The following is a 128,762-nucleotide window of genomic DNA, read 5'->3' on the forward strand; positions in this document are numbered from 1 at the left end:
TGTTTGTTTAAGTCTACAGCAGGGAGGAAAGTGAGGAATTTTTCCAAGCTATTTGCTAAAAACAACTCTTGGGGCACATTTTCACGCACATTTAGATACCTAAAGGCACCTACTGGCATTTTCCCTGCAGGTGCCGCAGTGCTGTTAAAACCCAGGCAACTATTTGCATCATTCGGCAAGAAAATGCCTCCAAACCCCAGCAGCACGTTTTTGACTTGGAGAAATTCCATCATCGAAATATAAAACTGTTCCATAACAGTTTGTGAACAGCACCATAAAAACACACTGGAGCAGTAGTTACATTTGGCAGTAACCGACGGAGCAAGACGACCAGAGTGAAAGAGGCACACACACGTGACACACAGATGTGCAAAACAGATGCATGGCAGAGACAGCTCGGCGATGGCATAGATTGGTCCAGACCTAACTGTTATGCCCAGACACTTCCCTTGCTGACAGCCTGCTTTCTCATCTCTGAGAGCACTGTCCACAAACTGGCATATTAATATACTTCAAGAACATCCTACAGAAGCACCAGCAGCATCACATGGTTTTGTCCTTCTCATAGTTGATTCCCATACTCCTGGTAAGGGCAGGGGGAGAGACGGGGAGAGCTCACTAAGAGGAGAATGCTAAATTAAAAATGAGCAAAGCCTTCACTTGTGCCAGCAGAAGTTACAAGTCACATTTATGACCAAAAGTATTGGAGTTGTTTTGTTTTGTTTTTGTGCAAAGAGTTCTGAAATTTTAATCATCTTACAACAATCGTAACCCATATTAAACTGCATTTTAGACCACTTACACCAGATGTGTGAATAATCCCCCAATTATTTGGACATTATCGGCATTACCAGTGTTAACCAATGGAAACTACATGGTGAGCACAAGTCTACTCATAGGATTGCAACTTGGCTTTCATTTTTCCCAGTTTGCCACCGGAAATAGGAGGCACTTTATTTATTTAGAAAAAATAAAATTAAAATAAAATAAAATAAAATAAAATAAAATAAAATAAAATAAAATAAAATAAAATAAAATAAAATAAAATAAAATAAAATAAAATAAAATAAAATGGTTTGCATTTCTGTGAGCTCCTGTTGTTCTAGTGAGAAAACTGTGATTTCCTCAACAAAAATATCAAGCCTATAACATGATAGCAAGGATTGCAAGGTACCATAAAAATAAAAAGCAACCGGTTTTTAACAGGCACAACAGTAAGGTTTGACTTGCTGCTTCAGCCTCCTGAACATTTTGCAACGTAATTTAGTGCATGAGAATAGGAACTAAATTTAAAAAACAAGTGAAAATCATCTTTTCTATTTGACTTATTCAAGGTAAGTACAAAAAGAGAAGTAGAAATCTGGAAAGCAAATTACTCCATTTGTGGAAAGCCTTATAGGATAATTATGTTAATATTAACAAAGACTATAAATATATCTGACCATCTAGACAATCCTAGCTGAAATTACTATGACATACACAAACCCATGCACACAGAGAACCACATGAATGTGCTGATTCACACCCCCTTTAACCTGAAAAAAAACACATTTTAACACTGTGACTCCTCCTGTAAGGCCAGCAGCAGTCTGATGACCTTTAGCATCTCATCAAATCTCCTCCTGTGCTGCAAAGTCCCAGTGCAAGCAGTTTTAAGAAAGGCAGCCTTTGCAGAGAACCTGGGTGATATATTTTCCTGGTAGATATGATTTTACAATAGAAATATTGAGGCTTCATTATATATCACAATGCTGCAACTATTACAAGTACGGTCCTGTAGATGGGTTGCTAAATGCTGAGTCCATGCAGGTAAAAGCTCTGCTCCATGCAGATGTCAGATCAAGGCCAACGTATGACTTGGAGACAATACAACAAGGGCATTTGCTTCATCCTGTTGTCACACATCCTGCAACTATAGGAGGTAGAAAGCAACTCAGTACATCATGAAAACAGTTTTGCATTGGTTATGGTACAGCACAAGGAAATCCACTACTTACATCTAAACACCAGCCTTCTGAGACCCCAACTTTTTACTCCAATATCAGAAGACAGCTCTGAAACACTGACTAAACAAAGACTGAAAGTGGAAAACACTGCATTTCAGTGCATCAGGCAAGCAATGCACATTTTAAATATCAAGTATAAATAGGCACATCACAAGGGTTTTGTCCCTGCAAGTCCTCTAGTGGAATCTCTTAATGGAAGAGCAGTTATTAGGCCTGGTGAGCCCTGGGCTCTGATATCCTGTTCCCAAGGAGCTTCAAGTTCAGGCTACCCTAGTTGTACTAAATGTGTGTTTATAATGTAGATCACCACTGCCCATTTGTCAAATAATAATAAATAATAATAATAATAATAATAATAATAATAATAATAATAATAATAATAATAATAATAATAATAATAATAATACCACCACTTAAACTGGGAGTCTCATAAGAAATATTCCTTTTTCCCTTCAGAAATAAGTTAGGCTGATAAAAAGGAAAGTACATCTCAGCACAGAACAGATGACAATGGCATTAATCAACTCTCAAATGAGTATTTTTTTATTTGAGAGATTTCTGATATTTTACATTACTATTGAGACTACAATCAAATAAATTTAAAGGCCAAATTCTGTCTCAAAAACAAGCAACTGCCTCTCCTACCAGGTCACATAGTGAACCCTCTCTTGCACAAAATTTACATTCACCAATATTATGAATTATGCATATCTAAAAAACAGAATTGGGCTGTGATATTGTGTCTTACGAAGGCACAGTCAAAAGATTGCAATACCCAAGATATCATTCTTGATAACCACTGGAAGCCAAAGGTGGTACATTATTACAGGTCAAAACTTTGTTTTCTTTGTAACTACACTAATTTTTTAGTGTAGGGTAACTGCCATATTTACATTCACGTTTTATTTAAATAACATTTTGTTTGGGGACAAATACGCAGAAAACAATAATTACACAGACAATGCAACACAAGAAATTAAGTCAAGTTTTGTATCATACAATCTCACTGTACAAAAGCAAGTTGGCAAAGACTTGTGGATAAACCTATATTACAAGAGAACTTTTTTTCTGTCGATTCTGTAGCATTTCTGAAGACATCATGCTCTTACCCAGAACTGTTTTTTTGCTATTTAGGGACAGTAGAGAATTATTTGACAGAAGTTTTAGTGTCAAGGTGGATGATTCAATTTTGATGCTGGTACATTAGGCATAGTTTTGGAGATATAAATAAAGAACTCACATTCAAAAGTGACTGTTTCTTTTGAGTAACTTGTTTTTAAGCTTTTCTGTATGAGAAGCGTGAAACCTCATTTTATAAGTCATGTGTATGTTCAGATGCAGTAAAATTTGAGAAGAATTACAGGTACTCAGCAGTGATGAAAGCAAAGTTCATGTTGTCTAAAACGGAGCTTTTAAGAACAGAAGCCCCCTAAACATCCCTTCAAATTACTAAGGTTTATAGGTATAATTAAATTATGTTATATATGTGTGTATGTGTTCTTGTCTGTGTGCACCCTTGTCTGTACGCACCCCTGACACCACATCTTTTAAAGCTGAGCAATTTTAGCCAAAGCTACAGAACTCTTAGTGAGGTATAAAACTGAATTACCCATAGATCTTTTTAAGCATGTCCATAAAAGAGCATATAAATTAAACAAAACTGTGCCTGCAAAAATCAGGCACTGAGTTTTCTTGCTTTTGTAAAGTTTCATTAATATATTAATAAAGGTTTTACATAATTTATACACTCAGATATATACATATATTTTATCTGTAATGTGTGCTTACATACATACAAATGCACGCATGCAAACTTATGTGTACACATACCACACACACACTCACATTCCCTTTCCTGCACACATTCAAGTTCTTTATCTTTAAAGAAAATGCCACAATTTCATAAATGCTGGAATTTGTTCCAGGTTCTTATATGACTTTAGACTTACACAAAAAGATAACTTACATCTATTGTATATGGAAAAAAACTCCGGAATTTACAACCAAATTTTAAAAAGAACGAAAGGAGGAGAGAATGAAAGGAGGAGAGAACGACAGGAGGAGAGAACGAAAGGAGGAGAGAACACGCATACACCCCTCACGCTACCAGCTTTCCAATTAGGAATCAATATATTGGAATGAATCTGGTATAAATGCAATATTCAGTGGCAGCTTTTGTATTTTTAACAATAAATGTGAATCTTTTGGAAGTTAAATTAGTACCAGCTTATGGTGAGCAAAAAGTTCTTTGCTAGACAGGTCACTGCTGAGCCCCTTTCTTCTTTTGCTCCAGCTCCTGCAAGCGTTCCTCCCTGCACTGCGCATGCTGTGTTCCCACTTTGTGGGCTGTCTCGGTGGCTGTGATGTCAATCTGTGCATATCGGGATGATCCACTCCCTGAAACACCAAACAAAATGGTATAATAGATTATACCACACAGTCCAGAATAAGACTGACCGAGTGTTAAGCTATTGAGAGACTTCTTCCTTGGATTTTCTATGTGGATCTTGGTCTGGCATTGCAGCAGTCTCTATAATGGAGTAAGGTGATAAACACAACTAAAGAAGCTTTGTTATCTAGATATTTCATGTATTTGCTTTTCATCAAATAAGAATCTGAAATGCTTGTATTTTTGCTCCAAGTTTTAATTTTCACCCCTGCTCCTCCCAGTAGACGACAAAATTGAACAAAATGACAATTTAGTCCAATAATTGGCAATGAGATAGATAAAAGCTGCTCAGCCTGTTCAAGAGAAGAACAGTTCTGTGAGGGTGCAGACATACAACTCCAGAAGCTGGAAAAACTTTAATATGAAAGATTAAAATAGTTATTGTCAGCACCTTCAAAGTTATACAAGTTGAGCATGGGTTAGCGTTTGACATTTAAGAAAGTTCATGTCAGTTTATGGAAATAAATCTCTTCATTCTTAATGCCTTGGTTTACTGTCTTTAAAATAAAACATCACTCTCATATCTCAACAGGGTGTTATACAGAGATCTATATTTATTTAAAAAAAAAAAAAAGAGTGCTAGCATTTCAAAATTGTAAACATGCTGATATTAAAGGTATTAAAATTGAAATATCAGTAGCTGAAAATTAAGCATGGAAAATCTATCAATACTAAGGAATTGAATGCCAAATCCTGATTAGGATTAGCTGTCTGTAAGGCATTCCTCCTTACACCTCTAAATGACCGTACATGGTAGTTATAATGCACATTTATGTGCTAATTCTCCAAATGAAGCATTAGAAGTAAAAACCCATATGCAGACCAAAGAATCAGGGGGTGAAAGGGAATCAAATGCTTCTGCTAGCTTCCTCTCTGCAGCCTTTTCACATGGAAAGCAGACAGAACACCATATTTCTGTTCTGAAGCATTTGCTGCATGGCTCTACAGGCAGTGTCTTCTTCAGTACCTTTAGAAGCAAGCCTTGTACACCTACACCCACAACCCTGTCTCTGAAGCCAAGCAAGGAAAATTAAACAAATGCAGTCCTAATACATGCAATGAAACTCTTGAGAACACGAAGCAAATTACTGTCTGTCAAACTCCACAGACATAGAAATGTTCACTTTAGGATTGCATATACAATGCACCTGTCAGAGAGATGCAACATCTTATAGAACCTTGTTAGCTCAAAATCTTTCCCAAAAGAGTCAGCAGCTACAAGAAGTGCTTCACAAATGTACCTGGGTACAACTCCACAGTTAGCCAGAGGCTAAATGGGTAGATGAGAAATTAAGATTCCCCATACCATGTACATTCTGCATTACTGCATCCTTTGCTGTTTAAATAGTACTGTAGACTTCCTTACCTCTTATGCTTGTGGTAGGTTCTTGAAGTTCCAGTTCCATGTAATGAAGTTGTTTTTTGGAAGTTGGACTGACAGGAATATTAACATAGGTGGCTGTCTCACTGTGGGGTCGATCTGATGCAGGTACATCAGCTGAATAACCTACTGCCCCTTCTAAAATAAATAACATGTTATTATAGACACTGCGATGACCAGTGATCAATTTCATAAAACACACTGTTCTGCCAAATATTCTGAAAGAAAACATTTAGCAGTAACAACACAGCTCACCAAATGGTATATTTGTCAATCCTAAATGGGACATGAGAAGACCAAAGCTTCTACAGAAAATATTGTCAGAGACTGATCAAATCAGGATCTACGCAGAAGACCACAGACCACTGCCTGTCATCTCATTGGGTTGTGTCAGAAAACAAACACTGCACAGAAATTTTCTAACAGATGCAAGGTATGCAACATTACTTCACAAGGCTATCAGCTACAGCTCAGATTAATAAAGCCTTACATGAAGCAGCCTGTTCTAGGAAGATATGGACTATTATAGCACGTGCAAGAGAGCACCCAAAACCAGTAGAAGTTCAGAAAGCATGTCACAAAAACAGAGACTGAAGAACTGCTTAAAACAAGGGAAAGGCAATCTTGTGCAGACAGCTTTCCTAGCAGGACTGATGCCAAGTGGGGACAGATCAAGTAATAAAAGATTTCAACTGTAGAAAAAAAAAAAGAAAAAAAAAAAAAAGTAAATTAGACAGTTGGAAATATATCTTTAATAGTTAAGATCACAAGAACACTAAAGATAATCCCACAGAAGCTGGAGAATGTCTGCGTCTAGAATTGTCTGAAAAAGAGAGATGTTAATGCCTACCAGGAAATAGTTCTCTATAGAACAATTGTGACTTAAAGGGGACTATATTGTCTATTGAATGACTTCTCAAGACCCCCTCTAGTACTGTTTCCAATTATTCTAATCTTGTCAGAAGTGAAACTGAGAGAAGATAAAAGGTTAATGTTCCATTCACTGGCCTGCCAAGCATTTCAGCCTTCAAACCCCACCTGACATCAGGCACCTACATCAAGCTTTTCAGTCTTGATGAAATACCAACAGAAAGACTTCCCAGAATTACTTGGGCTATAGGAGACCCAAATACAAAGCTGTATTCTGTCTGTGCCTAGACAAGGCTTTGAGTCCCACCCTTACGGTACTATTCAGAAAGCCAGTTATCACCTGTCTGCCCAGGCCTGTTGGAGTTCTTACCATTAAACACTTTCTAGGGCGATGCTAAAGCTTACAGTACCATGGCTGCTACATTCTCAGAAGGCATGGGTAACTCAGAATTCATAGTTCAGGTCAGCACAGAGAGATGACAAACTGCAAGTTTACACACTCATCACCAGGATCACCAGGATCCACCTATGCACACTCTCTCCCATCATTTGTTTTGTGAGTTGTACCCAACTCAGGTCACCTTATAGGACAAAATGGAAAGCGTTGTTTTGAGAATCACAGAATGGTTAAGGTTGGAAGGGACCTCTGGAGGTCGTTCTGTCCAATCCCCCTGCTCAAGCAGGGCCATCAAAACCTGCTTGCCCTGGACCATGTCCAGACAGCTTTTGAATAGCTCAAAGGAGGAGGCTCCATAACCTCTCTGGGTAACCTGTGCCAGTGCTCTATCATCTTCACAGTAAAAAAGTGTTTCCTGATGTTCAGAGGGAACCTCCTTTGCTTCATTTTGTGCCCATTGACTCTTGTCCCATCACAGAGCACCACTGAAAATAACAAGGTTCCACCCTCTTTGCACCGTCCCTTTAGGTATTTATATATTGATTAGATCCCCCCTCAGTGCTGAGTAGAGGAAGGACCACCTCCCTCAACCAGCTGGTCATGCTTTGCCTAATGCAGACCAGGATACAATTAGCCACTTTCGTGGCAAGGCCACACTGTTGGCTTGTGTTTGATGTGGTGTCCATCAGGACCCCTAGGTCCTTTTCTTCAGCAGGTATTGGTGCCTGGGTTTGTTCATCTCCAGGTGCAGGACACTGCACTTCCCTTTGTTGAACTTCAGGTTTCTGTCAGCCTAGAATCCTGCTTCAGGTTCTCCAGATCTTGCATGAAGACTCTGAGCAGCTTGCCTGCATCAAGAGGAACTCTGTGCTTGCTGGGTTTTGGTTGTGACCAGCAGCATCATGTTAGGTATTCAATGAAGGAAGTCTGGGGCCTAGAATTTGCAAGTAGCTGAGCAAAAGCCCTGAAAACATCAATGATATTTACACAGTACAATCACACGATAAAGATGCAGATGTGTAGTCCTCAGTGTCCCAAGAAGTCATAATTTAACTAATAACTAAGCGAGTTAGTGCCACTGCCTCCTACTTCAAGTAGTGCCAGGAGGAGTGCTCCATGGCCTGCAGAGGTCAGTAAGTACTTAACATTAAAATGCCTCTGTCAAGTGAGTTTCCAGAGAAGATGGGTTTTGACTGTTGCTACTGCCTAAATACCATCATCCATTACATTTTATTAAAAAAAAAAAAAAAAAAAAAAAAAAAGTTTGTTAAATATATTTTTATAAATACAATGATCACTACTGATTGATTGCTATTGCATTTTAAAGCAATGCATTTCTGATCTTCTTTCTTCCACGTTTATCTTTGGCAACAGCCTGGGGGAAGGGAGAGATGAAGGGGGGTTGTTTTTGCTTTTTAAAACATTTTGGTCAATGAATAATGCTAGCTTTCTCCAGAACCAGATCATAATAATTCCACAACTATATATTTACATATATCTGAGTAAGCTGGTGGAAAAACAGTTGTCATAAGCAAGCAGAAGACTCAGTGCCACAAGCTCTGTCTGTCATCACTTAAGAAAGGAGTACTAAATTGAAGGGGTAGTAAGATGCATATGTGTGGTTCATCAGCTGTTATGAAGGGAAGAAACTTGATCAAATTATGTTGACTTTCATTTATAAGGTCCATCTCAAATGGAAATGTAAAATCCAATACCAAATAACGCATCATAAATCATTCCTGTGTGTTCCCTAGATTGCAGGAGTGACAGCTTCTGAGTGCTAAGAACTAGAGAGAGGTCACCTTAGAGTCTGAGGCTAAGTTGGGGCAGAGGAGTGCAGAGGAAAAATGGTATCACTTTCAGGTTCTTCCTCTCCATGAAGTTCCTTTCTTTGTCCGCACATAATACTCATATCAAAACTTTATTTGTCCAAATCACTATTTCTCTTTTCATCCAATCCGGACTTTCACAGAATCACAGAATTTCTAGGTTGGAAGAGACCTCAAGATCATCGAGTCCAACCTCTAACCTAACACTAACAGTCCCCACTAAACCATATCCCTAAGCTGTACATCTAAACGTCTTTTGAGGACTTCCAGGGATGGTGACTCCACCACCTCCCTGGGCAGCCCGTTCCAGGATATACTGGACTTTGTCAGGATATAAATGGAAAGGCAGTAGGTGGTCTTTTTAGAGCACAGAAGAGGATGATTTCCTATATCCAAACAGCAGCAGCTGTTAATAAAGGGGGACTTTTTCTTCTTCTTGGACTGCATTATGAACAGCAGAGAGAGCTCATACAATGTTGGGTGACAGCAAGAGTTGTCAGAGGTTACAGTAGGATCCACAATACTGTAATCTCTCTAGACTTAAGCTATTTAAATCAAAGGAATCTACTGTACATTTCAAAAATTTTAAAGACTTGTAAACCGACCAATTTTCTGACAGATTTTCATTTTTAAAAATAAATAAATGAATAAAAACAGGGACGTCCAAGAAGTAACCAACCAATTTCTGACCATCAGACAAGTTGTTGTTCCAAAGCAAGTGAGTGAATGTTAAAAACAATAGGAAAACAAAAGCAAACTAAAAAACAAGAACAACAACAAAGGAGAAATCTTTAAGTCTGCACCAAACATTATTATCAGAAATAGCTAAATGATTCTGTCTTGAGTATTTCAAATGAATTTGGCAGACCCATAGCACTGAAAACGTGCACCCCAAAATAGTTAAAATCATAATCAAATGACAATCGTAAGGACTGATACAGCGCAATAGCTGTTAAGGAAAAGATAATTTTTGAAGTTTTTCTATACACTATTAAAGTGATGTAGCAGGAGTTTAAGTCAAGTGCCCTCAAAGCTAGCTAGCAGGAAAACTAGCAAACTATAGGGGTAAATAGGTGAAAGGCTTTGGGAAGCTGAATGTCATATCTGATAATTTTTCTGAAAAAGGGAGAAAAAGTAGAACCAAAAGAAATATTTAAATCAGTAACAGGAGAAGCGTAAAAACAGGAAATGGAGTAGCATTGATAAGAGTGAAAAGAAAAAGAAAGGAAAGGCAAACATAGGTATGATTGTGGAGAGAAGAAGAGAATGATATTTGAAACTGGCGTTTCAGCCTTTCTTTCAACAAGTGTTGTTCACAGAAAGAACACCAACACCCGAAGTTAACTGTGTGCACGTGTGTGCGTGTATGAACATACATGTAAAATTGACATGTTCAAAGGCCATCACCTCAGAAAAAATCAACATTTAGAAGAGCTCACAATATAAAAGCAAATAAGGAGAAAGAAACAGGAGATGTTAGTGTAGTCCTCTGATATAACTAGCTGCGAAGATCTTTACTCACCAGGTTCCTCAGGGCTAGTAGGAGTTCCAGGTTCTGAATGAAGTGTCAGCATCTCATAACCACCTTTAGGACCTAGAATACAGGAAAACCATCAATGGCTTCAAAGGTGGGAATCTGCTTAATGAAAACGCAATTTTAGGTTTGGACTTGTAACCTTCTAATCCAAATAGTCATACTGAAAAAAATCCAAGAAAGGATAACAGTGGCTAGTGTTGACTTTTCTGTGATGATATCAGAATTTTCTACAGAGAGCAACAACAAATAAATAAACAATAGGGCATTTTTAAAAGTATTAACACTGAAGGCCACTAAAGTCAACAGCATGTTTTGCTATACATTGATGTGGGAGCGGAGCTGTCTTGAATGCATGAATCAGGGAGAAGAGCGTGGGTGATCTTGGGAGCATCTGGAAGACTCTTGTTAAAATTCCACCTCCAGTATGATGGATAACTTCTTGATTTCTGACAAAGCTCTGTAGAAAGTGCCTAAACTAGCCCTTCCAAAGATAACTTCTCATTCCAAGTGCAAATCGTCATCTTTGCAAGAAGCCAGGTTGCACAACATCACTGGTGCTTCCAGAGCGCTAAGCTGAAAAAAGATGCTCGTGTTCCATCGTGATCTCAGACTCCACCCCAGTTCAAATAAGGCAAGCTGAAAAGCTATGCCCATAGTATGAACGTACTGGTATTAAATCTGAATGACAAATGCTCACAATTTTACCCGCTAACGTTGTTTTTTCCTCCATTACCATAAGTATCTTTAAATGTGTTTGTTTTTTCTTTTCCAGCATCTCTTTGCTAGGGTACAAAATGTCTCATGGCCTGAGGTGGGTTTTTTGTTGTTGTATTGTTTTGGGGTTATGGGTTTTGGGGTTTGTTTTGTTTTGTTTTGTTTTTTGATTTATTTTTTTTTAGTGGGTGCCCTTTGCTAAAGTGCTGACAACATTTTACTGCTGTGAATAAAATTACTGCCTATGCTCTGACACTTATCTCATCTGTCACTGCCTCTTCTAAACTTATCCCATCTGTCAATGCCTTTCTAACAAAAACCTGCAAAGCAAAAAAACCCAAAGATATGTAAGTGTTACAATAGGGAATCAAATCATACATTACTTTTTACATTTTCTGAAGTTTAAAATATTTTAAGTTGAAATTAATTTAAACTTACATGCACACACACACACCTCATAACCAGTTGCACCTACCAGCTTGCAGACTGTGCCCTTTATGTAGTTTCAGAGACCCAGAAGCTGCCATGACAGAAGAAGCACCTGTTTTCAGAGAGATATTCACATTAAACCTAAATACCTGTTGCTAATATTAGATATCTGCTGTGCATCATCATTCTTAGTAAGTGTTTCTGAAACATCAAGAAAAATTCCAGTGAAAAATACAAGTCTCTCTTCTTCCTTCAAGCAGTATTTTTTTTTTTTTTTTTTTGCAAAATTCTTTATCCTGAGATGATTGTGGCATTATAATCTAACTTTGTTGTTCTTGTTTTGGTTGGGTTGTTGGTTTTTAGAAAGAGAGGATGCCTTCTATAAAACTTTGAGATATCTGGCCTCCCTTTTCATGGTGACCTTACTCACAGAGAAGGTCATCTTCAACCGAGAAGTAAAATGGCAGTAAAAAACTGAGGAGTTGCCTTTGCGATCCATAACACAGCTTTGGTAGCCACAAAGTTAAAGCTGTCATTAAAATGTCACCAGACTGGATCCAAAACCTAACAAAATTAACGGGAATAACTATCTCAGTTCAGTAGTCCACTGTTCAGTGATATAAGAATACATGAACGGGGGCAAGCTGAAGGCTAGGTGAAGGATCTAGCTTTAGAGTGCTACAGCCAGAAAAGCTTTACCAAGGGCATGTCTGATGGCTCAGTCTTCTTTCTTCTGCTGTATTCAGATCATCATGAATGTCCCAAACACAATTCTAGATAAGGAAGCTTGAAGGACGATAAGCCAGCAGCTCAGAAACATACTAAGTGGTGCATGTTTGTCTGCATCCCCATATCCCTTCTTTACACAACCAGCAAACTAATCAGGACTATACCTACCTGTTCAGTTAGAATTATTGTTATCCAGCCATGAATTTCTTCTCTCTGCTGTTCTTACAATGAGTGCCTTAATCAAGGTGAGTGGCATTTACTTCCTGACATGAATAATTTCAAGGGAACTTCTTGTGCAAGTAAGTGGTACTTAACAGAAATGAGGTAGGAGGCTGTGCTTATGAGTAACCCTGCCACTGGTGACAGGGCAGCTATGCCACGTGCTGCTGGGTGCTTGGGATCAGGTATAAAATTAATACTGTCTTCAAAACTGATGAATAGTCTCTGAGCATGTTAGACACCTCTCTGCAAATTGTTTTTAAAATAGCATCCAAAAATTAACATAATTCATAAGCAACATGAAGAAATTCTGCTAGATAAATACAATCTCAAGTGCTTAAGAAACCTACATGACCTAGGAACCTAAAGAAAATGGCAATTCTTTATTTTTTCCCCTGCATAAAGTATATATTAATGGATTTTATTTTCTAATTGTAATCATTTTCATGCTTATGAAATTATTTCCACACTTTTATAAAATAAATCTAAATAAAGTACACATAATTTCACTTAACAAGGATGATAGGTTAAAAAATAGTGAACATATTTCAAAAGCACAAGACTGAACCAAAATCTTTGGTTTTGCATTTTTTGCTTTGTACTCAAAGGCATGTTTAGGGTAACACAAGGTTACAAGAATTTTCAAGCATGCCATCCTGAAAAAAACTGATTTTGTATTTTAACCAATGAGTTCAGATTGTAGAATCTTTATGTATCCTGAAGAGAGCTTAAGCACTAAAAATATTCTTTGAACTTTTGTTTTTAACAAGGCTGTTGATATAAATAAATACAAAAATAGGACAGAGAAGTATGACATCCTGGACTAGCTGATTTACTTGTATTTTCACTGTGACTGATTTTCCTTTTTCTCACCTCAGAACATTCTGTCCCTGCATTATTAAGTATATCTGAATATACTTCATGCAGCTGAAAGTCTCATCTCACTTTGAGAAGAAGACTACAGCTTTATGCCAATAGCAGCTTCTCCACAAAACTGGTATTTTTTTCCCCTCAAAAACTTTATGCAATTCAATAGAAATCATTCTACAGGAAATATGGATTTTTAAGCAACATTTTTAGGATTTGTGAAGAGTGCACACAACAGGAAAGGAAATTTACAACCATAAAGTGTTCCAGTCCATTTATGGTCAAGTTGAAATTTTCCGATTTGAAGCTGCTTTAAAAGAGCCATGTTAATGTTTCAGGGTTTGACCTGTTGCATTTTCCTCATTTTCAAATCTGGCAACTAACAAGTATTTACATAGTCAAATCTCTCATGGAATTCTTGTGAAGCTTTGAACTGCACTGTATAAACAGACGTCAACAGAGTTTGACCTATTTTCTTCCTTCTCCTTTACAGCTACCACATATACTGTCTTGTTTCTCATTTGTGAATCCTAGGATAACACTTGCAGGAACAGAAAAGCTAGCGAGATAGCTTCTGAACATCCAGTAGGAGACAGACAATCCCTTTCATTGTTGTTTTCATCTTACAAGGGATTGTTAAGAATAAATTTCTGCAGTTTCCTATGCCATCCAATTCTGTGTGGCTGACTCGTTCATGTCTTTGTTATAACTGAATAGTTCATCAAGAAAGCTATTTGTATTCTACTTCCTTCAACGTATAAGGAGACAATGATATTCAAAATGTAAAAAAAAATGAAAATAAGTTGCCTCCTTCCAGAATATTTTGCATTCCTACCTATGATTAGACTCAAAACTCCAGAGTAGTTCAGTGAAGACAACCACTATTTGAAAAGTTTTTTCAACTGTATGTTAATTTCTTTATGTGCACTCTTCAAAAAATAAGCACAACCTACAGCACACATGCCACAAGAAACAGCCATGAAAATGGCTCTTATGGTTCTTGTAATGCTTAACCCTGTGATGTATAGTGGACACTGTTCAGCATACAGTCCTTTACTGGCTCAATAAATGTATCATTGTGGATATTATTCTACAGCTGAAGAACAGATAACATATATCCTAAACAATTATGTGAATTATGAATTATTTCCGAACTAAGCAACAATAACCAACTCAGTATGAGCCAAATTCTTCTTTCTCACCACTCTCAATTAATTCCTTGAAACTCCTAAGCCTGGAATAGAAGCATCAAGCTGAACATGTTTGCAATAAAAATATTAAAAATGCCTGCAAGAAAGCCTGTTTTTCCATCATAAAAGCTAAGCTGTCAGACAGACAAGTTCATTTTCAGCATCCATCAACCATTATATACTTAATTTTATTCTTTTTTCTAATCTCCCTTGACTCCCTATCTACCTAAGAATAATGTAATAGAGATGCTGTGTTCATAATCAACACCCTGACTTTTCAGCTGAATTCCAATCCACAGCATTGTTTTATGTTTATTCCTTAATTCAGCCTCTCAGAACATCTTCAGTCAAGCATTACATGTGTAGGTATTACAACAAAGAGACTGACAGATAGCAAGAGCGTCTGTCGCAATGCTGATGAATTTGCTCATTTACAATATGGAAAAAAAAATGGAACTGTGCAGCTAAAAAATAAAAAATAAAAGAAATTTAAGAGTCACAAAACTTTACAATATTCAAGTATACGGCTTCCAAAAGAGAATATTTTTTGACTTATTTTCCCACTCAGCTACTGATTTTTGTAATACCAGAGCCTGCAGCACAGAACAGGGAGACCGGAGCTTCCACTTCAGATATTTAATCTGGGTGTTAAAATGCTTGAGGCTGGGTCTAGCTCCTAGGAATCGCTGGACATTTAGACTCCCTGGTGTTGGGCAGGGGCTAAAGTTTCTGAAAAATAATGCACACAGCCTGCATGAAATGCTTTCTCCAGGGATTGCAGAGGATCCCTAAGCACATCTGCAACCCCATTCTCAATTTTGCTTCTCTAAATAGGAGGCTTGGGAATCAGACTGCTCAGTTGACTTGGAAAGGTTAGCAATGAAGGACAGAAATAGTGGCCTTTTTTTTCCACAGAATAACCTAGTGGTTTAAATGTAATTGATAAAACAGAAGATCTGTGGCTGACTTCTACTCAGCTAAGAAAATTCAAATATTTTAAATGAGAGCATGAAGATGACAGAAGTAAGGGATGAATGATCCCATCTAAGTTGTTACTGTGAACTAAAAAAGAGCACAAGATTTAACTGACAGACCTCAGTTACAGCAAGAAACACCTCAACTATTCAGAAATGCATTCTAAATGTAAGAACAGTAAAGGACTTCAGACAAATTAGACGGATTAAGAATTCTCACTACAGAACACGCTAAACAAACACCTAGCAGACACATACCCAGAAGCACATCCTAGCCTTGGGACAGAGATTTGAACTAGACAAGCACTCGAGCCTTGTTTTTCCTACTCCCTGTAAAACACGTCACAGTGATTTATAGCACCAGAAGGACAACCAAGAGAGAAATGAGCTCTTTAGCTGACCATCCTGTGACGAAAAGTGCTGTCCTTTGATTCCAGCTCTCAACGCTGAATGTGCACTTCATTCATGATCCCTTAATTCAAAATACATATGGAGAATCTGAGAAAATGACCTACGTATACATCTCTGACATTGTATCCACTAGATCAAAATTTCTTAAGCAGTCATGAGAAACTCCGTATAGCCTCTTGAGAGCTTAGACCAAAAGGTATTTAACCTAGGTGTCTCCACAACCCAGCATTCTCAGAAATCAGGAAATCTGAATCAAATTCTCATCTCCTGTCAAGGTATTTTAATGTCCGTAACGACCATAACTATAACCTACTACACTTAAGAGCAGGCATATCCACATCATACAACTCCAAAGCATCTCTTATCTTGATTTCTATTATAAAGTTTTAACAATGGGAACACTTTAATCCTACAAATGCAGGAAATCAATTCAGTCTCTCTTTCTAATCAATCTTTATAAAGTTATTTATAACAAAGGCAACAGAATTATTTAAATCTGGCTTCAATGATTCACCCTGATTTTTTTATCTAGTAATACAATTCAGAATTGTTGCCATATTTATGAACATTTTCCAGCTTGCCATTAGAACTAGACACATTTCTCTGAAGTAGCTTATTTTATTGCCCGGCATACATAACTGAGAGTAGCAGGAGAATATCATCCCCCACACTCACAAGCAATATACTGACACACATTTAAACAACTTATCCTGACTCTGTAACTCCATTTGTTGGTACAAAACTGAGGCACTCAAGAGCAAAAATTGTTGAACAGTTCAAGTGGACACCAGTAGCACTAAAAGAGGTGTGCTGGCGTTTGTGTTTAAAAAGAAAAAAAAATGTAAACTGAAGAATATGAAAAAATTTACATGAAAAATGTAAATTGAAGAATAAAATTCTACAGGTGTACATAGTAACAGAATCACATGAGACTATTTGAGAGCTGAAGACTCCACAAAGACAGTTAAAAACTTCAGCTGCTGTATCCACCTAAAGCATTTTATATGCATTGCAACAAATAGTCGTTTCTTTTCCTAGTGTACCAGATATGAAAAACAACCCATTTTTTCAGCATTGCATCTTCCCTTTTTGTTGATCTTAAAAGCTGCCTATCTGCATTTCCAGTTTGCTTTTGATAAGTTTTTTTCAAAACATCTAACTCCTTCATCTGCATGAATACCCTGAGATCAAGTTCTCAGCAGATCTTGTTTGCATGCACACTTAATTTGCCACTGACCTCAGTGTAGAAATAATATTGTACCCACCACACCTAGCTGTAGATGCAAGTTCCCCTACATTTACACACACATCATAAGAATTGCTGTGGTTTCCTTGGGTTGATTAGAGGACTAGAAACCTGAGTATTAGATAGAAAAATAAAATTAGATGTAATGATCCAATTTGTGCTTCTACTTAGACCTCTATAAATCAGGAGTAATTCCACTGACTCAAGTGGAATAACTAGGAATAAGATCTGCTACATGCTTCTGGATTTTCTCCTGCTAAGGCAAACAAAGGAATAGAATTACTTATGACCTTCTCCAAAGACATCTCCTGATCCTAGGAATCTTACTGGATTTGTTCACACAAGCATTAGTTAGCTACTTTTTTTTTTTTTTTTTTTTTTTAAGATTTTTTTAAATTAATAAAGAAACCCAAGCACAAGGTAGTGTTCTCTTTGAAGTAGGGTACATGATAAATTCAGTGGATCTATTGAATAATCAAGTAGATAGTTAATGAATACAAAGATATTTAAGAAACTAAACAACTTCCCTACACAGATCTCTCAAAGAATGAAATGGAGACAGTACACAACAACAAGCCTTACTTGGTACTTAATACTTAAATACTTACTTGCTTAAGTATTTACTTAAGTAAGTATTTACTTACTTACTTACTTAAGTATTAATACATACTTAAAGCCTTACAAAATGTTATGTGTGAAGCAAAATGATGATATAATTTACTGACTGTGTCAGTCAACAGTTTCATGGGCATAAGAGAAGCCACACTATATTGCCTCTGGTAAGGATCCATTCCTGTGGTCTTGTGTTATTTAGAAAACTGGTTATATACACAAAACATATAAATCAAGCTTGCCTTTGATGTTAATATAGCCTAAAAGAACTTCATCCTGACTTCGAGAATGTAAGCAGGAAAAGCAATAAATAACTTTCTATAGAAACTGACAAGTTTGAACCTCTTTACATTATAAAATGAAGGAAACAGTCAAATACATTAATCTTTGCAACAGAAGATACTAGAGATTACATGGACTTCATAAATGTCAGTCTCAGGAATAGCAACAGCAAAACCTATCACAAGCAGGATGCTTCTCAATACAGTCTTTAGTTCTATTTCCATAAGTCTGCTGTTTTGCTGATCACCATTTGGGACCATTTGGGCATTATTTTTTAACAAAACAAGTAACTAAGTGGTTCCTACCTGGTATAGCTGGTAAGACTCCAGACTGTAATATTGCTGATCCCTAAAGAAAACAGAAAATTTTAGAATGAAAATCTTTAAAAATTAAATTTTAAAAATTAAAAAAAGTATACAAAGTATAGGAAGAATGGCAGAAAAAACACTTCACCATCACAAAGTCTTAATACATGCTGTTCAAATCCGGAACACAAGCAGGCAAAAGTGTTCATACCTGGAGGTGTTTAGAACAGGCATAAGTTGTGAAACCCTCGTGTACCTTAGTAAAAGCGAACTAACTTTGCTAACTTTTTGCTTTGGTTGCTTTGCAACAGCTGGAGCAAGCACAATGAGGCTTAGCACAATTGAATCAGTCATGAACCAACCTACAAAAAGCAACAAAATTTGGTATTCAGACACAGCTAGCACTGAGTTGGAGTAACAGATACAATAATTACCAGATTAATTAAGGTCATGTCTATATTTGCTTAAAATGGTAGGTGCTGTGAGCAGACCAAAGTTGAGTGTGCTTGTCCCAGCTGCACAAAACCAGCACATTTTATTTTGGAGATCAGACTGCCTTCAGACTGCCTTCAAATTCCTCAAGACATCAAGGTATTTCTCTAGAAAAGCTGTGAGCCATCTCAGTTACTTTACGATACTGGTATCAGTACAGTGGCAGCTGAAGCACATCAAAGCAGGCAGCCTGAGTACCAGTGCCCATCCACACCCAACAGTAAGCACATTCCAAAATATGCAGACCACATTTTTCCCAACTATGCTACGTCATTCAAAGATGATCTGGAGGATGCTCTGGCACTTTGATCTCCAGACAGCATCAAGGCTGCTCCTACACTAAAACATCAATGTAGGCTATGAAGCCAGCATGTTCTGTGCTGCAGACCACCACTCTGCCAAGGAGATCTCTTTTACTTCTGGGATATTCACAAGAGCAATAATTCATCATCACGATATATTCTTTTTGATTAATAAATGCATCTTTTGGACTTTGAAGTGGAAAAACACTCTATGCTTCCTGGAGCTGAGCAACAACACTGCTCAATTCCAAAGCAGTAAAATTCCATTTTATGTTAACACCTGGCATCGGTTTTCTTAATCTAAACACACAGACTTTCTTGTGACCTCTGATATGTTTCCTACGCTTTCCTATGAACTGGTAGCTTTTGAGAAGCTATCAGGATTTTATATATACTACTTATCTTCACCTCTGTACAAGCACTGTTTACTGTTTTAACTTCCCCAAAATTTCTCAATAGAAAACAAAATAGTTTATTTATGTACTAAAAAGTTCAAGCCATACTAATTCCTGCACAAAGTCTTCTTAAGGCAAACATATTAAGATGTAAATCTTATTACATAATGCATTGCTGAATTCAGAACAAGGTGACACCACTGAACAGTGAGATGGAAGGAAAAGAATTTCACAGGATTCATTCTAGCTGAAAAACAAAATAATAATAAAATAAAAATCTAAGCACAGAAATTCCCAGAAGCAATATTTTCTGGGAAATTATGTGTCAGGATGCTTTCAAGTGGTGATGTAGCTTCTGATTCAAGAATCAGAGATTATTTTCTTGATGGTATATTAATCACTTTAAGCCTTCCTTTTGTTTACTACTTCAAAAAATCTCTTTTTCTGAGCTGCCTTCCATTTTTCAGAAACTATAAATGTGACATACAAGAAAAACTGTCAGAGTTAGCAACTCTATCCAACTTCACTTAATGCAAGTGGAAAGACTTTGGCTTTGATGGAACTTGCATTGAAGTGGGAAAAGATTAGAAAAGATTACAGTGATTCTGCTTCACACAATAAAATACACATTAAAAGAGCTTCATTGGACCTTTGGGGGTGTAAGGATTTTTTTTTTTTTTGAATGCCATTTTGATATCTGCAACATAAAACAGCCTAGAATAGTAGCATAGCACACATCAGACAGGAGACCAGCCTGATCCTATTGCAGACATGGAATCTCCAGCCTTAGTGTTTATGGAGTTTTTGTGCTAGCAGTATGTTTTAACATAAGAGACGCTGAATGTGAGCAACTGTTTAGAGTGGAAAGGGGGTGGAGGGATCAGAAACATAGACAAGATTTCATTTCTGAAACAACAACAAAAAAATCATCCCGCAGTATTTCGGAAAAATAAAAATAAAACATTAATTTAACCATATGGAATGTTGTTTGTTCCTATAGTTACTGTGTGCTATCACAGAAGATGCTGATTTCAGCAGGGGGGTATGCATACTTATCTGCTCAGGTAACATACAGAAGACTTTGGAATCCAATGTGAGCAATATCATGTATATTTAGTTAACATTATACTTTTCTGTTGCAATAGAATTTCTACATTTTTTGTCTCTTTTTTTATATCAGACTTCAAAAATACATTTCTCCTGTCTCCAATAATTTATTATGGGTATGTTAATATAGAATAAAAAAAAAAAAAAAAAAATCCTGACTTTTTTGTGTCTGTGGATGTAAAACAGATTATGGTGTCTTTACGGTAATACCTGCTAGTTTAGTTAATGAAATAGAAAGCGTCAGACTGCAGTGCTGAACCACATGAAATTCAAATCTTGCTAATGAGAAGGGGTCTCACAACTTTCTTGCAGTTTTTTTGCTTTTACAAACAAAGGAGTATTTTTGTAACTTGTGGGGTAGGGGAGAACCATATGTTTATCATTTCACAAAGTCAATCACAAATTGTTTAGGGAGGAGAAAAAAGCCTTTATCTTCCCTTTTGCCCCTAGACTCATTATCTGTACAGCCTTGCTGTCATTCAGGGCTTGTGCTTGATGCATGAAACTAGATAGCAAGTCTGAAAAATATTTTTAACTCTTTTCCCATAAATGCATTGCACATCAGAATATCATAAACTATGGTAAAAACATGGATAGAAACTTAGGATAGAAAGCAGAAAACCTGAAAGAAGATGGAGAACTCTTTAAAGAAAGAAGGCACTCGTTTATTCTTTGAGCCTCCCAGAGAGAACTCTTTCAACAGTACAGACCTTACAAGCAACAGTGACGCAAAGAAACAAATAAACAGAAAATTTTTACTAGAATAGGTTTTCTTCTCAATTTATAGCTAAGTTATTGTTTGCAAAATAGCATTGGTTCCTACATGCTAAGTAGCTCTGTTTCCCCTGTAAATCCAAATTGTAACTACTAGATTTACTTGCAAATTAATTTTTGCTCTTTTTCCATCCTCTCATCATTGCATAAGTATAGCACTTCTGCAAGGAACAGAGGGATTAAAAAGCTAGCAACACTGAGTGTTTCAGCTGCAGAAACTTTGATTTTTAACTCACATTAAGCAGCACAACTCCAAACAAAATAATAAAATCAACAGGGAGTTCAGACCTCTGAATGTTAGTGCAGCATTCAAACCATCACTTTTTATTTATTCTGTGCATCATATATTGTGTGGAAATAGCCAAAATTATAGAGATGTCACTCTGTTAACATATGCACAGTTTGTTCAACAGTGGAGTCCTATTTCATGACTGGAATTCCTAGTCACTCTTACAAAATAAATTCTAAATACTTTTTCATTAAAATGTATGGGTTAGGTGGGTAAGATAAGAAAACTGATGAAAGACTAGACAAATAATATCAAACAAATATACCTTCAAACTCATTATTAGAAGATTAGATCACACCTGATAAAAAGATGCAAAAGGGCTGGAAGAAGTTAGATGGGTGAAATTTCATCAGATATGGGACACTGATAAAATATTGTTGGAATTATAGTGAAGAGATGGAAGACAACAAATAAACAGAAGAATCAGATGTGATTAGATTAAAAAAAAAAAAAAAAGTCAAAGATAATAACAAAAAAATAAACCAATCTTTTGTCATCAAATGATTTTTCTAGACTATAAAGTTGTTGTTTTCATTTTCATTTCACTGCACTTATTCTATTATTTCTGCAACTACAAGGCCTCCTGCCACAATCGTTAAGAAGAAAGAGCCTCCACTAACTTACAGTGGCTGCTGCTGAGGCAACCCAGTAGAAAGAATGAGATTAGAGACTTAAAAGTTATTTTTATTCTACATAACAAAGACAAAACATGCTTTGGTCTGCAGGAAACAAAAATTTAAATTACTATGGCATAATGTACAGATGTAAGTGCACGACTTTCATATGCAGAGTATAATACAGAACTCAAACTACCATTAAGCCAAAGAAGAAAATGAGTAAGTGACCTCACTCATATAACATGCTTTTGTTATGCCTGATATGATATTCAGACAATAACTAATGATGAGAGTGCCTAAATCCTGGAAATCTACTGCTACTTATAAAATAATTTAGGTTAAACATCATTCTAATGTGGATTCTTTTATCTTGACCCACGAGCTGAGTGCTGAAATATGTGATGCATGGTTGTTAGTTCAAACAACCTCACCACTACAACACCCACAGTAAACGGATATGTACCACTTGTATATCACACATCATGAACTACATGTCCAGGGCTATTTTAACTCTGGTAGTGATCTGGCTGCTGTCAGATGACATTCATTTTTGATGTTCTGCTTCCACATAACTTGGGTAGGGTTCAATGATAGATGTTAGGAGAACCACTAGTTTGATACGCTGGATCATTATTCACAGATTAGCTCTGTTGCCCTAAACAGCTGAACAGAATCTAAGCTTTGGCATTTATTTGTGTGTGTGTCTGTGTGTGCAAATAACCATCATAATTATTTTTACAATCAAAAATTAGTTATTTTTTCTCATGTATATTTGATATATCTCTCCCCCTTTTTTTGTTTCATTTGATTTTATTGTTTGATTCACTTTAAGTTCCATGAAATACATGTTTTACTAAATCAGTCCTCATTTAAAAAAAAAAGCAGAACAAATACTGTTCCATTTAAAGAGCAATATGTCTACATTTCTTTACATAAACAAATCACTCTTACAGCTAATTCCTCCTCCTACTGGCTCCAAGGGTATAAAACATATACATTCTAAAAGAGACAAAAGATTTTTGTTTCATATTTTTAAACATGGCTGATAAAAAGGAGGAAGCCACGCTTCCAAGAAAGAGTAGATCAGCTTCTGTAGTTTGCAATGCTGAGCTGGTCTCCATCATCACTGGCAAGAGAAATGAAATGCCATTTGCCTGATTACTGTCAACATTTCAGACACACCTCATCAGCCGCAGCTTATGTCATTCCCTTTGTGTATCTTTGGAACTAAAGCTTTGCTTTCAGCTCATCTAAGTTTTTTATAGCTCCGTTATTCTGAACCTAGTAAGAGCTATATGTACAAGGGTTTAAGTGTCATTTGCATTTGTTTATGCATATCTATGAAGCTTTGCCACAGCCTGGATCCTCAGACTGGAAGAAAGGCTCAACATAAATGAGAAGACCCCATCTTCTTTTTTGGAAAGAGGAAACAGTGATAGGAGCAATTATCCGCAGTCAGATTTTTATCCTGCGCACATCAAAAATACGGTCATAATTGGAGAAGATGGATTGCAACACTGTCCATCTGCTTACTTTTCAAGAAGGTTATGATCTAAATTTTTTTCTCTTCTTCCCTCTCCCCCCCTATTTTTGAAGCCACTGTGCTTTATCAAGGCCATGCAAAACATCCAGTTTTTCAAAAGAAGACCATCAAAATAATGACTCAGAATCCATAGGCTGGTCACCAAAAAGAGAAAAATGAAGCGGACTTCTCTAACAATAAACAAACATTCTCATGCCTGCTGTATACAGCTGATAGCCCTTCATCAGTATCCCTGTGATTGCTTCATATAGTTTGTATGTATAGGGAGGCAGCAGATTGCAGTTATGTTTATGACTATAGCATCTTGAGCTGTAAGCAACTTCAAAAAGGAAGCAAAGGATTCAATGGGAAATCCTGAGTGAGGATTTTGAAATTAGCATCACAAAAATATAAAATTGTAAACTGCTTTTAGAAAATGGAAAAGAAAATGCCTCGAACATGCCCAAAGTTCTGCAAAGCTCAGATACTTCAGCAAAAATAAATCAGTTCCTAATGAAACTCACAGCTAATGTACTTTTGTCATGAGGATTAAAGGCTATGACTTATTCTTGGAGCAAACCAAAAGAAAAGTTTAAAGCTGAAAATGCCTTGGCTGCCACGGGAAAAAAAGAGTTCCCAGGAAAGGTCAATAAATATGGACATGTGGAGCAACCTTTAAAGGTCATGTGTTTTGCTGGGCTGTTTCACAATGCCCAGCAGTTGATCAGGTTCTGAACAAACAATACAAAATTATTAAACTCTACAGTCTTTCGTAACTCCAAATGAAACAGAAACTCCGGACCATGGCATGCTTCAGGTGCAGGGCTCCAATTTCAGCCGCAACCTTCTGATTACTCAGCTTCATCTGTTGCAAGCCAACTGCTGGCTTACAGAAGGATTGCTGAAGTCAGTTCAGAAACATCTCAGTTTGCTCAGCCAAACCTAAACATCAGCTATTTTCTGTGACTATTCTGAACCTGCAGAATAGTCACAACCCCACTAACCCACAGGTTAGAGGTATTGTTTAAACCGAAAGAGATGAGAAAGAATTAAAAGTATTGTTTAGTTCTAGTCCAGATCTGTGTACTGTTCTTGTATTTTTACAGAGGAACACTTCAGTGGTGACAATGAACTACCATGCCAGTTGCAGGCCTTTGTTGAGAGGGGCCCCCTGCTTCTTGCTGTGAGCGTCCCAGCCACCTGCAAATGTGAGCCGTTTGCCACAATACAACCACTGACATCATACTGCAGCTCTGAAAATGACACTCTACAAGATCGTTAAATATCCCAAGCTGGAAGGGACCCACAGGGGTCATCAAGTCCAACTCCTGGCTCCACACAGGGCCATCCAAAACTCAAACCATGTGTCTGCGAGCGTTGTCTAAATGCTTCTTGAACTCCAGCACCTTGGGGCCATAACTGCTGCCCTTTGCAACCTGTCCCAGGGCCCAACCACCCTCTGGGTGCAGAACCTTTCCCTAACCCCCAGCCTGACCCTCCCATGTCCCAGCTCCATGCTGTTCCCTCGGGTCCTGTCGCTGTCCCCAGAGAGCAGAGCTCAGCACCTGTCCCTCTGCTCCCCTGTGAGGGAGCTGCAGGCCACCATGAGGCCCACAAAGGCACTGTCACCAGCACGCAACAGTCCAGCAGGACAACATAAACAATCCTTTCCTTTATTACCCTCTGTTCACTTAAGAGAGTAAGAAAGCCTGGGCTGAGCCCTCTGCCATGGCTGCCACAAAAGCCAGTACCTGGACCCTGCTACCCAGCTTCCACCCGAGATGAAAGCCATTTCCAGCTGGTGGCCATAGCCCCAAAATTCAGATGGTAGGATTCTGGGTTGCAATACTGAAGGGTCAAATTTTGTGCCCCACTACCAATATGGTACTGGCACGAGGAAGCTGACACAGCAACAAGTAGCGTGGTTTATTCTTGTTTTGGTATTCAAAAATGGACCTAGAATCAGTATATACCAAAGAGTCACACTAGTCCTGTGCCAAACTGGACTGTAATGCAATTAATTATGTAGCCACATATCATCTTTTCCATGGGACATCTGCCCCATTCACTGCCTAAGAGAGACACGTGTGGGTAAAATCAAGACAGCAGGAGCAACTGTAAATCTGTCAATTCCTTAACAGTAAGGGGTTTAGCTTTTCAACCTAAATAACTTCCTTTTAACATCACACATTGCATGCAAAAGTGTTTAGGCAGAATGCTAAAGGAGACAGCTATGCAATCCCAACCAGTACATATAAAATAGCTGGCATAAACACATCAGTGAAGTTTGTGTCTGGTTCCAGATGCTAACACAAGTCAATCTTGCATACTTTTGGGCTAGACCAAAGAAAGTCAAGGGCATAAATAGCTGACACAAACCAGTAAAGCTCACCCTGAGCAGAATCTGAAGGCACACAACACTAAAGCAACAGCAACAGTCCTAGCACCAGTATCAGCTAGACAGTTTTTCATGCTTTTGGTTACAGAGAAATGCCCCAAACCACAACAGCTTTAGTGATGTAAATAAAGACATTCCACCACCTCCCTCAAACAGAGTTTTGGGATATTTTTAGTCTTACATTTTTGAACTACTTTCTTAAGGTTTATTTTTCTTATAGTACTTTTAAAAAATGCCTATTTTGGTTCCAGATGATTTAATTCCCCTGGAAATTTGATCCATCTGTCCTTAACCACAGGGAAAAATCAGAAGCACTGATTTCTATAAACGTAGAAGCACTTCTTTGTCTTAGAGAGGTGTTACAGTGATGAGTACAGTGGCAAGCTGCAGCAAGAGATACTGCAGTAGCAAATCCTCAGAGTGAATCAGTATAAGCCATTCCATTCAGAAGCCAGACACTATGAGTGTCCCTGAAAACAGGATCTCATCTAAGCTTCATGACAGACCTCACACCACTAAGACATTGGAGTATGATCAGGACACCTTTCACCTCAGAGGAGGGCTTTCATAGCCAGAGCTATGGCTAAGCTGTAAAATACAACCAAGAAGAAGAAATGGCTAATCAAGAGACAGCAAATGGCTTCTGAAATAATTTTCATTCTCTGTATGTGATAAACATGCCTAGAATTGATTCAGGAGTTAGAAAGGAGGAACTGAAAACAATTCTTCATGAGAAATAAAAACACCATATGCAAATGTCATAAGGTATATTCATTAAACACAACAACTGGAGCATAGTACTTATTGCCTCATTTCAGAGCACAGAACCCTGAACAAATACACCTAGATAGACAGATAATCTAGACAGATAATAAAATTCATTAATATCAGTCTTTACTGCCTCATCTTTCAGCATTGCATAAAATCATTCTGCCATTCAGGACAAGAAAGACTCCTTACACAATTGCCAATAAAATGAACCATCAAGTACATTCAAGCTCTGAAATGGTAACTTTTTTTCTCCAGCTATGAGATTCCTCTCAAGAGGCATTCAGATCTAAAATTCAGGACAGATACTCCTGATATAGTCTCAAATTCAGCACATAATATATTCCTAAAGCCAAAATAAATATAGAGAATTCTTCCAGGCAGTAAAAATCAGGTACGTTGCCTTCCCCCTGACCCCTCAGCTGAGCTGTGGTGATTCAGAGTAGCAGAAGACCTGTTCTGGAATTTTATAAAAATTAACAATTTTTCATTTAAGCATAAGACACTCAGCAGTTTTTCTAACTCATGACAGTTTTGTCAACTTTTTAGGGATGTTTTCATAATAACATTACATTCCCTTTTCCCCTTTCAGAGCCTTGCTCAGCCAGCCTCTTGTTAGTTAAACTACCCTCCTAAGCTACATACAGAAACTCCAACTTGATGTTTAAGCAAAAGAGTTCAAATATGCATTTGTTCTGACTGTTAAAGGTTCAGCAGTGCACCCACAGCATTGCTTTAACCATTCACACTGTCACGGGTGAACATGAGTGTGTTATGAATAATGCAGCTGAATTATAGTGTATACAATAACTTCAGCCATGCAGAAAGACAGAATGTGTTTCTCTTTTAAAAGTGGTAAGGCTTTTATGAATAGATGGATGTTTATCAACAATAGAAATCAATGTTGACTATATGAGGTTGCATATTGATATCACACCTATCTTGAAAAGAAAAAAAGAAAAGCACTTATGTTAACATGAAAAGATTATTTCAAAAAGGATTCAGTTCTAATGACTGGGGAGGAGGGAATCTTTTTTATTTAAGCCCACCAAAAAATCGTGTATATATATATTATATATATTTTATTTATTTATTTATTTATTTATTTATTTATTTATTTATTTTTAATAGACACTGGCACTTCTAAAGTCCTATAAAGAATAATAGAAAGAAAGTCATACACACAAAGTCACACAGGCTTCACTTCCCTATATTCCAGTTTAAATTCCGTATATTATAATTTCCAACAGGGGGTAGCATTACACTACTGCAAGAACATTTTATATTTAAAATACACTCAATTTCCCCACATTTGCTGGTCTGAGCTTCCTTGTACGACAGATGTGTTAAATTCCACTCATTCTGTACAAAATGAAATCCACTCAGACAAAACTACTGTACCACTGAAAATAAGCCTCAGATGGGGCCCAAGTAAGTCCAAGTAAAAGCAGATTTTACTGCTCAGATAATAAGCAGTTTGGTTTCCTAACCCCATTCTTCATGCTCCGTATGTAAAAGACACAGAAGAGGCAGGGTGTACACAGACAGGATGCAGCACCTCACACAATCCATCTCTTTCGTATTTTGAAGTTCACAAGATTAACAGTTCCACCGTTGTGGATATCAGTAGTGTAGAAACACCTGAGAAATGTGGACAGCTTGACAAACGGAAAGTGTTTTTCTACATTTTCTTACAATAGCACATCCCAGAAAAAAATGAGCTCTGCTGCAGCAGGAATGCTAACCCATTTCAAGATTTTAAAAGTCAATACGAAAGCACTGCCTAGCAGGAAGCTTGAAGCAACTGAACATACATGTAAATGCAAAGGACAGCCATTAGCATACACACCCCTGCACACACAAAGGGATTCAGATATTCTTGCCTTCTCAATTAGGAAAGTGTGCCTTATGGCAAATTTACACAGGAAGAGATGTATAATACAAAAGCGCTAATAATTTGTTCATTTCTTGACCCAGGACCATTCCTTCTCTGATGAGGAATGGCGATGACTTCAACCAAAAATGTATAAGACATTTTACGTATTTCAAATATGTATACATATAGTTCTTATGCAATTGTACTGAGAAGCATTCCAACACACCAAAACTACGCTTGTTAAGAAGTTCCTGATTAGCAGGAAATTAATTCCACATATTATACAAAAATGCAGAAGGTTTTCCTTTTACACAGTTTTTTGCTTGCAACAAGACTGTAAAACCAAGTCGTCTGTCCTTGAAGAAAATGGAAATTTTTGAAAATAAAGGGAACTCATGGATTCAACTATACCACCACAGCTACAGTGAAAAACAATAAACAAAGAAGGGCTGAAATATGGAAATATTGCAACAGCTAGCAAAGTAAAAGCTCAAATATTTATGACAAATTAAACCTATGTCTACTGATTTTTAGAGATGGAGAAAGTTTATTTTAAGCTGTAATTACGATTTTGAAATGTTCACCTAGGGACTGCCCTAAGAAAGCTTTGCTGCTTCTTCCACTTCCCTCAAAGTGTTCGGCAGTGAGAGCTTAGTTTGTACTTGCACTAAAAATACACTTGGGCCTGTTCTGTAGGCAAAGGAACCATGCCAAGTTGCATTAAACTAGCTATTTGATTCCTTCCTCCCAGCCCATTCCGCATAAAGACATGAAGAAAAGAATCCTTGCTATAACCTGTGCATCCTGCTCCGCACAAAGAGAGAACTAGAGTGGGCTTAATTATGAACCTATGAAGAATAAAGATTAAAGCCTTGCATACCATCTTTGCATTCATTTTCCTTCTTTTTCAATTGCAATCCCACATTTGTAGCTAAGGTTAGTCAACTTCTGCCAGAAAAATGATTAACAAGATAATCAGTGATCAACACTAGAAAGAAATGGATGGAACTAAAAGGACAAACAAGGGAGAGAAAGCTCAAAATAGTAAGATTAAGACAAGCCCAGCCATCACTGAAATTATGGTTTGTCAAAGGTAATGAAACTATAATTAAACTGCACAGCTTCAAAGGATACAGATACTTAACTATGCATGGGGGCTGCTCACAGGCTTTTCCTACATCGGAAAGCACTGCTATAAATTATTAGGTATAATTATTTCTGTAGCTTTCCAAAGCTTTCTATAGCAGTTATCTCCATAGCACATGTGTTCTGCTTAACTTTCAGTCTCAAGGAACGAGTTGAATTTGCAAACTTCATCTGGAAAAGTTTTGCCAGTGCTGCAGAGGATTCAGGTATACAGTTACGAGCCCTGATACAGCCCACTTAACATTTCTCTGTCCTTGCAATAAACCAGCTCTGGAAAAGGTTTATATTTCCTTAATATTTTCCGGTCTCAAATTTCTAGTGCATTCAAAATTGCTTCCAATCAGCATTGAATTAGCAGAGGATTCCACAGAATCCAAACTACTACAAAGGATGTGGCTAGGGGAGAGGAACACGGCCAGAGCTCATGTCCCACTGATTCCCAGCTGTTGAAACAGTCATTTCAGTTGACTGACAGCTGGCTGCTGCAGTTTATGCTGCGAATAGCGCAATATCCTCATGTGACAAGACTTAGGAGCACAAAGTCCCTTTCAAAGCCCCTTTTCCATCCACCCTTTGGACTCGTGTGGGAATGTGCTGCATCAGACAAGGTCTCATGGACCGCTTTCTTTCATCTGCCCTGGTTTAGGAAAGGCAGCATGGAAGCACATAAAAGCTAAAGCAAATGGAGGCATAAATGCGGAGCAACAGAGAGGCTTTACTGCAGCCTTGAATCTGTACATAGCACTCTGGCATTCACTCACCCCATCCTGGCTGTCATTTATCACATGGATCACATTAACCAACACATGTTTTGATCTTAATAGCCCCAGCCTACCCCAGCAAGCTCAGCCTAACTTTTACACGCACAAAAAATGCGTGTTGTCACAGACATTGATGCACCAAACTTCACTGTAGCTGAAGAAGATGGGATGGATAATTGCTCCACATAACATTTTTCCTATACTTCTGTCCTATGCCTGTTGGTAGGATTACTCCCTGAAGCAAGTTCAAGATTTTCAAGGGATCCTTCAACACTTAAGATGTTATTATCCTAGCAAGAACGGCCAGAATGCAGGGAAGTCCCTCCCTCCAAAACATCATTTAGGAATGGTACAGAAAGGTTGTGTGCAACTAGTAAAAAGTAGGGTAAATAGTGGTTTTTTTTACACTGTAAAAGGATTTGCTCAGTTGCAGTAACTTTAAGGTTTTGTTGTGTCAGCTTAGTTCTGGCTTAGATCTGAGTTTAACCAGCACCAGAGAAACTCAACAGTCAGTATCTACGTACCTAAGATGGGTCAAGCTGACTAGCTGAAATACTCAGCTGCAGACACCTTGAACTGCTCCAAAAGTTCCCTGTGGCTCTCACACATTGGAGTTTTAGCTATTCCCTAGTCAGGCAAAACTGCTTTTGACCTCAAAGAAAATAATAATAATAATAATAATAATAATAATAATAATAATAATAATAATAATAATAATAATAATAATAATAATAAATTTTTTAAAAAAATGCAATATGCTTCTCCATAGTCATTTAAGGGCATACGTCTCTGGATTCTGAAAAGACAAATTTCTCCAGAACACAGAAATTCTTGATTGGATAAGGATGTTGCCAGCTTTTATGTTTTTCTTTTCTTCTGTTGTTGCAACTTTGCTTGAACTTTAGTCCTGTTCTCGAGCATGTTCTTGATATCTTAGACCTTTCTAAATGCTAAAAAAAATACCTCAACCCTCTAGTTAATCCCATGTTTATAAAGAATTGATTTTCAACAGCCATGTCCTCAGACTCTAAATCCACTGAGTGCAAAGGTTCCTGCATTAATAACTTCTTCCCAGTAATTCTGCAGTTCTTGAAAGACCCCATTCTTCAAGTTCTATGTCACACAAAAATTTTCTGTGGAGATAATATATTCGGTGCCACTACTCTGATCTTTCTCATTTACTAGAAAATGGCTTTGAACTATTTCTTGAAGTTATTAAAATTAGTGATAGACTTTCCAGCATGTCAAAAAAAAAAAAAAATGTAGAGCAGCTGCTCCATCTTGGCAGGTTGATTTTCTTCTTTAGTAACTCTTATTAATGAGTTCCTTCTCTGTTCACAGTTCACATGAAAGGCAAACAACTTTCTGGCTCTCTCACTGCAGCCTGGAAAACATCAGATTTAATAATAGATTTAGCACTCAGATAGAATTGTCCATATTCAAAGCACTGTAGAAACAGCATCTGATCAATCCTGACAGTAGCCTTGGCAAGCAAATATTATCCAGGTACAGATTCACAGACTGAAGGTGTCAGAGCCACCATAAGACCACAATGCAAAATTTCTAGATCAGTATAAATCTCAAATTTCTCATCTCTCTTGCACACCCCGGAATTTCCCTCCTGTCAAAGTGAGAGAAAACCCAAAACACTGTCATCTGCACTTCACCATCACAAATTCCTACCAGGAGTTTGCCTTAGACCACTGGCTTTACAGCATAGCTACCAAGTTCATAAAATACATCAAACATTAAGCCAGGCAGGGCAAAACACCAAACTTTAGGATGGATTTCTTCTGTATTTCCTGAGGTCCAGAACAATAGACCCCAGCTGTCTAGTCTCTGCTACGTGGAATTTTGAAGAACTGCCTTTCTTTACTCCTGTGGGCACATCCCCTGTCCTTTCAGCAGAAGTGTTTGCAACTATGATAATAAAGCAATACATGAAATTGCAAGGCAACTTTAAAACAGTCCCTTTTGAAAGCTTTTGGGGTACGTATTGTTTCTCTTCCTATACTAGAATGGTTTACCCACATTTTCTATCTGTTCTCCCTAAGGAAAGTAATCCTTCTGTTATGATCATATATACTCCAATGATTCATTCTTCAAATTCATTTCAGTGCTTTTTTTTTTTTTTTTTTTTGGCAGTGGTAATAGTCAATTTTTTTGTGGAGCAGGTAATAATGTTATCTTCAGAAGGTTTGTTGGCACAACTGCTATCATTTTGCTAACCAACGCGAAAATCACATTGCCCATTTGTCATTACCATGTTATTAAAATTTGCTAAGCCAATATTAGAAAACATTATTTGCTCTTTATGAGCCAAGTAGCATTGCTTGGTATAGGGTTGAACATTTCTGTTAGAAACAGTAAGAATTTACTCATATCACAACCTCTACATGACAGATAGTTTATGGATCTAATCTGAGTACTACAAATCTATATCAAAGAATGGTTTGGGTTGGAAGGGACCTTAACGATCATCTAGTTCTCACCCCCCTGCCATGGGCACGGACACCTCCAACCAGCCCAGGCTGCCCAAAGCCCCATCCAGCCTGGCCTTCAGCACTTCCAGGAATGGGGCATCCACAACTTCTCTGGGCAGTGTGTTCCAGGGCCTCACCACCCTCTGAGTGAAGAACTTCCTCCTAACATCTAATGTAAATCTCCCCTATTTTAGTTTAAAGCCATTCCCCCATGTCTCATCACTGCACCCCCTGACAAAGAGTCCCTCCCCAGCTTTCCTGTAGCCCCCTTCAGGTTCAGGAAGGCCGCTGTAAGGTCTCTCCGAAGCCTTCTCTCCTCCATGCTGAACACCCCCAACTCTCTTGGCCTGTCTTTATAGGAGAGGTGTTCCAGCACCTTGATCCTTCTTGTGGCCCTCCTCTGGACTTGTTCTAATGCATCCATGTCCTTCTTGTGCTGGAGGCCCCAGAGCTGAACACAGGGCTCCAGGTAGGGTCTGACAAGAGCAGAGCAGAGGGGAACAATCTTCTCCTTCACCCTGCTGGCCATGCTGCTTTTGATGCAGCCCAGGACACGGCTGGCTTTCTGGGCTGCAAGCGCACATTGCTGGCTCATGTTGCACTCTCATCAACCAACACCCCGAGGTCCTTCTCCTCTGGGCTGCTCTCAATCCATTCTCTGCCCAGCCTGCGTTATATCCTGTGTTATAGGATATCATCAGCCCACTTGACAGTATTTCCACAGATATCATGAAGTATTTAGTGTACGGGGCATCCTAAATTCCCCAAACTAATTCCCCTTGTATGCATTGTCACGGATCATGGAAGAATGTAAGTGCAATTTTGTCAGAACACATTCATCCTTTTAATTTCCACACTTCCAGTTTTAAGTGGCTCTGTGAAAAAGAGTTGGTAGGAAAGGCCCTACACATACTGAGCATCTATTTGCACTCCTCCCATCTACTGGCAGTGAGTTGCTGTCAAGCCTTCAGACATGCCATCTGAATGAGTGCAATCCAGCTGACACTCACCCATTCCTTCTCTGTGCCACGCAATTACTTTAGTATCAGTAACTTTTAATCAAAGCACAGTATTTTCTGCTTAGCCTTCTTCAATCCATGATCTTAGAAATATAACAATAACAAAAATTACAATCAATTTACAAAAATGCAAGTCAGTAACTGAGATTTTTTACTTTTTTACAACATTACAGAAGGAAATGAAGTGCTTGGGAATCAAACCTAGGAATCAGTCTGGGGCTGACACTGGAGCTATTCATTTCCCTCTGAGTATGGTGCAATTTAATCCACCCTCTCCCAATCTTTTTGTAGTATCTGCCTCCACAGGTGAATTCTACGTTCGCCTTTTAGAAAATGAAGATGGAAAATGTCTGCTAACATTTTAGAGGATTCTCTAGACTTTTTCCAGAAATAAATGGATGTATGTGAGAAAGAAAAAGAAAGAGAGAGAAATAACAAGAGGGAAAAAAAAACCTTCCACTTTTCCATTTTGGCCACATTCCCAGCAATTTGATGAGTCTCTCTACAACTGGATCAAAAACAAAAACCCTGCAAATCCTACATTCCAAAAGGAGTAATTTTTTCCAGCTTTCATTGTCAGATTCCTCCTCCTTCAAAACATTTCTTTCTCTCTCTCTTCAGATAAGCTATTGCTCCCAACAGAGGAAGAAGTAGTCATCAGCTGTAGTAATAATGAAAGCTGTTATCCAGCTCAATTGTATTTAGGGGAAGAAGTAGATTTTCCCATTTGTTCATTCTGATGGGTATGAAAGGTCAACACTGTGGTTTTATCAGTCTCTTCGGTGGCTCTCTGACAGAAAAGCAATCCAGCAACATTTCTGTTTGGTACAGAAGAATGAGTTCTGCTGAGCTATGTTGTCTACATTCCAAGCATGTAGAGAAGATGCTCGCTTCTCTTGAGATTATTAATGTCATTTCACTTACCAGTGCTTGTCTGGCAGGTACCTCCTTTCCCACTGCAGACCACAGGGTGTCTGTTTCACTTTAAGGCCTGATCCCAAGAAGTGCTAAGAGCTGAATTCTTGCTATTCTGAATTCAGATTTGAATCTTTGCTCCTAGTACAAATGCTGGAGATTCTTTTGTGATAGATGAGATGGAGAGTATCTCCAGTGTAATTTGTTAGATAAGAGGTAAGTGGCAAAAGCAATCTGCACAATTGTTGTAGGGTGCATACATCTTCTATTTCACTGTGATATCTCAAATCCAGAGCTGTACCCATTAAGTGACCTTCTTAAGGAAAGACATCTACATGACAATTTCTATTCTAAAATAGAAATTTCTATTCTAAAAAAAAAAAATAAATAAATAAAATAAAATATCTAAAGGTCATCTAAATAAGCCTTTATCAGCAAGAGCAAAGCAAAAAGGAAGCTTGGTCTCTGGGTTATTTGGGAGTGAAGCCTGATGCCAATAAGTGTTATAGTATTGTTTTATTGCCGTTATTTTGTACAAGAAAAAAAAATAAATAAATCATCACCCTTCCCCTATGAACTGCTAATAAGGAACATCTCAAAACAGTGCACAAGCAGACCCAACAGCACTTTGGTAAGATGAAGGCTGCTAACTCCGTGGCATACCTGGGGTCCTGGCCAAAACCAGAAAAGGGAAAACAAAACAAAAGCTCTGAGCCTGACACTCCCCTCACATCTTTTGTGCTCTTTCCTCTGCCAGTTTCAACTGGAAAATGTATTTTTCCTCCAATCTTTGGTTTTCATGGTGCTGTATGCAGCATGTCATGCTGTATAAAATAACATGAATGCTGTATGCAGCATTGTCAGAGCAGAAAACCAGTTCTAAAAGTGACTGCATTTTATTGTCAAGGACAGCAGTGATCATGGATTTCTTCTATTTCAAAAAAATGTTGTGGGGAAATGACTGTTTTTAAAGATTTCTTTAAATCTATGAAAAGCAGAAAATAACACTAGTTTACAGCAAAAGTTTTAGAGCCTTTTACAATAACTGTAATAAAAATATTTGTCAAATCATTGTCCAATGCATACAGTTACCTCATTAAGAGGTGACCCACGTTATGGCAGATGCACCTCACTGCAGATTTAAGTATAACAGTCACAACTTAAAGAAAAACAAGTGGAATTAAAACTTAAGAAGAAAGCACAAATGCAAACTCTCTAATTCATACCAAAAGCCAACAGTACCCATAATTAGGGGTCACCAAAGCATAAGAGACCTCACAAACATCATTACTGAGATCATACCTACTTCTACTGACTTCCAGATTCCTCTGAGGTGTGAACTGTTCCTTTTATAGTTTTAACAGTGAGTGTGTTGCCTAACTGCCCAGAGCTCTGAGATTAAAACAGAAAGACAAGTAGGAATAGCACCACTGATGACAAATGCATCCTTCTCAACTGAGGCTTTAGACAGCCTGGAGCTTTTTGGAAGGTGGGAGGAAGCATAGGATGTTACGGCATCACACATCAGTAATAGAAAATAACAATAATAATAAAACCTTTGAAAAGAAATGCAAAAGGCGTGTAGCTACTAATAATCATGTTCCTATGTTTTAAGAAAAAAATAAGGAAATAAACAAAATGTTCAAGCCTCATGGGGAAAAAGGTAATGGCTCCAACAGGAGAAAGTTGCTACAATGAAGTTATATATAGTGATCTACTGTGCTTCCTTTATTTTAATACTGCTTTAGAAAAGTACCCGATTAAAAGCTAAAAAAGAACAAAAAAAAAAAAAAAAAGGAAAATATTTGCTGTTACATGAGTGTGACAGTGTAGGCTGCAGCTGCTGTATCCTGAGTCCTACCACAGGAGCTTACACCTTACAGGCCTTCTCTTCCACCCCTTCCAGAAGTAGTGTCTACAGTGAAGCACCAGCAAAATCCATGTCTGCGGCTGTGTACAGGATTTGGAAGACAGAAGCCATATTCCCAACCCAGTTACAGGCTTCGCGTGACCTTGGTAAGTGAGGCCAGCCAAGACCACAAAGCAGGCCTGGGCTTCTCTAGGCATCATCTCCGTGCAGAGCATGATGGAAACAGACACATGCACGGCAGCCCTACACCTACCCAGAGACTGTGCACTCAAAGAAGGTTGCATTTGTTTAAGAAGCTCTGCAGGGACCTTGCATGAAGTGATGATCACAGCACAGACATGCGCATGCCCTCTCTTAAAAGTTACAGTGCAAAATAAAGCAGTTTCTACAGCGCAGACTAACAGAGATGACTTTCGTATCAGCTAATCGAAGCAACTCCCCACATAAGCAATGCCCCCACAGCCCCCCAAGGCAGGTACCAGGTCTCCCTGTGCTGTGTAGGGAGAGGTTCTCAGCCACTCAGAGCTGTGAGCCTGCTACCTGACAGAGTCCCAAAACTCCTTTGTGCATGGTGGCCACAGCATCCCTGTGTTTCAGCTTGCTACAGATACGCCAGGCGATTCAAAGTCTGAGACACACAGTTACTGTGGCAGCAGGAACCACGCAAATAGTATGTAGGGCCCCCATAGAGGGCTTTGGTGGATCTGCTCCTAGTCTGGGACCATTGTCACCAAGGAGGCTTTGGTATTTTTAAATGATCAACTAAAATAGGTGGCTGAGTGCCAGTACAGGACTGATGACAACAGACACATACAAACGATGCTTTCTTTTATCCTCTATGGTGGCAAGTTAACTACCAAAGCTGCAATTGAGCCTGTGTTTCTACAGATGTAAGAACTAACGTAGGTATGAGTTTATGTGAACCAGAAATACATAAAAGTAATTCCTACTGATAGACACATTTTGAGCTGCCAACAGTGATTTGAGTCCAGCACTAAGCAGTACGAAGAGAAAGCCAGAGTCAATCCATATTAATTCAAATCGCAAGAAGATGAAGGTCAGGGGACAAAAAAGCAAAGCAAAAATAAAAGCAATACTTGTCAGATGGAAAAGGACAAAACCAGTTGGAAAAGAATTTTATTTTTCAGAAATTTACAAACAGTGGTGGTGTAAAAAAAGACACCCTATAAAAAAAACGTTGACAGTTTCTCAAACTACAGCATCAAATGAAGTTACAGAGCAACAAACTTACAGTATAATGCCATTCCTCAAATTAGTATCAGCTAAGTAGCTGAAAATTAAGTCTAATAATAAATCTCTACACCTTACTTAGAAATCCCACAACAATTCAACATTCTGAACTTAAAATATTCTTACAATACACACAATTCATCTCTGCATTAATCTATAGCACTGAAATCACCTAGGCAAAAATTACATAGCAAAGGCACACCTTGAGAAGTTTATAATGAGGAACATCTTGTGCACACTACAATAACATAAAATAGAAAGCAAATCACCCTACATGCTTGCTTATTAATCCCCAGTGTCTAATGTGAAATACAATATAGAAATTAAAGAAGCAATATTTAGTGGTTTTATTCATGCTGGTTCTATTCTTCACCCAGAGTCAAACAGAAAGGCTTCCTTCCCCTGTTTTGTTTAAACCCCGGCGCTCTCCCAGAGTATGTTCTCCCTGTGCTCCTCATCAACCATGTCATTAGGGGAGCAGGTGGCTCTTAACCTAGTCAGTCTCCATCCCGAACGCTGCCAGCCCTTCCCCGTGTGCACGTCTTCATCCTGCACCCTGTCTCCAGCTCTTCACATGCTGAACTCCAACACAAAGACAACATCCCCAAATCTAGCTTTCATTTGCCAACGTTTTCATACAGGGCAGAAAATAAATGCTTCCATGCATTATTACTGCTGTAGGCTTTCCTCTCTTCAGGCCACCCACTCACTCGAAACAGGAGACATTTAAAAAACCATCAACACAATTTAATTAACAGCTGAAGCTGAAATTGCAAAGGCACTCCAAACACTGGCACACTAAAGCCTTTTGAACATCAACTCGAGTAAATGTGAAAACCTGATGTCTTCATTAATTCATAAATCAACTCCTTTTGGCCCTAACTGTATCTCAATTAAATTCTGTTCAGAGCATGAGAAATAAGAATTATTTTTTAGTTACAGCAATGGATTTCTGCTTTCAATGCATTTGCCATGAGAAAAGCCAAACACAGTACCCATTAAATACTGCTAGAAATAACTTGACAATGTATCAAAAGGTTATTTTTTCTTTCCAAAGTAAAAATAAATCCATCAATCATTCAATTTAATATAAATTCTTTCCCAAATACTTTCAACTGGGTAAGGAAAAAAAAAAAAGTGCATATGATGCTAAAACAAGAGTTAGTAGAAGTGTTGCACGAGCGTTTCTCTGTCACTAAATTTGCTTAGTGACTATTCCTGAGATTCTTGCCAACTGATATTATTAGGGCTGTTAGAGTCACTGTGAAACCTGACAGCCCTTCACAATAATATATATATTTTTATACATATACACACATTTAAATAAATATATATATATATATACACACACAAATAAAAGTAATGGGTTTGTATGTCACAGAATGCTTACTTTCAACTGCCTGTCTGCCACAGATGTCCAGGGAAAGCATAGATAAAATCATCTCTAAACTGACAATTCAGAGCACCCATAAAGATTTAGACCATATAAGCTATCCCTAGCCCAACTGGTTCTTTCCTTGCTGCCTCCAACAAAGCCAAGTTGGAGCCTGAGCACCAGGGAGCACCTCACCGCCCGCACTGCAGGAAGAGCAGAAGTGGGAGGCTGAGTCTCAGGCCCTTGCATCCAGCCAAGCTTTCAAAATTAGGCTGGAGGGCTTGCAGATGGCTGGCTTGGATGGCCTCGGAAGAACACTGATCCTAAAAAGCAGCACAGACACAATCTCCGCCTCCTACACCAGCATTTCCCTTCCTCCCAAAGGCCACAAGTACACAACAAAGAGATGTCCTAGGTGCTCTCACACTGCTGTTACAGAACCGCAGAAGCACCTCAGGCACGAAGGATGTTCTAGGTTTCATATGCACAAACAGCCAATGATGCAAATACATGAAACACCACATGAGAAGAAAACAGCCCCTAAAGTTTATAATCTTTTAATTTCTTTTTTAACTTACTCTACACTCAAATCCTTCTCACAGCAGTGATTTATGTAAACCCACATGACGAATTAAGAAGTATACACTTCAACAGCAGTACTTAATTCCTCATACAGAGGTCTCTCTTGCTGAATCCTTACTTCACGCATTCCCAATTTGAGCACTCCCTGACTTTACTCCTCTGACTTTACCAGCACTTCAAGAGCTCACCAACACAGATTTATCTTCTTTTTGTTTATCAAAAAAGAAAAAAGTATTCTCCAGAATGGATAAAAACATAAATATTTTCTTCATGCAATGTATAAAGCTTACTGTCATAAAAAGCCAAGAATTTAAGAATTTAACAGGATTCAGAAAACTTTTGGGAACAAAGTCACAGTAACAGATAGTGATAGAGATAAAAACGTGTTTAGAAAGGTATATGAATTTTCATGCTTCAGGTTTTAAGTTTTTCTGTGACTGGTGATCAAAAATAACTTTCCCTGCAAGAACACTGTCTGGTTTTGTATACCTCCTCAAAATATCTGTCAGAGGCTGGTTATAAATACCATAATGGATTTGGTGATCTGTTATGGAGTGCCACACTAACTGGGCTATCTTCTCTTTCCCCAGTAAGAAGCTTCACTAATCTGGCTTTTTCTTGTGCAAGATATGCTCACAAACTACATTAATAAAGAAAAGAGAAACATTAACAAATAAAAATATGCACCATGGCCATCCTTAAGAGTAGAACATGCTATTTAGCCTCCCTTCTTTCCTCTTTTGAAGTGCCAGCAGCAAGACAGATCAATGACCTCCATACTAAATTATTGTTACTATATGACAAATTCAGCCCTCTGGTGTGCCTGTAACGCTTCCATCTCTGTCACCACAAGCCACTCACATACACTCAAAGACAAAACTGGCCAATTTAAAAGCAATGATTGATGGCCTATATTATTCAGTGTTTTCTTGATCAGGCACAGATTTTGAGGAACTTGTGTACTAAGCCTCTGAACTTGAGCATAAACGACACAAAAGTAAATGCCTATTACAATTATAAAGGAAATAATAATATTTATGACTTGCAAGTTAAGCCATTTTAAATTAATCATGCTCTATCATTAAGGCTTGTTAGCATCTGCTCAGTGTTAGGTATTTACCTTTAGTCCACCACAGATTGGACAAGCGGAAAAAAGAGCTCTTGTCATCCCAAGGTGGGGGCTACAAGTGTCATAGGGGTCAGCTGAGACTCCACTAGGTGGTGCCAACTCACTACTTTTGGAGTCTGACACCTGTCCTTGTGGCTTTGTATCTGACCACCTCGAAACAAAATCCACATGTGTCTCATCACTTGAGTCCTTGGTGCTTTCTGGGAGTAAGGATGAAGGCCTCCCTCGGTCCTGGCTGTGCTCAGCCGCCCTCTGTGCTTCTAGGCGTGGTAGTAGCAGTTTCGGGTCACTAGCACCATGAGGTGGCAGGGTCTGGTCCTTGGGTAGCGTGGAATCTGCACTCTTCGGTTGCACATCTTTAGCAGCTGCCTGTAACAAACTCCTGGGTGTGTCATAAATATGTCTGAGAGAGCTGGGAATCTGATACTCTGATCCCGCACCTCTCTGAGGCTCACTGTGAGGACAAGTACATAAATTCTGATCTGAAGGAAAGTTCAATGGCAGGCTTAGCAACGATCCAAACTCATCACCGTGGCAAATGTCCAAGCTCCCAGCATAGGAAGAGAAGCTTCCAGAGTAAGAGGAGTGACTACCAGTAGCTATTCCACTGTCAGAAGAACTCTGACGACCTATTTCCTGCAGCTGTCTGGATCGGAGGGGCTTCGGAGGTGGTTTTGTGATGCCACGTGCCCCTTCTGGAAGGGTCTTTTCTTCCCCGAGATGAATGCCCTTTGCAGCTGCCAGTCCATGACTCTCTTGTGAGGTGCTGGCTGAAGATTGTTCAGGCCAAATTGTCAATCTGCTCCCAACACTAACATCCGAGTGGCTGGTGTCTGAAGACGAGCTTGAAAGACTTCTATCATCTCCTAGAAAAGAAGAAAACGGATCAACCCATGTTTAAAATACAATGGAGAGACTGACAGCAGAACGAGTATGCACAGAAAGGACCCTAAAATTCTGTCTGCTTTGTAAGGGAAAGTTCTGTCAGAACGCCAGGATTCCTGTAATAATTCCTATCCCCACTGGAAAAATAAAATGCAATAGTATGTTAGCTTACCATAACCCTAGCACATTGTGGAATACACTGCATTCAGGGCTACATTTTTAGAGTTGTTGCACCCAGTTCCCCCCTTTTCAAACATATTTTACTCCTATACAGTTATTTGGCTTTATTTTAGACACTCCTCTTACCGCACAGGCCATAGTCATAAAGGCCCATATTCTCAGAACAGCAGAGGGTGTTCTGAAAAACAACTAGTCACTGTAACCCAACACTATACAGAAGAAATTCCAATATTTCTATTTTATCCGAATCAACCAAATGGTTACTCATACTTTTTTTTCCCCCTCTACTTAAATCTTACCTGAATGACAAAGTGCATGTTAGAGACAGCAAGAATAAAATCAAACTTAAGACTGTCCTGTCCACTCATGTCTCCCTACACCGTACTTCTCCATAATATCCATACCAAAAGGCAATAATACATCATAGCCACAAATAAAAATGCCAATACTACCATTATGACAATGATTACAAATCTACATAGTAAAAGATCTCCCATGATTAATTTATGCATACATTGCAATATTTTTTTTCCCCTTGATACTTGCAAGGACACAATTACAGCTATCTACAGCTATCCACAACAGAAGATAAAAGAAAAAAAAAATAAACATTGGCATAAAAGGGCACTTTTATGGACATTTTCAAACACACACAAAACAGCAACACCCTCCTGCAACAAAGTTATTTTCTTCATTCGTAATTAAACCTATTTTATTAAGACAAATACGGCAAAAGCCAACACCAGGATCACTGTGTTGGTATTAATTTTACTTAATTTTAAATCTTGGGCAAAAAGTTACCAAATGAGGAAGATATGTAAGGGGTCCACCACAAAACACAGCATAAGCTTCAGGTGCTGCTAAACTATTTCTATTTTCAGTTTAGGGGGAAATGTTTAGAACAATTTTCATACTCTGCATGAAGTAATTCTTGTTATGTACTATCACAAAATAATAATGTTTATTCCATGAAATCTAACCTTTCTTTTCCCCCAGTGTCCACTGCTTGACAATAGCTTGTGACCCCTACACAAATGTAACTCCCAAGATGACATTATGCTGCCACCTAGACAGAAGGCATGAATTACAAAAAACATTGGTGTAGTTCTCAGCAGTATGCCCGATACCTGAAGAAAAATACCTGCTAAATAAAACAGTTAATCTTCTGACAAAAAAAAATACCTTTTAATTGAAAAAAAAAATAGTTTATTTGAAATTACATCTCCTAGTCTACTATTTTAGGTACTTTGAAACTTTGGAAGGGAAGCTCTCCCACAGACTAGCTGAAACTACAACACAGAGCTCCTACAACACAAGGCAGTGGCAGAACCTAGATGTCCAGATTCAGGCAAATGCCCTCCCATGTTCTTGTTATTGTAATTTTCCACAAACACAAATGTTTAATTTTCCAGTGCAAAACTCAAATAATAGTATATGAAAAAGCTTGTTTTGATTCCTCATTCTCTGAGGATTATAATATCATTAGGAAAATGGTGGCAAAAATTCAAGTAAATCTCAAGCAGAGAATGTACATGAAGTTTGGCCACATGTTACCTAACCAGAGTGACTGGGTTAAACAGCATGCATGCTTCACTATCCAGTTTCATTTGTTGTACATCAATCTAGTAGATATATTCAAAGAAGTGTCAGTGGTATTCAGTCACAAACCACTTTACTCAGCAGTGACTAAAAATCAGGACCAAAGTAACCATAGACATGTGTAGAACCAAATAACTAAGCTCTTGATGTCCTTCGCCAGCCATTTTTAGGCTTGTAGACTTTAGAGTCAAGAGCAAAGCAGATGTTTTGAGAATATAACTTTTGTTATTAAGCAATTCAAATGGCAGTTCAGGGCACAGGCCCTTTTACAAATCTAGTGCTAGACACCAGTTCTTCTCTGATACATAAATAACTCCAGAAAGGACATGCACAGATACCACCAGAAAAAGAAAAGTAACACAGAACTAAAGCGCAGGATTCCTCAGATTTACTACAGATATCTGCTGTAAGCCTGATGTGTGAACTACACAAGTCAGTTCCTCTCACAGGCTGGCATGAGTCAAATACTTAATCAGATACCAAACTTGTCACAGGCAGTTCATTTGAAGTTACACATGAAGAGTTTCAGCAGGATTCAGCATATTAAAAGATTTTCTTGTATTAATACCGTTTGATCCAAAACTCAGACTGCAACAGCAGCATAAATGAAACATCTTGACCATCACTCTATTATTTTTCTTTTAAGCTCACCATCTTATAATTATATACACATGGTCATTCCTAAAGCCCAGAAAGGAAGGGAACACTATTTATCTTTATTTAATTAAAGACACTTCTCACCTCCACTGCCCTGGCGACTTGTATGGGACAGCAAGCTCAAGCGCTTCTCTAATTGCAAAGCTTCATGAGCCAATCTTTCTTCTGAATAGGCTGGATTTGTACTTGGATCTTTAAAAGGAACATACAATAAATAAATAAAAAGAAGATGACATGAAAATATATAAATAGAAATTTAAAAAGCATTCTTATGTTAGACACTCTATTCTTGTGTTACAGGAGATGGAAAATGCTGATCAGAAAATATATGGGACAATCTGCCTTCAAACACATCCTGGAGAAATGCTACATAACCAGTCAAAATTTTAAATGTCAAAGACTTTTGGAAATTATACCCGGTATCTGTAAGAGTTGCCACCAAGGACAGAACCCTTAAGAGCACAGCACTGGAGGAAATATCTACAGATCTAGAGGAGTTAAAAGCTAATACATGTATGTGACCTGTAAAATGTGTCCTGACTTCACCAAACTCACCAGGTACTTTATCACGAAGAAAGAAAGAATTTGTCATCCTACAAATTAATAAATCTAGTGAATAAAGTTAGAGTCATAGTGCTTAAAATATTTGATACCCTTACATTACAACTGATACAGATCACCTATTTGCAAAGACATTGCTTTAAAGGTTGATATTCAGAACATCACTGAGTTCAGAAGTCAGAGGAGAAGCAGTGTGGTGAGGGTGTTCCTGTTCAATACAAGGTAAGATAGAATGATTAAAAAAAAAAAAAAAAACTAAAATATGCTGCAGGGGATTTTCTCCATGCATTTTAGTGTATTTGCCATTCCAGCTAAAATCGCTTCACTGCAGAAGGCTCTTTCCATTCCAACAAAAAGACCAGAAGTTACACAGAATGTGGGAGAACTTTCATCAGAAAAACAGACCAGTTTCCTCTAAACCACTTGGTTTGCAACTAGGCATAGCAACAAAACCAGATGTCAAAAGTAATCATAGCCATCATCCCAAGAGAAATCTTGCAGATTTCTTCAAACAGCACTAACAATTGTGTCATGTTCAGCAGTTGCAAAGGATATGGTCTGCTAACTTGCTCATCATCATAAGTTTCAGAAGCCCTCAATTATCCAGGGAAAGGAATTAATGACAGATAAAGCAGATTAGCTTCCTCACAGCTGTGGCTCTTGTATATTTGATCAACTTTGAAATAACAGCACACCACAAAAACATTTAATCACTGAATCATTTAATAAGGGGAAAAGGAAGAAAATGGCTACACATTGCTATGGTTGAGTTAGTAAAAGAAAAAAAAAAAGTTGAAATGATGAAAGGACAGTTTCCTTTTCAGCCCAGGTCTTTCCATTTCTAATGACTTGGGTTTGATGTTGTCAACACAAAAGTCAAAGCAAGCTCATAGTCAGGGGAAGTGGCTTTTCCAGATGAGCTGAGGCTCCATACAAGTGCCTACATCACAAATTCTTTCTCCTCCATGACCCCATTCACACTTTCTGACCTGTCCTGGACAGACGGGACTGCATCACAGTAGCAAAAGTGACAATGCTGAACTTTCTTCTCCACACAGAGGGGTTTTCCATATTTAGCTATCTAGATGAGATTAGCAGAACAAGCCAGGCATACACACAGTCCTGCTATAACAGCATATGTTGGAAATCAAAGATGTTCTAACAGGGACAGGACAACAAGGCCTGTGACAGCCTGTGACAAACAAAGTATGTGACCTCTGTTTCTCCCAGCTGAAACAGCACTTGATGTCAGTGTCTGACACCCTCCAAACCTACCTTTCAGAATAGAAAAGAGGACTGTTTTATATGTATTTTTTAATTATTATTTTGTTAGGTCTCCATTCCTATTTCCCCTGCAATATAACTCACATTAAGTACTGACTAGTTCAAACCTGCTTGAGTCACTGCTTACTCAAATGAAACCCCCAGTGCTTCCATATGGATCTCTGCCAAAGGCAGATCCGAGATTTGGCCACCAGCACCTATGGTGCAACTCAGACAGGTCTATGCAAGGATCTCTTCGGTGGCAAAATGCGTCACAGGCTACTGCTTGAGTCTGTTTTCAGATGTCCTCGGCTCCAGTTACTCTACTGTACTAGCTAAATGCTCTCATGTCTAAAAAGGTTCAAAAAGGTTCCACGAGCACTTGGAATGGAAAGTTAGCGTAACAGACCTGCAAATGAGTCAAACCAGGATGCAACAGACAGCAGTCCTTGCAACAACAAAGAACTGTCAGTAGGAAAGATCTTTCCCCTTTCCTCACAAATTTGACTGCTTGATGCATATTGATTTTCAGAATGTTACTAGAGCACATACACAGCTATAAGCTTTTTAATAACTGTTATCCCTCTTGCAGAAGGAAAAGGCATTATAACTGAAATTAAAAAAAAAAAAAAAAAAAAAAAAAAAACACATACACTGGTCAAGAAATTGCTCCTGCAAAAATGGCCTTGAATAAAATATAAGATAGGGAGGTAGAAGGGAATTAGAAGTGAATCCTTAAGCTCCACATTTCAGATGCTCAATTGCTTCTGGAAACCAACTTCCTAATCAACTAACACACACCTACAGTCACAGATCCCCTATGTATAAGATCCTCCTTGCCACATCACTCGTGAGATAGAAACTGCTATCTGAAAACTGGGTTCATAGTTACATGCTCTGACCTCTCATTGCCCAGCCTTGGGGAAAAAGGATTATAAGAACCCTTTTTCAGCAAGCACTAGAAGACATCTAGAGAAACCAATTCTAAGCCTACCATGTGTACATAGACCTAAACTCTTAGGCAGATACTATTAGCAGTAGTTTGTCAGTTTTACTGCAGTCTTTGTTTCACATTTAACCTTTAAGTTCTCTGCTAATAAGCAGGACTTCTATAGAAAACACACAAAATACCATTTCCAGGGAGTGTAGTCTTACACCAGAATTTTCGATTATAGACCACCTATCGGTCATCAGGAGGTTTTATTACAACGTAAGTTTAAGGTATGAAGTCACTGGCAGCCATCCAGAATAACCTATGCTCTCCTGCTGTATCAACCTACAAATAAGGTTAAGAAAATAAATAAGTAAATAAAAAGTTTTGTTTTGTTTTGTTTTCCCTCAACAGTTGTACCTCAAAGCTCCTAAGAAACTGTGGAATAATTTGCCATATTACTAACTCAGGAGGACAGCAGCAGCATGACTGGTACTGAAGCTGCTGTCCAAGGAAGTTCAGGCAGCTTCTGCCCACACAACATCCTACAGCAGTTCCAACAATTCAGAGCAATTTGGTACCTTCATTTCCCAAACTCTAGGCAAATGTATCCTATAATGTTATTTATGTTATTTACTCCCATGGAATCTAGGCAATTAGATTCACTCAAGTTCTTCAGTTACAGAAGTGCTTTATCATTTCCCAACCAGAAATGGTTTCCGTGCTATAAAGAAAAATCTTTTGTTTGAGGCAATCACTGAAAGTTTCTTAAACCCTGCTTTGGGGCAAAGAGGAAAGGATTACATCAAATTTGGCTGGACTAAAAATGTCTCTGATGGAGATTTTATTTTTATATTATGTTGGTGGTTATTCATTAGAGCCACATCAGCTGCTCTTCGTGGGAGATTTTGAATGCTTTGGTAATCCACAAATAAATTGTCACTGTAATTCAAAGCTCCAAGGTTGTTTGGTAAGCACCTGCCAGGAAGAATGCATCATATCATGTTAAGTCAGCAGCTCCTTAAGATATTTTTGATTATATGCATCCTTAAAATGCAACTGGTTAATTACTTTGCTAAACAAAGTTAGATAAATTAGGCTGAACATCTGTCCTTTCCTCCTTTGTAACTGCAGTCATATTTGCAAATCAGACCTGGCCCCTCACCTTCATGCTAACATCTCCACACCCTGTAAGATGTCTGGAGGAATGCAAAGATGTCCTAAAAGTTTGAGGAGGATCCACTTGGTACAGATAACTGCAGAAGGCAGCCACAGAGCTGTCTTGCAATGGTCAAAGGTGTATCAAGCTTCGACAAAAAAAAAGAGCATCAGATAGATCCTCAGCAAGCAGCACTGCACATTCTCCAGTCAGTCACAAAGCATCCTGAAAAAGCTTCCAAAATTAAAAGAGAGCATCAAGACTATCAACATTACACTTGGAGTCTCTCCAGCCTGCAAGACTAGGCTGTCCCTTAGCCTTAGCCAGGTTTACAGGGTAAAGATCTGTCCCATGCAACAAAGAAGGATATCACCAGTAGATTGTTGTCCCTTTGCTGTGTTCATCTTTGGAATTCAAGATGACTCTTGTTAGTGAAAAGAAGGAATTCAACACACACCTGATAAGCAAACAGTTCTCAGATAACATGCGTGAAAATTCAGTATAGATTACAAACCATGCCATCAGTGACTCAGTACTTTGTCAATACCTAGATTTCTGTCAAGACAAGAACAAAAAATTCTCTGGCCTGTTTTACTAAATATCCTCTCAAGGAAAAAAAAAAAAAAAAAAAAAGGACTGTGCATGTAGCCAATTACAGCAATTATATCAGCTAGCAGCTGGGGAAAAATAAGCAGTCCAAAGACCTCCTGTCACTCAATTAAGTCCTTTATTAAAATATTACACTGCCTAAAACCATCTACAGATACATACACTATCTTTGGATTTCCACTCAATGTCATGTCTTAAAATGTGAGACCTGGTTACACAGCCTTTAACAAATCAACTGCATTTTGGTATGCTTCTTCTAAATTGATGGGCTTCCAAAATAAGCACTATACAGTGGTAAACTGTAAAAGAGCTAACGTTCTTTTCATTTTCTATTTTATTTTGTATGTACACACAACAGAATTATTTTTATCATGATAATATTCCTATTCACTTGCCATGCATTTCAAAAAAAAATAAAAAATAGAAAATTACAGAGCAATTCAGGTTGGAAGGGATCAAAAGAGTTCTCAGTCCAACCTGCTGCTCAAAGCAAGGTCAGTTATGAAATGTCAGACCAGATTTTGCGACTTGCTATAGTGTCAGTCAAGTTTATGAGTTCCACTCCACAACATTTTCACTTACTATATATTTTACAGATGACATACATACACACAATAATCAAATGCATCTATATAAGAATACCAAGCTTTTAAAGAAATAGGGTGTATTTTTTAAAATTGCAATCCCAAAATGAAGATGTGAATATAGTACTTGATCAAATTTCCTTTGTACATGCATATCTTTATATACTTTAGTGCTCCATTTAACAACAGTTAAATGAGGTGTTTGTACATAAGGAGCCACTGGTGTCATTCATTACCCTTTTCATATGGCAGACTAAGCAAATGCTGACTGTATAATTATATATGTCAGGCATGTATTGGAACCCCAAGAACCCTGCCAATATGGCTTTTTTTTTACACCACGTTTTTTCAACATAAGATTGGTTTTGTGTCTTTGCCTTTCTTGGGAATCCCTAATAGTTATTCAAGCGTATTTCATGTTTAAATTGGAGAGGTACAGCCAAAAGCAAGAAGCTGGCAAACTGTGGAAAAAGCTGCTACAAAAAGTGTGCTAAAAAGCTTTTAAGCAAAATAAATTATAGAAAAACAGAACATTGCATATATAAAGCACAGTCAAGGGTGTGCAGCACTTTGCGCTGCAGTAAATATGAATAATATTGATGTTTTTTGGTAAAATTCTCAGTTTGTGGATTTTTATCTAGTTATCTGAGGTGTGCAGATGACTCATTTATTTACCATATCCCTTTCAAAAGGTTGCATGCATTCCAGTACTCTTACCAGATACAGTATGCAGCTGGTAGAGACTTGACCTTTTCAAGCAATACAGCAGGTTTTGTGCAGTAGCATACTTGATAAGTGAGGTTATTTTATAGATGAATCACTAGTATCGTATATGTGTATGTGAATTGAACAGGTCTGTGTAAGCTTCTGAATGGTACAATAAATGGAGGAGAACATGAAAAATAAAAAGTTTCTACGAAGGAGAAGGTATAACATGGGTAACAAAAAATGGAAGAGACAAGGTTAGAGATACCGGAAAATAACAGTTGGACCAAAGTAGCTTTGAAAGGGGCCACAAAGGAGTAGGCAAGAACATGAGCACAGTTCCCTACAGAACGCTGGTCTTATCTTGACCAAGGAAACAAACTGAAATCCAGTGGCTGACTACATCTCAGTGGCAGGTCCATCAAGCCAAGAAGACAAATGAAACAGACCCCAAAAAAGAGGTTGCACAAATCACCAACTCATCCTCAAGATTTTCCACATCCATTGGATGTGCTCACTGAGATCAGAACACTTGAAGGAGGGAAAGGAAAAAAAAAATAGTAATGATAAATTAAATAAATTAATAAATTAAATATAATAAAATAATAAATAATAAAAATAATAAATTAAATAAATTAAAAAATTAAAAAATAGTAATAATAAATTTAAATGAAAAAGTCATTGTAAGCATAACTTTTCTGGATATCCATTTTTGTAAAATGAAAGATTTAGGGAAAGTTTTAGAAATACAGAAAATATGCATTCGATGGCAAAGCTTTAAGTATCAGCACTGTTTTAGGGGGAGTGAAGTGGGTTGATTGTTTTTTTGGTGGTTGTGGTTTGTTTATTAATCACTCCTCTTAGTTCAATGTAAACACACATCATCATATAAGAAGAACGAGGTCTCATTGCCTACTATGCCACTTGGTTGTTTAACGTACCTTGCTGTTACAATAATGGGAAGAAGAGAAAATCAACCTTGTGGCTACTTTGTTTACCTTAACTAACTTTTTGCAGTTTATTTTCACAAGTTTCATATCCAAACCTAACATTTTCCATCATACTTCCTTCCTGAAATTGATTATCTTACAGTGATAAAACTTTGTAACACACCTATTAAATGTCTAACACTTAAACAGAAACTTTAAATATTTCCTATACATCCTGCCTTGTCCTTCACCATTCTTTCAGCCTATTCCCACTATATCACATTGCCAATACACAGATATTTTTCTGCAATCTTATTTCCACACATTTGCCCTGTTTGACAGGGTCAATCCAACTCAACACTGTATTTTTTTCATCTGCTGAAGTCAAAAGGCAACAGGGCTTACTGTGATTCTAATTTTCTTTCCAACCGTTACAGTACATGCAGCATTTACCATGAAATAAGAAAATTAATTTAATCCTTGCACATCAGAAAAAAAAAAAAAAGCTGCAAAACTGATAGAGGCCTGACAAAGCTTAAGGTTGGCAAGACTTTTCTAAGTGTTCGGGATGAACTCAAAATACCCCAGAAGTTAGTTTTCCAGGTTTCAGTTCATTAAACTATCAAAATAGTAATTCTGACATGGATCCAAGTTGCACTGTGCAAGTTTAAAACTAAAGGTTAGGAATCCTCACAACTCAAATTGCTATATTTTAGAACCTTTAAAAAAGAGAAGGCTAAAGATAGCAATATCAACAGAAATCTGAATGAGCCAGAGCAACAGGGTGAAACTGGGTACATTCAACTGATACATCTGTACTGTGACATTTCAGAATGAAAACCACTTTGCACTTTCTGCACCCTTAGTGTCTGCAAGCTGTTCTTACAATCAGAGCAGTAAGTGCTAGACATGGCAAGTTCCTACTTTGCTCGGTCACGCTGTACTTCCTATATTAACCTGGTAGGACTGGACGCAAACCAAAAGGGCCTTTCGTCGGGGAGATGCCACGGACGATACAGTCGAACAGAAAGCTGATCTGCTCCCCTTCAGCACAAGAAAGGAAAAAAACACCGGCCCCTGCAAGAAAGCACAACATAAATGCATGTTTTTGCACCTGGATACATCAGAAATATATTTAGCTGAAGCTATTTATAACATAGCAATCAAAATCATATAAAATGCAAGCCATGAAAAGAAATCAACAAGACATTCTGCAAACAGAAAATCGAAAATGGGTCAGCATACACAGTATGTCATGAAAATACACATAAATTCAACAGCTAACTAATCATTTAAGCTGATTTTCTGCAACGCAGACAGTTAGAGTAATGCCAAAACACAAACCATATGCTCTACAGCTGTCTGGGTCTTTTACTCTCAGTTACCCCTAGAATTCTGTAGATCCAATCTTAGCTATGTAAGTGTCAGAGATACTGAAAGTGTTAAAGCAAAATGAACCAGGTTAATTCTATTTTTACTCAATTATATCAAAGAATAGTGTTTTATACCCTATATTGATCAGGATTTTTTTATATTGCTGCATTATATTATAATTTTTTCTACTTGTTAGAACAGCCTAGACTAAGTCCTATGTGCCTATTATTAACAGAACGTAACACGACTCCACAGGTTGTCATCAGATCTTTACCCTTCGCTCTATTCTGATATTTTGCTTTCCATTCATTAAGAATAGCCCCAAGCAAAATTAGAATGAGAATCACTAAATAAACAAACAAGTTCTGAGCTGCATGATATATAGCTACGCGAACAAGACACGAGACTAAAAATGCTCCACAGAATATTTTGTTTGAGAACCGTCAGCCCAAATCGTACTCACATCAGAGAAAAGTGTAGCTTGCCTTCTTGATGATCTGAAAACATTAGGCAAAATACCCTCCACCCCAGTAAGCAGTTAAATTAGCATATAGATTTTTACAAAGTGCTGCCAGTTCACCAGAACTTAGCACATTAGAAAACCAGAAATCAAATCTTAGTCCTGCAAAGAATTTTACGCATTACTCTCATAGGGGCTTGGGTCATTAGTCTGGGTATAAGTTTGGCTTTGATATATTTCTCTAGCCTTTTCTGAGTTGCATGGATATTTTTGTCAATTTTACTTAAAGCAGCACCACCGGTTTTGACCAGAACACTTCCACCCCCACCACTTCCCACACATATCCCTAGTCCTATCCAAGAGGATCCACATTTCACTTGAGCAATGGATATGCTTTTGATTGCTTGACAAAGAGCTATTGGATTCAAATAAAGGTGAAAATAAAACATAGACCACAAAGTATTTTAGGAAATTAGATACAGCCAGCAAGGAGTAAAGGACTACTGCAGGCAAAAGCGATTTTTGGTTCACAATTGTGTCATTCCTAGTTTTTGTCACATCTGAGTCTCTGCCTGCTTTGCTTTAATCTGTTCAAGACTAGGATGCTAGCAGCATCTTCTAATTTGCTATATCACACCATCAGATATGTTACTCTCCAGATCTTACTGATCAACACTTTCCTAGTTGAAAGAAAGAAATCCTGCTCCTGGTCCGGTTTATTTGATTTGGCAAACTGCTATAAACACAACTGGAATTAGAATTCATCTGCTGGTACTCATTCAGTCATACTAGAGAATTGGCTTGCCAACATTTCCAGAGTATAAGGTCTGAAACATTACTTGAGACTCAAGTTAGACAAATATTAAAACATTAAGCTATGTTTAAGCAACTGAATTAAGACTGACACACACACTAGCTCAAGAAATATAAGCTACTTTACATTTTTGATACGTTTTTTTTTGGTTTGTTTGTTTTGTTTTGTTTTTTAAAAGCTATTTGTCCTGCACTTTCTCATAGCGCATATACACACAATGGCTTCAGTATCAAAAACCATCTAGGAGATTACAACACTATCCATGCAGTCTGACAGGTATGAAAGTTTCAGGTGGTGACTCACACACAGTTTTGTCTCATTTCCCCCTCTTCTAGAGATGACCAAGAATCAGAGAATTCTGTATTAGAAAGAGTTGGGTGCAAAGTATGCATTCAGAAACTTGAAATTCAGCTCGTGATCTGAGCTCCTTCCCCCATTGAGTAAAAATCAGTTTGCCTCACCTTAAAGGGTATGACTCTTCTCCTGTGAATCACATCAACGCCAATGGACATGCCTTTCTTGAGGAAGTGAGGTGACACAAGGCTTTGCTAAACATGACCTTCTCATCCCATTCACAATAAGCAGCCAGGGTATGGAGACAACATAACAGAGGACGTTCATACCTAAAGCACGGTGATGGACTATGTGGCCTAATATCTCAGAAGAATCCTACACATCCATGTTACCACTCAGGAAAAGAAGATAGCTCCAATATTTCTGCACATAAAGATTTCATCTGGACTGCTTGTTCTTGTATCACTATTGTTAAGAAGAGTGCTTCTTAAACTCCTGGGAGGCTCTACAAGCCTGTAACTTTAAACAAAAAAGTAAATGTGTGCATAAATTTACTTCTGTATGAATTGGCTACTCAATTCAAGGCATAATTTCTGTGGAGAACTAATACACATTTGGAAATTCCAAAAACAAATATGAATGCCTTTATATAAGTTGTGCAAGCAGTGTATACACATGCCTAGCCCAGGGGTTCAAATCCAATATATGCACATATCCGTCATTTCTTTATAGATTTCATTATTCACTTGATCACCATAACTGCTGATCAACTTGCACGAGATACGTTTTACTTCTTGTTTTGTTAGACAGAACTAGAAGGGAAGAAGCTAAGGAGTCCTTGCAAAATACATCAGGTGAGATGAATGACTAGGTAAGGTCCAAAGAAGTTATGTTTTGAAAACATACATAAAAGCCAGCCATTACATTTGTTCTCCACTTTCTTGTGAAAGTTGTGAAATTCACTACTAGAAATTACACATCTCAGCCATGTGCTGGAACAGATTTGGTTCACAAGCATTTGGAAGCTGAGGAATATGTGGTATGCATCACTGTAATGCCATGCAGCTGTTTGCTAGACTGAAGAGCACTCTCTCCCTTTCCCCCCCCTTCCTCCCTCGGGTAAGAGACTCAGTGAAAGAAGTTGCTTGAATTCACTAAGTAAAGAGTTTCCTACCACGTTATGCTATTTTGTACCACAATTATTATGCATTTTGTACCTTTGAATGGGTACAGGCAGGGGACAAGATGCAAGAACATCTGGCCATGGCAATCAAAGGTTCTTAACTATGCCAGGTATCAAGACAGACACTTCTAAAGAAAAAAAGAAATATTAATATCATGCACAAAAATATAGTAGGACCCTTTTCAAAATACTTTGTAATTTTGGTGGCCGGCAGCCAAAGATTAATTCATACTAAAAAAACAGGTACACTGGAGAGCTACTGACTAGCTGCTGTATTTTACAGGGAAGACAGCTGGGCTTACTTAGCCTAGCAAAAGAGACACAGAGCATAAATAAAGGCTCTAAAGATGTCCTAAGAGGTAAGCATCAGAGAGAACGAGAACATGATGCTAAAGAACAATGACAGTACAACAATATTGGATATAAGAACAAAAAATTAGGCTGGAAAAATTTTAAAAAGAATTTATAAGACCATGGATATAAATGGATCTACAAGACTCAAGACCACTGTCTAGCCTAATGCACACTTTTACACATTTTAAAGGATTAGAGAGTCACAACAATGCCAGTGTTCAAAACAGCAATGGACTTTCAGAAACAGTCAGCAGCCACTCAGAAATCACATTATTTGGGTATGCCTCACCACAACTTCAAACACCATTTTAATTAAGTGTATATCAAGAAATGCAGAATACCTCCCTGAAACCAGAAAAGTTTCCCTTGAAAGATAAGGTATCTTATTTGTTCCTTTTTTTCACCTGCAACATTTTGACTCAATTTCTGGGGAATACTCCCAATTTACAGTAGTGTAAAAAAAAAGAAAAAAAAAAAAAAAACACTCACAGAATATTCCATTCTTTAAAAGCAGCACCCAGAAATTAGGGTAAGATTAAAGGGTAGAGGGAGGCTGGGGGGAAAACTTCAGCATAACATAGGTAATTTAGTGCTTCAAGCTCCTGGAGCAAATCCATCACCAATAGCTTCACATTTGCATCATCCATCCACATTTCATACCAGACATTCTTTACACAGCTGGTATCCTGGCCTATGAAGCGAACCATTTAGGTTTTCTGCAATGCGGAAATAAGATACAGCCGCAATCAATAAGCCCAAATCAGCTGAAATTCTTGGAGCACAGCAACTGTATCAAATCCAAAACTACTTACAGAAGATATGCCACAATTTAACTAAATAATGTAAATGGAGAGCTATTTATATATCCTATTAATTTGGGGCTTTCTTACACAACCAAGCTTTAAGTTTGGGAGCAGCGACCAGAATACAGGATCCATCCCTGTAGCTGTGCTCCCAGTTGCAAGGATACAGAGGCATACTGCACTTTTCTCTTCTAATCCCAGGGAGACACCTTCCAGGCCCCATACTGAGCCTAGACCCTTCTTTCTGCAAGCACCAGTTGCTCCTCAGCAGGAAGAAACCAAATATTTGAAGCCCTGAAGGAAACCAGAAACTGAGGCTTCCCACTCCATAGTAGTATGGTGACCAGAAGAGACACGCAGAGCAACACAACCACCACCACTTCAACTTTTCTAGAGATGTTTCACTATCCTCTCCAGTAAGGCAACCGAGAGAGAAGAAAAAAATTAAAAAATAAAATAAAAAAAAAGAAGATTCCATGTTTGTTTGGTTATTATCATTTTAATGCTCACCTAGGGACCCAGAACATCTTCACTCCCACCTCCTAGAATCAGTCCGCAGGAGCAGAATTTAGCCTGTTCATTGACCCTGAATCTACTTGGAAGTATCCCAAGGTACGCAGTCCTGGAGAGAAGATGGATCCAGGAGAGCTGACTGAGCAACTAGAAGGGTGTCTACAAGTGTATTAGCAGAAAAGGGAAAATGAGGCCAGGCTTCAGCCTACTGCTGAATGGGGTGGTGGACCCGATGACAAAGGACATGAAAAAGACTAAAATGTTCAACGTAAGTAAAGTAAATGAAAGTCCCTGTATGTTAGTAATGCTGTAATATGTGCTTGCATTTGCTACCTAATCCAATAAGAAGACTGAAACAGTTATTCCCTAGATGCTGTAATGAAAATGAAATACAAACTGAAGGTCATCTATATTCACATTTTTGGTATCACAAACACGGTTCATATTACTTACTCCTCTAACTTTATTTGGAGAAATACACATCTTTAACAACATCACATAGAATTATAGGGTGATATACTATTAATCTAATATATTCCATTCCAGTTATAAATACAGATTATAACAGTACATGGTCAATAACACAGACCCACTCAATTTCATTACAAAAAACTCAAAGAAAGAGAAAAGTTGTTTGTTTGGTTTTTAAACTGAGATAGATCCTATCAAAATGTACCTTCTTCCTTTATGCTAATATCAAGTGCCGTATTGCTGAATACTCAGAATTGAGTTGTCATCAAAACAGTTACTGTGGAGATGCTATACTCAGATTTCTGGACACAGGCAACCCTCCAACAGCAAATATAAAACAAACACATGATTTGGGTAAGCTGTACAACCAAGGAGCACGTATTGCTTGCCTCAAAGCAAGGCTCTAGAGGACCTCCTAGAAAGCTGTTATAGATATACCTGCAAGCAAACAAGAGTCCAGCAGGCCGGAGAGTGGCTCAGCCATCTAACTTTTTGTTACTTACCTCCTGCAGACCGCCTTCTTTGCGGTATCAGTGGTACCCACATCCTCAGGGAATCTTGGCAGGGAACAAGGTCTTGTACTAGAGGCACTTGCTTACTCATCCACCACTCCTGACAGCACTGTTCATAAACCCAGCCTCACCCCGTGCACATCCTTGCAGCCCTGTTGCATGCTGAGGTGGTCTGACTGTACCAGCAAACACCATGGCAGCAATTTCCTGACTAGTTGCAAGGTAACCAGCACACATAAGCGTGCAAATAGCGAACCACACATTTCACAAATTTGGTTCAGGCAGATGGTAAAGAGAAACACTGCCACACAGGATAGGTGATAAATAAGTCAGCACATGCCATTTTGACCTGCAAATACCCCTTACTTTAACCCTTTCAAGAATGAAAGCCAGAACTGAAGTTGTATCCATTCATCAATGTTATAATAAAAATCACACATTGAGGAGAGGTAAATGTCTATTCTCTATAACCTATCACAATGTCCCTCTCAAACTGTGGTATATCTACACAGGGACTCTTCAGGAATGCGTGTGGCAAATTCTTTGTCAGTCAGTGATGAACAGTCCCTCTTGAAAAAGTATGAAAGAGAAAAAGCCAATTGTGGGGGGTTTATTCAGTTTGGGTTTTGTTTGTTTGTTTGTTTTAAAGGAGAACCCTAAGTCCCAACATCCATCATTGTTTTCTGCTAGTTATTTCTACTTTTGGATAGCCCTCAATATTATTTTGTCTTCTTCCATATTCTAATGAAAGTCTGCATAAAACATGTGTGGGATCCACAGGTACTCCATTTGCCATCAATTATGCACTCCAAAAATTAAGCCATTAATTGAAGCCCTTATTAGTAAGAAATTAATGTCTTCTTTCTCTGAGGCACCTACTTTAGGATTTAAGGGAAAAATTGAATTTAACGTATCACAGAAGGTACTGCTCTACCTTCTACTCACTAAAAATTACAGATGCTCTTCTTCCCTAGAGAGCCTCAGGACTACAAATTACCCTTGTTAAGTTTTATATTCTCTCATTGGAGGAATTACATAAATTACACAGATTATCCAAGTTACCAATCCATTGCTAATCTTACTTAAAGATTGCTTAGCATTTTTTTTCAGCTGCCTATACTTTTAAATATGTTTTCCACAGTTAAATGATCTTAAATTTTATTAGTTCAAAACCTACTACTCTAAAAAGTACAGCAGTGTAAAAAAAATATATATTTAAAAAAAAAAAAACACTATTTCAGTTTTGGAAAGTTCTTCCCATAAGCGTTCTGAATGCTTAGTTGAAGATTTTCTATTTTCAGTTAAGAATTCAAAAAGCAGACCCAAATTAAGTCTGCACAGAAGTGCACACATTTAAATGCGAGCTAGAGTTCTAGTAAAATGGTACTTGCATACAGAGATGCAAATGCTTTATTCTGCCTGGAAGAAAGCCTGTTCAAACCAAAACTGCAGGTGTTGGCAGATGTACACTAATTGCAGTTGACACAGGCTAAACTTGAATCTGCAGAATCACAAAAGAGAGGAAAAAGGTGACTGTGCTGACTTCCCCTTACACTTTATAACCAGTCATCTAGCTGACAGTCTGAACCATGCCACTGGGAAACAAGACACTTGTGTTCCTGTTCCCACACCTTTTAACTGAAACACAATAACCTTAACAAAAAACAGATTTGTTTCCCTACCGGCTGTACCTACAACGCATTCCTTCAGACACTGGAAATCCCTCTTCAACCCCAACATCTACATTAGGCAGAGAAAGAGTTGAAGTAGAGTCTTCTGCATTACAAGAAAGTGTCCGAAATCAGAAATCAGGGTATGACCGTTGAGTCCATACTAACCACCTCTGTAACTCAGCTCTGTGTTTTTCAACAAAGCAAATAACTCTCACTATTGTAAAGTGGACACAACTATTCCTCTTTCCTACATAAATTTTGCTAGAAGTACCACAAAATAATATTTTTGGATTTCAATCAACTTGGAAACTTTATGTGTTTTTTTTTATTATTATTATTTTAATAATTGAAGAAATCAGTTATTTTCACATTGTATTATGCAAAAGCCACACAACTTCACATCCAATTTGGAAATATGCACATCCATTTGCACTCAATCATCAGTATAGCACAGCTTCAAATTCTGCTTTTGAAGTTAAAATCTGAGGTTTTCAACTGACGTGTATGGTATATCTACTGCATTAATCATCTTTTCCTTTCAGCTCTTTTGTTTGTTTGTTTGCATTTTATCTGAAGTGGTAATGTGAAAAGTCCCAAACAAGACATTAGAACAAGAGATTTCCCTCCATCTTCAGCTTACTTGCTTTCATTTTGACCCCATGAATCCTACGGTCCCCTAGAGTGACAAAGCTGCTAACAAGCAGAAGTTTCTAACTTTTACGAACTACTCCTCTACTGGATTTAGGTATTAGCATTTACAGAAGCGCCTTGATTCTGCAGGTAACCTCAAAGCTTCAGCATCACTTTCCCTCTGCAGGCAACAGAATCAATTATAATTTAATAATCTCAACATTACACCATTTTGCCTAATCTCTTGGGTGACCAGGTCTTAAAATTTCACTACTTTATTCTTGCTCTGAGTCTACCAGCAACAACTGACAAAACATCTTCTGGAGAGCCACACAGCAATGTTCAGCCACAACTCCACATGGTCACATTTCTACTGAACACCAGGGTTGAGGCCAGCAGAAACCTACTTACTAGAACGGAACCTCTGACATGAAGCTGACTGTATGACAAAGCTACACAGCTGGTGCCACAAACTCCACATTGACAAAATAAGCATTTGCATTTCCACAAAAAGGCTGCGAACAACGTTTAGAAGACAGGGCCATTTGTACTTACAGAAGCCGCACCTGGTACCCCCTTCAAAGATGAATCCATTTGGGACAGCTCCGTATCGGCGCAGGTCTGAGAGTTTCCATTGCCCCATGACGCTAGGAGGGAGGTCTTTGGCAAGGACGAGGATGTCATTGCAGAAGTGCAGGGTAGCAGGCCCACTCTCGAGTTTAGTGCCAGGTGCTACAAAAACTTGAAATCTATGAACTATCAAATAAGGAAGAAAAAAATCACTACAGAAAATATAAGTAAGGTACTGTGATTTATGTAACAAGTCATTCTGTTCAGCTGTAGACTGACCCCTGCCCACACCACCAGCCTCTCGCACAGGGATTCTAGGTAGAGCCTGAAGCTATAAGCTCATTATTCTATGTTATGTCAATTTAGTATAAGAAAACATATGTTGGCTTAATACTACAAAAGATTAAGCTGTAATGCTTCAACTTAATGCTGCATTAATTTATCCAAAGTCTAACAGAATAATCCCTACCTCAAATTAGTTATCCAGCCCATGCTTAAATCACACCTCTTCCATCAGTACAGGGATTTCTTTCTGTCTCCTCCTCCAAATGGCCCATGCCTAGCCTTTCCAACTTGTGTGCACACAGACACATAACACAGTGTCTGAAGAGACCAAAAGTCAAGGCTCAAAGAAGCAGCAAGTTCTAACCACAGCTCTGTCACTGATTCATTTGCAATCTTTAATAATCTGCTTTAATCCTTTCTGCACTTTGCCTTCCCCAGCAGGCAGTAAAAGGGGGAAGTCACTTTTTCCCACCTTTGTGAACCTTTTGCAAGTTGGTGATGGCAGATGCCTGGATATTTCAAGTGATTAGAAAATTAAGTGATTCATAAGTAATGCACACTCTTAGAAGACAGTTAATTCTTCATGTTTCACTGTCTAAACTCCAGCAGAGTAGGAGAAAAGGTCAGACACTTATCTCATTCAGTTTACAAACCTCAGGTTCAAATCCCAGCTCCTGTGTCCCCTACACTGCAAGGGTCCTTACCTACAGCAGCAGCTGTTCTAGGCTGGTCTCCCATCTTCTCCAGAGTTGTTGCATTTTGAATAGTAAGCTATTGGGAGCACTTCAAAGGCTCAAATCTCACAGTGGAGACTCAAAGGGAATTATTTCAGCAAGCAAACAATTATCAAACAATAGTTTTGACCACTACTCCCCCAGTTTCTTTCACTTTGTGATCAGACACACACACGCACACAAAACAAAAAAAAAAAAAAGTCTTGACACAGAAAAGCATCTGAATTGTTACATTTCCAGTCATATTTTCAGTAGAGCATTTATCAGGAATCACAAAGATTTAGATTGTGGTTATTCATCAAAGATCATGCAAACAGCTTCACTGCTATGACATCTAGAGGGTAATTTCCAAGTAGTCTGGTTTCTTCCCTGCCTCTTGACTGTTTCTTCAAGCATCATGAATTTCATCCAGGTCTGAGCCTTGCTTCTCATCTAAATAGTTGCTATATTCTTAGTTACCGTCTTAGTTGTAGGTCAGCTCCTCATCCATGACATACATTTGCTAAATTCCCTAAGGCTCCAGCAGAATTAGCCACAAAGTCATTTGAGTGAAATGTGCAAGGAGCCAGAGATAGATCTAACTAACCACAGCTCTCCTTACAGCTTTGCCAGTGGTACTGCTGAGGAGCAAGTCAATAATCACACAATGTCCCCTTTTGGGCACACAGTTATGTTACACAACCTATCTAAACATAAAATATGAAAGAGACACCAAAACCACCTTGATGACTGATGTTCAATAAGTAATCTTTAATATAATTTGGACACCACTGCACAGTTAACTTCAGAGGTACTACACCAGCAATTAAAGCATAAGAGCAGAAGCATCAGCATCCTTTCTGCCTCATAAAGGAAGAATGGACCATGATCAGACACGACCAGTTACAAAGTACCATAGCTGCCAAAAACCAAGAACTGCAACTCAGTTTCTAGAGCACTGTTAGAAAGCAGCATACTCAATCTGAGCAAAGCCAAAGCAGAGGGCAAATCAAGTCTGGACATGAAGCTTTTTCCATATGCTTTCTTGGTAAACTGTAATTTTTTCAAAAATTCTCCTCAGCCATCTACAACTCCTGCTCTGGGATAAAAAAATCAACCATAAAATACCTAGCTCAATATGTCTATGAGCAGAAGCTAATACTAAGGTTTTCATTTCCTTTAGCTATTTTTTTTTCTCTTCACAGCTATTCAGTGGCTCACAGTATGCTAACTTTCTCAGAATGAGCTATAGACTTAAGCACTCTTCTCACACGTGGCTTACACCTCACTCACTTAATTCCTCTGTTTTCTCTAATGCTGGTTCTTATATTCCCTTGAGCTGTCCTACCAATCACATCCACCTGACATGAGAAAAACAGAGAAAACAATGGGAATTCCAGTGAACACTCCTTCCATTCTGTGATCCTCATTCAAGAACAGCATCAGCTCTTTTCATTTTTCCCCCCCCTCTTGCTTCCCAGACTCTGAGGTCATCTGTCCACAGTCTATTTTCAGCATCCAGCTACTTTACTTCCAAGGCACACAAAGGCATCCTTACTAGTCTTTAAGGAAAAAAAAAAAAAAAAAGAAAGAAAAAAAAACAGAACAAACAGTCGCCATCTTCTCTTTGTAGTCTGCACACTTTTCTCTTTCTGTCTACTCAAGCTAGATTCTGTTCTGTTTGACTTCTTTCACTTACCTGACCCAGCACAGGAAGATGGAACCCTGAACAAGTTTTCCATACCCTGGTCTTTCTCCTTCCCCTAAGTTTTTTGCAATTACATTCTACAAATTATTGTCTATTCAACCAATCATGTTTGCTCCCTTTGTCATTTCTGCACCGCTATCCCCATCTGTCCCTGCTCCAGGGCTACATGTGAAACAATACCTTCACCCAATAGGCTCTATTCATCCCCTCATTCAGAGCATTAAAAAACACTTCTGCATTTCCTTCTATCACAGTCATAACTCTCACACCCAGCTTGAGATCAAATATTCTCTCCATCCCAGAACTGCACCAGAGCAAGTTCATGAAAACTAGACCAACCTTGTCAAATGCAAACTCCCCTCATGTACACGTACAGCCTATGCTGTACAGAGACCCCAAAACTTGTAAATAAGTAGAACTAGTGCACAACACAGCTACATTGTCAACGTGCCCACTGCTGCAGCTATACCTGCCTATATTATTCAGGGACTCCCTCTAACTTTACGCGTGCAAGGCTTTATATCTGATAGTTCCAAGCATCCCTGTCTCTGATACTCTATATTTTATCAGTGTAAAATTCCCTGATCATCTTTGCAAAGCAATGAGTCTGTTACTACAACAGATGGCAAAGCATATGTAACAAACGATGATGACAGCTAATGAGCATCTCCCACACACCTACCCTCCTTTCCTAGTTATGACTTAAAAAATATAAGACAGCTACTATGGATTACCAATGTTATCACTCTTTATTCATCACTGTATATTTTAAGGCTGCTAACTATGAAAAAATAATAATAATAGGATGTATAAGAATGAAGATAACTGGGAAGACCATGCCTAACAACATTCTTTATTGAGAGATGTCTCTTCCTGCAAGGAGACACGAGCAGCAAAATAAAGGATCAGTAGCAGCACCTTTAGATAGGCTTGAGGGGAGCTCAGAAAACTGGGAATGAACTAGCCAAATTCTAATCAGGACTCTCTTTCTCTTAATTCGGACCCCCTCTGAATCCTGTCATCAAAATCCCAAAGTAAATTATATTACCAGAAGTAGAGCTCTGATCACTTCGCTTCAAAGCTACACACTTTCAGTACCAAAGTGAAAAATGAAGTTGAATGCTCTCTCGGTTAAACAATGGGACTGGGCACTACTGTAATCACAACCTGTCAGAAGAGTTTAAGATTTAAGGAGAAGCACAGTCTCTTCACTCAGATGAGCAAGTCTTCTCCTTAACTATACTTTTTTATTTGCATTTTGTCTCTGTTTTTCTTTGATTTTTTTCCTGGGGGGAGGGGGTGGGAGGGAGGAAGAGGGGGGAGTATGAAAAGACAAAGGTTACCTTCCCCCAGACTGTAGCGGATTCGTACATCCCACGCATACATTGTTTCCTTGTTCTCAAATCCCAGCATCACAACTTGAGAGAGGCAGATGATTGCAAGCGTGTGATTCAAGCCCTCATAGGAGAGCCCAGGATCCAAGCCACAGATGTCTTCTAAGGTCACGCTGCTCCTCTCCTTATGCCCTTTCGCTCGCTCAGATTTATCCTTGTACACCAGCATGAGCAAACAGTCTAAAAGAAGCAAAACTGTCAGAGATGATGAGGCAGAACAGAACACAACACACTTCTTAGTACTCTGCTTCAATACAAAAGTGCTTTAGACAATTACAAGGTCAGTCTGATCAGGTCAATGCAAGACGTGTTTCCTTCTCCCACCCCTGCCCAGGTAGTTTGCAGTCCTTGTTTTCAGGGAGTAGACACCAAAGGCATGTTTCAAGGGTAATCTGCAGGCTCAGAAAAAGGAAGGCAAGTAAAAAGTCTTCCCAATTGTTTTTACTTTACAAAAAGCCAGTGGTTTTTCATATAGTCTCCCAAGTCTGGACGGGACCCGCTCATTAATGCTGAACACTGGGAGTTATAGTATGACAGCTTTTCATGTTACGAACACCAAGGACTGAGAGGCTATTGTCAGCTATATTTCCATTAGAACATACTGAACCACAAATGAAATTCTTACAGTAGTTCACAGATTACTCAACTACTAAATGGTGAGCGGGCTGCACTGCCAGAGACTGTGTCAGCTCAGGTTTCCTAGTTAAATGTTACACAGTAGTCAATGCTAAATAATCATTATGTGCCACACCTTTATTTTTATTTTTTTTAATATTCACATGTGTCACCATTTGTTTTTAACCCCTTCCTAGAGGTGTTTATTACATAGCAACTGTGCAGTCAAAGAAAGTAATTCAAGCATCACGGTGCCCTGGGAAAAGCACATTCCACCAGCAAACCCAAAAGACAAGAAAAAATTGAGAGCCCTCTTCAACCTTTTGCAGGTGATAACAAAAGCATTCATCTTCCCCCAAGTCCCCTTCCTATTGCACAGCACTCAATTATAGCTAAAATTAACAGTAAATATCCAAGCTGCAGCATCCAGAGCTGCTGCTGACCTGCATACCACAAAGGAGGAAGCCCCCTGTGCACCATTTTATGAATGTTGGGGTGTGGTGCCCTGAGCCCTGGCAAGGTGCCCTGTGTTGCTCAGCTGGGCAAAAGCCTGGCAAATCTCCAAAGAGGTGAAAAATGACTGAAAGACTGAAGCGTCTGCTAACCCATGCGGAGCTCTGCGCACGCTTCCAATTGTTTTCTTGCACCTGTTAGCAAAAACAGCTGCAAGCCCCGATATTTACGCATTCTGCGATACAGTTGTGTGTCTGAAGAAAGAGCTACTGTGGTTTACAGACCTAGTAAAGCAAATCACTGGCTGTTTTCTGGTAGACCTGTCTACTTTTGCTAGAACAGTATTTTTGAGGAATAAGCTATGGTGTCAGTAAGTTTTCAAAGAAGCCCCCTCATCTTACCCTTTCACACTTACGTTTGGAATCCAGACCCATACTTACATGTCTCGATACTAACTTTTAGGATGTACAGATACCTGTTTGTACATAGAAGTTTAACAGATGCAGCCAAGATGCCTCTAAAATACTAACATATACCTGTAACAACCCACGCACCAGGGAGGTAGGTCTGAAGAGCTTCAGTTAGTAAAGAAACATCCGCTTTACCAGCAACAGCCTAGAAAAGGCTCCACAATCCATGCTGAAGCAATGCAGGTCCCCATTTTCTGAGTGCAGACAACAATTAGCCCTAGAAATAATATTTTGGGTGCCAAACGCTTTCCCAATGAGAAAGAGACAGGAAAACCTGAAACTTACTTCTCCCTCTCCAACAGGAAATCATCTACTCTGAATAACGTTTTCAATTTTTCCCTTCAAAAACGTGGAAGAGAAGTTTTTAATCCGAGATGTCAGTTTATTTTTAAATCGAAACGATGCTTTATGTCAAAACACAGATCGAAAATAACTACAGAGCTCACCACGCCAGCCTTTTACAGCCACCCTGAAGAAATAACACGCGCTTTAAACCACAACCACGCAACTACGCTCTGACAGGCCACCTTTCTCAAATGGGTTTTATTCAGCACCTGCCCCGAAACACCCGGATCGGAGGGCGGTTTTGGGGTAGTTTGAGGAAAAAACGGATGGTTTCTTGCAGGACGTCTCCCGGCCTCACACACAGGGCGCCGGGATCGTCCCTGAGGGGGCTGCGGGCTCTGAGCGGGGCACTGCGACCCCTGAGGGAGGACTGCGAGCCCTGAGGGCCCTCGGGGAGGCTGAGGCCCCTGAGGGGACTGCGCTGAGGGAGAAACCGGGGAGGAACACGGGGGTGGAAAGCGAAGCCTCGTGCCGGGGGCTTTCTTATTTCGATACCCGTCGGGCTATTTCTGGCCGCCTGGCTGGCTGCCAGCTGAGCCCGTAATTTGCGTGTGCGCGTGTGTCCCCCAAAAAAAGGAAAAAGAGCAACGGCGGAGGGCCGCGGAGGTCTCCCGCAGCCGACAGGGCTCGAGGGGAGCCCCGCAGACCCCACACCGCGTCCCCCAACCCGTCGTCGGGCGGAACAGGGAGGGAGGGCAGCGGCACCCCGGGGCCCCCCTACGCCGCCCGGCTCTTACCTGCCACCGGGGAGGGCTTGCGCAGCACCAGCCACCTACTCTTCCACTGCAACGAGAGGCGAAAAGGACAGGGTTAGGCAGGGCCGGAGGAGGGGAGAGCGGGCTCGCTCCCCCGCCGGCGGGACGCGGGGGGCGTCGGTCGGGGCCCCCCGTCCCGAAGGGGCGCCGCGAGCGGGGAACCTTTTTTCCATCTCTCAACTTGACGTGACCCTCCACCACCGCGGAATCCGTCATCTTCAGTCATGATTCCGGACAGCTGCGCCCGGCTGGCTGCTCCCTCCCCGCGCTCCGGCCGAGGGGTCACTTTCAAAATAGCTTCGGGAGGTCCCCGCACGGGCACACGGAGCGCGGCGGGCGGGCGAGCGGCCAGCGCCGCCCGGCCCTCCCCGGCGCCCCCCGCCCCGTCGGGCTGAGGGGAAAAGGGGCAAAGGGGGTCCCGGGGAGCTCCCCGCTGGTGCTTTATCAAACTATTTTATCGTGTTCTGCGCTTGTGGTGTGGTTTTGGTTTGGTTTGGTGTTTGTTTTTTTAATTCTTATTATTTATTTTATTTTATTTTCTTCAGGGTTTGAGCACCGCAGCGCGGCAGCCCCGCTCCGCCCGCCCCCTCCGATCCCCTCCAGCCGCGACCCCAGGCCGCCGCCGCCCCCCGCGCCGCGGATCCGCTCCGGGCTTTGCAGCTGACCGCGCGGCCAGCCCCATGCCCGGCACGGCCGAGGGCCCGCAGGAAAACACGGACCGGATTTTGGCCGCCCCCCTGTACAACGGAGCGGGGCCTGGGGCTGACACATCCCCGGCCTCGCAGCATCCCTGTAGCGCCCCAATTCTGCTTCCAAAAAGTGCAATTACCACTCCCCTTGGCTCCCAAAAGACATACAGCCAACCACCCCGGATAAAAATACTCTTTTTTTTTTTTTTTTTTTTTCATTTGCAATGCAACTGTCACGAGATAACAGCCCACTTATACCAAGCCCAGAGCTGCTACAATTAATAGAATAAGATGTGTTAATGATGTCCTTAGATTTATTTCAACGAGCGATGGACTAATTAGAGTCCATTATTCTAAAAATACTCCTACTGCATCTTGTTTGATGGTAATTAGTCCTTCAGCTATTTTTTTAAACGGCACCACAGCACATTTTTCTTTCAATAGCATAATAGAAGGGTTTTTTAGATGTTTGCAGTTATTTCTTCTCTCTGAATCGGTCAGTTTGCATGGAATAACATATAATTTAATAAAACCATCTTTAAGCATGCTTCATAATGAATTAGGGATGTGTTCGTTCAACTGGTTTTGCATTCCAATTCAATTTCAAGCTAAACGTTAGAGGAAAAAATATCAGAAAAACTTCCTCTAGTAAATTTTAGCCATATTTCAACCTAAGTGATAAGCATTTACGTAGAGGAGGAGAAACTGGGGGAAAGTTTCCATGGGGAAATGCTCAACAGTGGCAGAAATTGCTGGAGTACCCATAGGAACATGACCGATGTTCTCAGGGGTGTGACAGGTCAGGCACGGACCTCTTGCTAAACCAAAGTATTTGCTTGCCACCCAGGCTGGTGCTCACCACCCCTAGTCAGAGGTTGTGGATTTAGTGCAGGGCTAGTCACCATACAGCAGAACCTCGAATCAGGAAATTTAGTTCCACCAGATTATGCAGTGACAACAAAAAAGCAGGCTACTTTGAAAACCAAAAATTCAGTTTTAGTGAATTTGAAGTATGAAAATTGATTGAAGATTTATCATTTAGACCTTCGAGGGCAGAAAAGAGAGTTCCACTTATGAACATTCAATATATTTTTTAAAAATGCATATATTTTTCATGTTACTGTCACTTCATAGTGGTAATAATCATACATTTTTGAAAACAGAAGAATTTAAAAGCTCTTTACAAATTGCCAGAAACACCAGTGTAACACCTTTCCTGACAAATAGACACCCTTTTTACAGCAAGAGAAGACTGAGAGAATATGTATAACACACATCCAGCAGTTTAAATCATGCTCAGTGTGGATGGATGTTAATTTCAACATGAAAGTGAAGTCACAGAACAGATATGAATGTTCAGAATGGCATAAGCTTTGTGTTGAAACCTGTTCTAAATGAATCATTTCCAGAAAAGAGTAAATAGTTCCTTCGTGCTCATTTAGTACTTGTCTTTCATCAGCAGGTACAGTTAGTCTTGTTAAACAGTCACATTCGTTTCACAGTGTTAAGCAAGCCAGACTCGTACTGTAAATGGCCAGGAAGGCAAACCCACAGAATCACAGAACCCAGACAACAATGGCCTTCAGATTGTTTTGGAATCAAGAGCTAAAGACTTTGATCTTAGCATTCACAGTATTTATAGCTGAAAATCTTACCTAAGTTTTGTGACTCAAGTTTCTTCACTCTTACATCTGTCTACTGGAAATTTTGTGCGACACTTACATAAACTGGGAGCACCACCAGCTGGAAATGATTCTTATGCAGAGCTTTTCAGATGCCTTCTGGCACAGAGAAGTGTTATTTCTTTTTTTCTACCAGCTCTCAACCTGTTGAACAACCTACACAGTGATTCAAAGATTTAATTGTAACTATATACACAGCAGACTAAGTCCAAGAAACAGAGGGTAAACATTTTTATTGAATTGTTTATATCACTTATCCAAATTAGCATTGTTTTTATCTTTGTAGTTACCTGAAATCAGATTTTAGTTATTTTTCCTTTCAAAGTTTGCTCTAGCTGCAGAAATCATTCACTAAGAAACCCATGAAGACACCACCAGTATTATAAAACAAAACACACATATGAGTACCCAAGCACCAGTTTACATTTCTATATTGTAAAGAATAGCTTTTTTTGAACACTTAAGAGAATTTGAAAATGTTTGCTATCAGAGAAGAAAAACATGTACATCAATACTCCAAAATTTATATATCTGACATGGCTAAAGATCTCTGTATTAAGAAAGTTGTAATTTTCTGTTCTTCTTTATGAGATTCAACTGTTTTATACTCAATCATTTCCTGCTTCGTTGCTAACACAGCTGGCTATACAGCCTCTAACCACTTGTATATTGTAATAATTTATTTATTTGTTCTTATAATAATTCCATAGACCATGTCAGCAGCACATGGACTTTATGATTATCACCAACCTCCCAAGGAAAATACCAAGCAGCTCCCACAGCCAGGCAGTTTAAAACTCTGCTAACAACCCTCCTGAATTATCTGAACAGTTAAATAACTTGTTAGTACAAAACCTAAGACATCTCCAAAACATTGTCAAATTTAAGAAATATTTAGTCATTTATCACCCAAGAAGTACTTCTACCGCTATCCTCAGGGTGAGGAGCAGCTGATGGTCTGCAAAAGGCCCTAATGTTTTGGTCAGCAATCAGGTGCACTGACTTGTAACATTTTTTAGCAAAAAACTTGTGCTTTCAGCAGGTGTTCCATTAAACTTTGCTGGAAAATTGCACAGCAGACTCAGCAGAGCTCTGAAGCATGTTCCTGATGACTATGTCAGCAGAACACAGAAATGTGCTTACATATTTTGTTGAATCAAAATCTAAATCCTCTGTTTTCTGCCCAGAGCTGATTTGCTGTAGCTAGCTGAGGAGCCACTTCACCTGTATTGCTCTGCTGGTTTCTCTCAACCCAACCTGCACTTCAAGAAATCACTTCTGAAGGAAAGGGAATTTATTTTTTGGTGCTCCTCCTTTTTATTTTGTTAAAACATCTGAGAATACAGAGACAACATTGTTACAGATTGGTTGGAGGAATGACAGCTCCACCAGAAACTTTCAAATAACTCTTTCAACGTAATCCACCAAGCAGATAAACAGTTGTAGATTTCGGTACACTCTGTCTTGACATGTTTGTTTTATTAAGCTAATAAAGACAGTCTTATATGTTGAGCTATCCATGGCCCTAAAATTGCAGCTCAAAGTTGCTGGTATCAGAGGGATTAGGTCTGTTTTAGGTCTGTTTGGAATTTCTAAGAATTACCAGGAGAGTTTTCATAAAATATTTATGCCACTTTAATGAAACCAAAAGATTCCAGGACCACGCTTGAAATGTTATCACATTTAAAATGTTCAACTAGTTTTTCGGGGGGATATTTTCTCATTAATCCAGTTCACATAGTTTGTCACTCGTGTATACACTCCAGGTTTGTTGACTCTGCCACAGCCATCTCCCCAGCTGATAACTCCATAAAGGTAAGAGATTTCATTTTTCTCGCAGGCCAAAGGTCCACCAGAATCTCCCTGTGTTAAAAGTAAGGAAAGATGAAATAATTTGACAGAAAAGGGTTGGGAAAAAAAAGATTATTTGGGGAAAGTTCCAAACCGAAAATGTTTGCACATGAGATTTTGTTTTAAAAAATTAATATGGAAGCATTTGTCTGCTTAAATTTTATTGTAGAAAACTTTTTTTTTAATCATACCTCTAATAAAATGGCTTTTTTTAATATCACATTAAAAAGAAATATGAAAATATCAGATTTTGTTTGAAAGATTTTCTGAAATTCTTCTGGATTCAGACATCTACCGAAGAGCAGGAATAATTGGGGTCCCCTTCAGTAGGAGTAAGCAAGTCTTTAAGCTTTACACTACATTGCACTATAGGCTCTGCACAGATTACATAGGCCATAGAAGGTCTGGAGAGTTTCTTAAGACAGTTTATTACAGCCATCAGAGATCGTTGCACGCATACACATAATTTTCCATATGACTGCACAATGCTCTAATTTTGTGGTGTACACCCAGTTTTGTATCTATTGAATTTAATGCTACTGAGCATTACCTTGTCATTAAAGCCATAAACTGAAAATAAGGCCAAACTAATGTCTGATGACACACTACAGCAAAGATGAATTGGGAACACTTCTACTTATTTAAAACCTTGCAAATATTCAGGGAAGGGGGTGCTTTTATTATTATTGTTACTCTGAGAGTGACTTCCTACAGAAATGGAAACCTTTGAAATGAAACAAAAATGCATGACTGGTGAAAGGAGCCACATCTCAGATATCTGGGGCAAAGGATAAATCATTTTTTCCTTTTTAAAAAGAAAATCCTTGAGATTTGCTTTCTAAACAGGAATGCTTTTGAGACCAAAGTAAGTAGGAAAATTGTATTGCCTTCCTATTAGGATATTTCTTTGATAAATCAGGGACATCTACCTGAGATTAATTTACTTCTCAGAAACTTGCATGTGTCTCCACAACTTATCTCATTAATTGCAATTTTAGTACCCGTGCACTGATTAAAAAAAATATAAAGTTTCCAAGAAAATAGCAGAACACACTGTCTACTTGACATTTCTTGGTCTTTAAATATTTTTATACATTACAGATGGTTTATAGATAATTTCATAAGAATATGTTAAGAAAACTCAGAGGTCAGCTACATTTGTTGTGACATTAAAAAGTCTACACTGTTTTTCCTTAGACCACACTACAAGTTGGCCAACAGGGAAAAAATGAATTGTTGATTCACTAATAATGATGTCATGATTAAAAAAACTCTCATCTCTCACCACAACAACTCTGAAACATTATTCAGAGCCAAACTGTGTCATAATTCAAAAAGAGACACAAAGTAATACAGATTTGAGGTCCTTCCATGAAGGATGGAAGTCATGAAACAGCTTCCAATGGATAGACATCCTACACCATTAAAGTCCTTCCACTATAATAACCTCAGGGCATACCTCCTCCAAACTCCACCACTGCTCCCACCTCTTACCCAAGTATCCTTGTTTCATTCAAGCAAGAGGGTTGGGGATTTGGCTTGCCAGTGCATACCTGCCAGCATAGCTGCCAACACAGTGCCATCCCTCAGCCAAGAGCTGAAGCACCTCCTCTCCAGTGTATAACCTCTAGCTTTTATGAAGGTAGGAGGAATATAGAACTTGACATTGAACAGGTTAAAAAATGTGGGAGCAAACAGTGCAGTCACATAAATATCTTTTCTTTAGGAACTTTTCTTTTCTTTTTTTTTTTTTTAGGAACCTTTCTTTTCTTTAGGAACACTGTAATGTCAAAAGCAAGCACTGTAACACTGCAATATTTCTTCCAATAATATACATTTATATTCTTCGCTTGGAGATGACTCACAACATTACCTGACAAGCATCAGATTTGCTGTCAAAGTAGCCAGCACAGAACATATTTTCACTTATTTCTGTTCCATAAATTTCAGGGCTTCTGCACTTCTCCTCAGAAATAATTGGAATCAGTGTTTCTTGCAGGACATCCGAGTAACCAGAAATATCTTTTAAAAAATCCCAAACACGGAAAAAAAAAAAAAAAAAAGTGTTTTTTATAAAATGTGAAGAGCATAACATGGAATCACAATGCAAGATACAATGTATAAACACATTTAACACATCTCAGTTGTGAACCTCTTTAAAAGATAATAATTATTCTAGTGATCAGATTACTTTCTGCTTCTACAGTCAGGTTCCCTGCCCTTTAAAACAGCAGTATTTCAAGTCCAGACATTGACCCACTTTGAGTTCTCTCATTTCTTAGAGACATGGGAACATTTCCCCAGTGCTCCTCTTTCCAGGTATAATATTAAATCATAAATTATCCAAGGATCCATTACCTCTTTTTGCCTTTAAATCGCACAGTTAGATCAGGATGACATTTGCTCATTCTGTCTTTTACCAAAATGAGGCAGCCAGCTCCCTCATCCTTCTCATCTATCTGCATAGGTCTCTGCTATCTCCACATCAAGGCAACATGGCCAAGATTTATGATCCTGAAATTCCTTATCTCAAAGGATGGGAGAGAAGCAGTATTTCCTTCTGCTCACTTTCTTAAATTATATGTAAGCATTTCTTAGCCTAAAGTCCCTCAGGCCCTCTCTAGTAGATGTTTCCTAAGTTTTCTGCCTGGTGAAGATAAAGACCAGTAAGTTGGCTGTGTTTGCTTTGCAGTCTTTGATATCTACCTTGAGAAACCAGGAGTCGGATTCACTTGACAGTTGCTGGCCCCTACAGCTAAACTGCTTGCTCCAAGCTCCCCTCGTTGTCCATGGAGGTCTAGCTAGAGAACAACTTATCCTAAATAGATACAAATATTTGGTCATGGGAATCATGTTCCAAATTCCAGGAATCTGGAATTCCTACAAATTCCTACAAAGTTCAGGATGACTATTTCAGATGTAAATGCTGTAAATATCCAAAGGCCGGTAAAATTAATCCCAAAATAAGTCCCTTGGAAAATATTGTACAAAACCGTCAGCTGTGTAGCATATCCTTGAGCATTATATTTAGTTATCACGAGGGTTTTCCACAGGTACCAACTTTGTCATTTCACTCACTCTCGTGCCTGTGTCCCCATCCAGAAATCTGACATTTGAACTGTTCGGGGAAAACGGTGTCACTGTCCGGCAGGCAGATGGGCTGAACAAACTGAGACTTGACGGCACAACGCTGGCCATTCTTCTTCAGCTTAATCAAAGCTGCAGAACAGAAAATACACCAGGAATAAAGTGACTGTTCCCTTTCTTTAATGGGATTGGCAGCAATGGGTCTCAGATACAACTTTAATTATCCCCTAAGCCTCTCTTAATTAAGATATTTCAATCAAAGACAGACAGACTCATCTCAACAACACCTGATTTCACACTAAATTGAAGGCTGAAATATTCAGCTACTCCCCTTGTGGGAATATTTATTTTATGCTGCACTCACTGAGCAGATTTTGCTTCACTGCCTTTGTAGAGAAGAGGGAAGATAGAAAATACATATGCTCCTCCCACCCCAAAGTTAAATAACAGTGACATATCCACAACTTTCAGCTGAAATAAGTGGGATGTGCAAGTGCTCGCTGCTTCTGCAAGTCTGGCCACCTGCCTCATTCCAATTTGATTTAAAAAAAAATAATTACTGCGAGAGCCAGTGTATTTCATGTTCCTTGTTATCACTGAGTTCAGCAAAATTCAAGTTCTCAAAAATCAAGGAAAAGAAAATCAAGCTATTTCAAAACCAAGCTTCTGAAAGCTATCAAGAGTTACACAGCCTACACAACCTTTACTCTCCCCCCATGAGGCTGAAAACAGTGTAAATATGGAGCTGTGCAGCATCATGAACTCAGTAGTGAACAGGGATGTCAAAAGTAGCAGAAACTTCACTTCCCCTGTAGCAAACCTCCTGTGTTTAGCAGTAGGGCAAGCGAGGGGATGTTGTGTTTGGTGTAACATGGGCAGTGTGCTGGGTTTGGGCACACCACTCAAAGAGGACAGAGCTGAGGTCCTGTGGTTACACCTATTTAAACTTCCTATCATGGCTTTCAGAACCTGCAGGTTTTCTGAGCACGGCTGTGTGGAAAGCAAGAGATCCCGCTGAATAATCTTATTTCTATTCTGACTACATCTCTGGCTTTGGTGGAATGTGTAAGCAGTATCTCATGGGTCGAGGAACCCACACAAACCACTCCAACACTCAGCAGCTTGCTCTTCCTCACCTACCTCCTCTCCCCCTCCAACTCTGCCTGTTTCTGAATCCCCCATACTTCCCAATACTTCCCAACAAACACTTATGCTTGCTTCCTTCTGAAATGCAGTTTCAGCACCAAACAAATCTTCTGCTGCATCAGGAAAAAAAAAAAAAAAATCACTGACAGGGCAGAATGTGCTCACACATCTTTGCCCCCAGTTTCTGCCTGCTTGTTTGTTTGCTTGCAGTGGGGCATGTCTTAGGAACTCCATCTTCAGCCAACCCTAAATTTGGACACCATGCATGTGAGTCATGCCAAATTTCAGAGCAATCTAAAAAGTCAGGAGATCCCAAAGTACAAACTGTGATTTATACCAGGATATTTCAGAGTAGAACAATACCCCAAATGAAGTTAATTTCTTGGTATGCTCTGACAGAGTTCCCACCAACGTAGGACCTGAATGGTTTTTGCTACATAGTGAAAAATGTTCATCATCTGGGAGCAAAAAAGCCAGTACATTCCCAATCTAAGATATCCCTAGTGCCAGACTATTAAACAGTTTCATAGACAAAGTGCTCATACAGCTTGATACCACAGGGAGACATGCCAGCTTCCATAACAGCAGATCAGAAAATAAGAAGCAAGTTTCTCTTCTATTGTCATTCTGGCTAATACTATAAGGTCAGTCAGAAGGGCATTTAACTTTTGACTGATAAGACAGATGATTTTTAAATCCATCTCCTTATTGTAAAAAATGATTCTTAGTAACAGATTTTTCAGAGCAGATGGGGCTATTATATTCATCTAGTCAGATGCTCTATACAATACAGACAATAAAATTTTACCAAGCAATTCCTGCTTCAAGCCCACAGTTTTGGGTTTGGTTGAAAAAAATGCCTAATCGCATCAAGACTTGAAGCGATGATGAATCTGCCATACCTCTAGGTAAATTGCTCCAAAGGGTAATTATCATAATTATTTAAAATTTGCAATTTATTTCTCATCTGAATTTGTCTAGCTTTCAGTTGCTGTTATAACTCTGGTAGAACTAAGAACCCTCTGTTCTCAGAAGCCTCTCCTAACGTCTGTGATCCTTCCACTATGAAGGCAGCTTTCAACAGATCAGCTAAGGCTGAAACTAAGTCAGCTAAACAGGAAATAAAACTGTAAGAACAAAAATACTCACCAATATCGTGTTCAGTAGGGCTGAACACAGAATACTGAGGATGCAAGACGTATTTCTCTATTTCAAATGTTTGTGTTACGTCAGTTGTTCTATTAAATATATGCTGACCCAGAACTACTGTAATAGTGGATTTTAGAGGACTGTAGTACAAAAGAGAGAACAAGCAATTCTGTGATTAGAAGGACAAATAAAAACGTATTTCCAATGGCTGTGTGCACCATGAACTGTTAATACATGTAAACTGAGGTCCCCACTACACCCATTATTTACCTTCTCATTATGCCTTGATCTGTCACCCAGGCTTCTTACCTACAGTGGGCCAGGAAAAAGATGACTAATGTTATAGGGAGTCCTGTGCTCTGTGGGTCCTGATTAACTTCATTAAAGGCTGTTGCTCTTTGACAGAAGGAAAAGACAAGTCACATGCACTGCTGCCCAGCTGTTGTCTGGCTACAAGCATCTTCAGAGGCTGTAAGCACTTCTTGTTATATGAACTTAACTGGGTCAACCTTGACCAGACTCTGCCAATGAGTAACAAAATAATTGAGGAAGAAATGAGACACCAGAGGACAAGTCAGTGGTGGATATCTCATTTCTCTGGGTAACTAAACTCTTAAAAATATTATAGGTATAGATCAAGATTTTAGAGATGCCTGACAACTCAGGACATCTGACATCTGACAAACTGACAACTCAGTAGCATCTGGGCAGCTTCCACCTAATAACTATCACCACTTCTGTTCTGAGATTAGACTAATCCATGTTTAATCTGTTGTCTAGAATCAAAAGCGTTCTTCTGGTGGAGGAAGGTTTAAAAGCAGACTGATCTAATAGGAAAAAACACACTCAGAATATAGGTTTTGTAATTCACACCATCTTACTGATTGTTTACCACAGTCCTCTCATATCCAGTGTCCTGTGTCAGAGAACCAATAAGAACCAGTACAAAAGTTGTGAAGAATGGGAGAACTGTGAAAAATCAGCAAGAGTTTGGAAAGACAGTAAATTCTCTAGCTTTGAAAGCGATTGAACTCAAATTACTCTCTTGCTTTAAAAGCAGTTTAATTTGCACATTCATAAATCTACAATGAATTTAGCTAGTGTCTTCAACATGGGGAACTCAGATATTTTGTTATCCAGTGCAGAAGTGGAAAATATCTATCATGCATCATACACAGATCCAGAGTGGTCAACATCATTCCAAAGTTTCCCTAGTTATAATTCTGTGCATCACCAGCAACTGTCAGATATAAAAGCACTGCAGATTCTCCTCCAGTACTGAACACAAAGCAGCCATCAACAACTAGAGGAGAGAGATTCTGACTAACTGCAGTGCAGAGAGCAGGCAGCTACCCTGCAATAATTACTATGAGTATGGTTAATGAAGCTCAAAATTTGGGGTTTGTTTTGTTGTGTGTTTTTTCTTGTTTTTTTTGTTTGTTTGTTTGTTTGTTTGTTTTGTTTGTTGTTGTTTGTTTTGTTTTCACCTAGAAAAAATAAAATGATGAAAAATGCTTCAATCAATATGTAAGGCCAGGATTTTCTCAGTGTTCTTGCAGTAGTGTACCGATACCTTTGAAAATCAGATTTGGGGCACATAAAACAAAGTGGAAGTTTGCTTCCCAGGACAGTATTTAGAAAAGATTTTAAAAGCACTAAATGGTTCCACTGTGATTTACAGGTGATTCATTCAGGAAAAGAAATAAAAAGTGAGAGGCCACAGAAAAGGGAAAAAAAAAAAAAAAATCTAGCTAGCTGCATAAGTATCTATTGTCGCCTAGTGGAAAACAGTTGAAATTGTGGCTAACTTAGAGGTACTAAACATACGGAAGAGTGCAAATTACAATGCAGCAATTATGGAAAATCTGTATGTACCAAACCACCAGCTGGAAGTGGGTGGAAATGTCCTGAATAGCTGCCAAAGTTAGTAGCTATTTCACAACATTTGAAAAACAAATGCGTTGTGGATCGAGCTCCAAATGCTTCAGTACAGCACTCACAATGGTATTATTAGCTCTACAAGCTATCAGTGTATGTATTCTGGCACGAGGTTTTCTGTTTCTCTTGGCTTCTTTACTATGCAAAGGAACAATGGGTATGAAATGATGTAATATTTTTACCATCAATGTGATCAAACCAAAATCAGGAAAATCAGCATTTGCGGAAAATTAAATATTTAGAATAAAGTAAGACCATCCTATAGTCAATATTTTCCCCGGTGCTCTGCAGCTGGAGGGGGAAAAAAAAAAAAAAAAGGAAAGAAAAAAGGAAAAAAAAAAAAAAACGCAACCAATTCACCCTTCAAAGAAATATGCTTCAAAAATTTAACAGCAGTTCAGTTCTTCCCTTTGGATTTTTGTAAAGCTCAGCCTACTCTATTTGTGTCAAACAACAGTAATTTATTGCCTCTAATAAATCATTACTTGGCTGTTTCAGCCTTTTTGAACAAAACACAATAATGAGCATAGTCATCTCTGTTACACCTCAAAGCAGGCATAAACTTGCAAAAAGGTAACTGAGAAGAGAAACACTCCTATCCCCCTGCAGATGCCTGCATGTGCAAGCTCTATTCCATGTCCTCCTGTCCTTACACTCAGCACTACCTTGTTACTTAAGTCAGGTCATTTAGCATTTTTGAGACTCTATAACGAACCAGATATGGGCCTGTAGGACAACAGGACTCCACGCTATTTGTTAGCTTAACTGCACTCAAATTGCCAGCAACTCCCTGTGAAATATTTGCCTTCTGTAATCTCATTTTCTTTCTCACTTGTTTCAGTGCAAGCTTGTCATGATTCACAAGCACACAGTAACAATGAGGAGGAGAAGACCTACTGTCACACTAATGGCACGTGAGTTTACCTGTTAGCAAAGCAGTGTGCTGCTGACACAACCCAGCATGTCTGAATAAGGGTTCCACCACAGAAGCTCTCTCCAATATATATAGCTGCTGTCCAGGGATGAGATCCAGGCAAAGATGAAGAACCCCCAATAATCCTAGGTCTCACAAAACTTCTTTTTTTGTGTCTTCTTCCACATGGTCTTCTGGCAACTGCAAACGTATCAGTCTGGTCTGGAACTGGTGGCTTCCTTTCCCTGCTTTCTAAGATATAAAGGGAAATGGCATCAGACTACAAATCTTGTGATTTCTAAGGACTAGAACTTTTACAGGAGTTTAATTATCATTAAACGTTCACATGCAAATAAAGCTCATTCAGTTCCTCAGGAGAGCTGCAAGACTGAATGCTATGCCTATTCCCAACAGTCCGGCTACACACATACTAGTGTAAATTAACTGTGCCTTAAAAAATTCCTGGACGCTGTTTCATTTACCAGTACAGATATAACCTTTAGTGATGGAGGAGGCCCAACACAATGCATAACACATCGCATCATCATGTTCACATTCTGGAGCTTTGCCATTACCATTCCAACAGCAAGGACTAGTATGCTTGTATTAATGTCATCAATCAAATGTATTGGAACCATAAATGGAGAATAAAAGAACCACTTTATAAATTGACTTCAGATTAAATTACTGTTCTAAAGGTCAGCTTGAACATTAGCAAGAATTTGATATAGCTTTAATATTAACAACTGTTTAATTTAGAGGAGAAAAAGAATTTTTAGTTTTCAGAATTAAATACTGTGTCATATGTCTTCTATTTGCTCAAAGAGGCTCATTCACCTCTCTGAGCCTGCTTCACATTTGTAACAAAGCACCATTTATTTCTGATGTCTTGCATGTTCTAGCAGAAATTCTGATCATATCAGGATGATTGCAGTGGAAAGCAGTAGTGTGACACTGCTTATATACACTATTGTAGGACAAAAATCACAGATTATATCACAACTCCAAAAAAATGCAAAATAAACTTGTTTTCATTGGTTTTACTGCAAACAGTAAAATATTCTACACTCCTTGGAACAGTAGGACATTCAAAATTATATAATGAAAGCTTGTTCTAGTATCAATAACTCTTTCTTCATTAATTCATGACATGGATTTTAAGAGAACTTCTACATACCACAAGATGGAATTTTACAATAATCCCAAGACAAACTGTTGTCCTTCATGATGTAACACCATGGCTTCTCATCTTCATCTGGATTTCTAATTAATTATGGGGAGAAAAAAATTGCAAGAATTAACCACAGTGTTGTTCCAAGCTGCCTGGACATTTTCTGCATTTTTCTCTTGTACCATGCAGAGGACAGGACTCTTGGGTTTGAGCCATCTAATGAAGTGCTGAAACACCTGTTAACTCTTAAGTGGGTTAGTAGCCTTTCAGTAGGGTTCTTTATGCTTAAAGCTAGTCAAAAATAAAGTTCTTTAGGAACTAAAATACAGCCACATGACTAAACATCTGTAGAATTTGCCTACAAGTATTCGGATGCATGAGCATATTCACTTGGTTTAAATACAGCCCACACTGAAGTGCTTCAACAGATATCAGCGCAGCTATTTTCAGGACTAAGTCCCATGGGAGAGATTCCTTTTTTTTAGATGAATTTTAAAGCAAGGAAATTCCACCACAGGTAGATTCATAGAAAATCCATAACAAGAATAGCTAGCAAAAACGAATTTGAGATGCTCAAGTTCACATTCCCTGGAGAGAGTCTGAGGAAATGAAAGACTACCTCGAGAAAATACTATGCTTCTCAAAAAGAAAGGGGGGGAGAGAGAGATATCACAGTCAATTTAGTCCTTTTTTACTCTGATGTTAAACAGATTTGGGGTAGATTCCACTAGGATTTCTCCATTGTGCCACATAATTGTCTTTATCAATGATCAATGTTGCAAAAGTAACCAGAAAGTTGTCCAATTTACTCCTCCAAGAATGTAGTGAAACTTTGAAGACCCAGAAAGATCTTTAGTAGGCCAAGAAAAATAGACAAGATAATTCAGGGCTCTGGATAAATCATAATTCTAATTTCAGTTGGATTTATCAAAAGCATTATCTATTATTTTAAGGTTCTTCAATATTTTTTTCTTTTTAACCTGACTGCTATTCAAAAAAAGATTAAAGCACTTTCAAATTTTCAGAACTGAAGAAGCAACACAGGTTGAGTCATCTTCCGCCAACAATGTTTCTAAATTAGACTATTTGAAGAAGAAGATATCTGCAGGATTATATAGTGCAGCAGAGATATCCCAAGAAATTATAACAAGCTGACAAAAAAAGTGAAAAGCTTTTTTCTCAGCTCTACAGAACATGAACACATCAGCTCCTACACCATTTTATTCTTTGCATTTCAAATCTGCAAGTGAATATTGTGCTTAAATGATGCAAATTGAAGGGATCAGGATTTATCAAAGCACAAAATAAATGCTGAATAAATTGCCATGATGTGCTAGGACACCATAAATCTCATACTTAAGTATTTGAATAAGGACCAAGCCTTGGAAAGCAAGCCAATTTGGATTAAGGGAGGGTTTAGGAACTGGTTATTAATTTTTTTTAGATAGAGAAGAGATACTTTGAGCATGCATACATGCTTTTTATCACCAAACAGATCAGGAAGTGCAGTGCATTCCAATCTTCCTGAAATACTTGTCTAACTTCCATTCAAAAAATTAATTAAAAAAAAAAAAAAAATCCTAGAAATCAACCAGCAATTTACGGCTATGCATCTAAAGTTTGGTGTTTCTTCCTTTTGCTCAGCTCCAGAATTCTATCTAAATTGAAACATTTATTTTACTTATGGATAGCCATTGGTCTCATGAAGAAATCAGACAGGGGAACATAACATGACTGAGTAGAAAGTCTATATACCACAAATATTTTCATTATAGATGAACAGAAAACCTGAGCAGAAATTTAGTTTATTATATATATGGTTCAATCAAAATTGAAATGCCAAAATTTTACTTTGCAGTAATTTCTCTTTGGAAGAAATATAAGAATTTTGACATCTCATTTCAGCATTATTGAAGTACAGCAACTTTGATTTTTTTTCATTTTCAAATAACTTTTCACTCTTAAAAATATTTTCCTTTATGTTAAATATTTCACAATTTAAACATTGAAATAAAGGTTAACCATTTCAGTTTGAATAGTGCATTTTTATCTCCTTTTGGATAATTATGAACAATCTCAAAATTTTTGCACTATCATTTGAATGATAGTCTCATTTGAAGAAAAAAAAAATTGCAGGAGAAAAAGAACCAGGATTTTCCAACGTGAGGTTGTGTCTAAGCTTCTCTTGGCAGACCCAAGTTTTGATCTAGCCTATCTACCAGATCTTGTCTTCTGCAGACTTACACCTCTTGTTTCAGCCTGCTAAGTCAGTCCAAGACAAGGTGCCATCTGCTTTGATACTCCCGTCCTTTCTCCCTTCCAAATGTGCTCCCACAATACATCCACCTTGCGGTTTAGAAATACAGGGCAAACGAGAACCTTCCTTACCTGCAGTAAGAGAAGGGCCCCAAGCCTAGCTGTACTGCTTCCTCAACACCGCTGATATGAAGCTCTTGGTAGAGTAAGTCTGAGTTCCAGGGCAAGCAGCTGTGTCCAGAAACAGTCATGTTGTTGGTGCCTCTGTACCCTGTGCCATTGCCACGATAGCACATTTGGAAAGGAGCTGGCAAAGCATAGGAGACTGGTCAGGATTCAGTGCTAATTACCTGTTAAACACTTATTTCACATCTGAAATCCTAAAGGAGAACAAATGGTCCCAACTCTGCAGTGTCCTTCATCTTTCCCAGGAATTTATTACATCAAATGAGGATTTTTACTCTTATTTTTAAAAAGCATTTAAAACTTCCATGTAAGGAGAGTTGTGAGTTAGCCTCATTTTAAATGCGCACAACAACTATTAAACAGTCAGAAAATTAGACCTAAGATTTTTGCTGTGTACGGAGGATTTTAGTCAGCAATCTGCAGTGAAGTCAGCAATATGGCTGGGATTCATCCTGTCTAATTTTAGACACAGCTGAGATCATCACTGGAGACTCCCATTTCAGTCAATTAAGAGAAACAGGCACTTCTAGCACCAAACTTATCTAGCTTGTTTGAGGTGACTTTTCTGAGATGTGATGAGGCTTGATGTATGCTCTTGGCTATGTTGACTGAATCTCCATTGAAAATAAAGGGAGCTTAAGTCAACCAGTTCAGATAGAGACATCTGTGTTGTAAATTAGTGAAAACAATCCTGCTCTGCCAGAAAGTGCTTAAAAGTCTTGATTTGGTAAAATATTTCTTTTTTGGCCTTGTACATGCCCGTACATATATGTACCAAACCCATACATATTATATATATATATATGTAGACACATATTGGAAAAATATCAATTTTACAAAAATGAAAACAGCAGGTTGAATTTTCATATTCTAACTCCATTTCTTTGTCACCTGAACATGAGTTATTTCTTCAGATAGGTCTGACACGTACTTATTCTATGACCTGTGTACTGCCAAGGTCTATGAACAGCACGTACCAGCACTATGGCTGAAAAGCATATGGGGATGCATTTGTATACAAATAGCTACACTGAGCAGAAAGTCTACACTTCAAAACGTGGCTCAGAGTATCCCAAAGGAAACACAAAACCATTCAATGTACAAAGAGTATTAATTGTGATCAAGCCTCAGAGGGTTTCTTAGCCCGGCCATGCTAGACTTATCCCTGACATCTGCAAGGCTAGTGGAATCTTCTTGTAAACATGCTGAAATATATAGCACCACGATACTGCCTGAGTGTTGAAAAACACATTATGAGGATGATCAATCACACTGCACAGCGTGAACAACTATTGCCAAAGATCTGTTTATTTTGACCGAATAAGGTGACACGTGAACTGGGGCATGCAACCAGCACCAAAACAGTGAATTGCCACAGTGAACTGCTGATATCAATTATCCTTACAAGTCTTCAGTGTAGCAACAGACCTCAAAACCACAAGCAAGCATATGGCATAAATATGGGAGCTGGAGGTCAAAAAGTTTGGTGGAAGAATGTAACGTGAGTCAGCACAGAAATAGTTGGCAAAATTGTCTTTCCAGCTTGGCCTAACAAAAGCACCTGAGATGGCGAGCCTACGTTTCCTCCTCCCACCCACCCCTTAAATCAAGCTCCCTTTATTTCAATAACAGGGGAATATAACATTCAATCAAACAAATCTTTTAACAGCCGTAATCTCAGAGCTCACGGGAAAGATTTTTGTCTTCCATTTGCATTGTTAGCAATAGTACCCATTTCTTGGCAACCTGCCGTTTATTTTCCAGGCAAGTTGCAAGTTAAGCTGCTTTGTTTGCCTGAAACAGTGTCATGAAAATACTACCATCATGCTGCATGCAAAATTCTTCCATTTATCCAAGGAAATGCCAGGTGCTGTTTTTATTTGTGGTGTATTTATTACATTCAGAAATGATTTAGAGTTGCCTGCTTTTATGAGGATGAAACAAGATTCTGTTTCAGTGCAGAACTGGGGCCATATTCTCCAACACCAATGGTTTGGACAGCTTGCAGATGGTGTTTACAAGTTGCGCTCAACCTTGTCAGGTTTAAAATCCAATGCATCTATGTATCTGCATGTCTGCCAGTCATTGCTAAAGCTGCCAGAAAATTATAACTAGAAGAATTTGGCCCCTTTCTAAATCATCCCTCATGTTTCCTCCTCTAAGAAGTTTGGATTACATATTGCACTTGTTGAGAGGAACAGTAATATCTCTCAGACACTTTTTCTTTGGTTTTGGTTTTCTAAGGGGTATTTTTGGCACAGAAGTAATTTAATCTCACATCTTGTGGAGAAGCATCTAAGTTAACAGAGTTGCTGTTTCCTTGCATTACTGGCTTACATTACCACCATGGCACCCCCATCACAGTTCATTATGTATCTAAAGACACTAAGAAGTATACGCAAAGTCTAATACATTTTATACCTATAATTCAGGAAAAAAAGTTCTCAGAAATGTGTTCTGGAATGAATGTAGTCTTATAGATCTTTGGTTTCTAATAGCCTTTTTTGAACTAGAACTGAAAAATCTCCTTTTGCCTCTGTCAGAAGCTGTGTGTAGGTGGTCTGCTTTCAGCAGTTCTTAATGGATTTCTCTGACTGGGAGTTATTCCTTCTGAATGCTCTATAGCTTCTACAGCTTCCCATAACTCTGAAATGTATTTATTTTCCCATGTGGAAGAAAGTAATGGAGGGCATAATATACGTATTTTTCTTGTTCATTCACTTTCCTGCAGTACTGCCAATCAGCCTTGGAGTAGAAGTGGCCTGAAACTTCAGATGAAGTTTCGGATGAAACTTCAGTTTGATGAAAATGTAGATCCAATTTATTCCGCGGACCCATACCACTATCATCACCATTCATTTTCAGGAAAAAAAAATCATTAAAATTCTAAAATAATTTCTTGTTATATTTTGAAAATCCAAGAGGTTTAAATAACTCACACAAAACAATCTTATTGTGTTATTGTGGCATGTTTTATCAGCATGTCACACCAATTCATTGATTTTTTAGTTTTCCAGTAAAAAGCAGTTTCAGGTCTTAAAATTAAAAGCAACCAAAAATAGCAGTTATCCAACCAGTTCTAATTGATGACTTCCTGAAAACATTTAACAAGACCTTTTTGTCACCAGACCTTGTATCAGGTTCTGTAGTTACATACCTGAATATTTTATGAGTTTCTTTTGGAAGTCTTTCTGTTGAAAACAACATAACTTTCATATTTCTTCCCAAATACCTCATCACGATTTTCCTAACGTTTTTGAGCTTTGACTTTATTTTTCTTTCAGATATGCATATCTTGTTTCATTCTGCCAATATTTTTTTTTTTCCTCTGATGGTCCTAATCCTGGGGCAGGATAGCTTTAAGTAACCATTTCATTCAGTAATGCTTTGTTTTATCCATGAGCAACCTATAATGCTTTTATCAAATACAATGTGAGATGAGTTTCTTTTTTTCGTATTGTTCTATGTGAGCGCATGGCAGGAAGGGAGAGAGGTAAGAGGACAAGGCCGAAGTCCCCCCTCTGCTTAAACTTGCCCTTACCAGATGTCTTTTCTTGTGTCTTAAATATCAATTATCCAGATAGAAGAGATCTTTAGGAAATCATAGAAAAGCAAAACCTTGGTAGAATTAGGAGAACATCCTCAGAGGTTTCCAGGAGCAAATGCCCACTACTGTGTAAGTGTCTCAGGAAGCCCCAGAGCCAAAATCATGCCCTACTATCCCTGTGCTGGGCATAGCGAGCACTTTGGCACTCACTAGACAGTAAATTGTTTGGAAGACAGGGCATTCATACCTGTCTGAAAACTTTCTAGTGCATCTATCAATTTATATTTACATGTCATGTGTCATCTATTAACAATGAAGATGAATAGCAATGAACGATGAAATTTTATGCCTCAGTATAAATTTATTGCTTATACTGCCTCAGCGTTGTTGCTTCCCAAGGAGTCCTTTACAGTCAAGTTTCATTTCAATATGAGCTCAGATTCATTGGAAGGGCTTGTCTTTTCTTGATCCACCTAGAGGTTCCTCAGTCTCCTTTTCTGGGTAGCTGTGAGTTCCCAGGATAAATGAATGTGTAACATAAAGGAGTTTCCAGCATTTGTACAGATTGCTCCTATATGCATTTCACTTCATTGTATAAAAATCTGAAGAATTCTCAGGTGTTTTGAGAGCAACAAAGCAGACTTGGCTGGATAAAGTGTAGCAAACACCATGCTGAGAGCTATGAAGGACTTTTGTATTAACCTGGCATTGCTCTTCATCACCCTCCCAAAAGAAAATCTGCTTCTTCTTCAGAACAAACTCTCCCTCCCCGTTCCATTGAAAATCTCCGTAAATAACTAAGAAGGTGCCAGGTGGGCACAGAAAGCAGTTGCCATCTTTTTCACACTATCACAAAGAGAATATGAAGTCTAAAGCACAGAGGCAGCAGCCCCAGGACTAGGCTGTCCCTGGCTTCAAGCAGTCTGCTTCATATTGCCATGCACTAATCCCTGTCTCCGAAAGTAAGAATAATAACAACTACTGTCATTTTCAGAGTTTGCAAATTAATGAATATAAACCACAACAGAAATATAAGGAAATGTATATTTCTGTGTAATTCTATCACATATTTATAATATTTACCTAGATCTCAATATTTCTATTTGGGCTTATGATTTAATACAACAGAAAATAACACGTAAGAAATTTATAACAAATAATTGGTTCATATTATGAACCAGCTTTCCAGTTTGTTGAATAGCAATAAAACCTCCAGTCTGACAGCACCTAACACTGAAATAAATCCCCACTGAAACCACAGCCTTATTATGAAACACAAAAACAATCTCTCTAAGCCAAAAATGATGCAGCAATGTAGGAAAATTGGCATCCCTTTGTAATGAATTAAATTTAATAGAAACTTACCATGTGAAACAAGAATGAATTTAGGACTGGAAAAGCAGTGATTTATATAGCACAAAAGATCTTTTTAAGTTGCATCCTAACTTAAGGATTGCACACACTATTCACTGCAGCTGGACTTATTGTTTAACATATTTGTCTTTCAACTTATCTTTGTAATCTTGCACTTGCAAATACTTAAATCAGCTTAAATAAAACTGAAGGCTTTTTATTTTATTTTAATAAAAACTAATGTATAAATCTACCTTCTGAGTAAGTTGAGTCTTTCTATATAAAGGTTTAAATTACTCTATACACTCTGGACAGAAAAAGACTTTCTGCCACTTAATGATGGCTAGTAGACGAGCACTTGCTCATTAAAGAGCAAGCAATAAGAGGGGATTCTCTGAAGCACGCAGAGTGGCCTGGTGGGAGAAAGCAAACAATAGGAGAGGCAAACACTGTAGTGGATATTCTAAGTGGAACTTCTGAGTTCTACCACAAAGTCTGCATCTTCCTGCATCTCACTACATCCCCCTTAACCACCTATCATAAGAGTAAGGACTAAGCAGCTGCTTCATATTATCAGCTGCTGATATTAATGATATTATTTTATACTAGGATTATGACAAAGACTAATCAATTAAAAAGGCACCAATGCAGGCACACAGAAGGTACCATAGAAATTTCAGTCCCCACCAACATCTGAAAAATACATTCATTTGTAAAAAATAAAGTTTTCTTTTGATCTCCAATCTACTCCTGTCTCCTCAGAAGTTTTTGTCTAGTCCTAGGCCTTATCATTTGATCTTCATAAAGTTAATCTTTGCAATACACTATACCACGGATAGCATAGCTCATTAGCTTTCTCCTCTGTAGCCCAGATTTGTTATGCCCATTGTAAATGACTGACCCACAGCCTGTATGCAAATGGTGCTCCCTTCTTTGCTTGCATTTTCCTCTACAAAAGCCAAAATCTTTATTATAATTCCTAACTCTGTAAAGAAACCAGAGATATCAGAGTAGCCTCTCTATTTCCACTCACATTCAACATCTCCATAAACAGTGCCTAATGAACATTGTTTTGTGAAGCCACAGTTGTCACTAGTCTTCTGTCCACCATCTGTTATATATCCTAGTGCAGTGAATCAGAGCTGCATTCTCAGTTGATGACATGTTCATGTACTTCATCTTCTAGTTCCTCCTACCATTTACCGTTTCAGATCTTAGCCTACCAGACCTAGTTTTTCTCCATGAAACTAGCTCCAGCAGCCTTTTTGGAAATAATTCAAAATCTGGTAAAAATCCAAGCCACCTTTACTGCACCAGTACCTTCTGCAACAGTACCCTAGGCTTCCTCTTCATTATCCTTGCCTTTATAAACCTTACTCTAACCTTGCACAACCTCCTAGGGAACCCATAAACTTTATGCTTGCAAACCATCTAGTCACTTCTCCAAACCATATCAAACCATAATGATGCTATAGAATGCCATTGGTAAACATAAAAAGTTTTCATTATCTTCTCGCTATCTTCTTCAGAAGGAAAGATTTAAAACTTTCCCTCCAGCCTCCAGAGCTAGATTTCCTTTACGAAAGTACCTTTTTTAGCAGAAAACTGCAAACACACTATGTCAGTAAAACAGCCACTAAGAGGGTGGGTTTGCTGTCTTTTTCTTTTTTTTTTTCCAACTTCTTTTATTAACTCAAACACCCCCAGTTACTCAAAGATGTGGCCAAGAGTTTTTCTTGTATATAATTATATATTCATCTATTCTGTCATTTTACTTTTCTAAAATTCTTCAACCTACTTCTGACATAAACCAACACATCTCCTTATATAACCATAAACCTTCCACAATTAGCATTCCAACTCATACTTGCTTTAAAGCTATGTTGTCCCTCTAATTCCATTACCAATAGCCTACAGGGAAAAAAAATAAAAAGGAAATGAAAAAAAAATTAAAATAAAAACCATCACCACTGGAAAACATAAGGGGTTTTCAGAAATACCCTCAACAACCCCACAATTTACCATGACCGAACTATTAGCAAACACTATTTCTGATTTTTTAATACACAGCTACCTAAATTTTGTAAATAGTTCCACATGAACAGACCCTGAATTATTGCTAAATCCTAATACCACAACAACAGAAACAGAAATAAACCCCAGCTAGCCATCAAAACCATTGTACCACCTAATGAATAAATTATGCACCCCAAAAATCTAGTTAAAAGTTAACAAACCATTGGCATATGTGATACGAAACCCACCTCAGTTATCCACGTATGACTGCAAGCTATTTCTCTGCTCAGTGTCAGCAAAACAAAGTCATCTGCAGATGACATTTTGTGGAAGTGTTTCGGGAAAAGGCTTGGCAAATAGTTAGAGGATAAAGATACACCACTAACATTCACCAATAAATTGGGAATACATTTAAAAATTCCATTGAGACCACGAAACTAACTAGCAACCCAAACCCCAAAACAATACTAAAGCAAGCACTCCACAGTCAGAAGGAACTGTAGGAACTGTTTTTATTGCAGAAAGGAAGCCAAATGTACACCAGTTCCTACTTGCACTTCAACTAAGGCCTGCAGTACGAATACAATGGTGCTTTTTCGACCCCAAAAGCCTAAAGGCACCAATTTCTTATAAATAAATAAATAAATAAATCTATGTCTCTTTCCTTCACCTTCCAAGTCCCTTTAATATCTGCATAAATGCCGAGTATAAATGATCAATCTGTCCTCTGTTCAAGTTGTTCCTCATTCTTTAGCTGTGTGTCCCTCTGTATTCAGGGAACATTTCTACCATGGCTTTTCTTGATTCAAAGAAACTTGAAATATCAAAGTAATTTTACAATTACATCTTCATTACTGTTTGTCACAAGTTATTGCCTCCAATGAAGTTAAACATTTCTCAAGTTAAACATCTCCCTCAGCATCTTCACAATTCCCTCCCTTCTCCCCTACTCTCTGTGCCAGATTGGGCCACAGATAAAATATCACCCTTACATGCCTCTTAGTTTTCATTCCTTTCTCACCTTTATTACTGCCGAAGTACTGACTCTGAACCCTTTTTGTGCCTGTACAGTAAGATGACCATTGCTACTCTTGGTTGGATAATTAATTCTGAATTTTCACTTAAAGCTGGGATTCAGAGCTCCCTCATCAAGAGCTCTGTCTCCAAAGTGAACACAGTTACTCTTTATACAAAATCTTTTTTTTTTAATTTACAAGTACATATGTAAGTGCAATTATTATGAATTAAGCTTAATTAAAAGTGTATACCTGCATAATTTTAAACAGCATCTGTTTGGGGAGGGACTTTTTGGTGATGTAATCTATTTTCCTTTCCAAAAATCTTATGCAGAAACTGTGTTAGAACATTTTTTAAATGTCAGGTCTTTCTTTAATAATGATGGATTCTTCTTTAGGGGTTAGAAAATAAATTATTATTACAAAAAAAAAAAATAGAAATCTATATTAGAAACTGTCTTTTGTATATAGATCCCCTTTGTTATAGACATGTCCTATGTTACATTTGTCACCACCCATACTTTTTTTTAATCCATCTCACAATTTGCCAAGAACTGCATGGCCATTATGAGAATAGCTTGGCAATATCTGTAATGATTGTTTGCAAGAAAATGATAAAAATTGTCAAAAATGATTTTAAGCTGTGATCAAGACCCCATAGTCTGAAAAAGAGACCATCAACGGACAGATAAATAGGTATCTGCAAAGTTACAATTATTCTGTTACTCACAGTACAAAGTGGGGGGAAATGAAATTATCAGGGAGTAGGTTTTAAGCTAACAATAGAAAATACTGTTTCTCTTCACATCTATTTAAATTCTGGAACTTCTTGTCATGGCATGCTCTGAAAGGTGAAAGCATAAAGTTCTATAAAGTTCAGACAAATTCAGTGGAAAACAAGTAAAGGTCTATTAAATATGAACGTCCAGTGGTCTGCTGAGAAATTCCTCAGACCAGAAGTATTTCTCTGTAATTTCCTGCTACTAACGTTACTCCTCAATTATCCTCTACTTTACCAGTGCTCAAGGCACAACAGTACTCAGATTTGTGATCTCACACAGGATAGCACTGCATTTATTTATATTTGTGAGTATGATATTAAGACAAATTAGCTGATTTTCTATTAGAAATACATGAAGACTGGTTATTTTTGTAGAAGTCAAGGGCAGATCACAGAGATCTCAATCACATCACAGCTTAATAACATTTGGGAGTACTTATCATCCATTAAATAATTTTGTTTTTGTTTTCCTTCCTTCTTTTCTTCCTTCCTTTTTTTTTAAGGCATCTTTGCATCACAACTTGGGTTTAAAGTTGCGTCTACAAATGAACAATTTAGAATAAAGTAAATTTTAGAGACACTGGGATGGGGACACTGCAGCTTTCTCTGAATCAAGCATTATAACCAGAGGCTACTGAGATTAAAGTGTAACCTCCCAACTCAGTCCTGTGAGACAAAGGAAACTACAAGACTGTAAAAAAGGAGAAAAAAAAAAAAAAAAGCCAGCTGTGCTCACAGCAACAAATTGAAGGGTTGAAGAATAAATTAATCCAACACATATTTAGAAATCTGTTCCATGTGCTATGAGATCACAAACTCTCGGTGCTTTCACCAAAATACCATTGCACTTGAGTGGTGGCACTATCAGGTCAGTAGACTCCAGAACTAATTTATTTGCATTAATTTAGAATGACTAAATCCTGGCAAAGAGGCTTCTTTTTTTTTTTTTTTCATTTTTATACTTCTTTGTAAGCCCTTGACACATAAACACAATCCTTCAGTACCCGTTTTGTGTGGGGGTGTTAGGCAGCTGAATGCAGATGGATTGTAAGCATCTAAAGCCATTTGTTTAGCAAACCAAATGTTTGCTTTTATTATTTTCAAGTAATCAAGAGCACCTGCTTATTTCTTGTTCTGAGCTAGTCTAACAGAAAACCAGTATTACAGCTATAACACTGCCATCCTGACATTCCCAATCCCAGCCATGCTTGGTGGATGTTTACATACAGCATTGCAGCTCTGGGCATGGGAAGTTGATAACCAAATAGGTATTTGGAAAGTGTTTTCACGTGAAGCAGTGTGCAGTCCTCCCCAGGATATTAGGTTGCAAATGCACTGTATACATGCAGTGCTGCCACCCAAATCCATGGAGCAGCAAAGCCCAGGAAAAATCTCACTGAGGTAACAGAAGGACAAAAACAGAGCTACAGTGAGTTACTTCCAAGAGTCGCAAACTTGTTTCACATGATTAATCAGGTATCTGGTAAATGAAGGTTCAGGACCAGTTTGTAAACCATTCAATTTGCCAATTCTTTCCTGATATTTGTACTGCCGGTCTCCCAAGTGGATTTTTTCCAGTTTGAATAGATGGCTGCACAATTTGTTAACCACCAGAATAACAGAGAAGATTACCAGATACCAACTTATATATTAGTGCTCTCATTTTTTGTTTATTTTTTAACTCAAGCACTCAATCAGACAACTAGGTGCCCACCGTATCTTCCACAAGCCTTATGTTTGATTTTGATGAAATCTAGATCAAAGTCTTGGGGTTTATGTACTGAAAGCCACAGCCAATGAGTCAGTTGGAATCACAGGCTGGTATGAGTGCAGGTCTACTATAAATTATGCCTAATATCTTTGGTATTCAAAAAGCAGCCACTAATACAACTTAAGATTTAGTGTTCAGGTGAGCTTTACAAACAGATGTAACCCTTGCAGTGAGAAATGTTAAATCTTCTGCCTTGAAGTTATACCAAAAACAATGCAGCAACAAATAAGAAGCAGCAGAGAGCTAGCACACAGACACCAAAGGGCAGATTTCTCTTCCCTGACCCACCAGTACAAGTAAGAATTTTTTAGGTAAGCTGTACAGAGCTAAATGTGATATTAATTTGAAGTACAAAATAATCCAAACAAAGGGTGTACATTTATCTCTGTCTACATCTCACAACAGCCTCGTGCTACCAAATATAGCCAGCTGCTAGCTTTTGTTAGAGCACAACTCCTTATTTCATGAGGGGACAGCACAAGATGCTTGAATCCACAGGGAAGCATTTGTATTGGGTAACAGCTCTGTGACTCTGACCCTACAAAATGGGCACATGCGCTTAGTTTTATGGACATGAGTAATTAGATTAAAACTTCTGTGTTTAATTTTCCATAAAGTTAAGGACATGAACAAATATTTTTAGAAGCAGTGTTTCAGTGAAGAAGAGTGTGTCACGTTCTACACTGGAGGAATACATTAAAAATTGTTTGTGACCTTCTACATTACTGTTCTGTTATTACAAGAAATGTCTGCAAAGGTAAAATACAACAAAGAGGTAAAAAATCCCTAGGCTTACACGTACATGAAAATTCCAACTTCCCTGCCCGCCAGAACATTGTTATACTTACCAATATTGCAATACTTTCCTACAAAATTTCTTTTGCAATCACATACGATTTCCCTATTGGAGGTAATCATTTTACATTCTCCACCATTCATGCAAGGATCACGAACACAACCTACAAGCAGAAGACAAAGATTAAATCAAAGATACAAGCAATTCAAGAGAATCCGTCCATTTTACCTTAATTTAGTACATCTTCTTCCTGCATATATATTTTGAGGAAGGTTTTCCTTTTTACTCATCTCAGACCTACACCTGATATGAATTGAAGAAAAGGAAACTACGCTGATTTCTGCCCACTGAGGTCTGTCTCATTGCTTTCACTTGTATTGGATAATGTCAGCATAGCTATTGAAAAATATTATTAATGAACAATAGATAAAAGGGGGTGATGATTGTTATTACCAGTGGTGATGATGTTGGCATTAGCATTTTGTTCTGTACAGAGGGTTCTGCCAATTCCAAGTTTGTCACAGAGCTGTATTGAAATTTGTAATGAGGTATCTAGCAGGAAGCTCAGCCAAATATTTAGGGTGTCTAACGAGGAAATATGAAGTCCTATTAAATTTATGAGCTCTCCCAAGGACTCCCATTGTCCTAGAAAGCCACCAACTCTCTCCATACATCAATTTCCACTTCTGTAAGGTGGAAATAAAAGCACCTAGTTACTTCAAAGGGCTTCTGTGAAGCTTACTTGGTACTCTAAGTTATTTGGGAGTCTAGGGGGGTTGATCCAGTCAGCCAGACTGAATAACACAATAGCCATACTGGAGCATACACAGAGAGGTAAGGCATACTTTTGCTTCCCACCAACTATCCTTTCAAAAGGGAGGTGCCATGATGGCTTCATCAGATAGGTGACAACCTGGAGCACATGCCCTGCAGCTAGTTGGATAACTCTGTCTGGCACCTGGGAGCCCAAAACAAGGTGGAGGCTTCACAACTTAAGCATCACCCTGGTTGGGAATGAGTATGTTGAGCCTAAAGTCATGGGGACTCTGGGCTCGATGCAGGGCAATGAGATCCTGGAGGCAAGTAGTTAACACACTGGGATAGGCTTGGGAAGAAATCTCAGAGGAAACAGTAACTTCAAGTAATTGTAGGTGTGCAGGGAAAGAGGAGGGTGTGTATCTCAGGCACGTTACAGCTTTGGAAGAGAGAAAAGTCAGAAATTTCAGCACTTCTACTGTATCATCTGCTGCATGTTCCTATGCACTGCAGTTCAGGATTGAATCTCCGTCAAGGACAACACTAAGGCTTGTCACTAAAATTCAGCTTAATTCATTTAATAAAGATGGACACACTAAAGTGATTCCCTGGGTCAGCATTACTGTTCACACATGGGAGGATATGGCCCTCTTGGGGAGGGCACGTGAGCTGCAATAGCAGCCTGGCTCTGGTACCACCACTCAGACCCTGATACCCTTACTATCATTTATCCCCCAAGCAGGTCAAGAGCTGCAATACAAAATAGTGTGCTTACGTTCATGTTCGATACTCTGACACTCAATCTCGCCGTCCACACATGTGCACTGCTCCACAGCTCCTTGTTGGACTCTTGACCAGGTCATGCCCACATCAAAGTACTCATAGAGACTGTTGTCAAAACATTTCCCTAAAACACAGTTTAAAAAACATCACAGGCTTTCTGAGGTTATTTCTTGCAGGAGGCGGCACCACATACCCTTTCTCCCTTTTTTCCTGTTGAATTGATGTATGTTTGTTGACAGCTGGTGCTTCTCAAAGAAGCCAGCCTCCAAGGTGTGGCTGCACTAAGCCACAGCTCTAAGGACCTCAAGGCAGAGGTGGCTTTCTCCTAAAGCTCTGTGAACATGGCAGCATCACTTCAGCCCTCCCAAAAGTTCAGTCAACAAATACAAAAAATAAAATCAGTGATGTATCACTGTGTCTGTCACACTTTATGGTGTCAGTCACAGGTGATGGGCTGTGCTGGAGACAGTGGAGCATCAACACTGAAAAGGGCATCCTTGCTTATGGTGGGAGACACTCTAGATCTTCAGGAAAAAGCCTTTATTAAACAACAGCAAGTGTACCTGAAAGCCCTTGTAAAGGCCGAATTCCTCCCTTGACATGCAGTAAATTGGGAGTGACACCACCACAAAACTGGAGAAATGACCCAAGAAATGACCCGGCTTGAATCTCCTCCACCTTTGGAAATGACTCCCCTGAAGGTGGAGAAGCTGTACAGGTGGAAGGCTGACATCATAGGAGAAGCTGAAATGGCCCCATGTCTGCATATGCACAAGCAGTAAGGCGTCACCTGAAATGCTGTTGCTTTTTCATGTCTCCCTGCCCTACCTACTGTATGGTATTATTAGTCTTCTCCAAACATGTAAGTGATATTTAAATCTTAAAAACAGCAAAGGGAGGGGAAGAGGCTCTTTGTGTTTCCTATAACTTAACATCTCACTGGCTCAGAGCATGCTTGGATTTATAACTGTATAATCAAGCTATTTTCAGCTGTCCTGTCACTAATGGATTGTCTGTCATAACCATTTGGAAATCCGCCTACACAAACATCCATGCTGCAGTGGTCTCTCCCATCACAACAGCACTACCTTTTCATTAAGCAAACTTTAATGAGCTCTACTTACTGCTTGTATTTCATGTTGTAACACTCGTGTAAGAAGATACTTACTCATCTGGCAATCCCTTCCCGTGAATTCCTCGGAACAGGCACAGTGGTACATCCTATGGCCGTGAGCGAGAAAACAGGTCCCTCCATTTTGGCAAGGGCTGTTTGCGCAGTAATCTAGGCAGGCCACATAAGAAGCTGCTGTTAATGACTGCCAGATAAGCCGTGCTTTGTTGTGTTAGGCGTCGGCTCGGTTACCTTAACCATTCTGGTTCGATGCACAGTGGTTTTAATACCACCTATGAATCTAAAACGGTGTTTATCCGAACAATTCACGTTGTTCTTGTTTTAAGCTCCAGAGCAGCTATACTTACCCAGCTTTTTTAAAAAGGAGAGCAAACCACTGTGCTGAACCTTCTCCACCAGAGTAACTTGTCCCATGGTGGTGGGTTCAGGCACGCGTGAAGCTGTATGGTGAGGAAGAAGATGGGCTGAATGCCCACAAGATGGAGCTGTGCCTTTGCACTGGGGAGGGAAGGCTGCAGCTCTGCCTCTGCCCGGATTACCGCCCTGCATGCTTCGCATTTCAACAGAAATAACCGGGATTATGCATCTTCTCTTTCAAATGACACGAAGGACGATCCTCGATGGAGGAATTTGCTACGGATTTTTGTATTATGTCTAAAATGAAAGGACAGCCGGAACAAAGGAAAAAACTTTTGAAGCAAAACAAGGGCACGTCCAAATAAATCAGGCCAAATGAAATTGAGCTGGACCAGAGTAGTGTATCTGTTTGTATGGGAATTTTCTAAATCGCGGGAAAATAGGTTGGAAGAGAAGAGGGTGCACCAGGACGACTCTCTCAGCCCTGTGATGGAAGCTCTACTTCCATCAAAACAAAAATTGTGAGTCTAGCTGGCCACCCAGAGCTCCTGATTCCAGATAGTATCCAGGACTGTATCTCCCCTGAAGTCAACCAACATCATATTTTACACCTGTGGAAGAGTTAGCCTAACATCTTGTCTGCATTTCAATCCTTTTTGTTAAAGCTAGTCCAACTCTACAAGAGCAGCTGTAGAGTTATTCAACCCAAGTGCTCCTTTGGTTAAAGTGTGGTCCTAAACATGGGAGGTAACGTATGAAGACACAGGCACACACATACAGAGCTGAGGTGAAGCATGAAAGAGCAGATCCTGAACTTGGCTATGGCAGTGTAAATGGGAAGGTTACCCTGCACTTCTCAAAATATTTACTTCAGGACAGAGTGGTGTAATTGGTGTAAATACCAGCCTTGGGTGTATTCACTGGTAGTTTCACTCCAGGATAACATCAAGGGAAAGCAAGTAAAGGCAGTGATGATTCCCCTGTTCGTGCTGCTTGATAGTTATGAAATTTGTAGTGACGTAATGTTTCTTCAAAGGTAAATTCTGTATTTCCTATACCTATCAAGTCCAAACCATGAGTTGGTCTCCAGGCCATCTTCTGGTGCAGCAGTGCTCAGTACCCTCATTAAACTTGCAAAGAGCATTAACATCCCTTCCTTTCCTTCCTAGTCCAAGTCCCTCACTATATCACACCTATGCACTGCCAGACTTCCCCAGGGTATTCTGCATCCCTCCCCTCTTGTCCTGGAGCCCAGGACCAACTTCTACCTCTGAGAGATGCTCCTAAGCACATGGACAATTCACACCTCTCTGTAAGGAATCCTGCCCACTATTAACCAGGGAGTACCAAGTCCCTGCTTGTTCAGCCAATGTCTAAACCCACCCAGCCTTACCTCCCCACTCTCATGGGAAAAACACTGTTTGCTAGCAGTCACTTTGACTTCAGCTTCACCTCTCTGAGACTCTTCTGAATGAACAGCAGCCTTGTCTTGCCTTTCTAACCGTATCTGCCCACAAAAACTTTCTGTTTCTGCCACCCACCTTTCCCAGGGGCTGCTCTTCCTCACAGCCCCCCCTGCAGTGGTGCCTCTTCCTCCTGCCTGCGCAGCCCACACAGCACTAGTTCTCTAGTTCTTCTTTCCATATCAGTCCAAACATCTCTTAAAAAAAGAACTTGGTGTCTGGCGGTCTGACATTTTTTTCCAAATCAGGGTTTTGGCCACTCGTCCAAGATTTGCAGACGTTCAGCAGCCTGAGCAGTAATATTAACAGGCTGCCCAAGATCTGGAGGTCCCATACATAAGGCCATTGTGCATGTATGCCTATACAATTGTATAAATCTGAGCCATGCATGCACAGCCTGGCCCATGTCCATGAAGGTGCTCACCTCGGGCGGATACTACACATGCTCTCCAAAGGATTTCCGGGGCAGGAAAGGCAGATCCTCTAGAAACCTGAACAAATATCTCCCAAAGGCAGCGATAAAGCTCCTGCTAATTTCAGGGGGTTTTGAACAAGCGCTCCAGGTGTTGTTTCTGTGAGCTCTGGCTCTGTACTGCACGGTGCTAACATCTCCCTCCAGCAGAGCCTTTATACCCAAGCTTAACTTCACCCTGCAGCTAAAGGCTTGTTGGTAAAACTTTCTCTGGAAGCTGGCAGAAGTATTTTTCTGGATCTATGCCTCAAATGCTTGCTTAACACTAACTTGCAAGCAGCTTCAATGGGTTCGAGCAGACTCCCCACATACACAGGGCATTCTGGGCCTGGAGAGAGTCCATGCTTCAGTCTTTGATCTTTCCCATCCCAGTTTGCACACTTCTCACTAGTCAGTCAAGGATGTTTTCTCCCCCCAGAATTTCACTTTTAACTGCTTTTCAGGTGCCTATAAAGCAGCTGAGACTCCCCCAGAAGTGCGATTAGGTTAGATTAATGGGATTCTTTTCACAATAAAATGGTATACTTTCCATGTTTAGAAGATCAGCATTATTCAGTTTGACTCCTGCCCTCTTCCCAGTTATTTTCCCCAGCAAGTGAACTCCCCTCCCTTTGCTTGAAATACCCTTCAGCCATTTTGCCACTCCTCCCTTTAGAACTCAACATAAACTTCTACTCTTTAACCTATGGCTGATGATCTGTTAAACCTTTTCCAAGTCCAAATACAGTGCCTGCTGCTTTAAAAAAAATGTATTAAATAAATACATATATACATAAATAAATAAAATAGAACTATGCTTATAAATAAACATCTCAATACCTTTATATTTAATTTTACAAAATCCTTAACACTTCTAGGAATAAAGCATTTTCTTTGTAACAGCCAGCAGTGATCCCATCCCTCTTTTTCTTTTCATTTTCTCTCTCACACACATAACTCTTGTTTTCTGGAGAAGAACCAGTAATCAGGGCAAGCCCTTACTGGGGTTGTAGTATGCTGACAGCCCTCATCAAGAGGCAGGTTGGTGAGGTGCCTTTCTTTTTGCAAACCACCCTATAGAGAGTAACAGCTGAAAATTAGCTGGAGAGTCCCAAAAGGCTTGCTCACTTTGGAGAGAGCTGCTCATGGGGCTGCCAGGACCACAGTGATGGGCAGGGAGCAGGACAGAGGTGGCATGAGGAACCCCTGGAGGAGCAGTGGGGAGAGGGGAAAGATGGAGGGCTCCCCAGCAAATCCATCCTCCACTGGGGAATTCCCTTCTCTGGCCAAATGGACTATCTTGGGTCCCAAAAGGATGCAGGCCCTATAAACCCTGTGTTTTTTTCTGCATAGGAGGAGCAGCAAGTGATGCTAGGGTGGTCTGGGACCCATTCACAGCAGTGAAGAAAGAACACAACAGAAACTCTACCCCCAAGACTTCAAAGAGAAATGGAAAAGGGCTGAAAGATCTGTCCTGAGAAGAAATGGAGTGGGGAAATAAAAGCAGTAAGGATGGGGAAAGACAAGAGAGAGGCAGGAACCCTCCTTTTAAATTCACTTTAGGGCAGAGCCAAGGGGCATTTCTCAGGTGCCAGAGAACCACTGGTGGGGCTGGACCTGAGTTGTGCCTGCCAGGATGCTCACTAACATGGAAATGTAAAACATGGGGCTTGGCGAGCTGCTTCCTCAGTCACTGAAACAGCCTCCTGCCATCAGCCAGACACCACTGTGACACGGTTTCACTGGAGGATTAAAATAGCCATGAGTTACTGCTTCCAACACTTCACACTCTGGGAGGACACCCATGAATAAGGAAGTGGAGCCTTCATGACCTGACTCTTGCAAGCACAAACTGTCTATAAAGTCTGTGTTCATGTCTGGCACACTTGCATTACAAAGGCATATGTACTGCTGCTTGTTTTGGGTTAGGCCATTTGTCTCTGATCTACTGTTGATCCATTTTAAAGCCAGGCTGGAAAATAATTTAAAGTTGTTAAGTTTAAAATGATGATGTTGCACACTGCTTAATTTGAGACTCTCAGGATGATTCAGCCAGCATTGGCTTCTCAAGTGCTCTGGTAGATTGTAATATGTTTGACAATGAGTCTCCTGACAGGATGGAGAAATCCCTGCAAGGGGATGGCAGAAAATGTCCTTTGTTTGAAAGTGAGAAGGGAACATATAAGGTTGTCCAGCCAGATTCCACAGACTAAACAAGACACGTCACATCTGAAAGCGGTATCAAGGAGAACAGAGGAACATGATCAACATTTAGACACAGATCCAAAAATAGACACAGGGGCATCAAGTCTAATCAGTGCTACATGTGATTTTTCAACGCCGCCCTGTCATTGTATAAATTGAGGACTAGATGTGTATATTCCTTGCAAAATGAATGAGTTAGATGCCTCAAAACAAATGTCATATGCTGCCAAATGAGATCCCCAAGTAGCCAGCCCATGAAGCTGTGGAGACAGCCATGCTAGAGCCAGCCATCAAGGTAACGTTGAGGACAGGGATGCATGCTCCCCACAGGAATGCTTGGGACATGGTGCTTTCACCCACTATGTCACTTAGGAGTGACTTATATAGAAAGGAGAGTTTGCCACAGATCTTGGCTTCTCGTTTTAGACAGACTTTCACAATGAGGTAATCATAGCACTTGAGTGGGGTGATCCACATGAAGCTGTAGCACTGCTTGGCTAAATAACCCTTTCATTCTCCCTCGGTTCTCCTGCAATGAAATATCTGTCCTCTTGTATTTTCTGAAGCAGCCCATAGCCCAAGAAAGACTGGTTTTGAAGGCATACCCCTTACTCTGAGATCTTGAGGCAGGACAGCTGTAAAGCGATGGCTGTATGTTGTACACAGTGTGAAATGTTTCTGTACCTTCTAAAAAAATAATAATCAAAGAGACAGAAAATGTAGCTGATTAGATGAGGGAAAAACTAAAAGGCACCTCCAAAGCATGAGGGAGGAGAAGATGATTGCCTCTGTGCTCAGCAGGAGCTCAGATTTCCATATTGGCTCTGCCATAATTTCTCTCCATGGCTTCGGGTTAGTCAACAGTGAATTAAAGACTCTGTGATATTCACAGCCTCGTGGTTATGAATATTCAATGGCTATGAATTTACAGCTATGGTTATGCAGTCACAGAGAGACCCCAGAAATGGTTAGTGTGAAGGCTTGTTCTGTGTATACCAAATAAAAGCTGCACAGAAGGCACTTTCCCTTCCTGCTGTAGATGGCAAAGTAGGAAGCAGGTAAATGGTGTGACCAGGCAATGGTTTGCCTTACCTGTCTGCTCTTTGGAGAACAACTTGCAGTACCCCCATTTCCTGTCGCGGTCGTAGTTATGTGTTGTTGAACACCTGGAAGGAATTAGAGATGCAGCTTAGAGCAGCTTCAAACAGCATGGATGTTGCACCAGGTGAAGCAAGAGGACCCCTCACAATCACAGCGAATGAAGGGCAAGCATGGGAAGCTGTTTCACCCCAGCTGTTGTTGGAGCAATCTGTGCACAGAATATTGGGAATTTTGGCTTTAAATAAAGATCTTACAGAGAAGAAGATACTTATGAGGGTTCACAGGCTTACGGCTACTACAGATCACTGTGCCTCTCAAAACATTGCTTCATTATAGCCAGGCACCTTCTTTTTGCTCTCAGTCCAGAAAGGCCAAGAATACATTCTTACATTGAAACTTCATGGCCTTTGCTCTTTGGCAATATGTAAATTCATACTTTTTTTCCTAGTCAGCATCTGTTTCATTCAAACTCTCTGAACACCAGAGGAAAATATATGCCTTTTTGTTGTTGTTGTTAAAGATGCTCTGCCCCATCTGTTTCAAATTAAATACAGACTAAGAATGAGATGTGGAAGCAGAACCTAAGATCCCCAATGAATCCTCCAGAAAAAGGAAAATAAAAAAAATCTGCTTTCTATTTCTAAGATTAGAAAACAAAAGACAGAAATAAAAACCAAAACCAAAGCCAATAAATTATGTCTCCTTTATTCATTACAGAACAAGCCAAACGGGACCCAACCCATTTCTGATGGCTGCCAGTTACCTTTAATAATCTGCAGAGGCAGAAGACTGTCCACATAGGGACTTTCTCATGGCTTGCAGCAGCAAACATATTTTACGCTCAGTTCCTTTAAAGTATTTCTAATTTTTAGTTTGCCTGACAAAATGAGGAAATAACTGACGTATGGGTGGTTTCCAAAGGCACGGATAAACCCTCTCCTTTCTGCAGAGCAGCACGTTGAATCCTGCACCCCACACTGCCTATGAGAACCCTACCAAGGCACCATCCGGGCAGACTTTGACGGTCATTTAGTCTGTGCACTTTTGCCCTTATCTGTCTGTTGCCTCCAAGACTCATAGCACTCTCATGAGCACTAAGTTAATATTCCCCTCTTGAAGAGGTAGACTTACTTATAGGTTTCCCCGAGGTTATGCAGGGAGTGTATGACTGAACCGAGCCTGAACCCCAGAGGTCCACGTCCTGTCCCAATATTCCATCTACCGAAACATCCTCCCTAACTGGACATGGCCCTAAGGGACACAGTTTAGGGACATGGTTTAGTGATAGGGCTCAGTAGGTCAGGTTAATGGTTGAACTTAATGAACTTGAAAGTCTTTTCCAACCTAAACCATCAAATGGTTCTATGGTTCTGTAATAAATATTAGCTGTACCATCTGTCACCACATAGGGAAATGTGTGGCTACAGGGCATTGGAAGAAATAGAGGTTTTCTTTATTTAACATGTCAGATAATCTGTTTTTATTTTTTGCATTTTCACTGTACTTTGAACACTCATGTTATCAAATTATCTTTCCACTCCAGGACCCTAGAAGCTAGGTCAAAATTTTATTGTAGAGCACATCTGTGTTTTTTAACTGCCCTACCTTTCTTCTTAACTAGATGCTATGTGGTATTTAAAATGCTTTGGTTCCTATGGAGATTCTGAATAGGCCACGCATGTTAAGTTAGTTGACCTCAATCATATAAGGTGCATAAAAAGAAAGATGCTTAGTATTCTAATGCAAAGTAACTCAGCACGTTCTTAAAGATGCTGCTTTCTCACAGGCATTAAGGTCCCTGCAATTCTGCTGGGAGCTGATGAAAATTTCCCTGTGCTCTTTTGGTGGCAAGTGGATCATCATGCTCTCTTAAAGGATGGTCGACAGCACATGAAGATTGCAGTGAGTTAAGTGCTTCTCAGCAGCGTGTTACTGTTGGCAAAATGGCCTCAGACTTCACATTTCATTTGTGCCAGTAATGATGGGGAAGGAGAGTTTTCTGACTGACATAATTATTGATTTAGCAGAGTGGTGTTACACTGAGCAGCATGGGGGAGGCAAATGGAAAAGGTTCCGCATACATCTAAAAGTAGAATTAACTGAGTATTTGTCATAAAGAATTGGAGCAAATTCCTGTCATTAGGGGAAAAAATTATACAAAAAGTAATACACTCTGGACTCTGTCCAGCAGGTGTCATTTTAGAAGCAAATAGAGAGCTCAGTTTTTTTCTTCATAAAGGTTTGTTGTGTGTTTTGTTTGTTTTGTTGGTTTTTTTTGTCGTAAGAGGTCCTGCCTTTGCTTCTTCCAGTGGCTTCCTGCAACCCACTGGTTCTCTCACCTAATGCTCTTCACAACCTGTCCCCTCATTCCTTATCATCCCACAATGACTACGAAGGTGTTGATCCTGCCCTGGGCTGCCAGGCTGCCTCCTCAGTGCCAGGCTTCCTACACATTCATATAAGCTTTTTATATTCTGCCATGTTTCTCTTACTGTTTGGGACAAGCTCTGCACATCCTCAAAGCTACCTCACTATTCTCCCTCCTTTCCTTTTTTCATATCTGTTATTCACTGGGAGGCTTTCCAAAAATGTGGTAACATTTTGGTCTTTCACAGGATGTTGCCTCCAGTTGTCAGACCAACAAATATCAGCTTATTTTTTCTTTGTGCTGGTTTTACTTATGCCCGCTCTCAAAATTTATGGGATAACAAGTGTCTTTACATCAGCCTGTCACATAAAATTGTTAATAAAAAAGTGAAAACCTAAATACACAGATATTGAATTACACCAGAATCAGTAGTACACTATTACTAGGGGTTGATTAAACCAACACTTTAACCTATGTGTGATAAACATGGAATGGAACTAGGAATGGACAGACAAAATGGTGGACCACAGAAGTGGCCTAACTGGTAGGTAGAACAAATGGAAGAAGGGCTATTTTATCCATTGGGAGCATTTTGGGAGCCTTAATAAAACCTTTTGGAGACCACACAAAGCACCGAGCTGGAGCCAGATAGGTGGAAGGAAACTGCTTCGTAGTCATGTCTGGTGCTATCACTGTGTTCAAGGCCTGGAGGTTCCCTCTGGCCTCCTTAGGCATTGTCCCAGCCATGAGAGATGGCCTGACTTTGCCAAACACCACCAAAGCAACCACCGCCAGCACCAGCAAAAACCAAAGCCTGATGATTGGTGTCTCCTGGCTCACCCTGCATATCCTTCTTCTTTTGTTGACTACCATAAACTCTCCAGCTTGAAATTCATTACCTTTTGTCTTCTGCCAGCTGGACAAAAAGCCCTCTTTTGAGGGTTTGAGCCCTGAGATCTCAGGGGAGCTCATCCCACCACTGGCAAAAGGGACAGGGTTCAGCAGCAGCCCTGCAGCCACAGGGTCTAATCAGTTCAGACGAGCCACATTTGCTCTCACAGGTGTCCCTGGCACTTGCACCCCCATTTTGTCCATCCCTACATTGTTTTGTGTTTCTGGAGGTGGGAATGAGCTTCATCTCCAGTTCCAGCTTTTTTTTTTTTTCCTCTAACACAAAAGGCGAATTTACATGACATCTTTAGTACCTGGTAAGAGAATGCTAAATAGGAATTTATCTGTGAAAACAGATTATAATTAAAGGGGAATGCAATACAGGATGCTGTTAAAGGAAGTTTGTTATTTGAATACTGCAATTATTTTGTCTTCTTTCCTGTGTTTTCGATAAATATTTATAAAGATACGATGTTGTTTGTTGCACTCAAAATTAAGCAGGGAGAGGTTACTGCAGTCAGAACTCTGACTTATGTTGAAATGTTTAATGCTAGAAATCATCAAGGTCATGTCTGATCTTCTTAACACTTTTAGCCCTTTTAATCAACATCTCAGCTTTCATAAGTGAGATATTCTGCATTGTATTAAGATAGACACTGCTCTTAAATGCTTTCTGAAGCAGGACTGTCTTTTTATTAAACCTAACATGACAGGTTAGCACATTATACCTGCTTCATAGGAAGTATAAGAATGCACGTAACAAAACTAAAGCCAGTGGAAGCAGGCTTTGGCTCACAGTCTAGCCTTGAGCCAAGCCTTAAGGTTTGACCTGAAGAGTAAAAACATGTACTCATTAAGTGCATACTCCAGAACTCTCTTAGTCTTGATCAAGCACAGAAAGCCAATTATTACAGAGAACCCTTGCAGACTAAGCAAAATATCTAAAAAGGAGCAATTTCTCTTGGTCTGGTCTCATTCCCAAAAGGCAGGTGGCTCCCAGCCTCCCACCATCTCCATCCTTGCTTGCAGCTCATGGACAGGCAGCAGCAGGAAGGAGCTAAGCCTTGTCCTCACCTGTCTGTCCCCTGGGACCAGTCCTTCACCATCAGCCCATGCGGGGCTGATGCCAGCACACACAAACATGCACAGAGCACATTTCCCAACAGTTCCTCAGGGCTCTGTTCCTGGCATCTGCGTGCCCAAAGTCACATGCTGCGTTGCTTTTATCTTATGAAAGAAGAGTAAACACTGGCCAGAAGGTCAACCATGGGGTTAAATGGCCTGTCAAAACCAAACAGCTCCAGCTGCCCTCCTCATCTACCCGCTTGTAAATGGCTTTTAAAAAAATAGGAAGCACAACTGCAAAGTGTCCAAGGTCAGCTCTAAAGTATGCTTTAACCTTGGATCCCATACATTCACAGGTTTTCCATTTCTGTAGCCTAACTGGCTAAAAACAAATACACAGAGTGTCACGTATTAACAAGACTCATCTTAAACATTGCGTGAGATTAAGTGGGTCCAAAGGTCAAGCTCATTGTGGCTGCAGTCCATCAAGGACAGGTTTCACACTAGAAAATTATTCCAGTTCCCTTCCTTTATTTCTTGAATCCTTGAGGTGTTTCTTGTCTGGATTGTATCTTTGGATGCTGAGGACAATCAGATGTGCTCTCCTAACCTGAAGCTCTGTGTCCATTTGCAACACATTGTGTTGTTTGTATTATACCAGCCCTTGCACTTGAAACAGATGTGCCATCAGAAAGACAATAAAGATCCTAAAAAATAGTGCAGCATAAAACCTGCAAGTTCTGTCCTGCATGGGCCAGCAATACACACTCCACAAAACATCTTCATCCTGAAAATGTGTATGTATGTGCCTTTCACATAGGTCATCTGTGCATATATTCTCACGTTACTGGAGCCCATATACTCCCTGCTTTGTTGCCTTTGGTTTCTGTTAATACACTCATTAGACAGGTTTGTCTGCAAGTTAGTCTTGTTTATTCAGTGCTTGCTGCAGTAGGGTTCTCACCTGACTGCCCTTAACCTTAAATGAATAATGAATACTAACAACTTCCACGTATGAAAGAACAACCTTTGCTCAAAACTAGGAGACCTGGTCTTAAACATACTAGTAGAATAAATCTCTACTCAGGAGTAATGCACCATGCAAGAAGAGTCTGGTGCCAATCGGAATAGAAATTAGAGATACAGGGGAAAAAGCCAACTTCCCGCAAAAATCAGCTTGTCCCTGCTGCACTACAAATACAGCCCACACAAATCAACCAATTTCTTAACAAAGTGTCACTTCTTACAGGTGGTCATATCTCTCCTTTGGCCTTCAGCAGAGGGTTGCTATCTGGTAGTGGCTCATTCTGTACCTGCTCTCCCCACTGATAGAATTGCAATTCCAATCTGAAGGCCAAGGAAAAAAAAAAAAACATTTCTACAGTTGTTGAGATTTATGTGGCTTTGAGGACCCCACAACTGGGTTCGTCCCCCTTTGTGCATGACTATTGGTCCAAGGACCATGAGTATCAGCAGTGGAACAGCATTGCCCTCAGTGGGCACAAGAATGAGCCCATGTTAGTTACTACAAAAATAAGATTAAAATACCAAAAGCATGACACTTTCATTTGAACATTGTCTTCATTTGTGAACAACGTTAACTTACCATTTCTTTCGGGAAAATATATTTGATAAACAAGAGTGGTAAAGCCTTCCGCCATACCGGAAAGGAAATTTGCATAAATTTCCATCCTCTGTAAGCACTGCAATACAAGAATAAAAACCTCATCATGCACTTGAACACCAGCCCACAGGTATATATACATATTGTATGTTATTATGTGAAATTGTAAAGATAGATAACTTCAAGTTTTTCAGCTGTGCTTTGGATTCTCTGTCTTTGCAACTTCTAGTGCATAAGAACAGGCCAAAAATCCTACATAATGACTAAGTCAACAGAGAGTAATGGGCTACGTGGTAAAGATCACAGATCATTTCAAGCTCAAAATACATTACAATTTCTGGTACAGCAAATGCCAATTATATTCATTAATCACAATTATCATTTCTAATTATGGAGTATTGTAATAGCATATTAAATTGATTTCTGAAGTAGCATCCTTTCGGGCTACCTTTCACTTTGTAACATCTGTTTAAAACAATTGAGGCACCAGGCAGTACAAACTGAAATAGAAACAGCCAGGGGAAAGAAGGTTTTAAAGGTTGTGGGGAAAGGTTAGAGGGTGACGGATAATTCTGTATCCCTTTGGGATAAATGGAGATAAATCAATGGGACTGGTGTCTGAAAAGGGCAAGTTTTACATTTGCCAAGTCAGCGATAGTTTTGTAAGGATGGGTGGTGGGAGTCTAACAGAAAAAAAATCCTTCAAGATGAGTGTTGAGAATGAAAGAGACTGAAGATAAAAAAAGACAATGGAAAACTGTCAGAGCTTATTTAACCATTAAACTAAAAGCAATCCATTCTGAGAACCAGGAGCATGAATGGGAAGCCAACAGCTGTTGTAGGTGAGAAATGGGGCGTACAACCAAGCCTGCAGCACAGCGTGTTTCCATTTCTTGGTGACGACGTGCAATCACTCCACGTCCTGAGCTTACCCTGCAGTTATGGCTGGGGTTCCTGCACACACTCTTGCAATATCTGTTAACCATTTCAAGCCCTGACATACCATCTCAAAGAGCTGCTGAGGCCAGTTGTTAGCACTATGGAAAAAAATAACCCGGCCTGGTGGTCCTAGCCCTTTTTGGCCAATTGGAATTACAGTCACCCCATCACTTCTGCATCGCCACTGCAAAATAGCTTCCACAAGACCCTTTGCTATCACTTTTTGAAATGTGGCTTTCAAATTTATTTGAAAATTATCTGAACGAATTGAGCAAATGTTCAGATATTTACCTTAGCTGTCTGATAGTTCCTGTTATATGTAGCAAGGACAGTTGTGAAAACACATCCATCCAGAAGACATATTTCATCCTGTAGGTAGTTAAAGACTGTTCTAAGCTATAAAGGCACCACTAATGGTCCAATTCATGTAATCCATAATGGCAAAAACACAGGGCAATAAAAGCTTTAAAACTGGAAGTCTGCAATGCCTGCACACAGCCAGGACATCTGATTTTTAAGGTGCCATCTAAATAAAGGCAGTGCAGCAAATCGCATGGTACTCAAACCCTCGTCTCACACAGAGATCAAGGGCTGTGGCAGAAATTGAACCCATACATACAAAGAGTTCATGTACTTCAAAATGCAGGGCAGACACAGCTCTGATTAAAATAAAGGGAGTTGCACATCTACAGCCTGACCGTGTTGTGAGAAAACATAAGTCACACCAGCTCAAAAAAATGAAAATCCCATCAGCACCTTTGCATTAATCCCCACCTGAAGGGAAATTATCTTAGATGCCTGAGCTAATCCCAAATTCACCTCTACGCAGACATTAATATTGTCATAACCATTCCATAATCCTTATTCATGTTGAAACAAAGACAGGCTTACTACCGGCTTGCACAGCATGGATGCAGACAGGCAGATCGTTCTTACTGTCATGAAACCTATTGGATTTGACTTAGTACCTTGTGGGTGAGTGAACTCATGTTTTGAGCCTCTTCCTGCCCCAGATTTGTAGTGCTACAAAGAGAAAAAGAGAACGTGGATTGGAGAGAGAAATTCACTCTGGGAACCATCCTGTAGAGACAAACATGCTTTCCAAGGTGCCCTCAAACTGTGTTTCTCTCAGTTCTTCTGCAGGGATCTCATTATTTGCACCTGATTTTAGCTGGGGGCACAACCTGATGAACCAGGGTAAGTAAACACTGGCTAGTGAAAGGTCTCTGTTAAACCAGAACCCAGCACAGTACAAAGAAGTCTGAAGCCCTGCTCCATTATATCTTTCTACTGCCAAGAGACACATGCCCTGTTTCTCTGCAGAACACGTACATTTTGGGGCCAACTGACAGTTATAAATAATATCTTTTAAAAAAAAAAAAAAAAGGAAAGAAAAGTCAAAATTTTGATTTTTTCTTCCATTTAGCTGTATCCCCCGGGACATTAGCTAAAAAAACAACCTCTGCTTTATCTGGGTTCACCAATCAGCAAGCAAAGATCACTAGGCTGAGCTGATTTGAAGCCACAGGAAATAATAAAAAAGGTAATAGACCTAAAATGCTGCTGCTACCAAAGCTGCTGACAGCTGAACCATAGAAAGATAAAAATATAATGAAAGCAGTCAAGGAAGCAGCACATCATGAACATAGAGCTGTGCAGAAAATGTAGTAAGCAAGCAGTAAAGCCAAGCTGTTGCTAAGATATATAGGTAGGCTTGAACAGTTCTGGGGAAGAAACAATTTTAGAACTCACCCTCTGTGCTAATTCTGTCTGCACTGGGAAGTCCCTGGTGGCTTCAGCCAAGGCTGATCTTTGTCCCTGGCACTGTGAATGTCCCTCTCTGCTCCAACCTACAACATCTACAGAAATACTTCCGCACTTCACTTGGACAGTCAGGATTATAGCATCAGTTAAGAACACCTGAGCTAGTTTTAATCTAGCTGGTGATAAAAGACTAACCATGACACACACAAGTGTGGGTGAGAGCTATCAGCTAGGCCATGGTGGATGCCAGGCCACAGCAGGGCTCGAGCAAACTGGCAAAGTCAAGCTGGCATGGCCATGCAGTGCCACAGCTGCCTTGCAGATATTCCCCAAAAAGGACACAAAATGTATTTAAAACACTGACAGGCATGGCATGAAAACAGTAATAGGAGGAGATAGTTGCCATCAGGTTGTTACCAGCTAGCAGCAAAGCCTGGTGGGGTAGCACTCTCTTTCCATGCTATTGCAGGTACCTGCTTGCACCAACACACTTCTGAGATGCATTTTCAAAGTATTACAACTTTGGCAGTCCCTACTCCCCCTCACTCTTGCCCCTAGCAAGCACGCGTGTGAGCAATTGCTTTAAATGTATAGGGACGAGCCATCCTACAGGCCCCTGGTTAGTCAGCATTGCTGCGAGCCCTGATCTAACAAACCCCTTTCGTGTTTCACTCGAAGCACTCTTCCCTTCCGTCTGGCCAGCGGCATCACTCATTCAGCCCCTGGGCAACATCGTCCTGCCAGGCAGCATGTAGGAGATCAGCCACTCCAAAGCAGAGGAATCACACTTACCATCCTCAAACAGTCACCACTCAGAGCCAGAGCCAAGACAAGAGTGAAAGCAGCACAGGCTTTCATCTTCACTCTCCTCTCACAAAGGTTTTTCCTGGCAGAAGGAAGCTTCCAGGGCTGGGCTGAAGCAGGAGAGTGAATCAGCAAGGAACTTTCACAAGGCACTGTAATTTACTTGACTTTAGGGTATTTTAGTCTTCCAAGTAAGCAGAGCTCTTATCGTTAATCATTAATGTCTTTGTGGGTAGATGGGAATGCCATGGAGTGAGATACTCTGCCTAAACCACAAGGAGCAAAGAGGTTACAAAGTGCCTGTCCCTGATAAACAGCAGTATCCTCCCTTCCCTCCCCTGGGCTCATAAAGTAGCTAAGGACACCTGGAGAACAGCTGATCCAATGTTGCCTGTAACAGAAATCATTTAGCACCCAGACACTTCCCATCTTCCCTTCACGAGCTAATTAAAAGCACGGTATAGCAATAACAGGGAGCTCCCAACAAGCCCACTCAGGAAACGACATTGCATTGCAAAATATGGAACAGATCAATGCCAGTATCAGACAGAGGAATTACTCATTAACAGATGGTTACCTGCCCAGCTGTGACTTACAACAGCTCTGCAGAGCAACAAACTGAGAAAAGTAAAAGGAGAGAGAACACACAGCACTGACAAAACAGTCGGTGTACCAAAAATCTCCCTTCTGCAGCCACCTGAGCAAAACCATCCGTCTGGCAAGTGCTTGCCCACGATAGCTGCACAGAAGCTCTTCTAATGGGGATGCAGAGTATTGCTAAAACTGAGATTTCACCAGTAGAGGCTGTTCCAGCCCCACCTTGCCCCACAACCAAAATCCACAGGTTTGGCTGGTATAACTGTGCCTGTGCTGGAGGCTCTTGCCAGCCATCTGCTGTCAATCAGGGACCACACCTCTTCACACCCTACATCCACAGAGCCACAGCAGCAGAAGGAATAACATGGCCCTTGCTTAAGTTTTGCTCTACCCTTTGAAGTTTCACCAGCATAGCTATGGAAGTGGCATGACTTTTTGTTTTACCCCAACACGACAATGGCATTAAGGCCCTGGGACTGAGAGGCACAATTTTTCTATGATGGTTTATCATGTTGGAGGGAATTTCCACTGGATGTGCTATCACACTGCTGTGTCTGTCATCACAGTAATAGCTCCTGTTAGTACAATTATGCAGATACAGAATTATAGACAAAACTTTCCTACTGACAGTAAGGCTTCAAACAGCAGGAACCACATAAATTTTAAACTGCCTCCTTCAAAATTTAGCAAAGAGCAAACAAGCAGAAAAAGATTATGCCATTATGCATTGTTTGTTGCCTGAAGATTTGAAATTAAAAAAAAAAAAAAAGCTTTAGAGTGGACTCACAGAAGAGGTCTGTCTAATTTTTCTTCTTTTTACAAATAGGAAATGAGAGGGCAGAGACAGTCTGGTCTGTCTGGAGATATCTAGCAAAGCTGGCACACCGGTTTCCACTTCCTACCCTCATTCTTGACTTAGGTCATTACACTTCAATCTAGTAATTCCTATCCAATGACCTGTAGACATCTCTTAGCATCTATGCTCCTAAAATTGTGGAGGGGCAGAGGGGGGACAGGGGAGCCATTGGTTGGTATTCCATCCAAAGTCCCCAAAAGCTCTGCAGAAAGAGAGAAGAGGGAGGACTGGACAGCAAGAGAAGGAGGAAGATGCTTCTTTAACACTCAAAATCTCCTTCCATCCTTTTCCAGAATAAAAACCATCCACTTCTGGGACCAAAAGCATTTCAGTGGTGACCAAGACAGGTTGTAGGAAAGCTTTTTCATACATCTAAAAGGAAGAAAGTAGAAAAAGAAATTATTTGTCCCCCTTCAGTGTGTCTGCTCCTGGTTGCTGTTTGGTGGCACTGAACTACAAGCAAGAATTGCAGAACATCTTTCTGGGGAGTCACAACTCTTAGCTTTTGGCTGAAACTGGTTCCTTAATAAAAGGAAAAGGAAGAATCAACACCAGGGATGTTGCAGGCAGAAAGCAAAAGAAGACATCAAAGCAAGCAGTTGCCATGGCTGCTTCCAGGAGCCGCCCAAGGAGCATCACCATGTAATGGGAATCACCTCTGAGCTCTGAATCACCCAACAGTGATTTCAGGGTTCAGACAGATATGAACCACCAAAAAACCCCAACTACTATAGGAACACTGCCTGCATTGATTCGGCAGAGAGGTGTCTGAGCAGATCTTACTGCCAGAGAGAAAAAAAATTTTAAATTACATTAAGTGATTAGTGACCCTACAGGTTATTTATAGCCATGAGAAAGTCTGCCTGCCTTTTTCAGGCTTTTTCTAGAATCTGTAAAAAAAAAAAAAAACTTTTTTTTTTTTTAAAGGAAGAAATACTTAATTGGCAAGAAACTACTCAGAAAACTGGAGAAACTGGAGATTTAATTTTGGTATTCAGTTCTTAGAAACCTCACAGGGTACTGGGAACTTGGGACTTCATGAGAATGAAGAACATGGGAAGCTGCAGATATTTGTGTCTTCCCATCTGAAGCTTTTGTCATGAGCAGCACAAGTTTGCATACAGGGGCAGTTTGGGAACAGATTGGGTAAAGAGAGCTGAGACACAAGAACACTCATAGACCTTTACACAGTGCTGGGTGAGCTGGGAAAGACCCCGAAGGCACCAAGGAGAGAAGACAACCCTTCCTAGCACATGTTCGTGCCTAACTCTAACTCTCTCCTTTAGAGAATCCAGCTGCACAGAGCTTCCAGCATGAAAATAAAAGAAATGGGTACAAAATCAGCAGCACGGGGCTTAGGACTCTCCAGCAAGTGCAGCCTTTTTTATTTACTCATGTACATTGGTGCCGCAACCCCGGGTGCTCAGGCAGTTTACGGGAATTGCAGCGTGACCTCAGGACTCGACTAAGCAGAGATGGAGGCAGAGCACCACACGATGACCCACGGGTCAGGCAGATCAGCCCACTGACCTGCTCTCCTCTGCCTTCTCGAACCGCTTTGCCTGTGACTCATCATTTCCAGCATACTGCAAGAAACTTTCCCTAATGGGAGAAAACCGTTGTGTATGGACAGAGAAGATATCATAACATCAACAAGAGAAGCAGTGATATGGAAACAGTCCCTGTCACACTCAGGATAGTCCTTAATGTTAAATTTCAGAATTCTTTCAGTGCCTGTTTCAGTTGAGGCTCCATAAAAGACTGAGAATATATATATATATATATATATATATATATATATATCTTCAGTGTTTATGTTATAAATAGAGGAATAAATTATGTTATAAATAGAGGAAATCTGAAAATAGGAAATAGAGGCAAGACCTGGTGTTGGAGCAATGTTATTTGGCAGCTTCAAAGCATGGGGCCTGTATTGCAGCTCATTCCACCAGTGAAACTGCAGCTAGAGTCTGGTTCTTGTTTTCTAAGAAAATTCCATTTTCCTTTTAAAGAAAGGCATGTCCTGATTCTTAAATTCACTGCACATAATATTGAACATTTCCTGTGGAGCACACATAATCCAAATGCATTTAGAGCCAGCTTCAGCTACTGCTGAAGTCAATGAAAGGTTTCAAAGTAAGACTGGGAAGTCTTTATCACGTTTGCAAGCTGTAATTCTTCTGTATCAAAGGCTAAAATCCCTCAGTTTCAGCAGTCATATTCCCTTTATATTAACATCATCATGGGAAAATGAAAAGGCAAATAAACACACAATAAATGAGCAGAAAGAGACAGAAATGCTTGCTGCAGGGGGTATATCACATACTGATTATGCTGCCTCATACATTTGTCTTTTCCTCACTTCCCACATTGCAATGGCTTTTATTTCTTCACATTTAGCAATAATTAGTAAAAGCCCAGACGGAGCCCAGACTCTGAACTACTTAGTAATAATGAAGCAATGTTAACAACCATCCTTAATCACTCAATACTAACAAAAAGTAAATTGAGTCAGCCACCAGCATTCAATAATAAAATTGCATTTTTTTCATCAAGGAGTTCACTAGACGTAAATGGAGAAGACAGGTTCAAACATATTTGCATCCATTTACTTTTACACCTGTGTATCGGGTACTGAGCAGACTGAGGGAGGAATGTCCCATGGCTGAAGGTTCAACAGTGTGCAACGGTGTGCTGTTTTTACAACCTTGCTGTCACTCACTGCTGGACAGGATTACCTTTATCTCTGTGGCTTGAGATCATTCCCATCACCTGCTTTTGGGAGTATTTACCAAAATATGGCTGTCCTTTTTACTGACTATCCTAATCACCAAAACAGAGGTTAATGCTCCTGGGTTCCAGCACTAGTGATTTTCTAAAGATTTTAAAATAAGACAAGATGGGAACCCTGGTGCCAGGAGCACAGGTCAAAGCTGTCTCAAGAAACAGAGTAACTTCAACCTGATTGCTGACATCCAAAACCAGGGTCTTCACTGCTGGGCAAGAAGTGAACCTCCATCCACCTCCTCTTCCCTGTTCTGTAGTGGAGCCCAGAGAAAAGCCATTGCCCTCCTTCACTGAGGCCACGTGCAATGGAAGAAAGCTGAAATCATTTTGTTTGTTTGCTTACTTCAGCAAGAAAAAAGAAAAGCTTTGGCTCAAACTGAGCTGGAAAGTGCCCCAGACTGATGAGTTATTCGTACGAACCTTAAACAGCGTAGCACCTGAAAGGCACCGCTTTCCACATGGGCACACTGCAACCGCGAACACCCTTAGGTGTCACATCTCCTTCCCTCTCCCTGGGAGCTTCAGAAATCTGTGGGAGGGGAAGAGAGGGGGGATGTTGAATCTACATGGTTGTAGCTTTTCTTGTTTCATCCTCTCCTGCACTAGGCTTTGCTGGTAATATTTTCAGCCATTCATAACCTCAGCCACACTGTGAGAGAGCAAACCAATCCCTTCTCAAACTTTCCCTCCCCCCCCCCCCCCATGCTGCTAGCAGCAGCAAGGCTGGTAAAAGTGAAGCTGCAAAAGTCTGGTTTCTGGGCAGCTGGGATCCAGCAAACACGGATTTGGAGCTGCTGCGCTGTAGCAGATCCTGCTGGGATTGAAAGATACGCCTTCACCCGAATGTTTACTCCTCCTCAGCCCTCTCACCTCCCACGCTCCTCCAGCGCCTCTCCTGGCTTCCCTCACCCGTGAGCTCACAGCTCTGGGGTTCTCTGCACCGTTTTCCCATTTCTCTCCAGGGACTGAATCTGTTCTTAGATCTATCGTGTTTATTTTTCATGTCAGTTCCTCACCACCCTCATCCCTCACCCCAACACACTAGCTGTGTGTGTCCCATCCCAGACTGTGACCTCCCCAGCAGCCTCCACTACCTCCCCAGCACCCTGCAGGTAGAGCAAACATCTTCTGTACACGTGTTAGCTGATCTTCCTCTCACCATTGCCTTCTGCAGGGCTTGGGTCTTTCCCTTGGAGGCTCTGCAGACTTTTGTGCTGCTGTCGTGAGTCCCCATGAAAACACATCTGTACCTGGACTCTGGGATTTTCTCCCTAGGGTCCTCTGCCCTGCATCTCACCATCTTCAGTGTGTTTTCATTAGATGTCACTCTTCACCATGCCCCACATCCTGCTGCTTACCTACACCTTCCAGCCCTTTATGTCACTGCAGTCCCTCAGAGATTACCCCTTTGGCCTTGCTTTCCACCAGCAGTGCAGTCCCTCCCCAGACACAGGGTTTCTGTGTTGGTCTCCCTTCCCCAGCTCAACTTGGACAGTTCATTGCCTGCTCATATCAGGAGCAGACATACAACTCTCACATAGCACCCAGCAGCCACAGCCTTCCCAGCAGCAGCAAGCACCCCTGGGTGCTACTAAGCAGCATGTAAATGCAATCCTGTGAGCACCACCTTCTGTTTCACTTTTTTTTCCCATTGGCACACCTGGCTTTGCATTGGCAGGTGTCGTATCAGACAATATACTGCTTGTGATTTTTCTCTTTTCAACTGGCCGCCTTTCTGTTTACTGATTTTGTAATGGCCTCAAGCTTTCTACTCCGTAAAACCACATTTCAGCCACTGCAATTGCAGCTATGTATTACGAGAGCCCTGCCTTTACTTGCAGCTGTACCTACGAATGTTTCTTTCATGCATCCAAAAAACATTAGTTCTGATCTGAAAAATCAAGTCATATAAAAGTAGCTGAGCTTGAGCTTCAAAAAGGAAACCAGGCTGGGATTTTATACCCTTAATCACACAAATCTGTGAACGATTTAAGGCTTTACTACAAGCCACAATATGCAGAACCTTCATTGACACAACCCAGACGTGAATCCAGTTGCAAAAATTAACCAATATTTTAGAAGTCCATTTCAAGATGATACTTAGATCTGTTAATGCACCCAGATGCCACAGCATATCTGAAATACTATGCCTGCAACCAGTCTGGGATGTCTTTGCATGAAGACACTGTTCCTCCTACTGTTTGAGTAAGAGTGGAAAGTAGGGACTTTTTGATATAAACCTTTACTGATAACCCTGGCTGAAACAGCAGGTCCATATAGAGAGGCGTATGATTTTTTTTTAGCCGTGTACTCACAGCAAACTGACAAGAAGAGGTGTAGAGGCACCCACCTTCCACTGATGCCAACCCATTTAGGTAACTTCAGCACAGGCTGATTTGCAATTGTTAGGCATGTACATTTTTAGCTGTGCTCAAATTCCTGCTCTTCCACCCACTTTCTTCATTAGCATATTAGACGCCCCCATGGCGTACTTTAAAATGGTCTATAAGTCAGGCATGTGTGAGGGAAGGTGGCTCCACTTCTGCAGCTGAAGGCAGCTGAAATCTTCCCTCTCGAGGTTGGAGAGAGCACTCAGGGGTAAGGGTCAGCCCCACGGGAAGGAGGCAAGCTCTGCAGCTTGCCTCAGCATCAGGGTTATTGCCTATGTCAGGACAGGGAGCAGAGGTCAACAACATCACTTTATTTATTCTGATTGCAGCTCAAATAATAGCCTATATGGAAACCTACACATACACAACCATATATATTTTTCCATATTTTTTTTTCCATATATATATATATGTATGGAAACCAGATGCCTTATTTAGCATTCACTTTGTGCTTTGTAGGTAGCTCACGCGCCGAGGGTTGGAGTGCCAGGCAACACCCTTCGGAGAGCCTCTGACTGTGCCTTTTAAGTACAGCGACCAGGCAAGGCCACACGACGAGGTGTCCTCTGCTAAAGCCACGAACAGGGAGCACACTCATCACTCGGTGTCACTGCGGCAGCTGCCTAGGGCCAGCAGGGCTGCTTGGATGCTGCAGTGTCACCATAAGGATGCTTGCTTTGGATTTATTAATCTGTATTTTCCGCCTGCTAATTTAGTATAGTGTTTGCCCAGGCTTTCCCTGGGGTTTTTACATTACAAATCTTGTGGCAAACCTCTAAGGGGATGTCCTCAGAAGGTATTTCTAATTATTATTTCAGTGACAAATTGCCATCTCTTTCCCCATCTGTCACGAATGTCCCTTTTCTTCTTTTCTCTTCCTGCCTCCTCCTCATGCTGCCTTTCTCCCCACCTGAGCTCTTGTACCTACATGGAAACACAACCCTTGGTTCTCAGTGCCACAGATCCCAGTGCATTTGGGAAAGCTGGTAACATAATGGAAAGGTGGGGAGGGACATGGTTGTCCCTCAGCCAGGGCTCCCCTCTTGCTGCCTACAAAAAGCCCCCTTACTCATGGCCTCCCCTTCTGCTGTATGACCTCCTTCTGCCATCATCTGTCCACAGCCTCCTCCTTTCAGAGACTGCAGCATAGTTATTCATTGCCAGAGGGAGTGGCTGAGGCCAAAAGCCTGTGGGTTCAAACCCAACTATGCTCATGGTAGAAAATCCTCTTGAGGTCCACCAGCCCTCAAGAGGTCAGCAGAGGCAGAAGGTGCCCCAGGCCTTCATGTTGCACAAAGCCCAGAGGGTACATTAACTTTCTCTGTTTCCATGTTTCCCCCTCATCATCTCCTACTGGTCACTCTGTCTGTTAGTTTTGTCACCAAAGCAATAGGGATGCTGTCCCTGACAGAGCCTAAAGGACCCTTTTTCTGCACTCCCCCCAAAAAGGCAGAGAAAATCATAAAAGGAGGAGATTGGGGTTCCTACCAGTGAGCAGCTCTCTCTCTGATGCACAACTCCTGAATTCAGAAGTGATTTGTGTACCACTCACTGCCTCACTGCTTGCCACAAGAATAGGTCTAGGCTACAGATTGCACAATGTGGCCAATACTCCTGCTGTGTTTCCTTCTCTCTCTTTTTTTCCCCTCATTTCCCTGTAACTCCAGTGCCACTCCTTGTAATTGCTGCAGAAATGTAATTGCTGCTCTGTGTAATTGCTGCAGAAACAATCTGAGCTGTCATTGACTTACATTGTTCACACATCAGGAGAAACTGGCAGATCAGATTCACCCCACCTAACTTCAAGGGACCTGCTGCATATGTATCTACATCTGAGGCAGGGACTGAGGCTCCAATGGAGACCTAGAAAATAGAGAAGAATGAAATTTAAGGTACAGATCACACATCCAAATGTATGTTTCAACTCATTTGTTATTCCACATTTATTCCACAGACAAGATGAACTATATCTCTATCAACTACATAAAGTAACACCTGTGTTCAGGGCACAAAGGCAGCTTTAGAGTAGACACCTAAAGTTAGGCAAAAAGATCCCAGACAGTGTCTCCTAGGAGGGAAATCATGACTTTCAGATCAGCTTTGTTAAGCCTATTTTGAATTTAAGTGGACTTTGCTGTCACAAGGCCCAGTGCTGTTAGTTACGGAGTTGCACAGCAAGGAATATTATGTCTTATGCCAAGTCCTTTCACCCTCTGCACTGGTGCAGCCTCACCCCAAGTACCGTGTGCAGCTGTGGGTGCCACAGTGTAAGAAGGATATAAAACCACTAGAGAGTGTCCAAAGGAGGGCTACAAAGATAGTGAGGGGTCTAGAGGGCAAGACATATGAGAAGCAGCTGAGGCCCCTTGGTTTGTTCAACCCCAAGCAGAGCAGGCCAAAGGGAGGCTTCATGGCGGCCTGCAGCTCCCTCACGAGGGGAGCGGAAGGGCAGGTGCTTAGCTCTGCTCTCTGGGGATAGTGACAGGACCCGAGGGACCGGCATGGAGCTGGGACAGGGGAGGGTCAGGCTGGGGGTTAGGGAAAGGTTCTTCATCAAACAGACAAAATGCAATGGCAGAATCATCATTCTGCAGGAAACTGGCATGACATCAGTCTTGTGATGGCTGGTTTGGCCATCAGGCACCTTCCAACATGAAGATTGGCACCAGTGTGCTTCTGCCTTCACCCCCTTGCCAGGGAGTGCAGTTGTGGCATGCATTGTGCTGGATTTTCTAACACACACATGCACACATTTTACTCAATGCTCCAATTAGCAAGGAAAAGATCAAAGATATGTGCCCACCACCACCAATTATCTCCTGGTTGCAAATAAGTTTCAGCTAACTGCTTTACATACAGAGGACTGATCTCAGCCAGGCATTGCTTCATCCTAGTTGTAGGACTGGCTCTGGAAACTTTAAAATTGTGGAAGAGGTGGAAGGTATGTGAATATCATTGGTATGTGACTTTATGTCATTCATAAAGTAGCAAATATAGTTACTGAAAGGGATTCTTGTGCAAGTCTCTAAATGAGGGAGAATAGTAATTAAAGGGTAGTTTTCCCTTAACATGGGTTCATCTTTTCAGGAAAGACTCAAATCATTAAGACCCCAGTTCTCTCTCACAGGATAGGAGACAGACATTAGTTTCATTTTTGAGCTGTGATTTAAGTTTTCTCCACTCCAAGGGGATTAACTTAAATTAGATGTACTTCTAGCTGGCCTTTCATTTCTTTGCCAGCCTGCTCCAAAACTGAGGCTTGAGCTAAGTTATACACTGTTTTGAGACCATGAGCAGAGAGGTGAGCGGAGAAATACAGGTCAGTGTGTCCTAGCAAAGCAGTCACGAAGTATTTAAGAATATTTAAGAATACCTGGTGCAGGCTATAGGTGCTTGCAGTTGCTCTTGTGCCTTTACAGCTCTGCGTAGATGCATGGGAGGGATTCAGCATCATTACTGAAAACTGGTACCAGATTGTCATGCAGATAATACAGTGTTGGCATGGAATTTGAAGAATTACTTTTCATCCCATCCCCATCAGTCATTATTTTCTGCTGTTAGTACCCAAATTGCTGCACAGACCCTTGCTCTGGGAGGGTGTTCATTGGCAGAGTGTTCAAAGCACGAATTACAAGGGTGGTGAACGAGATGGGAACCATTTAAGGACTATCACATCACTGATTAACATCAATGTACACAAACACTGACCCTCTGAGCCCTAGGCTGTTCCACTCTTGATCGCCAGTAGTGCATTCATATATTGCAGCTAGGCAGAGCAGTTTTAGTGCATATATCCGTGCAGAAATTGCACAGCTGGACAACCCCAGGTCTATGCAACAGGACAGCCAAAGAGGGATTAGTCTGTATACCTGGAAAACATGCAGCCACAGCCATACCTTAGGATTGCAATTCTTTTGTCTTGCTAGAATAGAGCAAAAGGAATTAATTAAAGGCTAAAAATCTAACCCACTATTATTAAATTCCTGAAGATGAGTTATTTTTAAGGTATATAAATATTTGGCAGGAATTCTTAAAAACTCTCTTTTAAAGGAATTTTTTATGTAAGCCAGGTTTAAGGAGCTCCTCTATAGAGCTTTTGCAAGCTCTAATAAAGTGCAGTCTGCTTCCAAGTTGTCTCATACTGTCATTAAAGCTGTGATGTACATAAGTGCTAGATCCAGATGGCAGGAGGTCCCATCAGCTGGGCTATGGGGACAAGAGCTCACTGCGTGGCTGCCAGTGCCTGGCTCAGTCACACTCCAGAACCAGTGTTGAGGACAAAATGCAAGTTTTCTAAAATGCATCGACTTAAGTTCATGTACAGTAGTCATTATAATGTAGTTTCTTTTCCTTGTGAATAACTGAAAAAAAAAAAAAAATCACTTTTTTTTTCCCCTGCATTGAAATTAGATGTCAACAAACCACTATCAGTTTCAGTGGTATAAATTATTTATTTAGTAATACACAATTAACATTTTAGATATTTGACACACTGAAGATCCTATAAACACATCATTGTGCAGTACAGATCTCTCAATACTTTGGAAAGACAAGGCATGAGAAATTAATTCAATATGCATTTTCATATTAGAAATCCATTATAGAGAAGTTTAAAGTCACAACCACAAATAAAACAAGAATACAAATCAAACTGTACAACACAATATTTAGACTATTCAACAGAATGATCACTTAGGATGAAAAAACATAAACAATTTTCTTTCCTTATCTTCCACACAAGCAATTCGGAAAACATGTTCATTCATGTGTAACGCATTGGATTTGCTAACATTTTGAGTAATGCAGGCAAGGTTTGCAGGCACCTGATCATCCAGCACTTCCCAGCAGATAATGGTCTTCTGAAAAAAATCAAGAGGGACCTGGTGAAAAATAACGGTGGGTCTACAGCAGGGAAATATTTTAGTAAGATCAATGAACGTTTTTTTCCTGTGTTTTAATTGGCATTGGGTTATGATTCACAAATCCACCAGTTGTTCAGTACCCTGCTGCCACAATGCTGACCTTGGGATACTCCAAGAGCACAGGCAGAGAAGTGTTTGGATGTGCCACTTGTTTTTGCTGCAGGGCAAACACCCACATCATCCACAGAGCAGCCCTGTTGTCACACTGGCTTGTTACATTCTCACAGAGCTTGGAAATCTGCCTGGTGATGCAGAAAATACAGCCGTTTCTAAACCCAGCACAATGAGCTGCGGTGGGGAATGAGGAGTGGCTTGGACTTGCAACAGTTTTGGCTTCTCACACTTATTGAAAAGGTCCTGCCGTTGGGCTGGGGCCTTTCTCTAGCAGAGCCTTTGGAAGCTTTTCAAAATCTTTGAGAACTGGAGAAAAGATGCCTTAGGCTGTTTCATTGCAGATGCTGCAGCATGCTACCACACACCAGTCTGGTCTGCCAGCCACAGATGACGTTAAGAGAGACAATTTTTAATGACAATATTCACTAGCAATACTGTGTCAGAGGTGGTATGGGCAGAAACACCCCTGCAGAGAAACAACTACAGTCAATGATTTCAGTTTTGTGGTGAAAATCAGCTACTTCCAAAAAAGCAAAATGGGCTCATGATTATCTCTGTGCCAAAGAGACAAGGAGGCTGCTGGCTGAACCACTGCCTTTTGGCAGTTTTCTGTCAAGAAAGTAAATTCCAACACAAGATGAGGAAAAATCAAACAATGCACGTGACAGCAAAGGCAAGAAAAAGAGTCCAAAACTTTCAGGAGGAGAAGTAGTGCTAGAAGGACCCAGCATCCTTGAAAGATACTAAATAGCCCGCAGAAGGGCATGAGAAAGTGCATGGTGCAGTCAGGTATTGGCTCCTTCCCACGGAGCAGTAAATCTCTTGCAAAGTCCCTTTGCAAAGCCTGTTTATGTGCCTTCATAAAACAGCGGTTATTTGTCATGCAGGCCCCAAAAGCTAAATTGCACAGCAGTTTATTTTGCATGTCTGTTATATCACAAATCTGTTGACAAGGCGCACTGCTAGAGTAATCCTGAGGGGAAAGTCCCTTTTCAAGTTTGCCTATATGTGTATTTTCTATTCTTCACAGAGCTTTTAAAACAATAAACAAGAAGACTGTCACTGTTGTGGAGCCTGTGAGGCTGCAACCACTACAATTTGAAGCTCAGATGCCATGACAACGAGTAAAATATGAGAGAACTGGTTTACTAAATAAAATTTAGAAAGCTACAGGATTTTCTAAGTGTTTTGTTTTGCTTTGTTTTGTTTTTATCTCTGGCATTACTATGTTTTACAGTTCGAGGCTGTAGGTCAGTGGATCTCCCTCATCCACATAAAAGGATGGGAACATCAAATTCCTGTTTTATGTGTCATTGTGGCCTTAAGAGGAACTGACTGTAAGTGGAGCTTCAACACGGGAAAACTGGGAAAAGTAAAAGAGAAATAAAGCCACATAAAGCCTGATTATCTTTAAGAACTAACTGGCAAAATAAAGGATTACACTGCCAAGGAGTGCTTCAAACGGGCTGCTTTTTTACTTGCAAGTAGATTTCATTAGTAGTGGAAACCACAGGATAATAAGGTAACTTAAAGCCATATTATAATGCTGAAGTCACAGGGTAATTAAAACTGGACAATAACCTTAGCAAAACTGGGGAAAACATCAGCCAGAGATAGGCTCTCCACATTTGTTTTTGTTAACTCCATGATCTGTGGCAACTTATTCCAGCAGGTTTAATTTTTCTTTTCTGCCAGATATTGAAATGGAGAACTAATATTATTATTTCTAAGTCCAAGTAATGAATTTTCACAAGTCCTAGCTAAGAAGTCATTGTTTTAAACAATATGTCAATAGCTGGCATAACAGTGCAGAGCAGAGAGGAATGTTTTTCCCATGTTCCCTTGTTTACAGGATTTCCAGGCATTGTGCCAGGATTTTTCCCTATGTTAAAGAAAATTCCGTTCTTCCACATCCTTCATTTTCCTGCACGCAGCCTGAGTCTCCTTTGAATCCTCAATAGAGTCAGACCCAGTTTGCTGCACTCAGTATTTAAAAAACAGCTTTTTTTGTTGTTGTTGTTTGCCTTCTTTTTCTTCAGCTTACCAGCTTTCAGAAAGAAAACAGACCAAATTTCAGTTATCTTAAATTAACCAACTAGCTCTACCAGCTAAGGATGCACAGAGGCTGGATAACCAGATGCTCTTGAGCTGTGTCCACCCAGCCTCCACATGTGTAACAACCCAGCTCAAGCTGTGGGGTTTCAAGCTCAAGAGGTTTCTTGGATCCCATGAGTTTTGACTGTTTAGCAAACCTCAGTAGGTCTCTTTCAATTACTTGCTAGTGCAGCCCTTGTAAATTTCCCACCTCCCCAGCATCCTTTGGCTAAGGTCTTCACCAGTCTCATATTTTGGGGTGAAGAACCACCTCTTTGAACTGAACCTGACTTCTACCAGCTTCTCCTGGTGGCCCCTAACTCTTGTCTTAGAAGAGAGTGAACAGTCTGTCCCTATCCACCCTTCCCATAGCACTCAAGGTTTTTAGGACATCATTATACCTCCCCTCAGCTGTCTCTTTTTCCAGTTAAAGAACTGTATATTGCTCACCAAACACCACTTAGGCACACTTCCACAATGTAAGATGGTTTCATCTAAAATACTGATCAAGGATTTATAAATACAGTAATTATTGTATTTTAATTTCAAGCTTTAACCTGCTTGAGGTCAGGATTTGATTTTCCAAAACACACAAAAAGTGCAAAATGTGTCACAGGTCACTGAGCCCTCTCTTGAGCTTTACTGGTGTAATGTTGGTCTTGATTAGAACAAAGCTACTAATTTGCTGGAAGGTAGGATAAATATGCCCATTTATCTGTGCAAAGAAATAACTTATCACAAGCAATTCTTAGCAAAATGTTACCAAAACAGTAAGAAACAAACATGGGAAAACCACTTAAAATACAGAGATATTTTAAACATTTTCTCATAATCACTGTGCTATCACTGCTTTGTTGTGTCCCACATAGATGATACACAGTATGATATAAAGCTACCTATGGATCAAAAGGAGCAGACAGTTTTCCCCCTTTATCCCTAGCCCAGGTACAAGCTGAGTGCTTGCAAAGCCAACCCGCACACACTGCACTGTGGCTCTGCTTCAGCAGCTCAGTTCATCACGGTGTGGGATCCAGTTGCATCGCTTTCCAAGCCTGTTCACCCACTCCTACCTCTAATTTCAGTTGCTGCCAGCTGTGTTTCCTTGGCACGGATACCTGGCTGCAGTGGGATCTGAGCTCAGACAACCAGCTCATTTTATTCACTGCCATGAGAATAAAATACTCAGCTACCAACTAGCACTGACAGCCTCAAAAATGCTATTGTGAATTCCCCTAATATCCAACATTGCTCCACCACTGTGATTTTAGCATGGCTCTCAAATGGGTTTTAATCTTGGAAGTTTTTAAAACACCAGTTATTCTTACAGCACATATCCTCATTCAGTCACACACTGTGTTGAGACTAATACTAATGTTTCCCTCAATAATAGGAGCAGAATCACTTAATCATGAAAAAGAATTAAATTTGTAAAGCTAATGGGTGCTATGTCCTTTTATATCACTGGAGTATTTAATGTATAATTCTTAAGCTTTAGGAACCACACTTTATTGTTGTAAAATTCTGTGTAGCTCCTTCTCGTTTTACAAAAAGCTATGAGTTTAAGAAACTGAGTAACACTCTCCAGTATTTTCTGGTATTCTAAAACTTCACAGTTCTTGGTAAGTTTTAGTAAGAAGGAGCAAAGAAAAAGAAGTTGATGAATAATCACAGCTTTAGACTTCCTGTCTGTGTGGCTCTGCCGCCTGGGAGCTATGCAATATGACTTTTTGAGTCCCAAAGCAATTTCAAAGCGGTGAACCACCAAAAGGTCTCAATATATATACTTTATATTGTTTCAAAGAGCTGAACAGAGAGCCAGAACTCTCTGTGTACACTTTTGCTTGTCCAGACTCATCACCTCTTCTGAAGAAATGAAAAATGAGGAAAACGAGAATGTGGCAAAGCAACATGTTCAGTAGTACCTTTTCTTCCTCAAAACTCTGCCCAAGGCTAGAAGATGAACTGAAAGTAGTATCAACGAC

General features: G+C 39.7%; 2 protein-coding genes across 6 annotated transcripts; both read right to left on the reverse strand.

Moving 5' to 3' along the window:
- Positions 1–2,528: 2,528 nt before the first annotated feature.
- On the reverse strand, positions 2,529–68,452 carry DOK7 (docking protein 7). 5 transcript variants are annotated; one of them, XM_027455599.3, is made up of 12 exons: positions 68,132–68,452; positions 67,952–67,997; positions 65,281–65,526; positions 61,217–61,417; positions 52,538–52,657; positions 44,924–45,031; positions 41,510–42,384; positions 18,448–18,490; positions 11,659–11,724; positions 10,455–10,526; positions 5,822–5,974; positions 2,529–4,403 (listed from the first exon to the last, which is right to left on the reverse strand). In XM_027455599.3, the coding sequence occupies exons 1-12, from the start codon at positions 68,183–68,185 to the stop codon at positions 4,267–4,269; spliced, it is 2,121 nt and encodes a 706-aa protein (XP_027311400.2). In that variant the 5' UTR covers positions 68,186–68,452; the 3' UTR covers positions 2,529–4,266. The 5 variants fall into 5 exon arrangements, with proteins under 5 accessions (XP_027311400.2, XP_027311401.2, XP_021125676.3 ...); XM_027455600.3 differs by having other exon boundaries at positions 65,281–65,511; positions 68,132–68,440; XM_072037805.1 differs by lacking the exons at positions 2,529–4,403; positions 5,822–5,974; positions 10,455–10,526 and adding an exon at positions 10,575–11,503 and having other exon boundaries at positions 68,132–68,441.
- Positions 68,453–70,547: 2,095 nt separating this feature from the next.
- Positions 70,548–113,334, reverse strand: HGFAC (HGF activator). Its single transcript, XM_005016189.6, has 14 exons — positions 113,009–113,334; positions 111,421–111,475; positions 109,496–109,592; positions 103,557–103,630; positions 98,025–98,138; positions 96,849–96,980; positions 95,370–95,480; positions 83,984–84,158; positions 81,602–81,687; positions 80,436–80,676; positions 77,574–77,713; positions 75,270–75,410; positions 74,065–74,213; positions 70,548–72,203 (listed from the first exon to the last, which is right to left on the reverse strand). Exons 1-14 carry the CDS (start codon positions 113,072–113,074, stop codon positions 72,033–72,035), a joined length of 1,752 nt encoding a protein of 583 aa, XP_005016246.2. The 5' UTR covers positions 113,075–113,334; the 3' UTR covers positions 70,548–72,032.
- Between the last annotated feature and the right edge of the window lie 15,428 nt (positions 113,335–128,762).

The sequence above is a fragment of the Anas platyrhynchos genome, chromosome 4 (assembly GCF_047663525.1).
Source record: "Anas platyrhynchos isolate ZD024472 breed Pekin duck chromosome 4, IASCAAS_PekinDuck_T2T, whole genome shotgun sequence".
NCBI lineage: Eukaryota > Metazoa > Chordata > Aves > Anseriformes > Anatidae > Anas > Anas platyrhynchos.

What these genes read in the sequence shown, in the direction of transcription:
- DOK7 (XM_027455599.3), bottom strand. Translation starts at nt 68,185, where the DNA reads ATGACGGATTCCGCGGTGGTGGAGGGTCACGTCAAGTTGAGAGATGGA. An exon ending in CCGCTACAGTCTGGGGGAAG is followed by an intron (nt 61,418 to 65,280) that starts GTAACCTTTGTC and finishes CTTATTTGATAG; the next exon opens with TTCATAGATTTCAAGTTTTT. An exon ending in AAGTCGCCAGGGCAGTGGAG is followed by an intron (nt 42,385 to 44,923) that starts GTGAGAAGTGTC and finishes CTTCTTTTCTAG; the next exon opens with GAGATGATAGAAGTCTTTCA.
- HGFAC (XM_005016189.6), bottom strand. Translation starts at nt 113,074, where the DNA reads ATGAAAGCCTGTGCTGCTTTCACTCTTGTCTTGGCTCTGGCTCTGAGT. An exon ending in ATATTTTCCCGAAAGAAATG is followed by an intron (nt 103,631 to 109,495) that starts GTAAGTTAACGT and finishes AATTCCTTCCAG; the next exon opens with GTGTTCAACAACACATAACT. An exon ending in TCAGAGTATCGAACATGAAC is followed by an intron (nt 95,481 to 96,848) that starts GTAAGCACACTA and finishes TTCTGCTTGTAG; the next exon opens with GTTGTGTTCGTGATCCTTGC.